This window comes from Lagenorhynchus albirostris, chromosome 6, assembly GCF_949774975.1.
Source record: "Lagenorhynchus albirostris chromosome 6, mLagAlb1.1, whole genome shotgun sequence".
NCBI lineage: Eukaryota > Metazoa > Chordata > Mammalia > Artiodactyla > Delphinidae > Lagenorhynchus > Lagenorhynchus albirostris.
The window spans coordinates 65749320-65869636 of NC_083100.1; the positions used below are offsets into that span (position 1 = coordinate 65749320).

The 120317-nt window shown below is 35.6% G+C and overlaps 1 protein-coding gene across 6 annotated transcripts; it reads left to right on the forward strand.

Annotated features, from left to right (window-relative positions):
- Nucleotides 1-13049: 13049 nt before the first annotated feature.
- On the forward strand, nucleotides 13050-107193 carry LOC132521792 (sodium channel protein type 1 subunit alpha). Of its 6 annotated transcripts, none has more exons than XM_060151461.1 (26): nucleotides 13050-13313; nucleotides 27515-27633; nucleotides 29743-29832; nucleotides 31351-31479; nucleotides 33214-33305; nucleotides 34335-34604; nucleotides 38028-38091; nucleotides 38658-38799; nucleotides 39413-39619; nucleotides 41162-41446; nucleotides 49957-50337; nucleotides 51592-51724; nucleotides 52533-52771; nucleotides 54172-54345; nucleotides 55958-56314; nucleotides 57841-58323; nucleotides 79147-79267; nucleotides 81061-81215; nucleotides 82974-83147; nucleotides 86900-87022; nucleotides 93862-94143; nucleotides 96845-96898; nucleotides 98440-98577; nucleotides 101898-102002; nucleotides 103569-103839; nucleotides 106016-107193. In XM_060151461.1, the coding sequence occupies exons 1-26, from the start codon at nucleotides 13050-13052 to the stop codon at nucleotides 107191-107193; spliced, it is 6030 nt and encodes a 2009-aa protein (XP_060007444.1). The 6 variants fall into 6 exon arrangements, with proteins under 6 accessions (XP_060007444.1, XP_060007445.1, XP_060007447.1 ...); XM_060151462.1 differs by having other exon boundaries at nucleotides 49957-50304; XM_060151464.1 differs by having other exon boundaries at nucleotides 49957-50253.
- Nucleotides 107194-120317: the final 13124 nt, after the last annotated feature.

The window sequence follows — 120317 nt, forward strand, 5'->3', positions numbered from 1 at the left end:
GTGGTTGAGAGTCCGCCTGCCGATGCAGGGGACACGGGTTCGTGCCCCGGTCCGGGAAGATCCCACATGCCGCGGAGCGGCTGGGCCCATGAGCCATGGCCGCTGAGCCTGCACGTCCGGAGCCTGTGCTCCGCAACGGGAGAGGCCACAGCAGGGAGAGGCCACAGCAGTGAGAGGCCCGTGTACCGCAAAAAAAAAAAAAAAAAAAAAGAGAGAACCTGAATTTCACAAGGTTTATAATCTTGGCTATCTGCCATCTGACTTTTTATAACTGGCATCTCTCAGAGGAAGAAAAAAAAAAAAAGCATCCTAATGATACTTATGTTCTTCATGACAGAACTACAGGTAGAGCCTGATAGGCTGAGTCTCAGTCAAAAGTTGTTTAAGAGATACCATGTTTCTTTATTATTTGTTTAATCAATTTAGCAATCTGGTCATTGATTAGCGGCTCTCACAGACAGGTTAGTTAATTTGCTGTGTTAAACAACCCCGAAGTCTCAGTGATTTACAAACTTTTTAGTGGCTGCAGGTTGGCTCTGGTGGTTCTGGGATGTGTCCTCCTATCCCAGGACCCAGGCTGAAGGGGCAGCCCCTGTTTGAGACATGTCAGTCTCAGGGCAGAGGGAAAAGAATAAGAATCTGGGTTGACCACAACATTGCTGTGAAAACTTCTGTTTGATTGAAGGCTATGTTTTTGTCTCACGTTCCTTTGGCCAAAGCAAGTCACATGATCAAATGGACAATGGGGCAAAGAAGTACATTCCAGGAGCCCCACCTACTGGAAGGGCCTGCAGGCAACATGGCAGCTGGTGGAGATGTATAATCCCCTTGCCATAACTGAATACCATCATGGTGCCCAAATCACCCCTTCAAGTTCACAAAATGTGCTACTCTGTGCCATGCTTAGTACAGGAGTTTTTGGTAAGACTAAGAGCCTCCCTGCCAAGGATCTAGCCTCCCAGCTGTCCCCTCTGAGATTGTATCACCTGCCTGGGGCACTGCCATCCCCTTCCCTGTCTAGAGACTCTCACAACTCACCTGTACAACTCTCTCCCCTGTCTCCTCTGCTCTGGAACTGCTAACCTCTTGTCTACAATGCATTTAAGATTTTACCACGAGACTTTAAGATTCTACCAAGAGCATGGACTTTAAGCAGCTCCTATTTACTGCTCTACTAAAGTTCCTGAGGTAATAAAGACCTCACAGTTCAATTTGCTTGAAATGGTAGAGAAAGAAAAATGTATAAACAGAACACACAAACTTATATTTCACTAAACTATGCCATCACATAATGAGTTTTCTAATGGCTAAGGCTCTCAGCCCAAGTCTAGGACACATACATTTCAGCACTTCATACTGTTAAAGTATCTTGTTACTCAGGAATGCACTAAGTGCAAGATATGTCTTATACTAGGTAGTGGTTTCTGAAGTTAGGAAACAAATTAATGGTATAAAGGCATAGTCCAGAAATAGCAATTGCTTATAAGACTAGACCCAATAAATTATTTTGCCAAATAAAATTTTCCACTGGGCAAAGAAAGATAGGATTAAAGACAGGATGGTGTCTATTAGAGCTAAATTTGAGTAGGTGAGTTCTCTGTGGGGCAAGAGTATAAGCCTGTGGGCTACAGGAGTATATGCATGGTCAAGCATATTATGGGAACTGACACGAATGAGTCTATGTATTTTTTATAATTTATCAAATACTGCTTCAAACATATTGCCAAACTGGTATTACATTCAGTTAACTCCAACTGATGTGATATGAGGTCTCGTTTTTTGTATTTCTAAACATTTAATTAAATGTTTAGAATTAAACATTAATTAATTAAACAATGTTTAATTCAATGTTAATTCAAGGCAAAAGATGCCCAATAATTGAACAATTTTATTAATAAAAAGTGATGGTTATATATTTCTTGATTCCAAACATGCCTAGAATGCAATGTTTTATTTTAGTTCAACATACAGCATGTGTTAATTGCACTCTTTGTGTTAACTTTGCATTAGCATCTGAAGTAAATATAGAAATATAGAAAATATTAAACACAACAAGAAATGATGTTGTCAGTTTGAACAAAGTAGTTTATTGATATTGGATCAACAAAGGCACTAGGGAATTTACTGAATTTTGTAGCTTGTAGTTCATTTTATTAGGATGCCCTGAAAAGTACTCTTGAAATAAATGAATGTACATGTAGATGTATGTTAGGTATGTGACCTTGTTTTAAATGTAATCTGCATATAGCATGAAAATTTAGGGGTGCTTAATAAAGTTTTGAAAGAATGTAAATGTTTTAAACACGTAGATGAAATATGTTGTGTAGTTAATCCCAGTTGTAATACTAAAAATGGATCTTATTAAAAACCACATGAAATAAAGACTTTAATTATAAACATACCAAACCCAATTATTTCTAGAAAATAAATTCATAAAACAATATTTCCTAGGCTTGTGAAATTCTATGTAAAAGCAGTTTCTTTCCTGGGTGTTAAGAAATAATGATGTGAGATCACAACCGTAAGAATAACATTTTGCCTAGTTATTTTTATTATTATTGGCAGTAACATTCTCTTGTAAAGTGAGTGGCAGAAACACCACAAAATCAACTGAAACACTTCCTCACGAACTGCCACGTCCAGATGAATTATGTCCCCAGAATAGTAATGGGACGCTGTATGGAGCTGACAGTCATTTTGACAAGCGTCTGTTTGGTTTCTCCTCAGTTCGAGAATCAAACCATTTAAAAGACAGAATTGCAAATATATGAATTTTCTCCACTTCATATTATATAGTATAAGGTGGTCAAGACACATCAACTATGCACGTAATGTTGGATAGTTATGTTATAATTTTGGTTCGAAAACCTTTGATTGGGGCTGATGAATTATACAAAGTGATCTGCTCAGTGGTAAATAGAAATAGGTTTAGCAAAACATAAAAATGTTACAGAAGTAAAATATAAATTGACTGTGGAAAGATAATTCATCAAGTTTCAAACCTGCATAATACAATTTCTAAATTTAAATATTATGATCGCCTTTTTTTGGTGTCCCGCGTTTTTCAGATTTTTAAAGACAGCTTCCATTTCTGCCAAAATACTTCATTTACTAGATTTGTTTTGGGTTTTTCCAAGAAATGTAATTCATTGAATGAATACTAATTTAACATGGCTACTTGTATTATATTTGCATACATTTTACTTAAGTTTAAAATCATGTATATACTTGAAAGTTATCTCATAACTATTAGAAATGGGCAGGCACTGGTTTGGGAATCAGGAAATAAACTTCTGAATCCAGTTCATTAATAACCTTGTGACCTGGACAAATCATATATTTATTTTGATAGTAAGAAGCACGCAAAATCTAAACAAAGAAATGTCAATTTTGCTTTGATGCAGTTTGTTTTCTATTAAATGAGAGGGATGGATTAGATGATTTCTAACTTTTCTTTCAACGTTTGCTATTTCTTGATTTTATGATTTACTTATCTTTGATGGTCTTAAAGTAACTTACTTAGCCTTTCAGAAAAGTTCAGGGGTTGAGGCAAACTAATTCTCCTCTGCCTGAAAACCTGTCCTGTAAACTCGAGGGACCTCTTCCACATCAACATTAAAATATGATTATATGAAGGATTACATATAGTATGTACACTTGTCTGTCAGTAAAAACTTAAAAGCAACAACCTGAGAAAACATCAGGCTGTATGTTTAGTTTACTCATCAATTAGTCAATTGATTTTTTTCCCCTGTAAATCTCTTCCAGGGTCAGATAAGGCATAAAATAAGAGTAATTATTCTAAGAGATCATAATGGCAGCAGTAGAAATTTGGAGGAAAAGGTGAGAAAATTGTCTTACCACGTTGGGGCGAGGGGGCACAGCGAGTGGAGAGGCAAATTATTTTTAGTCTTTAAAAACAACATGGAATTTAAGACCGTTGTTGAACCAAAAAAATTCCATGAGAAGTTACCTCATTTATATATTCCTCACCTAAATCCACAATAGCATCAGAATGAAAAGCTGTGGAAGTTGGGAATCTTTTAAGGGGGACATTAAATAACATCTCTTTTTCTCACCCAGATTCTGAACCAAAGAGAAAAATTAGCAGAGGACTAAGAAAGATAAGTAATAAAGTATCACCTTATAGCTTCATAGAATTTTGTTTGGAGGGCAGAGCTGTGTAGTCACGGACAGAGGTGCTCCCCAAAAGAAGTAGCATAGTAATTAACTTATAAAAGGCCCAATTTCCTCAAGTACAAAGCATTGATAAGGTTGCCTTCATGTTTAAGACTTTTATGTGAAATGCCACACTGAAAATGAAATGCTTGATTTAAGTTATTGTAGGTAATTCTCTTTGGGTAGAAAAATTCAGATGCCCAAAAATGTCTGAACTGTGAGATGTCATGAGTTAAGTTTATTTTAATTGAAGCTCCTCTATCTGTACTATGCAGCTAACCAAAACCATATTGGTCACAAGTCCAAGCTACCTCAGGAAAATATGTTGGCTGTGATAAATGCTTACTCAAGTCCAATATGCAATGCATGTGTTATCCTCTAAGGGGAAGAGAGATATGAAGCACCAAGAAGCAAAACCTCATCCAGTAATAAAACTTATTATAATAATATATGTAATGAATTAGGAAAATCTTAGTATAGAATATTATCATCATTAACTCTCTAATCTTACAAAGGCCTCCAAGAATGTGTAATATTTCACTAAAATGTCATTCTAATGCTTTTGATTTAGCTCCCCCTTTTTATATCAGTTTGGAGTCATCAGGATGTATCATTTCTTTCATTTATATTTGTACATTCTAATAAATTTTCCCCTTATTCTTCTTTCACCCACATTAATTAATATCATTTACGCTATTGCTATTACTTGACTATTTCTTTCCACTCACAAATTCTACTTTGCTTTTTTACAACCTTTTTTGTTTCACAGCCTCTGGCTTGCATTTATTTTCTTTTGGATTTTTCTTATCTTCTTTAGGATTTCTTATCTAATTGGCTTCTACTTTTGTTTTGCTTATCTTCCTAAAGAATTCTTCTTCTTCCATTTTTCTATTGCCTGCTACACTACTTATTCCCAACTTTAAAAAAAATTCTTTCGGATTTGCTATCTGTTATAATACACTTCCTGGTTTTTTTTGTTCCCAGCTGTGTTTACTTAGTTATTTCTCTTTCTTTTTTAGTTCTCTTTTTCATTTTGTCTAAATGCATATTCATATTGAAAATATTTATGTCTCTTCAAAGTCTTTTCTCACCAAGAAAGTTATATTGTTTTGTCTCTTTTAAAAGGAGAAAGGGCTCCTCTGTCAACCCAAAGATGTATTTAAATGCTGGTTCTCATGTAAAGAGAAAGGTGTAAGCTAAAACTACAACCACGGATTTTGTGAGTTCCCACCCCCATATCTCATGAGGTATAATTTCATAAATTAGGGCCATTTGAAGTATTCAGTTATAAATGTTTACACTGAAGAGTGAAGTTCCCTTTCAAGGGTAAATGAAAAACTCATGATTTATTTCTCTATTTTTTAGTAAAGTATGTACAGATTCCAAATATGATTTAGGACTTTTTCTATAATGTTACTGATAAAATATTAATATTTAATTATATTTGGCAGTTTTTAGATATTCCACAAGTAAACTTATGGGATAGATTATAATTTTTAAAATGTCTTTTATTCTTGTAATTAATGTAATATAAAATTTTTTAAGACAATATTTGAATATAAGGTCTACTTAGAGTTGAAGAAACAATTTCATTAACCTCAGCATGATGTCATTATAATATGGGTTAAATTGCTCATATATAAATGTAATTCCAGTGTCTAAACTAATTTGTAATTTTATGTAATGCATTTGAAGTGATCATATTTGTCAGTGTAAAATGCTTTTCTTCTATCTTCCTGGTTGTTTACTTCTCCAGTTAGCACTAACAGCCAGTAATCAGGGAGATATTCCTGGAGGGCTTTTCTCAAATGGACTATTTCTGGAGAAGAGGAAGGCTTTTAGTCACTGTTTTGTTCTGTCCACACACTTCATGGACAATGATCTCTAACGTGGCATTCCCTCTGAAAGGCAGTGGTTGTCCAAAATGGTCATACATATTTAAAACACACCTATAGACAAAACCTAAACATATACACATTAAGGAAAGTGTTAAAGCAGTGAAATGGATGAAACCAAATGTATGGGCAAAGACATACCACATGATGTCAGACAAAGATGTCTTCAGAGGGAAAGAAATTAAAGTGAGATGAGGGCTATTTAAGGTAATAAAGGCTTCAATCCACTGCAAAGATTGGATTATAAGCAATGTCTACACATCAAATAATATAGCATTAAAATTCATAGAACAAAAATTACAGGAACTACAAGCAGAATAGAAACACATTAAAAACAGCCTTTAATTCACCTTTCACAATTCATAATAGATCAACTAGAACAAAAAAATGTGCATATAGAAAGTCTAAATAAGTAAGAATAAAGGTAAACTTAATTGAGATATGTTGAACTCTATAGCTTTAAAACAAAGAATAAGCTTGTTTTCTGTGTTCTTGGTGAAGTCACTTAAAAAATAAACTTTATTACAACAAAAAGGAAATATCATATATTCCAACAGACAGAAATGATACAAGCTACATTATTGGATTATAATGCAATTAAACTAAACACAAATAAACAAATTACTGAAAAAAATCTATCATTTGGAAATTTTAAGCACCTTTATCTGACACAGCTGTCACAGTAAAGAGGAACTTGAAACTGAAGTTCATTTTAAGAATTTTCCGGTTATTTTTGTGTGTTTATTTTTCCATATAAATTTTCAAAGAAATTTGTATAATTCTAAAATTTTCTTGTTATTTTTGTGGGGGTTGCATTTACCTTATTAATTTAGGGAATTTTTGTATCTTTATTATATAGTATTCCTATCCAAGAATAGGATATGCTTTCCTATCCATTTATATTTCTTTCTAGGTTTATTCAAAGCTTTTAAGAAATTCTTACACCATACTTAGGAAATTTTCATCAATTGTATTTTCCTCCTTTTAAATAGACTATTTTTTAGGTCCACAGCAAAACTGAGCAGGAAGTAGAGTTCCTATATATGCCCAGCTCCCACACAAGCACTGTTCACTAGCAACATCCCACACCAGAGTGGTACAATTGTTACAATTGATGAGCCTACATTGACACATCATTATCGCCCAAAGTCTAGTTTACATTAGGCTTCACTCTTGGTGTTGAAAATTCTATGAGTTTGGACAAATGTATAATGACATTTACCTATCATTATAATATCATACAGAACAGTTTCACTACCCTAAAAATCCTCTGTGCTCTACCTATTCAACTTTCCTTTCTCTCTAACCCCTGGCAACCACTGAGATTTTTACTGTCTTCATAGTTTTGCCTTTTCCAAATTGCTATATAGTTGGAATCATACAGTATGTAACCTTTTCAGACTGGCTTCTTCCACTTAGTAATATATGCATTTAAGTTTCTTCCATGTTATTTCATGGCTTGATGCTCATTTCTTTTCAGTGCTAAATGATATTCCATCGTCTAGATGTACCACAGTTTATTTATTCGTTCACCTACTGGTTGTGGACATCTTGGTGTGTCCATATTTTGGCAATTATGAATAGAGCTGCTATAAGCAGCCATGTGTAGGTATTTGTATAGACATAAGATTTCAGTTCATTTGGGTAAACACCAAGGAAGACAACTGCTGGATCATATGTGAAGAGTAAGTTTTGTTTTGTAATAAATTGACAAAATTTCTTCCAAACTGTACAATTTGACATTCCAAATAACAATGACTGAGAGTTCCTGTCGTTCTGCATCCTTGCCAGCATTTTGTGTTGTCAGTGTTCTGGATTTTGGCCATTCTAATAGGTAGGTAGTTGTATCTCATCATTGTTTTAATTTGCACTTCTCTGATGATACATGATATGGAGCATCTTTTCATATGCTTATTTGCCACCTGTATTTCTTCTTTGGTGAGGTGTTGGTTAAGGCCTTTGACCTATTTTTTAATTAAGTTGCTTGTTATTGTTGAGTTTTAAGAGTTCTTTGTATATTGTGGATAACAGTCCTTTATCAGCTTTTGTCTTTTGCAGATATTTTCTCCCAGTCTGTGGCTTGTCTTCTCATTTTCTTGATATTGTCTTTCATAGAGAAGAAGTTTTTAATTCTAATGAAGTACAGCTTATCAATTATTTCTTTCGTAGATCATGCTTTTTGTGTTTATTTAAAAAGTCATTACCTTGCCCAAGATTATCTACTTTTTCTTCTGTGTTATCTTCTAGGCATTGTATAGTTTTGCATTTTACATTTAGGTCTGTGATCCATTTTAGGCTAATTTTTGTGAAAGGTATATGGTCTGTGTCTAGATTCATTTTTTCTTTTTGTATGTGGATGTCCAGTTGTTCCAGCATCATTTGTTGGAAATAATTATCTTTGCTCCATTGTATTGCCTTTGCTCCTTTATCAAAGATCAGTTGACTGTATTCATGTTGGTCTGTTTCTGGGCTTTCTGTTCTGTTCTGTTGATCTATTTGTCTATTCTTTAACCAATACCACACTTTCTTGATTGCTGTATCTTCTTGAAGTCAGATACTGTCAATTATCAACATTTTTGTTCTCCTTCACTATTTTATTGTCTATTTTGGGTCTTTTGCTTCTCCATATAAATTTGTGAAACAGTTTGTCAGTATCCACAAAATAATTTGATTGAGATTTCATTGATCAGTAGATCAATGGACAAATAGAGATCAATTTGGGAAGAATTGACATCTTTATAATATTGAATCTTTCTACTTATGAACAGGAATATCTCCATTTATTTAGTTAGTATTTTGATTTCTTTGACCAGTTTTATAATTTTGCTCATCTAGACCTTGAACGTAATCTGTTAAATTTATACCTAAGTATTTCTTTGAGGGGAGTGCTAATCTGAATGGTTTTGTGTTTTTAATTTCTAATTCCACTTGTTCATTGCTGGTATATAGGAAAGCGATTGACTTTTGTATATTAACCTTCTATCCTGCAACCTTGCTATAATTGCTTATTAATTCTAGGAGTTCTTTTGTTAATTCTTTTGGATTTTTCTATATAGACAATTGTGTGATAATCAAACAAAGACATTTTTATTTCTCTCTTCTCAATCTGTATACCTTTTACTTCCTTTTATTAGCTTATTGCATTAACTAGGACTTCCAGTATGATGTTGAAAAGTGGTGAGAGGGGACATCCTTGCCTTGTTTCTAATCTGAGTGGGAAAGCTTCTAGTTTCTTCCATTGTATTTTTAAACTTGTGTTCTTCCTATAAAGAAAATCTATTGAGTTTTTTATGTTACCTTTGAACTCAGACACCTCAATTCTTTCACCACTTTTAGGAATTTTTCATATGTTTCTATTGAGTTTTCTAGGCATACAATCATATAATATGCAAATAACTGTATTTTACTTCCTTCATCCTTATTAAATAGTATAATTGTTTCTCACATCTAATTGGATTGGTTTGTATAGTGTTGATTTTTTTCTTAACGTTAATGAAAATATATCTAGGGCTTGTAAAGTTTGTTGTTGACTTTGGGGTTTTTATATATATATATATATATATATATATATATATATATATATATAGTGCATTAGTGGAGAAGTTAGCTTATTCAGTAATTAATGTTGGGACAACTAGAAAAAATGGATCTCTACCTCACTCCAGATAGAAAACAAATTCCAAATAGATCAAAGATTTAAATTTATAAAACTTAGCCATAAAAATGACAAAAATTCAAGAAGAAAACATGATATATGATATGTCCTTCCACACTTCCAGAGGGACGTGGATGCTTTCCTGAGCATGACACAAAATCTGGAAACCAAAGAAGAATTAGAGTTTGATCATTACATAACATTAAACATTTTTTAATTAAAATGTTTTTAATCTGTAGCATAAAATACCATAAAGTCAAAATACATACACTGTATGTTTTTTAAAAGCCCCCATATCCCGAAATTAAATGGTTCATGTTGTACTTAAAAGGTGCTATAGATCAAAAAGGAAAAGAAAATGAAAATGAAAACATGGACCGTTATTTAACTAGGCAGTCACAGAAAAGAAAATATAGCTCTTAAACATATGCTCATATAAGTTCATATAAGTTCATCTTTTCTCATTTTAAGACAAATGCAAATTAAAACAATTATATGACCCCATTTTTGCCTCAGTCAGGTTGAACGTATTGAAAGTATGATAACACATTATGTGGTGAGGATGGAGATGAGCAGGCACCGTGTTACATCGTTGTCAGGAGAATCAATTGGTTCAGCCTTCAGAGAGAGTTATTTTGTGATAATATCAAAATTAAAGATTCACTTTTTGCACAAATTCCAACTTTAGAAATTGATACCATAAACATATTCACATATATGTGAAAGTATGTGTTTAAAATATATTAATTGCAGCTTTATTTATAATAACAAAAGACTGAAAACAACCTGAATACCCATAACTAGGTAATTGATTCAATAAATTATAGTATGTACAAAAAATGGAAAACCATGCAGCTGATAAAAAGATTTGAATCTATAAAAACTGATAAGGAATGAACTCTAATATATATTTTAAGTGAAAAATGCAGGGTGCAGAAAAGTTTGTATAGCAAGATATTCTATGTATGTGTTTTTAAACAGAAAATGTGTGAGCATACATACACCCATGTGATTGGCACATACCTATTACATATCTGGAAAAATATATGTAGACAGATAACTGTGGTTACCGCTGGACCAGGAATTGATTGTTGGAGAACAACATGGAAAGGAAAATTTACACTGTTTTTTTTAAATGTTTTGAATTTATATCATTTACACGTTTTTTATCAAAAAACTAATTAGTTAAAAATAAAACCATACATACATTGATGTTATAAAACTTCCCTTAGAAAATGCACCATGCTTGTTATCCCTAAACTTTTACTTCCAAATAAATAAATGCCAGTATTTTTCTGATGCCTTATGGGAGCAGTAAAATTTTAAGGCAAAATATTCTTTTTCCATTGATTTAAATTTACTGATTTAATTTTTCTATTCTTCCAGGCCCTAAGCTGAATTGCAGGTAGATTGTAATAACCTCTGAAAGTTTCGTTAGTTCACTTAATGGATAGAGAGTACAAATTTAGACCTCCATCCCTCCTTGTTTCTGGTCACCCCCCAAAAATATGGTCATAAACCTCACAGCAATGGGAATCTCCTTCAGTGAAATTTGAGATCCCTATAAGACCTCTCAAAAGACAGTTATGGCAGCAGTTTTATTATTGCAGTTCATATACACCAAAGCTGCAATTAACTGTATCATAGCTTGCTGACTTTATTATTATTATTATTATTATTATTGGCTGCTTTGGGTCTTCATTGCTACGCAGCTTTCTCTAGTTGTGGTGAGTGGGGACTACTCTTCATTGCAGTGCATGGGCTTCTCATTGCAGTGGCTTCTCACTGCAGTGGCTTCTCTTGTTGCAGAGCACGGCCTCTAGGCGCACAGGCTCAGTAATTGTGGCATGCAGGCTTAGTTGCTCCACAGCACGTGGGATCTTCCCAGACCTGGCATCGAACCCGTGTCCCCTGCATTGGCAGGCGGGTTCTTAACCACTGTGCCACCAGGGAAGTCCCAGCCTCCTGACTTTAATGAGTTAATGCAGTGTCCAAATAAAACGTGTGGCCAAATGATAGCTTAGGCTCTGAGAAGTTTTGGCTCAGTAATATCTGTGAAATTTGAGCTGATATTAAATATGCCTTAAAACAATACATTTGGGATTTGGCCTCGGGCATCAGATCAAGTCTGACTGCTACACAGAGTCGAGTGTTTTGCCTCAGGTCCTCAGATGTTTCTCACTATAGGACTATAGAATCAGCAAGAATATCATTATTGCTTTAGTGAAGGAAAACACCTCAGTTCCTATTTAATTTACGGAACCGTCTTCTTTCCGATTATTTTATTTTCCTGAAATTAGAGAATCCTGCTATCTCCTGCACATACAGCTATCTTCTCCCACCTGCAGCCCAATCTAGTAATTTCTTCCCAGCCTCACCTTTCTCTCATTCTTAGTCATCTAAGTGGCATCTGTCTAACCTTGGACCATCTCTTTCTGTACGTGTTTAAGTAAGCCAACCCTAGCATGGCTGTTGATGTGACAGGTCACAGTTCCAATTGTCTGTATCTCAGAATAGATGAAGGCTCAATCAGGACAGCAGTGGCTATTTGACTGGTCATTAAGTCTGGCCGCAGCAAACTGTTCTGACCGGCTTGGCCAGGAGCCATTTGTGCAGATTAGAGGGTTGGATTTTATATCCTCTCAGAGACAACTCCCTTCCACTTCAGCCTGTTGATGAGCTAACCATGGTCTCTATGGGGCCACATCCTCATCTTCTGGGTGGCTCACAGAGTGAACAACCCATTTGGGACAGGGTGGTATTTAGCTAATGTACTTTAATTAAGGCTATACTTGAACTACTTTCTTAAGTTATGGCACAGTTCCTGTCTCGGCCAAGCACAAGAATTAATAAACATGGGACATTTAACAAACCCGAGATAGAAAACATGTTTGTTAAGCCAAACTCATAGAGGCAGAAAGTAGAATGGTGTTTGCCAGAAGCTGGGGAAGGGGGAAATGGAGAGTTGCTATTTACTGGGCATAAAGTTTCAGTTATGTAAGATGAATAAATTCTAGAGAGCTGCTGTATGACTTCGTGACTATAGTTGACAATACTGTCTTGCATACTTAAAAATTTGTTAAAAGGGTAATGTTAAAGATCTCAAGTTAAATGTTCTTACTACAGAAAAAGAATTTATATTTAGTAATTCCATTTGGATTTAATTGGAAACGAACATTTCAATCCTCTAGCTCTTATTTCATGACAGGAGTTTGTAGATATTAAGATCTCTTAATCTCCTTAAAATATCTGTATTCTTTTTTTTTTTAAGGACTTTCATATGCAGAGTAAATGGTGATTAAAATGTGCAGGATGACAAAATGGAGCAAACAGTGCTTGTACCACCAGGACCTGACAGCTTCAGCTTCTTCACCAGAGAATCTCTTGCAGCTATTGAAAGACGCATTGCAGAAGAAAAGGCTAAGAATCCCAAACCAGACAAGAAAGATGATGACGAACGTGGCCCAAAGCCAAATAGTGACTTGGAAGCTGGAAAGAACCTTCCTTTTATTTATGGAGACATCCCTCCAGGGATGGTGTCAGAGCCGCTGGAGGACCTGGACCCGTACTATATCAATAAAAAAGTGAGTGTGTTTTATCAGGCATATTTTGCTGCTAATTGCCTTACAGTATACTTTGGACTGTTATAGCACCAACACAAGCTAAGTTAGCACAAAGTCTAAGTATCCTTCTGTTTAGGAAATAAAACACATTTGCACATGTTTTATGCATATACATGACAAATAAATTGATTATATCATAACAGATGGAGCTGTGCCAAATGCACAGTAGATACTTAAAAATAAATGTAAGTTGTAGGCAGCTAATTTAACAAATTAAAAACATCTCCCCAAAGATTGTATTTACTATTTATGGGTTTTCTGTACTTGAAAATCTTGAAATTATCACAAATTATAAAGACCTCAAAAATATTGGTATTCATTTCTCATGGAACAAAATTTGATGCCACAAGGGTTTTCAGTTTCTATATTATATATAAATATTATGTTATATATAATATATCAGTTAACTTCCTGAAGAAACTTTTTTTATTGGGAAAAAACATTCCTATACAAACTATAGTTTAAAAAATTATTTAATCTTTTGGTGGAAATATATTGATATTGGTAAGGATGACCAAAAATATAGTATTCTGAAGAACATATAAATGATATTTGAATATCCATGCTTGAAATGAAAATAGTAAGCACCCAGCCTTTCATTATGACCATGATTTCACCAAACCAAGAAGAAAAGTGTAGAAAAAGGTAAAATCAAAAAAGATTATTGTATTGATTTTAGATTAAATTTATGACTAGTTAATTTGCAATATTTTATTATCCTTTTCACCTAGAATAATATATTTATGAACTCTTGGTGGAAAGGTACAGCACAAATATTGTAATTAAGCAAATGAGATCTTTTAGTTAAACATGGGCCTTAAAAATACCCCCAAAACGTTTAGGGATGCTTTTAGTTGCTGGCACAGTTATCGTGTTAGTTTTTATCAAGTGCATAAGTTTGGAATTTTAGTATTTGGATTCGAGACAGTTTTGTAAATACATTCTCATTGACTGCTACAACTTTCAGAGGTAAAAACCTCATAATGTTCAGATTTTTAAAAAAACTTTTCAGGATATAGCCAGCTTAAGTGTAACACACTTTTCCTTTTTAAAAACTGATTTGACCATTTTACTGTGAAGGAAGAGATTAATAATTTTCCATAGATTCATTATCTTTTATTTAACTTTGCTTTTTAACATTGTATTATTAAATCTTAGTAGGTAAGCCATGATCTGTTTCATAACTTCCATTTAAATTATGAGAAAAATTGAATTTTGTCATTAAATCACTCCTTTGGAAATTAATTTAATATGATATCTGAAAAGCTAAAACCCAAATTAAGCAGACTACGAGGGGTTTATTTGTATAAAAAAAGTAAAAATGTGGATAATCCAACTATTCATACATATTAACTTATTTAAAATTATTCTATTATTGAAATAATGACTCTGATGTGTTCTAGCCAGAAATTCATTAACACTAAAGTATGTTACTTTATTTATAGCCATTGGACATAGCCAATCTATTTAGAGCTGCTATTACAGTGGGTTAGTGGGCTCCATGCTCAGCAGGCATTTTGCTACTCCCAGACATCCAGCTTCCACCTCTCCAGTAGTAACCACCATCTAAAAATTATTAAAGCCACCCAGAGTCTACCACTTCATCAAACAGGGCTGAAATCTAGCATCCCATCTCCTGTGCTGTGTCCTTATCTATAAAACAGTAAATGCATACATTGAGAAAGACCAAACTAATGCGTGTTGACAAGGGCAGCTATTCTTCAAGTAGAAACGAGATCATCCAATTAATCTTTTCCTTTAAATTAAAGAGTTTTTAGACTGATAAAAGTTGTCATCTTGAGGGAATGTCCCCAAACAAAGCCGTCCACAATTGGTTTATAATGAATGAGATATAACAAAGGATATAAAGGCAGATGGAAAGCAAAATGATGCAAACCCATCCAAATAGTTAAAAGAAAGTTCTTAAAACTGAGGGTAAAAGACCAATCCTGAAGGAATGACTATTCAGTCAGATTCTTGCGGTGAAGTAACCCTTATAAACTTTGTTAGGTTCACATTCAAACTTGCCTTTAACATCTTCTGTCCTTATCTTCAAATGTACATTGTGTGAGGAAGGAAAAATATTTCGGTATTTTGGAACAAATCACAGAGTGCAAGTAGCAGAACCTGGTAAGAGAAATATTGTTATTAGGAAGGAGGTTTCCCCAAGGTGAGGCACATCCATTGCTTTCACATTGAGCTGACATCCAGCAAGTCTCCAAATGTAAGTCATTCAACAGAAATACAAGTGAAACTTTTTGCAGTACTGAAATCCTTAAAAACTAACATGGCATGCTTAGGACATGATTGAGCTATGTGTTGGAAATTTCCTTCTTTTGCACTTACATGTTTTATAACTTTCTGTGGTTGTGTGTACACTCTTTCTAGTCTTAAATTTTTGTTCATAATTGGATTATTTCAGTATGGAGGAATAGTCTTAAATTCTGAATTAGCTTCCTCTGATTGAAGCTGGAATCCTTAGAAAAATAATAAGCTTTTAAAAATGATGAATATTTCCTTTTTCTACTTGATGACCAATTTCACTTTAGTGACTTGAGTATCTGAGGATGGCAGGGTGATCTTCTTTAAACAATGCAGTAGACATGCACAGTACTCCCAGCATAGATCAAGGGTCTAATGATGGAAATGTCACTGGGGAAAATGCTTCTTAGGATGAAATTTCCCACCATCACTGATATTGGGGATGTACATTTTATTGCCTGAGTGGATTGTAATATGCAGATATTAATCAGGCTAGTGACTCCCCTAAGTTTAAACTCAAGTACAATACTTAATGTGTCCTTTGTATGTATATCCCAAGTCTCTGGTTTCTTTCTTAAAAATATATAGAATAAACAAAGCAAGCCTATTACAAAAAATGGTGGCAGAATCTATGTTAAGTTTTAGGTTAAAGTACAGTGGTGTGTATATATAAAGAATCTACATGTAAGCAATAGAAAGGACACAAACCCCAGTGAAGCTCTCTGTGATCTTCTACAGTGTCAGTGAGCTTATGAAAATGTCACTGCTGATGGTGTATTTTCAGATGGCATATGCCCACATATTTTTATCTTCTTTGCCCTAGCTTAAAATGTACAAATTATATAATGTTCAAATTTTCTGTTGAAATTGCTAAAATAATTTAATCCATGGTCAGTGATATTGTGGTAGTAACTCGAGAAACAGTAGCAACTGTCTCATGAACACTCACGGTACATGGAAGCACTTCCAGACCCTCAGATGTTTTAAGCCTTCAGAAGTCCAAGGTAAGAACTAAGGAATAAAATAACAGTGCTATCAGAGGAGAATCACAGAATTTTCCATACCATGTTAGCTCTGGTCCCGTGGTCTTCAGAACATGATTCCAGGTTGGGTTCCTTTTGTTTGTTTATTTACTTTAGCATTGTGACAAGGCACATTTTAGCTTGTGAACACACCTTTATTTCCTCATGGGATTTTTTTTTTTTTCACAGTTTCGTTTCATAGCTTCGGCTGATTTTGCACCATTTGGCTATACATTCAAATTCTTCACCCACTCTTTATTACAGAAAACTTCTTCCTTCTCATGTTCTCTTAAAATTACAGATGACTCATTAGTACCATGGAAGAAAATATCCTTTTGACAGTGTGACAGGGTACTGGAAATAGAATGAGGTATGTTAGATCTGTAGTGAAAATGCATGTTTGTTAATTCTGGAATGTAGAAATGTATCCATTTAAAAATGTGCTCTTTCCTTGATTGTCTCTTCGATGTTTAAAGACAATTTATTCTCCCTTTTTATCAGCTCTTCTAAAGAGATGCATGCTACCTCTTTACTGGGGCTGCACGAAGAATCATACAGGAACTTGTGGTTTTAAATTCATGCCTGGTTTGTCATTCCACAGGAGTTTTTAATTGTTACATGGGGTAGGGAGAGTTGTTTGTTTTGTTTTTCATTGGGATTAGGGAGTTTTTCTTGAAAAAGGAGTTTAGGGCTTCCCTGGTGGTGCAGTGGTTGAGAGTCTGCCTGCCAATGCAGGGGACACGGGTTCGTGTCCTGGTCTGGGAGGATCCCACATGCCGTGGAGCGGCTGGGCCTGTGAACCATGGCCGCTGAGCCTGCGCGTCCGGAGCCTGTGCTCCGCAACGGGAGAGGACACAACAGTGAGAGGCCCGTGTACCGCAAAAAAAAAAAAAAAAAAAAAAAGGAGTTTAAAAGAAAATCAGAAAAGTAGATGGTAAAAGCTCAGGATTCCATGAATTGTCATATTTATGATTTTTCTTTGTATATCATTAGCTCTTCTAGAATTACCAGTCACCCAGGCTCTCCCTTACTTGCAAGGCACTACAGTTCACTTCCAAATCTTTCTCTTACCCATTCATTATTTCTTCCTTAAGTCCCTTTCTTCTTTGTCACCTCCCTGTCTCTGCCTCAGAAACAATCCCAAAATGATGAGGATGGTAGTAAAATAATGATTGCATTTATGAAGTACCTGTCATATTAATAAGTTTCCCTTCAAGTGAAAGTGACCGAAAACCAACAGAAAGTAGCTTTTGAAAACAAACTAAGCAACAAACAAATAAATGTATGTGTGGGGTAAATCTCGTCTTAATATCAAAGGATCCAGTACCTAAAACAACATCATCAGGACACAGTCCTTTTCCATTTTTGGTTCTACTTTCACCTATGCTGGCTGCATTCACAGGCTGGCTCTTCCCACAAGATGATAGAAATAGCCACCAGTAGCATGAAACTAACATCCTACAGCCTAGTAACCCCAAGAAAAAGAGCTCTCTTTTTCTTCAAAATTTCTTGCACAAGTCCTGAAATTCAGTCTAATTAGGTCACATGGCCTCTTCTGAACCAATCACTGTAACCAAGGGTTTGTGATGCTTTCATTGGCCAGATCAGCATCACATGTTGACCAGTGTTGCCAAGGGGTGGGTCAGCTCCATCCAAGCCACATAGCCAGACAATGAGGCAGAGGTTTTCTCTAAAAGGAAGAGATGGAAACTTTGAAGAAGGTCAGCTAGGCAAGCAGAAACAGTAGCTCTGCCGTATGCACTGTGCATTAGGAAATTTACAGTTCTTATTTAACCGACATGTCCTTCCAAGATAATTCTTCTCTTTGTTTTAAAATGATGAAAGAAGATGTGGTACATATATACAATGGAATATTACTCAGCCATAAAAAGAAACGAAATTGGGTCATTTGTAGAGATGTAGATGCATCTAGAGACTGTCATACAGAGTGCAATAAGTCAGAAAGAGAAAAACAAATATTATATATTAACGCATATATGTGGAACCTAGAAAAATGGTACAGATGAACTGGTTTGCAGGGCAGAAATTGAGACACAGATATAGAGAACAAACGTATGGACACCAAGGGGGGAAAGCCGCAGTGGGGTGGGGATGGTGGTGTGATAAATTGGGCTATTGGGATTGACATGTATACACCGATGTGTATAAAATTGATGACTAAAAAAATAAAATAAAATAAAATAATGAAACTGAGATAAAGTTAATTTTCCTAAGATCATAAAGCTACTAAGTAACAGAGACTAGATTTAAAACCAGATCCGTCAGCTTCCATGGCTCATCACCACGCTACTCTGGGTTTGCAGTTGTCACACTAATGATACCAGTGGAGAAGAGAAGTCAGTGATAGACTCTAAATAAGCCTGTCACTGCTTTTCCTGCCCCTCCACTCATGCCACTTTGCCATCTGTACTCCTCATCTCTTAGGCTGGCAGTATTTCCCAAACCTGACTTGTTGCTTTACTACTTCTGCTCAATCAGGGGCATCCCCTGCCTTTATAAAAACTAAAATCTTTGAGACTCAGGGGGTCTGGATCAGCTTCTAAAATAATTAGAGAAGTACATTGCCCACCAGATTCTAATAGGGTGATAAGCACCTTTTTTTCAAAGAGGACAGATTCAGGAAACTTAAATTGTATGCCTCTGTAAAGAAATGGCATTTATATTGGGATCTCAAGGGTAGAAAGAAGAAGGGAGAGAAACCTTCCAGGGAAAGGGAATAGCCCATTAGAAGACATGTAATATAGCAGGACTGTAGTAAGTAAAAGGCGAGTAAGATGTGATTGGGGAGGTGGGCCTGGGGCTAGATCAAGGCTCCTTTTAGGACATCTTAAGGAGTTCGAAGTCTAAGGACAAAATGAATTCTCTGAAAACTTTGGGTAGAGAAGTCACAATGTCCATTTCACTTTTTTTTTTTAATTTATTTATTTATTTTTGGCTGTGTTGGGTCTTCGTTGCTGCGCCTGCGCTTTCTCTAGTTGCAGCGAGCGGGGGCTACTCTTCATTGAGGTGCATGGACTTCTCATTGCAGTGGCTTCTCTTGTTGCGGAGCACGGGCTCTAGGTGCACGGGCTTCAGTAGTTGTGGCACGTGGGCTCAGTAGTTGTGGCACACGGGCTCAGTATTTGTGGCACGCGGGCTCAGTAGTTGTGGCACACGGGCTCAGTATTTGTGGCACGCGGGCTCAGTAGTTGTGGCACACGGGCTTAGTTGCTCCGCAGCCTGTGGGATCTTCCCGAGCCAGGGCTCAAAGCCGTGTCCCCTGTGTTGGCAGGCAGATTCTTAACCACTGCACCACCAGGCAAGTCCCCACTTCACATTTTTTTTTAATGGATGATTATTTATTTATTTTTGCGGTACGGGGGCCTCTCACTGTTGTGGCCTCTCCCGTTGCGGAGCACAGGCTCTGGATACGCAGGCTCAGCGGCCATGGCTCACGGGCCCAGCCGCCCCGCGGCATGTGGGATCTTCCCGGACCGGGGCACGAACCCGTGTCCCCTGCATCGGCAGGCGGACTCTCAACCACTGTGCCACCAGGGAAGCCCCCCACTTCACATTTTTAAAGATCAAATTGGGAGTCTTTATGGAGGCTTGGTCTAGATTTTTGACAATGAAGACAATAATGGATGGGATCGGAATCTATTTTGGAGGTGTAATGCTTATCAGATGGGAACAAATGGATGGCATTGTTTTCTGAATATGAAATTTGGGAGGAAGGAAACCGAATGGCAAAGTTCCAATGTGAGAATTGGCGTTGCTTTCAAGTACACAAGTGTTTGTATGGGTATATATTTGAGAACCAGAGAGACACACATTTTTAATCCTTTAATCCTTAAGTGTATATGGCACTTTGAATTCATTAAGGGGATTCTCATGTTTTATTTCATTTTGTTTCATTTCAGCCTTTAAACAACCCTGAGGTTAGTGTTGTTATAATCTTCATTCAGATGTAGAAATTGACATGGAAGAGTTTGCCCAAAGTTCTCACACAGAAAAGTCTGCAATAAAACTGGGCCAATTAGTCCTTTTCTGTCAATGAAAAATTTGCTGAGCATATAATAGTGTACCACACCCATGCTATGGGCTGAAGATAACAGGGATGAGAAATCTTTGATCCCCAGATTTTATCATTTCACCCTCTGGCTATAATTTTTTCTCTCTGTCTGAGATAGAGGCAGAGCATCTGTAACCCTGGCTGATAGGAGCCCAGCTGGGGAACTCTCCAGCACTGGCCCCACTGCATCTGTTCTACCCAGCTAAAGCCTAGGGACCAGCAATTTTACAGACTCTCTTCTGGGTACAACTTTTTCTCTTTTGCATGAACTTAAAGCAAAGATAAAAAAACTCTAAGGCCTTGAGCCCCCAGACACATTTTTGTTTGCCTCATGCAATACTGTTTACAATTTTGAATTAGTGTCTGAGATTTATAAATCAGAAGATTGCACACACACATGTAAAATCGTGCATATTTAGGATTTCTCATACTATATCAGATCTAGCATCACTGATTTGCATGCCCCAAATTGGCAGGTCTTTCACACTGCCTAGCCTCTGTGGGACATTTTGGTTTGTGGTCCCTGGCTACAAGACCCCTGTGCAATTAGATGAGGGATGGATATTAACGCTTGGTGGGCCACAGGAGGCACAAGTCCACAAGTTGTTCTTTAGGCTTATTATCCCGCATCTAAGGGGTAAGACAGAATGAGATTGGGAGAGAAAACATTTTTTAAAATATTGCACACTAACTTCAGAGTCATGTAGAGAACCTGTGAGAAAGCTTTCCATCTCCCAGTGAGCCAGAAAAGGAGGAAAATCTTGGCCTGAATCCACAGGTTATTAAAAAAAAGATAGGCAAGGAAGTAGGTGAGACCATTTAGAGAGCTCACAGGAAAAAAAAAAAAAAAGAATTAGATGCCTTGGAATTGGCCCAGAACAAGAGATGTCCCCAGAGATGTGTACTAATCGGAATCTCTTGTCTATGCAGTTCTTTACACCCAAAGCTCTGCAGCATCCCTCCTCCTGCCATGTGGTCTCATTCTGCCTTTTCCCGATGGAACCTCTTCTCGAGCCAGCAGCTTAGAGCTAGAAAAAGTTGACCCCACTTCTGGCAGAAGATAGAGCCAGGGAATTTCCCTAGTTTGAATGCCAAGGCAACATCAAGGGGAGAGAGGTATACCTTGCAACCCAGCTTAGAAGTCTGTTACCATTTTCAGAGTCACACTTGCTTATACACAGGGATAAAGTTTCACATTGTCATTATACAGAATTCTATTTAATTAGGAATTACATAGGTTTTTGAATCTATGTGTAAAAAAAATATATATATATATATATATGTATCTCCTTTCTTTGGGAAAATATGTTCGAAGTTCCAAACAATTGACCTCCAAACACATTTTTGGATCACAGTGTAAGTACAAGTTGAAAATTGCCTCTTTAAATTTTGAGGCTAAGGCATAAGTGGAATCAACCAATAGTATATTCTGCATTTTTCTATTGTTCATGATCATTGCTCACCTTCCTCTGTTATTTCTTGCTTTTGCCAGTACATTTAGAGCAGTGAAATTGCAGTAAATTTGGAGTCAATGCTGTGATTTGGCAATTTTTCAATAATGTTTAGATAAACACAAAGCTGAGCATTAGGTTTAAACTATTTAAGGAACAAGACCCCGAGAGTGAAAGAAAAGTTAAGATAATGGACATATTTTTAAAAGGGAACTGGAAAACTATGGCTTGTTAAATTCAGTGTCCATCCTGAGTAAAAAAAAAATAAGCAAACACATTCTAAAAACCCAGAGACAAAAAAAGACTACTAAATAGTAATGGGTACAGATTCATAAATAGCAATCCTACCGAACTATTATAACCTAAGTGTTTCCTTATTGACTATGCAGTTAGATAAAGGGGAAGCATTTTACTCCAGGTACACAACATGAGAACTGTTAATAAAAACAGATTCACAGCTCTCCTATTGCAGACTCACCTGAGTTATTTATTAAAAGTACAGAATACAAGGCATCAGAATCTGACCTACTGAATTGGAATCACAACACCTCTGTGAACTTAGTGTACTTATTCCCATTTTTCAAAAGAGGCAAATAAGTCACAGAAAAGTTAGTAACTTGTCCAGGATCTCAGAGCTGGAAGGCAGCACAGCCAGATTTTGAGCGAGGCATCCAACTCCAGAGTCTGCACTCAATAAATACGTAAGTTAAAACAAATCCTACTTATGTTTTTCTAATTTGCTTTCCAGACTATTAAGCTTTGATTATCAGGGGTGTTTACCTGTTTGGGTTTTCGTTGTTGTTGTTTCCTTTAAAGCTAGAATTGACTTTTACCTGGCAAGGTTTGCTGAAGAGAGTATGAACTGGCAGTACAATGAATGGTTTACACCTAGGTCTGCGCTGCCCAATTCAGTGGACATTAGTCATGTATGGCTATTGTATTTGAAATGTACTTGAAATGTGGTGAGTTCAGTCTCTGAAGACGTACAGTTGGTATGACAAGAGGATGTAAACTATCTCAATAATTTTTAATACTGACTTCATCCCCAAATGATAATTTATTGGATATATTGGGTTAAAGAAAACATTATTCAAATTAATTTCATCTGCTTCTTTTTCTTTTTCTAAACATGGCTACTAGAATATTTAAAATCACATATGTGGCTTAGATTTGTAGTTCATGTAATATTTCTATTGGGCAGCTCCAGTCTAAGTAAACCTTCACTTACCCTTCTAGATTTTCTTCCGTTAGTATAGATAGTTGAACATTTACTAGTTTTCAGGCTTCTTGGGGTCATAACTTACTATTTACCCCAAACTACTTGGGGGTCTTTGTTTTCCCTATAAACTTTAGCACAGAGCTTTGCAAATATTGTCCTAAACAATTAACACAAATCTTCTTCATTGAAGTCAATTGAATTAACGATTGAGCTGAGAATTAGATCCAGGCTGCTTTCCAGGTGTCTACCACGCTCATACATATTAACAGCTTATCATATAGGGACTTTATAAATGCTACTTGAGTTTGGTAGCTATACATGAAGAGATAAGTGACAAGCCTGATCAATATCTAGTATGTGAAGAGAGTTACATTCCTACAAATGTGTCTTTAAAAGTGATATTTTTATATATAGAATCTCATCTCTAATTCAGTCAAAATGCTGTTTTGAAATTGGTTCTGAGGCACAGTGTTATTCTCAGGTTAAAATGATTTCATGAGTTTCCTACAGCCTTGGGCTGTAAAAAAAATAAAAAGCCTGTTTCAAGCTGGATACTACTATACCAGCCGTTTCTCCTCCACCATCAATATTGAAGTTTTTCTTTTCTACTGAAGTGACGTAATGCAATAAAAATTGTCCTGAGTAGTTATGTTAATGAAATTTGTGTTAAACTAATTAGATTTAAAGGATGCTAAAATACTTTCCTCTAATAAGCCATTCAGTACATTCTTTGAAAAAGTCAACACTGAACTTGTACACTTAGAATGGACAAGATGGTAAATTTTATTTTATGTGTATTCTACCACAATAAAAAAAAAATGGGGTGGGGGTAATAGTAACATCTTGGCTAGTCTTTTAATTCTTTCCTTTTTGATCCCTTTCTTATCTGTGAAATGAGGAAGGCAAATATCTGTATGTTTGAAAATTCTAGAGTTACTTGACCACTTGTAAGTAAACAGTGTTCCCTTCTGACTCTCTTCTCCCTTCAATACTATCGATGCCATTATTTGGGGAAACATGTATTTGAGAGTCTTTAGGGGCAAGTATCCTTTCATTAATCCTCAACACTTAGAAACTAAATGTTTGGCTTCTTCTCTGTGCAAGTAAATATAAGGAGGATGGATACAGGTAGATGAGGAAATAGATAGAAGATCAGTTACAAATAGCAAATTTGAAGTTCTAAATGGAACTTATTGACATAAAAATGGTAACAGAGTCAAGATTCTAATATTGGACTGCTCTGTAATTCAACTGTTTAAAATGAATCCATAAACACTTTAAAGCAACATTTGTGTAGTTTTTATGTAAATATATGTTTCAACCTGGGAACAGCAAAGTCCTCACAGAAGAAACCCTCTGAAATATTCCCTTAGTGCCGGTGTTATCATCAGCTTCCCAGGAGCTCTATCAAGGATGTCTTATCTATCTATACGGCTTGTGAAAAATTAAAGGAGAACAAATATTGCTGTACAGGAAAATCTCATTAATTCCATTATACATTCTAATTGTAAGCACTTACACACTGTACACACACTTCTTATAAATATGAAGTTAAAATACATTCTTTGAATTTTTTAAATAAATAAAGAGAATATACCCTAAAAGCAGTAAAAGTTTCCATCTAAGGCTTGAACAATTGGGAATTTTGTCCTTTTGCCTTTCACTTTTGTGTCAAAATATGAATTCCTCTATGTAAAAGGACTTTTAGATTGAGAATTATTTATCAGCATCAGGGTGCCGTGGCTTTCGTTAGCTTTACCCTGCTGAGATCTGACCCTTTGCCCTGCCTTTTTGGGTTCCTCTTGGTTCAGCTTCTGAGTCTTGCTTCTTTTTCTTCTTGGTCCTTAGGGCAGAATTTCTTTCTCTCTCCAACCCTTTCTTTTGGCCTCTGAAGCTTTGCCTTTGGTTTCATCACCCTCTTCCTCCATCTCTTCTACTTCTTCTTTTGTTAGGTCTGCTCATGGTTTGGGCTGGAGGGTGGCCACAGAGCCGAAGACACAGGTCATCTCTTCTGCACGTGGTCTCCTCTCCTCAGGATGAGCTGGATTATCATTCTTCTCCACTGAGCGACAATCAGTACCATCTTCATCCCCCTCTTCCTCCAGCCCATGATTTAGGTCCCGTAGGGACTGTAACTTCTTTTCCAAAATTAGGCTTGTAATATTATTTGAAATGAGGGAATTCTTATTTTAAAAAGATATATTCTACATTATGTTTTTACTGGGTCTCCCACTCCCAGATCACAATATTTCCATCAGGTTTTACTCAGCATAATTTTGGGGAAAGGAAGCATAGGCAGTTGGTTTACAAGGTGGACCATATTCGGTCCTGATTTAGCTCACTCAGAGCCTTTCTGTGTCCTTGCATGTGTGTACTCCCTAGGGCAAAGGCATTTGCATTGCAGAAGTCTGTGCATGTTTTATGATGATCTCACAATGCCATTTAGGGACAGCGGCACTGAATGAATCAGAGAAAAAGAGCACTAAGTAGACACGGGTGATTGCTCCTCCAATAAGCACAGGTGAAACTCTCCCCTCCTATAAATGGACGTTGTGACACAGTTTTCTTTGTACTCTGGACCCACAGTCCATCAAAGATGAAAGTGGAAATATGGAGTCAAAGTTAGATGTAGAGCAATGCATCTCAAACTCTCTGTTGTGAAGGTGTGGTTGCTATTCTATAAAATACAATAAAATTAATTTCCAGAAAGTTGAAATGAAAAACAGACCTGCAAAATACACCCTGTCTTTTTATTATTACATTCAACAGATGTAAAATTAGTCTGTCAAATTGTCTTACAAGTTTCTAAATACTTACTCTCAAATCTTGTCACAGATCAGGAACAACTTGGAGACCAGCACTGGTTGGGGGACCATTTTCACAGCCCTGATTTAGGGCACTCTGACATATACCAGCGAGGAAGTGCTATTTTCAAACAGCAACTCAGTAAATGTTTTGGAGTAATTACTCTATTTCACTTTAGAAAACCCTGAAGGTAGAGGAGAAAAGAAATGAGAAATCTATAAATGACCTGCAGACTAAATGTAGAGAATAAACCCTTGTCAAAGATTTTTAGTAGAAAGTAAACATAAGGTTAATGCTTGCTATGTCATAATGTGATCTACACAGATATGTGTCCTCAGTAAGAAAAACAGTATTTTTGGAGAATGGGGTTTAAATTTAAAAGATTTGGAGTTCCCTTCTCAAGATATGTTCTTCATAGAGAAATGGGTTCCACTCCCCACAATCTGAATGTACACAAAGGTCTTAGGAAACACTGAGTCAGAATCCTTGATACACGATTGTATGTTGCTGCTTTGTTTTTTGTTGTTTGTTTGTTTGTTTTTGTCCACACACTGCTAATTGTGCTCAGATATGTCTAATTTTTAGAATGCCAGTTCCATGCACATCCATGGATCCTAGATTCTGCAGGGGCTTTGAGCTTTTCCTCTAAGAAAGCACTACATGAAATAGGCAGCCAGCTGGGACTAGAATTCAGTGTGTCAGCTAACTCAGAAATCCCAATACACAGTTTAGCACTCCTGGTCAACAGATACTCTCCAGGGAGCTTGGCCTCCAGAACTCAATTATTGGATTACATCCATTTAACCCAAGACTGGGTTTGATGGTGGCTGTTTTTATTTCCTATTATAAATAGAGTGATAATGTTTATTTTATAAGCAGAAATGGTAAAAGAATATTTATTTCAAAAATATTATTTGTCTTACTGAATGATTTTGCATTCCAGAGCATTAATTTTCAAGATATTTGAAATGGAAAAGCTGAAATCGCTGTAAAAGGAATGTAGTGTCCTAAGATCTGTAGAATGAAATGATACGTGCACCCATTTGAGACTTTTTCCTTTAACTCAGATATTTAAAATATTAAGAAAATAAATAAATTATCTTGGCTAACTGTCTTATATACGATAAAATTGCAGGTAAGTATCAAGTCAAAGGTGAGTTGTACCATTGGATGTTGTCTCTAGTTAAGAAGAGATCCAGTAACAGTTTGTCTTCATGGTGCACGTCGGAAGTTGCAACATTGGAATAATTCATTTTGACAAATGATAGAAGGTGGGTAATAGAGTTTAAATGGTTTATACTTTTATACTTCTATGTGTTCCTATCTTACAGACTTTTATAGTATTGAATAAAGGGAAGGCCATCTTCCGGTTCAGTGCCACTTCTGCCCTGTACATTTTAACTCCCTTCAATCCTCTTAGGAAAATAGCTATTAAGATTTTGGTACATTCATATCCTTTTCATGTGATCAATATTAGCTATTAGTACATAATCTATAAATGCTTTGTAGCTAAATATAAAATTAACTTGGGAAATGTCCATATTCTGTGGTTTTATCACCCTCATTTTGTATTTTCTTTGGTCATATAAGCCTTATTCTTAAAATTTATTACATAGATGTCACTGAAACTTACATAATCTTTAATATTATATATGTACTATATATATATCTTTCAAATATATATTATACATCAAAGTCTTTAACATTATATATATCTTTCTAAAAACATATGTATCAAGTCCTACAAATCTAGTGTAAAATAGCCATATTTATTTTTAAGATATGGTACAAAGTTTCTGATTTTCTAGAATTTGTAGTGAATAATGATATAATAGCAAAAAATTTCCATCCAGAGCCAATATAGAGCTATCTATAATACAAAGCATTTTAGTGTGCCTTAGAATTAACCTTTAAGCATATTTTCCATGGGAGAAGATCAGGGGGCTTTGGCCAATATTTAGCTAGTTTTTGAACTTTCCTAATGAAATCTGTGAGGAAGTACTGGAATATTGGCTTAATTTCAAATTTAAGTCATTGAATTATGACTCTGCTGTGCAAAACTGATTGCTTAGTAAAGGCTTTGGAAGTTAATGGAAGACGCTAAGATTGTATTTCCAAGTGGCCTTTAGGGATTTGGCTTTGAGATTCTCATTGGTGTTAAAAAAGGATTCTGCAACTAAATTCATCTGTTCATATTCATTGGCAAAAACCTTCACTTCTAATTATGTCTCATTTGATAGCTTTGGCAATAATAAATATAGAAATACCATTATAATTATCATAAACTTACACTACCTGATTTTTTGAAAAAAGACTTTAAAACCTAAAAATCCGTTCTATTTCTAAACTGATAGCAAGAGATTTCTTATGGTATAAATACGATATTATTAAAAATCAAAGATTTGAAACACAAAATTTATATGTTCGGGGTTTTTACATTTATGGAGGTTTCATCATCCTAGTTTGTGTTCCTAGTGCCATCATGTGGTCATTTGATGAAAACTTTCTTTTTCACACACGGAAAATTTTTGCTTTGGCAGTAAACTGTAGTGGAAAGAATATTGGATGTGAAAGTAATAAACCTGTGTTTTAGTCTGTGGCCAAGTTATCTAATTTCTTTAGATCTTACGCATTATTTCTCTGATTTCTAAAATATAGGGATTAAACAGTTGTTTTTTAAGGTCCCTTTCAACTCCATAATTCTGTTATGTCATAGTTAGTCATTGGTTTTAGCTAACACTTAGATCATGTCTACTAATATACAGACCTGTTCCAAGTACTTCACATATATTAACCCATTTAATCTGTACCTCAAACTATGAGTTCCATACCTGATTAGCTCCACTACATAAAATTCAGTAGAGATACAAGAAGCTTCCATGGCACAGAGAGGCTGAGTGACTTGCCCAAGTCACTTTTATGTTGCTAAGATCACCTTTATGTTGAATTTTAATTACATTCACATCATGTTAAGTCATGGCCTTGAAGAATATTCGCTTTCAATCTTATCCAGTGCTGCTACACGTTTACAAACTCAGCTGAAATAGAGCAACCCGACCCTTAACACCATGCTGTACTTTAACTACATAAATTTTAATGTATTCAACTATATTGTATCACATGTATTTAAGAAGTTACAATTCTGCAAGGATGTGCCTTCCTCAACAATTTACTATTTTAATCAACTAAATTAGTTCAAGTCAGTGCTCTCTGCTCAAAAGCTGTACCACTCCAAAGTGCCCACAGGTTTCCCCCTAAAGTCTTCTGGGAGGTAAATAGATTGATTTAATAATAGCAGCAAAAGCCGCACTTTATACTTTTATAAAGCTTTCTCATACATTATCTCACTTAATCTATACAATTACTCTGTGAGGGTGATATTATTATCCAAATTTTATGGATGATAAAAATGAAATTTAAAGAGATTAGATGACTTGCCCATAGGGTATTTGTCCCTGAGTCCTGGCCAAACTGCAGGTTGAGCTTTTCAATGTTAGTTTTATGTAATATGATACATGGATTTGGGTTTTCTTTTGTGTGTTCCTTAACAATGACCTACATTATTCAGCATGCTAATTATGTGCACTATTTTGACGAACTGTGTGTTTATGACAATGAGTAACCCTCCCGACTGGACAAAGAATGTAGAGTAAGTTCAACTTACGTTTTAAGCGACCTACATGAGTATGTATATGTGTGTGTGTATAGATAAATAGACATACAGACATATATATCTATATCTATATATATATGTATTTAGTATTTAATCTCTCTCCTTCACGTGTACTTGGTGGTTACCAGAAGCCCATCATTCTTGGACACTCGCCACTTTTCCTGTAGGATCTACAGTGACCAAAGCAAATGTTATGAATGTACTCACAGAAAGGAACCAATATGGTAGACCTTGGTTCCAGTTCATTTCCAGATGAATTCAGTGAGTCTTACACTTGCCCTAAAAGGATAATATTGAGCCTCACAAAGTTTTCACTTCCATCAGACACATCCACTCCATGCCAGGCCTATATCAGTTTCAAACGTGGTCACCAAAAAATTTGCTGGAAAAAAAAGCCCACAAAATTTGGGATTTTCAAACTTGAAAATTTTATTGAGGGCTAAGCTAACCGAAGTGAAAGTTAGGGTAGGATTTTCAGAAACCAGATGCATTACTAACTGTATTGATGGGCTCTGTTCTGGGATACTTTTGAGGACAGAGAGGCCAGATGTGTGATAAGTGCTGCTGAGTCTGCTTGCGTGGCCGACGTGGTAGCCAGTATTGCTCTGTGCCTGCTGACCCTTAAAACAGCCACCACGGGGGTGTTTCCAAGGGCTTTTTCCCTTCCTGGAAACTTCCAGGTTGGACCCAATCAAAAAAGGGATAAAATTCTGAAGAAAATAAAAAATTTATAAACAAAGGATTTCTAAAGTATTAAAGCTACCATGTGAGGCCCACAGGTCTCAAGTTGCCCTAGTTGCCATGATTTCATTCTCCAACTTCTGAGTCGAAGATTAAAACTTTGGAAACATCTAAGTTTCTACTCGGAAATATCTAAATTTCTGCTCATTTAAACTGAGTAGAAGATTTAAATTTTGGAAACATCTAAGTTTCCAGTCTAAGACTCAGTATTTTATTCTAAACTAAATTTTCACCTCTTATGACCTTAATTAAACTTACCCACTTTTGATGTTAACAAAATTCTTTTTTCCAAATAAGTTAACCTAGCTTATCTTAAAGAAGGAGAAAAACTTGAAACTAATTTGTCGATGTTCCCTCATTCATAAAACCTGGCTGAAATTGAGTTTTTTTGCTTTCTAAAGGAAAATCATTTTATGCTTCTGCAATATTGTTGATCAGCTACTCCATCATGTGAATGTACTGGGTAATTCTCAGAGGCTCTCTTCATGTATGTCAATACTAAGACATTTCAGATACACTTTATACAGTGTGTGGTTCTCACCCTACTCTTAGGACAATTTAAAGCCAACTCTTCATGTGTTAGGGAGTTGAATTTAAATTTACGGCTATGTTTTATTTCCCTGAAAATAATATTAACTTGCTTAGATTTGTTTTATAATATTCATCTGTTCCCCTAATAGAGTGACAATTAATTGAAATTGCTGTGAAAGATAATGATTAGTTTATCCATTCTTTTTGGATACTTGTCTCCAGGTACACTTTCACAGGAATATATACTTTTGAATCACTTATAAAAATTATTGCAAGGGGCTTCTGTTTAGAAGATTTTACCTTCCTTCGGGACCCATGGAACTGGCTCGACTTCACTGTCATTACATTTGCGTAAGTGCCTTTCTTGGAAGCTTCAAAAGAGACTATATTTTGGCTTCTATAAGTGCTCATGCTTTTAAAGAATAAGCTTGCTTTAACTGTAGAATATTTCAGTGTGATTTATATATTTAAGCTCTGGATTTTAATTTAGTGCAACAGAGGTCAAAGTGGCATTACGCTTTGGCATAAAGGCTTTGCAGTAATTGAAATTACAATTTTCACATGTAACAAACATCTGTCAGCAAATTTCATACATGCTGCTTTTTCAACAGGTGCACACACACACACACACACACACACACACACACACACACCCTAATATGAAAGCATAAATGTATTCATAATACATCTGTGAAAATGGCTTTTTAAAATTGCAGCAAAAACAGTTCTGCTGACCCTACAGATTTCAGTTGACCTTACCCACATCACACACTCTCCCCAGCTTCTTTGGTAGAATAATAGAAAATAAACATCAAAACATTCTGACAAATCAAACTAATAGAAAAAATAAGGTAGTTAGTATATTATGTATTTAACACATAAATTGTTATTTCATCAGTCAATTGATAATTAAGACATATAAACAAAACACGCTCTCTCTGCCTCTTCCTATATCTTACCTGATCCCTTTCCTTTCTTCCTCTCTTCTTTCCCGTTATAATTTTCTTCATCTTTTTCTTTATATTAACCTTCTTATCCTTATTTCCCATCCAGATACACTCAGTATTGTGCACAATTTCTGCAGTCCTGCTTATTTTTTTTCTTTGTCTAGTAATATACTTCCCCAAGGAAGAAGACACTCAGAAAAGCAACAGAAAGCTACTCAGCAGTAGGTAAAATTAGAGTGTGGAGGAAGGTGGACCAATACAGTTCACTCTCATCCTTCAGGAGCTGACATTCTTGGCCTCTTCCAGGTGTAAGGAGGTGGATGGATGGGCAGAGGAGAAATGGTGCTGATATTCTCAGGGCTACGGATGCTGCCTATCTCATCTTAATTCCATATCTAGTCAGGATGGTTCTTCACCATTTCCTCTGGCCACAGCTCAGAAGAAGGCATATTGGGGCTACTGTTTCTTGAGAATAAAATAGCAGTAATGGCAGGAGTAACCATTGGGCCCCCATAAAATATTGTTCTTAATTTGCCTAGCTTTCACTTAAGAGTTATACTAGGAAATCCTGATCACATACAGATAGGCAATAAGTCAACCTGTCTAAATTTCTCTTGGATGATTTCATGATTTTCATGTATTTTTTTAAACTAATTCCATGAAAATATAGCCAAGAATTATTTTCTTTTTACTTAATTCTCCTAAATTATACATGATATCGACTGTATTGCTTTTTGAAATGGCAACAGGATTGTGTACGTTATGAAGTTTACATCTAGCTAACAGCCTTAAATTAACTGAGTAAAGAAAACCGTAGTGATAGACCCAAATTTCTAAATTGTTACTTACAATATTATCATTCAAAATCACCAAGAAGGTCTTTATAAAATACCCAAGCAAATAATATAAATCCTGCTTAAATCTTGAATAACTCTGATTTAATTCTACAGGTATGTAACAGAATTTGTAAGCCTAGGCAATTTTTCAGCTCTTTGGACTTTCAGAGTCTTGAGAGCTTTGAAAACTATTTCTGTAATTCCAGGTAAGAAGTGATCAGTGTAAAGCATAAGGATCCTTGCACCTACAGCTCTTTCTTTGTATTCTGTTATTGTGTTTGTGTGTGAACTCCCTATTACAGATATGTGACAGAGTTTGTGGACCTGGGCAATGTCTCCGCATTGAGAACATTCAGAGTTCTCCGAGCACTGAAAACAATTTCAGTCATTCCAGGTGAGGGTTAAACACTGAGGCTCACCCGTCATGTTTTTTTTAGCAGCCATCTCTTTTCTTGACATTCAGCATTACAGAAAATCAGGGGTCATAATCATTAAAATCATCAAAATTATAAGAATTGGGTGTTACTCAGAAAATGACTTATTATTTGAACATAAAATTTTATGTTTTCACATTTTTCATCAGCCTTGGAGCTTAACAATTTCTTGCATGAGACACTGTAATATACAGTCTATGTGATTTGCACTTAGAGATGTCCTGGGTTTTTTTCTCCACATCAGTCATAACAAGGATTTGTTCCATATCAAATGTACCAATCTGTAATTTCTTGTTCATTTTAGGCATTGATGACAATGTATATACAATGTAAATCTTAATATTGCTTAAAAAGAGAAGGGAATAAGATAGTAAAGAGTAGCATGGGTCTGCATGGAGGATTATTATTATTATTATCATTTTTGTTTTGGCCATGCCATGCAGCTTGCGGGATCTTAGTTCTCCAACCAAGGATTGAACTCGGGCCACAGCAGTGAAAGCGCCAAGTCCTAACCACTGGACAGCCAGGGAACTCCCCAAGGAGTTATTATCCTAAAGTGCAATTATACTCCAAACCACTTCCAGTTTTATAGCAAAACCTTTCCTACTTATGAATAGGAATTTTAAAATATTTTTCTTCACGTAATTTGTTATAGAACTGGCCCCAATGAAAGAAAGTATGGGGCAAGTTTCATCAGCAAAACGGAGAAATACAAGACCTTAATATAGGCTTTGTGAAGACTATGAACTTCCAGCTATTTTCTCCCAACCTAATAGGATATGGATCTTCATTTCATGGTTTAGATTTTTTTACATTTCCAGAGTTTATTTCCATAAGCACTTCAGCCTTCCATGAAGTGTTGCTCTCCCACTAGCACTGCAATCATTTTCACACTTATTCATGGAGTATATGTTTTCAAGAAAATTGTGTGAAGCTTTTGGTATTTCAGACATTCTAAGTCTTCATAGTAATAACCTTCTTTCTTTCAGGCCTGAAGACCATCGTAGGGGCCCTGATCCAGTCTGTGAAGAAGCTCTCAGATGTCATGATCCTGACTGTGTTCTGTCTGAGCGTGTTTGCACTGATTGGGCTGCAGCTCTTTATGGGCAACCTGCGGAATAAATGTGTACAATGGCCTCCCACCAATGCTTCCCTGGAGGAACATAGGGTAGAGAAGAATATAACTGTGAATTACAATGGCACACTTGTAAACGAAACTCTCGTTGAGTTTGACTGGAAATCATATGTTCAAGATTCAAGTAAGAATTACTGTTATGTAGGTTTATTTTTTCATTGTTGATCGTCTTTCCATCTAGGCATGGAAAATTTTTTAAATGATTGCATAACAGGTTGTGATCTCTTAATCACCTTCTAATGGTTTGCACATACATTTAATTATTTTATTGATAACTATAATAACTATTTTATTGATAACCCTATGGGAGGCTGAAAAATTCAGCTTGAAAGAAATTTTCTTAGGATATTGGGTTGCTGTACATTCTTCTCATCACAGTGTACAATGCTGTATATTGTCTCATTTGAGACAATCAAATGACATAAAGTATTTGAAAACCCTTTGTAAACTCCAAAGTATTATGTAAATGTAACCCATTAAACACTAATTGCAGAATGTGTTTTATGTACCAGAAAGTGCACAGGATGCTGGGAGAATAATGGTGATGGCACATGATTCCAGGGTGCTTATAGTTTACCAGGTTATTTTTATTGTTGTGTTATGGAAAGCAAGTGAGACCTAAAGGTTAACATTATTCTTACACTTGTAGAATAAGAATTAAAAGTAGTATTACATCAAAGAGAAGGAAATGAGAGTCAACGTTTAAGAGAGAGAAATTAAAAATGTCATAAAACTGTAAAGTTATGAGAATCAGTTTATCTTTATTTCAAGAGTTTAGACAAAATAGTCAAACGTTTAAATAGTCTACTCTAAAAGGATGAAAAAATAACTGGCCTGATATCCTCTTTTTAAAGTGACAAAATTAACAATCTTTTTCTATCATATAATTTTAGTATCTGCCAGTAGCAATATTTCAAAAGCAGAAAGAACCTGACTCATGAAAGGGAATGTCCTTTTAAAGGAAAATATGAAATATATAAGACTTAGACTCTAGATGTGCTTAAATATAACTGTATCTATTATTTTAAGGTGATGATTAATTCTTAGGAAAAAAATCAAAGAAGAAAGAAAGTCTTAGTGACTGGTTATGTGGAAGAAGTAGGATTAGTCATAAAGTTTACTTACTGGTGGCTTGATAATTCTTAAAGTAATGATAGCATAATAAAAAAAACTGATCAGTGTCTTTTTATAGTTATAGATCTGGAAAATACCTTGGTTGATACAGATGTACACTTCCATGATGTTAGTGACATGCCAACAAATAATTTGCAAATAATTGTAAATCGCTGGATTAAGAAAAATGCCTTAAGAAAAATACATGTCAGAGGAATACATGAAATGTCCCTTTTTTACTTCACATGATCCTTATAAGCCCACTGCTGTCACCAACTCCCTGAAATCTGTTTTTTTTTGATGTTGTTGTTTTAATCTAAGATCAAGGAACTGATTATGAGGATGTCACTTAGGATTTATTCACTCTAGGGAAAATTTATTGGACTCCATTTTTGTTACATTCAAAATAAAAGAAGTCAAGAATATCTGAGGCTATTTTCAGCCCTAAAAATCTGTTTCTTGTCATTTTCTCTAATAATATTCCATTTGTTGAACAAAGATTATTTTAAACCAAATGCAAATATAAATAAAATGGTTTATTTTTGAAAGTAATAGAAAATTAAATTTATTAAAATTAAAGATAAACATGACTAAAAGTTATATTTTCTTCAAATTAAACTTCTAGATCAGTGAGTTTAATGGATAAAACTTCACTTATAAATATCTGGTATCAAAACTTTGTCCAAGGCTCCCCTGGTGGTGCAGTGGTTAAGAATCCGCCTGCCAATGCAGGGGACACGGGTTCAAGCCCTGGTCCGGGAAGATCCCACATGCCACAGAGCAACTAAGCCCATGTGCCACAACTACTGAGCCTGCGCTCTTCAGCCACAAATACTGAAGCCCACACACCTAGAGCCCGTGTTCTGCAACAAGAGAACCCACTGCAATGAGAAGCCTGTGCACCTCAACAAAGTGTAGCCCCCACTAGCCGCAACTAGAGAAAGCCTGTGCGCAGCAACCAAGACCCAACACAGCCAAAATTAAATAAACTAAAAAAAAATTTATCCAGAAACTGTCATATTCCTTTCACATTGTTTAATTTCATTTAAAAGTTAAGAAATTGTATCTTAATTTCTTATGTTCAGAGAAGTAAAGACATTGAAAATTAAAATAGTTCCATTATATATTTTTGTATCTCTTACAGAACTATACGTAGAGTAAATTTCTCAGAAAATTTAGCATCTAGAAAATATTTTTCCTACAAAATCCAAAATTGTCCTTTTTACAAAATGACTCTTTAATTCCATGTGTTTCTCTTTTTGTCACCCCTTCACTTATTAATTCAATAAACTTTATTGAAAGGCTACTAGGTCCCAAACACTAGTAATATGGAAATAATTAATGATTAGACTTTTTTTTCAAGAAGGAACAGTATTTGTAAGCAAATAATCACAATATAAGACAGTGAATGTATAATAATGGCTATACATGTTACTGGTAGCACAGTGAGAGGATTTCTTAATTTTGCCAGTCTTTAAGTGGGAAGAAAGTAGAAGCTATCAAGGAATAATTCACAGAGGAAGTGACACTTCAACAGGACGTTGAAGAATCTAACGAATTTGCCAGAGACAGAAAACTTTGAGATAATGAAATAGTCACCTATAATAATTATTTTAGCTTTAGTACAATATTTTAAATTATTTTTTATTTCACTTGTTTTAGCAGTTGACATGATTTATGCATCTTTTACTAAGCTGCCTATGATATATTCTATAAGTTGGTAGAATGTAAATTATAATTAATTATTAGTCATTTGTAAAGTGTTAAAAAATACAGAAGACAGTTCAGAAAAGTTAAAATCCCTTTATTTTGAAATATGTAGCTGTTTTGAGAACGCAAAGAAATCCCTGTCATTCTTATCTACTTTTACAGAATGAAGTTTTTTTTTGTTTTTTTTGTGTGTGTGGTACGCGGGCCTCTCACTGTTGTGGCCTCTCCCGTTGCGGAGCACAGGCTCCGGACGCGCAGGCTCAGCGGCCATGGCTCACGGGCCTAGCCCCTCCGCGGCATGTGGGATCTTCCCGGACTGGGGAACGAACTTGTGTCCCCTGCATCGGCAGGCGGACTCTCAACCACTGCGCCACCAGGGAAGCCCCCAGAATGAAGTTTTTATTTTTCATGAGGAGGGTAAAAAAACACTGATACCTTTTAAAATACTATGTTAGTACCTGTGATTATCACTAATTTTACATTCATAAAGAAAAAATGCTTTGTACTATTAACTAAGTATCCAATCTCCTTAATATAATATCTAATATTTAGAGGGAATAACACTTGTGCCTTTGAATAAATTATATAATGTATTTAAAACTATAATATATTTAAAATTATAATAATGTACTTAAAATTATGAACTTTAAAAGAGCGGCCTGATCTTATTCTCATTTTGCAATGTCATGCAAATATTCATCATGTGACTTTTTTTCCTAAACAGGATATCATTATTTTCTGGAGGGTTTTTCAGATGCACTACTGTGTGGAAATAGCTCAGATGCTGGGTAAGACAATCATTTGTGTGTGTGTGTGTGTGTGTGTGTGTGTGTGTGTGTGTGTGTGTGTGTGTATATATTTTCTCTTTTTTTATACAAACTGACAGATAACAGCCAAGTAACTTTATTCATACTAATTTGCTATAATTAAGCTTATTTATAAGGTGAGGGATTATTTAAATATTAGACAAGCTTTCATGTTTCATAAAACAAGAAGTTATACTTTAGCTCTAATGCTGTTTCCCTTAGATGAGTATATGTGAGCTATGAGACAACTCTGGATTATCCATGGTAGGAAAATGAACTAGACATATGTTAACACACTAATTACCAACAGAAAATAGTTTTGTAAAATATAACTAGAAATGCTATGCAATATTTTAATGATGACATCAAGTGGATAGTAAAATTATGTTAAGTCAAAAGTTGGGAAATGTATTAATTGCTTATTTATCATACTTTTATCCCTTGAAATAGCAAATCTTCCTGGCTAGACAATATCATAAGTATAGCAGGCTACCAGAATAAAAAGACAGCAGAATTTCTTATAATACTTTCTTTTGCCACGTTTACAGCCAATGTCCAGAAGGATACATGTGTGTGAAAGCTGGTAGAAATCCCAATTATGGCTACACAAGCTTCGATACCTTCAGTTGGGCTTTTTTGTCCCTGTTTCGACTGATGACTCAGGACTTCTGGGAAAATCTTTACCAACTGGTGAGAACCTGAAGAGACACATATTGTGTTTAATTGGAAGTATATAAGAAAACCAGCTTAGTTATGAAATCCAAATCAATTACCCTATTGATTATAACACATATTAAGCATAGCAATGCCAGGAGCAGCAATTCTCTCTCATTTCCCCTTGGCTCAAAACCTATTTCCCACCCTTCCCAGACACAGATCCTCCTAAACAGAAGGCATATATTCCCCTCAACTCTGTTTACCCGCTCAAGTATCATCCTTCAGGTGGCAGGTGATGAAAATGAATAAGCAGATGTAGAAGGATAACTTTGGTCTCTTCCTTAACTTTATTCAAAGCCTCAGCTCTTTGATGGAGATCTCCATGGTACTTTATTTGACTCTGCTTTATTCCTGATAAATCCAAGAATTCCCTCCTACACATCAGAATGTTGAATGCATGAGTTAGGGGAGAAGGAAGAGGATGATGTTAAAGAAACAGACAGTCAACGAGGTAGGAGGGGCTGTGAACGTCGTCATTATTATTTATATCAGAGTCCTATAAGACACACAGTAAGTTGGAGACAGGTAAAGCCACCCGTTAGTGAAATAATATTGAAAAAAATAATTCTGGTGTTCTTATTTTCAGACATTACGTGCTGCTGGAAAAACATACATGATATTTTTTGTGCTGGTCATTTTCTTGGGCTCATTCTATCTAATAAATTTGATCCTGGCTGTGGTAGCCATGGCCTATGAGGAACAGAATCAGGCCACCTTAGAAGAGGCAGAACAGAAAGAGGCTGAATTTCAACAGATGCTTGAACAGCTTAAAAAGCAACAGGAAGCAGCTCAGGTAAATTCACCAAATCAACTCAGGTAAATTCACCAAATCAAATATGTCCTGTCTCATGGTACAAACCTTCTTTATTGTTTTGGTTGTTACAAAAATACTGGAGAGAAAGTGAGAGACAGATAATTGTTTGTACTTAAGAGAAGCTGGTAGTATAGGGGATTAGTAAGGATTTCTACATTGTTTTCATCATCTATAAGTCATTTAGTTTAATTATTCTAAGATGTTTATGATATGGACCACAATAGAACTCTCTCATGCTATTTTAATCATCATAAAATTTTTAGAATACAAGGGAAAATGTGATTTTGGGGTCTTCTCAGGTGAGAAACTTACTGAATGAGTATACTGGCATTAGAAGAAAATCCTAAGAAATCATCTTTTCTTAGAAAAAAGTTTATTGGTTATTATATAAAAAGATGTTCATGTGGTTCTTAGAAGATTGTCTATTACTTTCTTTAACCAAAACTATGTTGTCTTTTAATGTGGTTGCTTAATTGCCTTTCTTACATAAATAAGAAAGTGATTGACTATTATAATGTTCTCTGATACAGCAGTATCCAATAAGCATATGAAAGTCACCAATTTTTATGGAGATCGGGGAACCTAAGAATTACTTGTTCTTATAGTGAGGTGTCAGTACTCACAGTACAATAAAATGCCCTTCTTATCCCTTCCATCTTTCCTTACTCTTTCCGTTCAGCATCGAAACTCACTGTCTTTACTAAAGAAGAAAGTTGTTTGGGGAGTATTAATTTATTTGCAAGAGTCCTTGTATTGAGAGTACTCTTGGAACAATGATAATAATCAAAAAGTGCCAACCTAGGGCTAGTACAAGTTGTGATCAAAAAGCATTGTTTTCATTCCATGACCATGTGGCCAGCAAGAACCAGTGCCGAATTAAAGAAGTTGGGGATGGTCTTTGGAGAACTGAACATCTTGTCTTGCTTAGCCGAAACTTCTGACCCTCCCTTCTCCAGTCTTCTGAATAGAGTATTGTGGAGGGGTAAGGAAGGGATTTTATCACCTTCCGTAAATTTTATTGATAATATTGTGAGAGTATTGGACAACCCTGTTTCAATAACTGGAAAGAGGATCTCAGCTCTTTATCTCATTCCTCCTATCTTTGGATTAGACCCCAAGTTACTGATCAGCTTTTCTTCCATGCTCCAGTTTTTTTTCAGTGGAAAAAAAAAAAAAAAAAAGACAGTGCTAATTAGATACCAATTTTTAGAGTAAATCAAATCCCAAAAGTAATATGAATTTATGTTCTTGTTATTGTCTGATTGATCCTTTTGAATATGCAGTCTGTAAAACATCATACAAATGTAATCAATGTTAGCACAAAGAAAACCAAATTAACTCTAAAAGCCTTTATTAGATGGAAAGAAAAAATTTTTCTTTTATACTTGCAGAGTTTCTTCGATGTAAGATTAGCTGGAGTCAGCTAAATTATTTTTAAAATGCTTTGCAAATACTTTAGCTATTTTTTTAAAGGTAAAGTCTTCTCTAGTTCCATGCTAAGACCATTTCTCCTCAATGTAGCAGGCAGCGGCTGTAACTGCCTCAGTGCATTCCAGAGAACCTAGTGCAGCAGGCGGGCTCTCAGACAGCTCATCTGAAGCCTCCAAGTTGAGTTCCAAGAGTGCAAAGGAAAGAAGAAATCGGAGAAAGAAAAGAAAACAGAAAGAGCAGTCTGGTGGAGAAGAGAAAGATGACGATGAATTCCATAAATCTGAATCTGAAGACAGCATCAGGAGGAAAGGGTTTCGCTTCTCCATAGAAGGGAATCGGTTGACATATGAAAAGAGGTACTCCTCCCCACACCAGGTATGGCACTGCTGAGTTAAATGATGCATGGATGGAAATTAGAATACTGAAGAGAGGGGTAGGAATTAAATACAACTTATGATTTTTTTTAAATCTTTATTGGAGTATAATTGCTTTACAATGGTGTGTTATATTCTGCTTTATAACAAAGTGAATCAGTTATATATATACATATGTTCCCATATCTCTTCCCTCTTGCGTCTCCCTCCCTCCCGCCCTCCCTATCCCACCCCTCTAGGTGGTCACAAAGCACGGAGCTGATCTCCCTGTGCTATGCGGCTGCTTCCCACTAGCTATCTACCTTACGTTTGGTACTGTATATATGTCCATGCCTCTCTCTCGCTTTGCCACAGCTTACTCTACCCCCTCCCCATATCCTTAAGTCCATTCTCTAGTAGGTCTGTGTCTTTATTCCTGTCTTACCCCTAGGTTCTTCATGACATTTTTTTTTCTTAAATTCCATATATATGTGTTAGCATACGGTATTTGTCTCTCTCTTTCTGACTTGCTTCACTCTGTATGACAGACTCTAGGTCTATCCACCTCATTACAAATAGCTCAATTTCGTTTCTTTTTATGGCTGAGTAATAGTCCATTGTATATATGTGCCACATCTTCTTTATTCATTCATCCAATGATGGACACTTAGGTTGATTCCATCTCCATGCTATTGTAAATAGAGCTGCAATGAACATTTTGGTACATGACTCTTTTTGAATTATGGTTTTCTCAGAATATATGCCCAGTAGTGGGATTGCTGGGTCGTATGGTAGTTCTATTTTTAGTTATTTAAGGACCCTCCATACTGTTCTCCATAGTGGCTGTATCAATTTACATTCCTACCAACAGTGCAGGAGTGTTCCCTTTTCTCCATACCCTCTCCAGAATTTATTGTTTGTAGATTTTTTGATCATGGCCATTCTGACTGGTGTGAGATGATATCTCATGGTAGTTTTGATTTGCATTTCTCTAATGATTAGTGATGTTGAGCATTCTTTCATGTATTTATTGGCAATCTGTATATCTTCTTTGGAGAAATGTCTATTTAGGTCTTCTGCCCATTTTTGGATTGGGTTGTTTGTTTTTTTGTTATTGAGCTGCATGAGCTGCTTATAAATTTTGGAGATGAATCCTTTGTCAGTTGCTTCATTTGCAAATATTTTCTCCCATTCTGAGGGTTGTCTTTTGGTCTTGTTTATGGTTTCTTTTGCTGTGCAAAAGCTTTGAAGTTTCATTAGGTCCCATTTGTTTCTTTTTGTTTTTATTTCCATTTCTCTAGGAGGTGGGTCAAAAAGGATCTTGCTGTGATTTATGTCATAGAGTGTTCTGCCTCTGTGTTCCTCTAAGAGTTTGACAGTTAGGTCTTTAATCCATTAGGTCTTTAATCCATTAGGTTAGTTAGGTTAGTTAGGTCTTTAATCCATTAGGTCTTTAATCCATTTTGAGCTTATTTTTGTGTATGGTGTTAGGGGGTGATCTAATCTCATACTTTTACATGTACCTGTCCAATTTTCCCAGCACCACTTATTGAAGAGGCTGTCCTTTCTCCACTGTACATTCCTGCCTCCTTTATCAAAGATAAGGTGACCATATGTGCGTGGGTTTATCTCTGGGCTTTCTATCCTGTTCCATTGATCTATCTTTCTGTTTTTGTGCCAGTACCATACTGTCTTGATTACTTTAGCTTTGTAGTATAGTATGAAGTCAGGCAGCCTGATCCTTCCAGTTCCGTTTTTCTTTCTCAAGATTGCTTTGGCTATTCGGGGTCTTTTGTGTTTCCATACAAATTGTGAAATTTTTGGTTCTAGTTCTGTGAAAAACGCCAGTGGTAGTTTGATAGGGATTGAATTGAATCTGTAGATTGCTTTAGGTAGTAGAGTCATTTTCACAGTGTTGATTCTTCCAGTCCAAGAACATGGTGTATCTCTCCATCTGTTTGTATCATCTTTAATTTCTTTCATCAGTGTCTTATAATTTTCTGCATACAGGTCTTTTGTCTCCTTAGGTAGGTTTATTCCTAGATATTTTATTCTTTTTGTTGCAATGGTAAATGGGAGTGTTATCTTGATTTCACTTTCAGATTTTTCATCATTGGTGTATAGGAATGCCAGAGATTTCTGGGCATTAATTTTGTATCCTGCTACTTTACCAAATTCATTGATTAGCTCTAGTAGTTTTCTGGTAGCATGTTTAGGATTCTCTATGTATAGTATCATGTCATCTGCAAACAGTGACAGCTTTACTTCTTCTTTTCCAATTTGGATTCCTTTTATTTCCTTTTCTTCTCTGATTGCTGTGGCTAAAACTTCCCAAACTATGTTGAATAAGAGTGGTGAGAGTGGGCAACCTTGTCTTGTTCCTGATCTTAGTGGAAATGCTTTCAGTTTTTCACCATTGAGGATGATGTTGGCTGTGGGTTTGTCATATATGGCCTTTATTATATTGAGGAAAGTTCCCTCTATGCCTACTTTCTGCAGGGTTTTTATCATAAATGGGTGTTGAATTTTGTCAAAAGCTTTCTCTGCATCTGTTGAGATGATCATATGGTTTTTCTCCTTCAGTTTGTTAATATGGTTTATCACATTGTTTGATTTGCGTATATTGAAGAATCCTTGCATTCCTGGAATAAACCCCACTTGATCATGGTGTATGATCTTTATAATGTGCTGTTGGATTCTGTTTGCTAGTATTTTGTTGAGGATTTTTGCATCTGTGTTCATCAGTGATACTGGCCTGTAGTTTTCTTTCTTTGTGACATCCTTGTCTGGTTTTGGTATCAAGGTGAAGGTGGCCTCGTAGAATGAGTTTGGGAGTGTTCCTCCCTCTGCTATTTTGGAAGTGTTTGAGAAGGATAGGTGTTAGCTCTTCTCTAAATGTTTGATAGAATTTGCCTGTGAAGCCATCTGGTCCTGGGCTTTTGTTTGTTGGAAGATTTTTAATCACAGTTTCAATTTCAGTGCTTGTGATTGGTCTGTTCATATTTTCTGTTTCTTCCTGATTCAGTCTTGGCAGTTTGTGCATTTCTAAGAATTTGTCCATTTCTTCCAGGTTGTCCATTTTATTGGCATAGAGTTGCTTGTAGTAATCTCTCATGATCCTTTGTATGTCTGCAGTGTCAGTTGTTACTTCTCCTTTTTCATTTCTAATTCTATTGATTTGAGTCTTCTCCCTTTTTTCCTTGATGAGTCTGGCTAATGGTTTATCAATTTTGTTTATCTTCTCAAAGAACCAGCTTTTAGTTTTATTGATCTTTGCTATCGTTTCCTTCATTTCTTTTCCATTTATTTCTGATCTGATTTTTATGATTTCTTTCCTTCTGCTAATTTTGGGGGTTTTTTGTTCTTCTTTCTCTAATTGCTTTAGTTGCAAGGTTAGGTTGTTTATTCGAGATGTTTCCTGTTTCTTAAGGTAGGATTGTATTGCTATAGACTTCCCTCTTAGAACTGCTTTTGCTGCATCCCATAGATTTTGGGTCGTCGTGTCTCCATTGTCATTTGTTTCTAGGTATTTTTTAATTTCCTCTTTGATTTCTTCACTGATCACTTCATTATTAAGTAATGTATTATTTAGCCTCCATGTGTTTGTATTTTTTACAGATCTTTTCTGTACTTGATATCTAGTCTCAAAGCGTTGTGGTCAGAAAAGATAGTTGAAACAATTTCAATTTTCTTAAATTTACCAAGGCTTGACTTGTGACCCAAGATATGATCTGTCCTGGAGAATGTTCCATAAGCACTAGAGAAAAATGTGTATTCTGTTGTTTTTGGATGGAATGTCCTATAAATATCAATTAAGTCCATCTTGTTTAATGTATCATTTAAAGCTTGTGTTTCCTTATTTATTTTCATTTTGGTTGATCTGTCCATTGGTGAAAGTGGGGTGTTAAAGTCCCCTACTATGAATGTGTTACTGTAGATTTCCCCTATTATGGCTGTTAGTATTTGCCTTATGTATTGAGGTGCTCCTATGTTGGGTGCATAAATATTTACGATTGTTATATCTTCTTGGATCGCTCCCTTGATCATTATGTAGTGTCCGTCTTTGTCTCTTCTAATAGTCTTTATTTTAAAGTCTATTTTGTCTGATATGAGAATTGCTACTCCAGCTTTCTTTTGGTTTCCATTTGCATGAAATATCTTTTTCCATCCCCTTACTTTCAGTCTGTATGTGTCTCTAGGTCTGAAGTGGGTCTCTTGTAGACAGCAAATATATGGGTCTTGTTTTTGTATCCATTCAGCCAATCTGTGTCTCTTGGTGGGAGCATTTAGTCCATTTACATTTAAGGTAATTATTGATATGTATGTCCCTATTCCCATTTTCTTAATTGTTTTGGGTTCATTATTGTAGGTCTTTTCCTTCTCTTGTGTTTCTTGCCTAGAGAAGTTCCTTTAGAAGTTGTTGTAAAGCTGGTTTAGTGGTGCTGAACTCTCTCAGCTTTTGCTTGTCTGTAAAGGTTTTAATTTCTCCATCAAATCTGAATGAGATCCTTGCTGGGTAGAGTAATCTTGGTTGCAGGTTTTTCTCCTTCATCACTTTAAATATGTCCTGCCAGTCCCTCTTGGCTTGCAGAGTTTCTGCTGAAAGATCAGCTGTTAACCTTATGGGGATTCCCTTGTGTGTTATTTGTTGTTTTTCCCTTGCTGCTTTTAATATGTTTTCTTTGTATTTAGTTTTTGACACTTTGATTAATATGTGTCTTGGCATATTTCTCCTTGGATTTATCCTGTATGGGACTCTCTGTGCTTCCTGGACTTGATTAACTATTTCCTTTCCCATATTAGGGAAGTTTTCAAATATAATCTCTTCAAATATTTTCTCAGTCCCTTTCTTTTTCTCTTCGTCTTCTGGAACCCCTATAATTCGAATGTTGGTGCGTTTAACGTTGTCCCAGAGGTCTCTGAGACTGTCCTCAATTCTTTTCATTCTTTTTTCTTTATTCTGCTCTGCAGTAGTTATTTCCACTATTTTATCTTCCAGGTCACTTATCCATTCTTCTGCCTCAGTTATTCTGCTATTGATCCCATCTAGAGTACTTTTAATTTCATTTATTGTGTTGTTCATCATTGTTTGTTTCATCTTTAGTTCTTCTAGGTCCTTGTTAAATGTTTCTTGCATTTTGTCCATTCTATTTCCAAGATTTTGAATCATGTTTACTATCATTATTCTGAATTCTTTTTCAGGTAGACTGCCTATTTCCTCTTCATTTGTTAGGTCTGGTGGGTTTTTATCTTGCTCCTTCATCTGCTGTGTGTTTTTCTGTCTTCTCATTTTGCTTATCTTACTGTCTTAGGGGTCTCCTTTTTGCAGGCTGCAGGTTCGTAGTTCCTGTTGTTTTTGGTGTCTGTCCCCAGTGGCTAAGGTTGGTTCAGTGGGTTGTGTAGGCTTCCTGGTGGAGGGGAGTAGTGCCTCTGTTCTGGTGGATGAGGCTGGATCTTGTCTTTCTGATGGGCAGGTCCATGTCTGGTGGTGCGTTTTGGGGTGTCTGTGGCCTTATTATGATTTTAGGCAGCCTCTCTGCTAATGGGTGGGGTTGTGTTCCTGCTAGTTGTTTGGCATAGGATGTTTGGCTAGTTGTTTGGCATAGGATGTCCAGCACTGTAGGTTGCTGGTCGTTGAGTGAAGCTGGGTGCTGGTGGTGAGATGGAAATCTCTGGGAGATTTTCACCATTTGATATTATGTGGAGCTGGGAGGTCTCTTGTGGACCAGTGTCCTGAAGTTGGCTCTCCCACCTCAGAGGCACAGCACTGACTCCTGGCTGAAGCACCAAGAGCCTTTCATCCACACGGCTAAGAATAAAAGGGAGAAAAAGTAGAAAGAAAGGATTAGTAGAAGTAGAAAGAAAGAAAGAAAGAAAGAAAGAAAGAAAGAAAGAAAGAAAGAAAGAAAGAAAGAAAGAAAGAAAGAAAGAAAAGAAAAAGAAAGAAAGGAGGGAGGGAGGGAGGGAGGCAGGGAGGGAGTACGGAAGGAGGGAAGGAAGGAAAGAAAGAAAGAAAGAAAGAAAGAAGATAAAGTAAAATAAAATAAAGTAAGATAAAATATAATAAAGTTATTAAAATAAAAAAATAATTATTAAAAAAAGAAAAAAATTAAAAACGAAAAATAAAAGGAAGGATAGAGCCCTAGGACAAATGGTGGAAGCAAAGCTATTCAGACAAAATCTCACACAGAAGCATACACATACACACTCACAAAAAGAGGAAAAGGGGAAACAATCATAAATCTTGCTCTCAAAGTCCACCTCCTCAATTTGGGATGATTCGTTGTCTATTCATGTATTCCACAGATGCAGGGTACATCAAGTTGATTGTGGAGCTTTAATCCGCTGCTTCTGAGTCTGCTGGGAGAGATTTCCCTTTCTCTTCTTTGTTCTCACAGCTCCCAGGGGCTCAGTTTTGGATTTGGCCCCGCCTCTGCGTGTAGGTCGCCGGAGGGCGTCTGTTCTTCACTCAGACAGGACGGGGTTAAAGCTGCCGCTGATTCAGGGGCTCTGGCTCACTCAGGCCGGGGGAAGGGAGGGGCACGGAGTGCGGCGCGAGCCTGCGGCAGCAGAGGCCAGCATGACATTGCGCCGCTGTGATGTTGCACCAGCCTGCGGCGCGCTGTGCGTTCTCCCCGGGAAGTTGTCCCTGGATCCCAGGACCCTGGCAGTGGCAGGCTGCACAGGCTCTCGGGAGGGGAGGTGTGAATAGTGACCTGTGCTCGCACACAGGCTTCTGGGTGGCAGCAGCAGCAGCCTTAGCGTCTCATGCCCGTCTTTGGGGTCCGCGCTTTTAGCCGCGGCTCGCGCCCGTCTCTGGAGCTCCTTTAAGCAGCGCTCTTAATCCCCTCTCCTCGAGCACCAGGAAACAAAGAGGGAAGAAAAAGTCTCTTGCCTCTTCGGCAGGTCCAGACTTTTCCCCGGACTGCCTCCCGGCTAGCCGTGGTGCACTAACCCCCTGCAGGCTGTGTTCACGCAGCCAAACCCAGCCCTCTTCCGGCGCTCCGACCGAAGCCCGAGCCTCAGCTCCCAGCCCCGCCTGCCCCGGCGGGTGAGCAGACAAGCCTCTTGGGCTGGTGAGTGCCGGTTGGCCCTGATCCTCTGTGCGAGAATCTCCCCGCTTTGCCCTCCGCAACCCTGTTGCTGTACTCTCCTCCGCGGCTCTGAAGCTTCCCCCCTCCGCCACCCGCAGTCTCCGCCCACGAAGGGGCTTCTAGTGTGTGGAAACCTTTCCTCCTTCACAGCTCCCCCCCACTGGTGCAGGTCCCGTCCCTATCCTTTTGTCTCTGTTTATTCTTTTTTCTTTTGCCCTACCCAGGTACGTGGGGGTTTCTTGCCTTTTGGGAGGTCTGAGGCCTTCTGCCAGCGTTCAGTAGGTGTTCTGTAGGAGTTGTTCCACGTGTAGATGTATTTCTGGTGTATCTGTGGGGAGGAAGGTGATCTCCACGTCTTACTCTTCCGCCATCTTCCCTGAAGCCCAGCCAAAGCAATCTATGTATTATTCTTTTCTGATAATTCTTTCAGTGTATCCCTTCTGGCTTTGTGCAAAGCGATTCTTTGTTTTGTACCTCGCCGCTCCTGAGCTCTACAGATCCCGCTCCTTCCACACAGTTCGCCAATTCTGCGGGCCTTACTCAACTTATGAATTTTTATCAACTGAATTGACTGCTGTGTTTATTATATTTAAACCTATCCTTTCTGTACATAGTTATGAGAAAATTTTAGTTTGCACAGGTAAATCTACAGTGGGGTGTAGTTGAGATAACACTGCATTGAAAGTCAGGGGACCCAGATTCTCACCTGAACCTGTCTGCTGGTACTTGTTGTAACTACTGACATTTCATCTTTCTGGTCTGCAGCCTTTTTAATGAGAAAAAAAATTGTAGATAACTGATCAGTAATCTACAACTCTTTGGTTATTTTATATTGTTTTTTCATCCCTGACTACTTTATAAACTATCATGCATGCTTCTGAAAACATTAGTCATGGTATACTTTATCAAAAAGCACATCACTCTGAATTTCAGAAGTCTTCAAGTTCCAACAACACTGTGCCTTTTAGGTAAACAAGAACAATAATTAATTTAAAGTGATTTTAGAAAGATGGACTAAAACAATTTGTGAAAAGTGTTAGAATTTCTTGAAGGGAAAGAGCAACGGAAACAAATGTGCCCCTGTTAAGGTCATGCTACTGATATTTATTGAGTGTTTACCATGTCCATAGTAAGGTACTAAAGATGCTTGCTTTTGAATATGAAATATGGTGGTTCAGGGTTTTGTTTTTCAATATCTTTAAGTTGCGATCTATCTCCCCAGTCATTAATGTCAAGGGCTAGACATCGTCTCTTAGAAAAGTAATTTCATTTAATCCGAATGCACATAAAACGAGAATGTTAATCAAAAAAGAATGAGTCACATTCTGTTTTGAATGCTGAAGTCCCCTTCAACTTAATCTTGCAAAATAAAAGCACATTCCAAATGGCCATATTAATATTATTTTATTATTATTTGTTTTTGGTTTCAAACTTTTAGTCTTTGTTGAGCATCCGTGGCTCCTTATTTTCTCCAAGGCGAAATAGCAGAACAAGCCTTTTCAGCTTCAGAGGGCGAGCAAAGGATGTGGGATCAGAGAATGACTTTGCTGATGATGAACACAGCACCTTCGAGGATAATGAAAGCCGCAGAGACTCCTTATTTGTGCCCCAACGACATGGAGAGCGACGCAACAGTAACCTGAGTCAGACCAGTAGGTCGTCCCGGATGCTGGCTGTGTTTCCAGCTAATGGGAAGATGCACAGCACTGTGGATTGCAATGGTGTGGTTTCCTTGGTTGGTGGACCTTCAGTTCCTACATCGCCTGTTGGACAGCTTCTACCAGAGGTGATAATAGATAAGCCAGCTACTGATGACAATGTAAGGAAGTTTTAAATAGTTCAGGCATGGCTGGCTCATTATTGCTGCACCAGCCAGTGTTTCTACAGAATGGAACCCCTTGAGAATGATACCTGGTTGGTCAAGCTGTGAATGCACCTGCATCTTTTAATATCTTTAAGAGAGTATCCAACTAAAACTTAAGGCTTCAGCACCTTCTTGCATAACACCTGAATGCATTTACTTATTAAATGTGCTAAGGATTAATTAAACACAGTAGTAAATGACTGCTTCCAGTTGGAGGATTTGCTATATACCCATGCTGAACTTAGACAGCAGGACATCCTCTAAAGCTCTGGTGTAAGAGTAAATGAATGATTCTTATGTTTAACTGTAAAGGGTGTATAATAAATCTTTCCAACGGATTCTTCAATATAGCTCTGCTTTAATTTAGAAGATTTTCAAGAACACTGTGCCTGAATAGATAGCTTCAATATTATCTTAAAATTTCTAGTACTCATATTTGTCTTACTAAAAAGAAAATGCTGATATAGGTCTTCTCAAAACTAATCTGAATGAAGAGACACAAATAAAAATATTAATACAGGAAGATAAAGAATTGTCTGTGTACAAAGGTATGTTATGTGTTTGTGAATGTGTACCCAGATGAGGAATTTCTAAACATATGCTGCCTCTTATTAGACTTGGAAATATATCAGCATGGTGAGGCATGACCAAGTCAGAATTAGATGACTTATTGCTTTGGTACCCTGGATGAAACTGTTGTCCATGCAGCATGTGTTGTTATTTTTTTAACATACAGTTTGTGTTGTCAGTGATCATCTATGTCTTGTGTCCAGAAAATGAGATGGCAGCTACGAGTGTTGTAATTATTTGTACTTCTTTAAAAATAAAGGGCTATCTTCTCAACATAAAATGCCTTGATCATTTAGATGTCGTTTCAAATCACTACCTTTTACTATTAGTTCAGAAATAAGGAAATTGTTAAATATGTCTCTCAAATTTATCAATCATATCCAAATTACATTATGTCTCATAAAATTATGAAATCAGAGGGTAAAAAAAAACAACCCTCAGTTTTTGCTGTATGAGTAAATGGTTAACAGTTTGGACATTCCAGGCTAATGATACAATAAGTCAGCAATGTCTGCCATCACCAATTAACTATGAACGTGCATGTCGCATGTGTTTCATGAATTTCACAGCGTCACATTGGTTGTTCACTTATCATATTGCTCAAGTTAATCATTTAATACATTAGCATTTTCTTTACAGGGAACAACCACTGAAACTGACATGAGAAAGAGAAGGTCAAGTTCTTTTCATGTTTCCATGGACTTTCTAGAAGATCCTTCTCAAAGGCAAAGAGCAATGAGCATAGCCAGCATTTTAACAAATACAGTAGAAGGTTTGTAACAAATTCCATTTCCATTTCAGTTGTTTTCACTGAGCTTATATTGTCTCATTCGAAACGAATGTCTCTGTGAGTTGGAAGCAGTGTATTCTAAAGAGAACATAACAGGTCTTATTTAAGAGTTACTTGTTATACTTACTCCTGTATTCTAGAAGCTTTAAAAAAAGTTACTTAAATTCCGTGATATTGAAACTAAAGAATGTATCCTGTGTGTGGCAACTCCTTGAAAATGCAGAATAAAGCATTTCTGTTAGGGGTTTCTAACACCATTAGTCATGGTGTTCCTCTCTTCTGTTCCACTTAGCGTAGGACTTCCTAAATACTCTCAAGATTGGAGGGGAGGAGTGGGTCATTCTCACAAAATAAAAACAAATTAAAAAGATGATTCTTGGCTCTACCCTATCTCTCTGTCCTATGTCTTATAGCCTGAGGATGACACCATAGCCAGACATTAACATAGGATTACACACAGTCTACACTACTCCAACCCATATTCCTATTGAGACTTCATTTAAAAGACCATTCACTTAACTTAAGGCAAAGTATGGAACCACAGGATCAATGCATAAGAGAAGAAAACCATTCTTTGCTACCTCTGTTCTGTGTTTATGTGTGAAGAAATATTTTGGGCCGTCTAAAGATTAAATTGTATAGTTTTTTTTAAATCAAGTATAAAAGAGGTTGACTGTTGCAAATGGAAATGTGTTAGTTACTAAAAAGAAGTCTAGTCGATTTGAAAGGAATATATGTGTATAAAAATATCTTTTGGTGGTTGTTTTTATTTTTTTTTTTTTAAATCTAGAACTTGAAGAATCCAGGCAGAAATGCCCACCCTGTTGGTATAAATTTTCCAACATGTTCTTAATCTGGGACTGCTCGCCACATTGGTTAAAAGTGAAACATATTGTCAACCTGGTTGTGATGGACCCATTTGTTGACCTGGCCATCACCATCTGTATTGTCTTAAATACTCTGTTCATGGCCATGGAACACTATCCCATGACGGACCATTTCAATAATGTGCTTACAGTAGGAAACTTGGTAAGCATATTGGAAGGTAAATGTGTTCAGTCTTCAAACTTTCTGTTTGAGAAACTCTTTACATTTAATAACTTACAGCAGTCTTTCCACCACCCTTTCTACCTCCTGGCTCCCAAAAGATGGGAATTATATCTAGCTGGATATATCCTACTTTTGCCAAAAATAACAGCCCTTAAGATCAAAGCAGAAACTGAGAAAGAGAGCAATAGGCACAGGCCTACAGTACTACTTGAAAAGTCAATATTGTTATTTATAACTATTTAAAGCTACAGAAGCAGTCCATAGTTTAAGGACACACTTTTTGAAATGATGTTATCACAGTTTCCCTACCTGTAGAAGGCTAAAATAAAATTACAGATCTTTTTATCTTGCTTAGTCATCATCATTATAAGCAATAGTTTAACAACTCAAAAATGTCTCCAGCTTTTCCACTTCCAGGATCTAGGTAGACCATGTATTGTTTAATCCATCTATTTTAGATCAAATCCATAAAATATTGAAAACATCCAGTATATTTTGTGTATTATATGATTAACAGTGCCACTTTTGGTGAAGGTTGCCACTAAATTCTTTCTCTTCTGTGCTTAAAAACCATAAATTATTAAAGTGTTTGTTGACTCAACATAGGAATATTAGCTTTTATTTGCTGAAAGAATGGTCTCTAAAATAATGTATGCATTTTCCATAATATTTGTTTTAGGGTTTAAGGTTTTTGATGGTGGAAAGCAAAACATGTAAAGCATCCTGAATTATAGTATTTCTATTTTTAAAGCTTTAGTATTTATATAAGTTTAACCAAAAAGTTTGTTCGGATTTTTCTGTAAGATGTTACATAAGAGGATTGGTCAGCCCAATACTATGGAAGTAAATTAATTTTTTTCATGTGCATAACAAATACCAATAATAGTAATGCACATATTATAATATAGTTACATATGTATAATGACAACTATCTGATTAGAGGGAAATGTGAATAAGCTTATAGATACATAAAACTGTTTATGGGAAAATCTTGTCAGTAGCTGTGCTGTATGAAGTCTGAAGGAAAATTCAGTTTGATGTGATGGAAAGAACACTGGTTAAAAATAGATTTGCTCTCAATCCTAGTTTTGCCGTTTTCTAGTTGATATTCGGCAAATCGTTGCACCCATCTGAAGACCTGTTTCCTCATCTGTAAAGTCATGGTTATAATTCCTGCATTATGTGTTTAATAGCGTTTCTGTTGAGGATAAAATGAAATAACTTATATGAGAGCTTTTCATCAACTATAAATTACTATGCAAATGTAAGCTAGTAATATAATCATGACTAGTATAAACATTTTGTTCTAAGAGCAAATATTATGTCATTCTACTTTATCATTATCTGATGGAATTAGAGTAACTTTGTTTTGATCTTAGGTGTTCACTGGGATCTTTACAGCAGAAATGTTTCTGAAAATTATTGCCATGGATCCTTACTATTATTTCCAAGAAGGCTGGAATATCTTTGATGGTTTTATTGTAACGCTTAGCCTGGTAGAACTTGGCCTGGCCAACGTGGAAGGATTATCAGTTCTCCGTTCATTCCGATTGGTAAAACAAAACAAAACAAAACAGCACAAAGACAAAAACCTTTCCAACAAGCATCATGGGTTTTACATCATAGGTTTTACCACACACCATTAACATTTTAAGTTTTTGTGTGACATTTGCATTGTCAAAAACAGTCCCTAAATGGAAAAAAAAATTGTTCCCACTTATTTAGAAAAAACTTTATTGCAAAAATCCTAGTCACATAAAGTTTCATATATTGCTCAGTTACCATTCTGACTAATTATTGTTTCTAGATATGACTATAGTTAATATTTCTGGATCTAAGAAAATATTTTAATGAAAATGTATCACATTTTAATAGGGCTTTGAAAATATAAACACCCTTATATAGTGGTGGATGACAATCAGATATAAGATGTGCATGTAGAAACTCTTCCTAATTCTACCTCTGGAAATTATGCTCCTTCCCAAAATCAGACAAGAGAAATCTGTAGGATTACTTGCTATGTCCACTGATTCACATATATGTCCTTGCAAATCAGGGAAAGAATTATAAAGTCATGGGAAGTATTCCAGGTTTTTAAATGCAGGTACATCTAGCTATGTCAGTGCTCCAAAGGAGCAATATGAATAATAAACACTTTTCTCTACTTATAGCAGGGCTCAATGTGATGGTACTTTGCATGCTATTGACAAATGAGTATCTTTGAGCAGAGATCATTGAGATCACATGTTAATATTAGTGTCAGGCCTGGTATGCCTTACAACCACTTTCACAAAACAAATTAAGGACAGTTGGTCCCCAAGTAATCATTAAAAATTCACTCTCAGGGAAATTGATCTCAAGGTTAAAATATGGAAGAATCAGATTCTTCCTAGGGGGAGTCCAAAAATTAGCCATGCACCTGAAAGTCATCAAGGGCAGGGCAGATGTAAGAGAGTCTTTTTGTTTTGGTTTTTTTGTTTGTTTTGTTTTGTTTTTAGATAAGAAGCTCCCAATGGGAAGACCTTTACTTCTTATTTGGTAAAGTGCAACATTTGCTCACAGCTCTCTGTCCTTGATAGATTAGGAAATGTGTCTTGGAGTAAAGACAAGCACTGACACAAAGACATCCAGACAGCCTGCTCTCCATGCCTTTTGCTTAGGAGAGTGGTGCTATGACAGTGCAGTGGCACCAGGTCATTTCTAATTGGTTAAGGTCCAGAGGTGGATGGATTTAAAAGTTTGGAAAGCAAAGTGCAAGAATGCAAGGTGGCTCTTGCATATTTCCCCAGTGAAGATTGGTAGATTGTAAGTTCTTCAGTCAGTAGTGGGTAGATTGTAAGTTCTGCAATCAGTAGTGGTCCAGGATATCCACTAGCTTTTTTTTTTTTAATGTCTTTTGTTATAGATGTATCTTTCTTATTGAGGTATAATTGATATAACATTATATTAGTTTCAGGTATACAACATATGATCCAATATTTGTATATATTGCAAAATGATCACTACAGTAAGTCCAGTTAACATCCATCACCATGCTTAGTTGTAACATCTGCATAGCAGATGTTGTAAGAAATTCAATTTTAATCACTTCTTAGTAAAGCTCAATATATGTAATGCTTTTAAAGATTGATCATAATAATATACATTATTTTTTTAATTTTCCAGCTCCGAGTTTTCAAGTTGGCAAAATCTTGGCCAACATTAAATATGCTAATAAAGATCATCGGCAATTCAGTGGGGGCTCTGGGAAATCTCACCTTGGTGTTGGCCATCATCGTCTTCATTTTTGCCGTGGTCGGCATGCAGCTCTTTGGTAAGAGCTACAAAGATTGTGTCTGCAAGATCTCTAGTGACTGTCAACTCCCGCGCTGGCACATGCATGACTTCTTCCACTCCTTCCTGATTGTGTTCCGAGTGCTGTGTGGAGAGTGGATAGAGACCATGTGGGACTGCATGGAGGTCGCCGGTCAAGCCATGTGCCTTACTGTCTTCATGATGGTCATGGTCATTGGAAACCTGGTGGTATGTACCCATTTAAGAAATGTGTTTCAGAAATACATTAAGAGCATAATGAAATGATGACCATTTTGTCCAAAACAAAGACTATGATTAGTAATTTTAATATCAAAGTATCAAAGTCTATTACCTTTGATACACTTACAGTCTCACTTTGACAACATAACCATATAGCAGTGACCATACAATATTTATACTCAACTCCATTTTGTCAATCATTTCATGTGAATTCCAATAGAGTATCATATTGAAGACAGGTCTAGCAGGAAATGTTGGGAACATTTCATAAATTCAGATCCAAGGAAGGGAGAAGTCTGAAGAATAAACTTAGAGAAAGCCCAGTCTTACTTGACAGTATAGTACTAAAAAGTGGTGCCTTTAAATGTTCCTAGTTATTTCCCCTTTTCCTTGCCCCTTCATGGTAGTTAGCATTCAGTCACTCTATGTCATATGGCAGATGCGTGAACCAACCTGGATTAACCAATCCTTTAGTGGCTCTATTAACCAAACAAAGGTTGGCTAATGATGCCTGAGATTACCCAAATGGAGTAACTGATCAATCTTCTCTCTTAAGTTTGGAACATTACTGTTATAGTACAGAAATATATAATATACTCCAAAGGATATGTACATTAATATTACAGTCTCATGGAAATATTAGCGACTGATTATGAACAGTTGCCTAATTAGTGAACAGTGGAGTATGAGAAATGCAGTAGATCAAGAAAACATGTGTTGATGCCTATGTTAAGCTCATAATTCTCGTTCTGGGTCATAATGGTTATTTTTCAATTAATATCCAATTTAATATCTCTCTTCAAAAAAAAGAAACTAAAATTCATTTAAAGGCATAATTTTAAACACTAATGAATTTTAAGTTTAGAACTCTTATATAGAACATGTATAAATCTTGTTTCTTATATTTGTACAATTTTAAATTTAGTAAAACCATAGGTCAGCTCATTCAGCATCTTCATTTTATAAGTAGGGGAACTTGAGACCAACAGAAATCATGTCTTTGCCCATGGATGAACAGTGAAGTAGCTATTGAACCAGACCACAAATTCAGATCACCCAATTTCTTTTTTTTTTTTAATTAATTAATTTATTTATTTTGGCTGCATTGGGTCTTCATTTCTGTGTGCGGGCTTTCTATAGTTGCAGCTAGCAGGGGCTACTCTTTGTTGCAGTGTGTGAGCTTCTCCTTGCAGTGGCTTCTCTTGCTGCGGAGCATGGGCTCTAGGCACACGGGCTTCAGTAGTTGTGGCGCACGGGCTTAGTTGCTCCACGGCATGTGGGATCTTCCCGGACCAGGGATCGAACCCATGTCCCCTGCATTGGCAGGCGGATTCTTAACCACTGTGCCACCAGGGAAGTCCCTAGATCACCCAACTTCTGATCACTGTGCTGTGGTGTTTCTTGTCTAGTTGTTAGAACTTATAGTTTCCTCCACACTTCGAGAAATAAGTGATCTCAATCTGCTCTTCTTCACATTGGGGTGAGATTATAATGATGTTTGTATTATTTTTAAGGTCCTGAACCTCTTTTTGGCCTTGCTCCTGAGCTCATTTAGTGCAGACAACCTTGCAGCCACTGATGATGATAATGAAATGAACAATCTCCAAATTGCTGTGGATAGGATGCACAAGGGAATAGCTTATGTGAAGAGAAAAATATATGAATTTATTCAACAGTCCTTCATTAGAAAACAAAAGATTTTAGATGAAATTAAACCACTTGATGATCTAAACAACAAGAAAGACAGTTGTATGTCCAATCATACAATGGAAATTGGGAAAGATCTTGACTATCTGAAAGATGTAAATGGAACCACAAGTGGAATAGGAACTGGCAGCAGTGTTGAAAAATACATTATCGATGAAAGTGATTACATGTCGTTCATACACAATCCCAGTCTTACTGTGACTGTACCGATTGCTGTAGGAGAGTCTGACTTTGAAAATTTAAACACAGAGGACTTTAGTAGTGAATCAGATCTGGAAGAAAGCAAAGAGGTAAGATTTTATAGATGTGGGTGGGTATAAATGTATATGTGTATACTTATATTATATTGCCTGTATTTATGATTATATATTCTCCATGTAGAATATTTTTGCCATCATATAAAATATTTTTTCATTGAAGAACCAAAGATTTAAGCTCAGTGAGGTGATTAATAAATTGAAGAATAATATAATATATGTATAAGTTTTCTCATCCTAAGTAATGGATATTTGTTAGATAATGAATGAATGAATGATCCAAGAAATGAACAAGCATCATCAGATTTTTAATCCTTGTAATAACCTCAAAAGGATGTGTTATTTTTCTAACTTTTCAGATAAGAAAACTAGCTTAGGAAGTTTAAGATCATGTAGCTAATGAGGAAGTATAGCTGAGAATTGAATTCATAATCTTTGTTTATGCATTCTGTATATCTGACACCATACTCATTAGCTCACTTACATGGAAGAGAACTGAGCAACAAGAAATAGTCTATGTCATTCCTCCGATTAAAATTACACTGATCTGCATATTAATCTTCCAGGCTGCCATAACAATGTACCACACACTGGGTGGCTGAAACAATCAAAATGTATTTTCTCACGTTTCTGGAGACTGGAAAGTCCAAGGTCAAGGTGCTAGGAGGGTCAGTGTCTGGGGAGAGCTCTCACCTTTGGGTGTGGATAGCTGCCTTCTGTGTCCTCATTTGGCCGTTCCTCAGTGCATGGGCATATGGATAAATAGCTCTGGTCTCTCTTCTTCTTATAAGAGCACCAGTGCTGCTGGATTAAGATTGCACCCTTATGACCTCACTTAACCTTTATCACTACTTCACAGGACAAATCTCCAAATAGAGTCACATTGGGAGTTAGGGCTTCAAAATATTAATTTTGAGGGAACACAATTCAGTCCATAGTAACTGACTTAGAAATATTAAGCTAAAACTCTAATGGATATAAAAGATAATTCCGAAGAAGTCTAGAACAAACCACCTTCATTTCCCATTTATTGTGTGGAAGTCCCAAAAATGGTAAGGTGCCTTAGGTTACACAGTCCAAATTTTTAAATATTTATTTAAAGACTATTTTTTAGAACAGTTTTACGTTTACATAAAAATTGAAAGGAAGGCAGAAAAATTTCCACATACTCCCTGCCCCCCCCCACATATATAACCTCCCCCATTATCACCATCCCCTACCAGAGTGGTATATTTGTTACAGTTGCGGAATCTACATTGATGTGTCATTATCACCCGAAGTCCATAGTTTACATTTGGGTTCACTCTTGGTATTGTCCATTTTATGAGTTTGGACAAACGTATAAAGACATTTATCCACCCTTATAGTATCACACAGAGCAGTTTCATGGATCTAAAAATACTCTGTGCTATGCCTATTCATCCTTCCCTCTACGCTAACCCCTGGCAGTCACTGATCTGTAACTGTTTTTGCCTTTTCCAGAGTATTATATAGTTGGAGTCATATAATATGTAGCCTTTTCACACTGGCTTCCTTTATTTAGTAGTACACATTTAAGTTTCTTCTGTGTCTTTTTATGGCTTGATAGTTCATTTCTTTCAGTACTAAGTAATATTTTGTAGTCTGGATGTTTAGTTGTCCATTCACCCACTGAAGGACATCTCGGTTGCTTCCAAGTTTTGGCAAATGTGAATAAAGCTGCTATAAACATCCATGTGCAGGTTTCTGTGTGGATATAAGTTTTCAGCTCATTTGGTTAAGTACCAGGGATGGCAATTTCTGGATGGTATGCTAAGTGTTTTGTTTTGTAAGAAATTGCCAAACTGTGTTCCAAAGTGGCTGTATAGTTTTGCACAGCCACTAGCAATGAATGAGAGCTCCTGTTGCCCCACAGCATTTGGTGTTGTCAGTGTTCTGGATTTTGGCCATTCTAATAGATGTGTAGTGGTACCCCATTGTTTTTTAATTTACATTTTATGATGACATATGATGTGGAGCATCTTTTTATATGCTTCTTTGTCATCTGTATGTCTTCTTTGATGAGGTATCTTTTAAGAGCTTTGACCTGTTTTCTGATCAAGTTGTTTGTTTTCTTATTGTTAAGTTTTGAGAATTCTTTGTACATTTTGAATAACAGTCCTTTATCAGCTTTGTTTTTGCAAATATTTTCTCCTAATATGGCTTGTCTTCTTACTCTCTTGACAGTGTCTTTCACAGAGCAGATATTTTTAATTTTAATTAAATCCAGTTTATTAACTCTCTCTGTCATATATTATGCTTTTGGTATCATATCTAAAAAGTCATCACCTTTTCCAAGATCATTATATTTTCTCCTGTTATCTTCTAGGAGATTTATAGCTTTGCATGTTTACATTTAGGTCTGTGATCCATTTTGAGTTAATGTCTGTGAAGGGTATAAGGTCTGTGTCTAGATTCATATTTTGCCTGTAGATGTCCAGTAGTTCCAGTACCATTTGTTGGAAAAGACTATCTTTGCTCCATAATATTGCTTTTGCTCCTTTACCAAAGATCTGTTGACTAGATTCATGTGGGTATATTTCTGGGGTTTCTATTCTATTCTGTTTATCTGTTTGTCTATTCTTTCACCCATACCACACTGTCTTGATTACTATAGCTTTATGTATGTCTTTAAGTCAGGTAGTGGCAATCCTGACTTTTTCCTTTTCCTTTGGTATTGTGTTAGCTATTCTAGGTCTTTTGCCTCTTCATATACGCTTTAGAATCAGTTTGTAGATATTGACAAAATAACTTGTTGGGAGTTTGATTGAGATTGCATTGATCAATAGATCAATATAGATCAAGTTGGGAAAGACTGACATCTTGACAATATTGAGTCTTCCTATTCATGAACATAGAATATCTCCCACTTTATTTAGTTCTTTGTTTCTTTCATTAGAATTTTATAGTTTTCCTCATATAGACCTTATACACATTAGATTTATACCTAAGTATTTTATTTATGCAGTGCTAACATAATGGCATTTTTTAATTTCAAACCCCACTTGTTAAATGTTAGTCCATAGGAAAGTGATGAACTTTTGTGTATTAACTTTGTAATCTGCAACCTTTTTATAATCACTTATTAGTTCCAGGAGGTTTTTGTTTTTGTTTTTTTATGTTTTGTAGATCCTTTGGATTTTCTACGTAAACAATAATGTCATCTGCCAACAAAGACAGTTTTACTTCTTGCTTCCTAATCAGTTACGTTTTGTTTCCTTTTCTTGTCTAATTGCATTAGTTATGACTTCCAGTACAGTGTTGAAAAGGAGTGGTGAGAAGGGATATACTTGTCTTGTTCCTGATCTTAGTAGGAAAGCTTTTAGTTTCTCATAATTAAGTACAATGTTAGCTATAGGTTTTTTGTAGATGGTCTTTATCAAGTTAAGAAAGTTTCTCTCTATTCCTAGTTTACTGAGAGATTTTTATCATGAATGGGTGCTATTTGTTGTCAAATGTGTCCTCTGCATCCACTGATATCATCATGTGATGTTTCTTCTTTAGATTATTGATGTGATGGATTACATTAATTCATATAGTCTAAATATTTTTAAATACTTTAAATACTAAATATTTAAAATATTCAGAGGATCAAATACTATCAACGATATTTTATTAGGGATAAAGTTCTACTAGAATATTACCATGTCCAAGGTAATGCATTTTGACAGTTGATCAAGTAAGATATCATAAGCATGTGAATTATTGCCTATGTTCCTTTAAAGATGTTTCAAGCTTTTATAAGTCTCTGAATAGGCTAAGTCATCCACTACTCTTCAGAATGGAGCTAATATCAGAGCTGGAAGCTGCCGCCTTGACTCCAGCCTGTGGGCTTCCTTAGGTAAATCAGATTTGTGTAATGATAGGGGGAGAGAAAGCATGTAGAGATGTAATTGTGGGTAGATCCTCATTACATTTCACATTTCTATGGAAATGGATTTGGGAGATAAAAATTACAGATCATTTTTGCAAAGCATTGTAAAATTTTTTCAGGATTTTTAATTTGAATATTATTTCAGTTCAAACTTTGTTCATTAAAAACTTGAGTTTTGCTAAAGAATCTGATGGAGGCTGATTTTTTTAGTTGTTACCTTTATATTTAAAAAATTGGTTCTGAAGTTCTGTTAAACTTGGCAGTATTCTTCCTAGTCTGATTTTCTTTGTCTTGAATCTTCATACCTTTATTTAATATTTGATGAAGACTAATAACTACTCCATGCTATCTGTTGCATTAAAACATGTTTTTCTTTTTCTACTGAAGTATAGTTGATGGACAATATTATATGTTACAGGTGTACAATGTAATAGTGATTCACAATTGTTAACGGTTATACTACATTTATAGTTATTATAAAATATTGGCTGTATTTCCTGTGTTGTCCAATATTTCCTTATAGCTTATTTTCTGACTAATAGTTTGTACTTCTTACTCCCTTACCCCTATATTGCCCCTCCCCTCTTCCCTCTCCTCGCTGGTAACCACTAGTTTGTTCTTTATATCTGTGAGTCTGCTTCTTTTTCATTTATTCACTAGTTTTTTTGCATTTTTTAGATACCACATATAAGTGATATAACACAGTATTTGTCTTTCTCTGTCTGACTTATTTCACTTAGCATAATGCCCTCCAAGTCCATCCATGTTGCTGCAAATGGCAAAATTTCATTCTTTTTTATGACTGAGTAGTACTCCATTGTATGTATATGCCACATCTTCTTTATCCATTCATCTGTTGACAGACACTTAGGTTGCTTCCATATCTTGGCAATTGTAGATAATGCTGCTATGAACATTGGGGTGCATGTATCTTTTCAAATTAGTTTTTGTTGTTGTTTTCAGATATATTCCTGGGAATGGAATTGCTGGGTCATATGGTAGTTCTAATGTTAGTTTTTTGAGGAACCTCCATACCTCCATACCACATGGCTGCACCAATTTATATACCCACCAACAGTGTACAAGGGTTCCCTTTTCTCCACATCCTCACCAACATTTGTTATGTGTATTCTTTTTGATGATAGCCATTCTGACAGATGTGAGGTAATATCTCATTGTGGGTTTGATTTGCATTTCGCTGATGATTTAGTGATGTTGATCACCTTTTCGTGTTCCTATTGGCCATGTGCACTTCCTCTTTGGAAAAATGTCTATTCAGCTCTTCTGCCCATTTTTTAATCTGGTTGGTTTTTTGTTTTTGTATTTTTTGATGTTGAGTTACATGACCTGTTAATATATGTTAGATAGTAACCCCTTATTGGTCATATCATTTGCAAATATTTTCTCCCATTCAGTAGGTTGTCTTTTTATTTTGTTGATGGTCTCCTTTGCTGTGCAAAGGCTTTTAAGTTTAATTAGGTCCCATTTTGTTCACTTTTGCTTTTATTTCCTTTGCTTTAGGAGACAGATCCAAAAAAATATTGCTATAATTTATGTCAAAGAGTGTTCTGCCTATGCTTTCCTCTAGGAGTTTTATAGTATCTGGTCTTACATTCAGCTCTTTAATCCATTTTGAGTTTGTTTTTGTATATGGTGTTAGAGAATCTTCTAATTTCATTCTTTACATGTAGCTGTCCAGTTTTCACAGCATCATTTATTGAAGAGACTGTCTTTTCCCCATTGTATGTTCTTGCCTCCTTTGTCATAGATTAATTGGCCATAAGTGTGTGGGTTTATATCTGGGCTCCCTATCCATTGATCTATGTGTCTGTTTTTGTGCCAGTACCATACTTTTTGATTACTGTAGCTTTGTAGTATAATCTGAAGTCAGAGAGCATGATTCCTCCAGCTCCATTTTTCTTTCTCAAGATTGTTTTGTCTATTTGGGATCTTTTGGGTTTCCATACAAATTTTAAAATTATTTGTTCTAGTTCTGTGAAAAATACCATTGGTATTTTGATAGGGATTGCACTGAATCTGTAGGTTGCCTTGTGTAAGATGATCATTTTAATAATATTGATTCTTCCAATCCAAGAACATGGTATATATCTCCATTTGTTTGTGTTATCTTCAATTTCTTCAATTTCTTTTTCCAAGTACAGTTCTTTTGCCTCCTTAGGTAGATTTATTCCTAAGTATTTTATACTTTTTGATGCAATGGTAAATGGGATTGTTTTCTTAATTTCTCTTCCTGATAGTTTGTTGTTAGTGTATAGGAATGCAACATATTTCTGTAATATTAATTTTGTATCCTGAAACTGTACCAAATTCATTGATGAGCTCTAGTAGTTTTCTGGTGGTGTCTTTAGGATTTTCTATGTATTGTATCATATCATCTGCAAACAATGACAGTTTCACTTCTTTCCAATTTGTATTCTTTTTATTTCTTTTTCTTCTTTGATTGCCATGGTTAGGACTTCCAAAACTGTGTTAAATAAAAGTGGCAAGAGTGGACATTGTTGTCTTGTTCCTGATCTTAAATGAAATGCTTTCAGCTTTTCACCATTAAATATGATGTTAGCGGTGGGTTTGTCATATATGGCCTTTATTATGTTGAGATGTGTTAACTCTCTACAAATTGGGTTTATCATAAATAGATGTTGAATTTTATCAAAAGCTTTTTCTGCATCTACTGAGTTGATCATATGGTTTTTACTCTTCAATTTGTTAATGTAGTGTATCACATTGATTGATTTGCAGATATTGAAAAATCCTTGCATCCCTGGGATAAATCCCACTTGATCATGGTGTGTGATCCTTTTAATGTATTGTTAGATTTGGTTTGCTAGTATTTTGTTGAGGATTTTTATATCTATGTTCATCAGTGATATCTTTGTCTGGTTTTGGTAGCAGGGTGATGCTGTCCTCATAGAACGAGTTTGGAAGTGTTCCTTCTTCTGCAATATTTTGGAATAGCTTGAGAAGGATAGATGTAAACTCTCCTCTAAATGTTTGATAGAATTCACCTATGAAGTCATCCGGTCCTGGACTTTTGTTTGTTGCGAGATTTTCATTACTCAAAACTATTTTATTACAAAAACCATCCATAATGAATACTTTTCTGCAAAAATTTGACATAATTTATACTCATACATTTTCATTTGTATTGATCAGGGCTAACAGGAACACTGATTTCTTTATTAAGCAGTGATCATCCACTGAACCACTGGAGAAAGTTCTATTTCTTCATACTCTGTCATTTTATATCTTCAAACACTGCATTAATTGAAAATTTAAATGTTTAGTAGAAACTTTAGAGATAATTTAATGCACTATTTCTCAAATTGTGAGTCATAACCCAGTAAGAGTTGATAAACCAATTTATTGTACCACTAATTTAAAAATTTTTTAATTTAATAAAATAATGATATCAGAGCACATTGCACATTTAGGAAGAACTAGTGAGTGACGCTCTTGTTGCCTGTGCTGAACTATAATGCACTGCTTTTCTAATAGAGTACAACCACTAGGTCCATGGGTGTAGGGCCTGAAGTTCAGGAGTTCTTAAGTGTAAGAAATGCTGTTTCAGCTCTTTAAAGGTAGTGATCATGGAGTCTTCCTAACCTAGGCAGAATGTGTGGCTTCTTTTTTGGTTCCCAGAGATATAAGGCACAAAGTGTGGGTAATAAGCAACTCATGCTCTAGGCTCATGCATCTTACAAAGTTATCATATTATTTTATTATAACCACTGATATGCATGTATGTCTCTCCTTTTATGTTGCAACGTATATATGTGTGCATTCTTGATAAAAAGTAGGCACTCAAATCAAACTTTTCCAGCTCACTTAACTCTTTTTAATAGAAGCAGTTTGAAGGTATTCATCACAGTTACTCTGATGAGAGCATTCTTGAAAATAAAGTTTTATTTCCCATCATCCAGACTCCATTTTTCTCTTGATTCAATCCAATATTGAACTTTGTTGTTTTTATCTTTGTTAAACATTTCACCTTGTTAATTTATATTGGGCTTCAAGGAAAGTAATAATCCCTTATCTTTTTCCCATGAATTGCTGTTGAAATACAGTGTTTCTCATCCAGTTGGTATTTTTATATTAAATACTGAAACTTCTATTCATCCCCATTACATTTCAATTTCTTTCATTCATTTTTGAATTTGGCTTTCTATAAATATTCTTTTATAGATTATTGTCCCAATTTTCTTTTACCATGCACTTTTCTTTACCATGTCTTCCTTTTTGGTTAGAAATAAACCCATACAAAATTGTTTCTCTTCATTGCTCCCCTAGTCTTATATAGTACTCGCTTCATCAAAGCAAGGCACAAATCATAAGATGCTCTGCTTTTAGTGGAATTAAACTGAAGATAGATACCCCAGAAGATGAAGATTCTTTATTCTACATTAGGAATGCAGCCTATAATACGTTAAAGTAGCTTTGCCATTTTGATTTTTCTGTTTTGGCCTTTACTCTTTTGCCTACCTTAATTTATTCAACAGTTACCATGTGCTAAGAAATGTATTAGATAATGAAGGATACAAATGAACCATGATTCTGCTTATATATGTACATATATGCATTTAGAAAGATGACTCTCTTCATAATTATATATGTATACAAATACACATATACATGTATCCACACACATACATACATTTGCATTTTAGAAAGATAACTTTCAACCTTTAAATATGCATTTCCATACTGGAACATACCTTATTGACTAAAAATATTACCTGTCATGACCTCTGTTTGACCTATTCCATTTTAATATATTAATGTTTCCATTCCTGAATTTCAATAATGAGTCTTATCTACAATGGGCATTATTGAAATTATATTAGTGCCTTGGGTTAAAATTACCAGTGCTCATAGTTTATTATCCATTTTTGAAGCATTTGTTTTTAGACATGTGAGGCTATAATTATAAAGTTGTTGGTAATGGAGTATTCTCCGAAGCCAAACACTGGGTTATATAATTCTATTTTAGCCACATACTGTGTGACCTTACTTGACTATCCAATCCTCAATTTCCTCATCTCAAAAATGGGGATAGGGCTTCCCTGGTGGCGCGGTGGTTGAGAGTCCACCTGCCAATGCAGGGGACACGGGTTCGTGCCCCGGTCCGGGAAGATCCCACATGCCGTGGAGCGGCTGGGCCCGTGAGCCATGGCCGCTGAGCCTGCACACCCGGAGCCTGTGCTCCGCAACGGGAGAGGCCACAACAGTGAGAGGCCCGCGTACTGCAAAAAAATAAAAAAAAATAAAAAATAAAATAGTCCCTTTTAAAAAAAAAAATGGGGATAAAATCACCTACTTTTGGGGGAATATTATTAAATGAAATAGTAAATGTAAAGGACTTAGCACAGTGTCTAGCAAATTGTAAGTATTCAATAAATTGTTACTATTATTATTTCTAGTAGCATTCCCAACACTCTGTTCCTGGTAAGTTTTCTCTTAAGAACTACTAGTAATATATTCTACTATTTGTTCTTTTTTGCTGTTTGCCTTCTGCCCTCTGTCATAAACTGTTTTACGTTTATCTGGAGAGAGTGATAAATTTTGTATTTTCTGTCTAATTTTTAAACTGTTTTCATTAAATTCTTGATAATGGTTAACATTTAAAATATTTTAAAAAACTATTTTTCTGAAGGGCATTCCAGTAAGAGGGAATAAATGAACAAAAACCTAGAGCTATGAAGCATAGAGTGTGTTTAGAAATAATTAGCAGTTTGCTGTTGCTGGGACATAAAATCTAGATGAAAGTAGAGGCATAAGCAAGGAGCGGATAGTCTGTTTCCAGGAAACCAAGAATAGACTGATATGAAGAAACACTGTAAAATGGAGGCCGGTACTTGTTTTACTTCCTCCATAAGGTACATACTCATGCATCACTGTCCCCCATTCCAGGACAAACTTGAGAGCTATCTTTTCTATATTTTCCCCCTTTTGGTCCCCCAAAGCAGAAAAGGCATAGCATGGGTCACATTTCCTCACCTTTTTAAGTCCCAATGGACCTCAGCCTTCAAAGAACATTCAGATAATCTAAAGTATTGTTTTTATTTTTTATTTTTTGCGGTACGCGGGCCTCTCACTTGTGGCCTCTCGCGTTGCAGAGCACAGGCTCCAGACGCACAGTCCCCGGACGCGCAGGCTCAGCGGCCATGGCTCACGGGCCCAGCCGCTCCGCGGCATGTGGGTTCTTCCCGGACCGCGGCACGAACCAGTGTCTCCTGCATCGGCAGGCGGACTCTCAACCACTGCGTCACCAGGGAAACCCTAAAGTATTGTTTTTAAAACCTCAGAAAGTTTCTTGACTCATGGAAATAAATAGCTAGAAATATGGGTTTCTACTGAAAAATAATAGTAAAGAATGGAGGCTTGGACAGATTTTGAGGAGTTTTGAAAGCTGGGCAAAATCGCTGAGACTATGCAAAAGACAAATAAAGTCATATCTCCCCAATTAGAAAGTAAGTTGTTTTGGCAATGAATTGTGTTTTATATAATTTTAATCCTCTGAAGCACCTACTGTAATGTTGGGCGCATAATAAGGACTCAATATCTTTTTGCGTTTGGGCTGATTTTTATGAATACTAGACTAAGAGTCTGGTGGTCTTAACTCTATTATGGGCAATCACTAACTCTATATTATCCAGTTTCCTAATTTATAATAGGAATACATCTGTTCTGTGGTGCTTATAGGAATGTTATGAGGATCTAAAAGCTGTTTAGAAGTTAAAAGGACTCAAAAAACATAAGGTAGTGATAGCTACTGATAGCGAAATTACTACTCTAATCTGTTTAAATAAATACTTTTAAAATGAATTATTAAACTTAGGCCTCTTTGGAATAAAAACATCATATTATTAAAGTAGTTAGGAAAAAGTACGCTTGTTTTTGCAATGAGTGAACTCCAGAGTGAGTAAAAATGTCATTCGAGTCTTTGTATACAGTTCATGTTAGTAACAGGTATCATTTGTTGGATGCTCACCATGGACAAAGCACTGTTTATAGGGCTTTACATGTAGTGTTATGTCATTCAGTCTTCACACCATGAGACAGATACTATTATTCCAAACTTACAGATAAGGAAACTGAACTCAAAGAGTTTAAGTAGCTTGCCAAAGTCACACAATAGTAAGGATTGATCCTGACCTAGGCTGTCAGTTACAGTCTATGTTCTGAACCATTACATTAAATTTCCTTAACAATGTCTAAAAAGGTGCTATCTCTGACCTCTATTTGAAATGAATGACACTTTATTGAAGACCTAAGAATAGGTATCCACTGTAGAGTTGGTGTTGACTACCAAGCCCTCATCACTGGGCACAGGTTAATGGTATAGCCAGGAGAATCTCAGTCTCCCTCAGTCCTGGAGGGACCTTTCCCTCCTCTGCTGGCCTGTAATTTACACTGGTCTGCTTCTGACCTGTGGAGTTCTCCTAATTACAGAGCTCTTATTCTTAGAAACTATGGTTACTCGAAGTTGTGCTTTAGGAAGATACCCTTCTGAGTTTAATTCTACCTATAAGAATCTTCCAAATAATTAGGAAGCACTTCTATGGTTACATCATTAGCTTATGAAGCCTTTGAGAACAGGGAAAACACCAACCATGTCTTACTCACCTTAAGTCCACAGCACATAAAAAATGTTTATTAAATGAATGAATAAATGCATAATGAACAGTTAATTCTAGATCCCATTTGTCCTCCCAATGATATTACCTGCGTTAAAATAATATTTACTTACTGCTTTGCTGATATTTTCTTATTTAATACTTTTATCTTTACTGTACATGGTATAGATTGAAGAACACATGATAATTTTCAACCTGTTGTACATTACTGAATATCAGCAAATTAAATTTGTGCTACCACATAAAGGTCTACAGTGAATGCCTGTGTGAACAATAGTCAGTTTTAAAATGTGCATAAGAACAGGAATTAAGCTTATTTCATATCACACAGTATGGCCCACATTCATTACAGTGCCTAGCATATAGTAAGTAAATGTGTGTTAAATAAAGAAATAAGAATAGGAAGTCTTTGATTAATCTTGAATCAAATGGATATATACCAAGACTTTACAAATATCCAAGTTTACGAACATCATGATAACAATTTTCCCTGTAGAAAAATGTCAGACAACGTATCTGGGGATATTAAGAATCTACTGGGAGATAGGCATATATGCCTCCACATTTTTTATCTATACTGTCTCTTTACCTCATGGTCTCTGATACAGCAGGTTTTGCCTCCATCTTGTATTAGTTTCTTCTTCTCTCTAAGCCCTTACCACAAGCTTGTTTAAATGGTCAAGACTCTCTCATTCTAAAATAAAATAAAATCATGTAAATTTTAAAAGTTATTCCTTTGATTTTATCCTTTTCTTAAGTTTCTTTTGTAATTTCTTCCTTGAATTCGTTGCTGATCTTCTTTAAAAGATAACGTGCTCACTGTCTCCCATTTCCACTGCTCAGTCATCTTAAAGCATCATCTCTGGTTTCCACCTTTACTTTTCTCTCTCAGAAATCACCAGTGTTCTCTTAATTGCCAAGTTCAGTGGCCCTATTTTACTTGATGTCTGCATCATTTCCTAATTCTTTAAGAGTCGTCATTCCCTGGCTTACAAAAGTCCAAGCTACTTTCCTCCCAACCATATGATCTCCTTCTCAAATAGCTTACAAGAAGCCTGAAGTCCTTCTCAACTTCTCTAATTGGAAGCCCCTCATCAAATTTACTGCCAAATCCTGTAGATTTTATCTCCTAAATCTGTCTCCAATCTTGACCATCCCCCCACTCCTCATCCTGTTATTCACCAGTATCAATAGAATTACCATCTGAAACACATTTCCATGGTGGGGAGAAGGGCAGTCTTTATCATGAGCAACTTGATTGTCTTGAGAAGATCTATTTCACCAGTCTAATATCTCATGACTTATTTCAGTTCTAATCACATAGTTCCATGAAGTTTATACCTTTTGACTCCATAATTTCTTATTAGAAATTCTCCTCTTATCCCTGTCATTCTCTGCAAAATCTAGCAAAACAAAAAAAGGAACTTTGAGTTGTCTTTCAAGACACTGTCAGTTTATTCACTCAAACATATTGTTGTTTGTTGCTCATGATACCTAGCAATTCTTATTCTGGGCAAGGCTCTGAGACTCCCCTAAGTAGAATTACTACCTGCATAACATGAAATGTCTATATTGCACTCTATTTCTCTGTTGTGTATCTGTCTATCCTACTTACTAATCTTGTGAGCAACTTGAGAACAAGACCTGTGGTCATATACACCTTTGTACTTCTAGTAACTAGCACTGTACCTGGCACAAATGAGGTGCTTGATCAATGTTAATTGGCATCATGTAAGTTAATCTCACTTTTCCTGAATACATTTTTATCAGTTATATTTTTTGAAAGTGTACAGATAGAATAAACTAAGCAAGCCTATTCCTAAGTCAAATTAAGTTAGCAGCTTAATCTTTAATGAAGCTTCTCCTCCCTGGGGAGAGGGCAGGGAGGAAGGAAGGTGGAGGAGAAAAGAAAACAGTCAGAATTTTCGTATCATTGCCTGACAGATGCTCAGGGAACACTTTGTAGAGTCCCATCCGGGTATTGACTGGGGGTGTCCCTTAAGCCCTTGCCTATTTCCTTGTCTTGAGCTATATAGTTCCTCAGGACCATGATCCCTGTGAGATGGCAACTACTCTCCATGAAGAGTACTACCATCTAGCCAACGGATACCCAAACTCCCTCTCCCTTATTACACCTAATTGATCACCAGGTACAACCAGTGCTACCTTGTCTTTGTCTACTCTGCATCCCCACCACCTCCACCCAATGTCAGACCTCCATCATCTCTCAGTTTTACTGCTACAGCCTCCAAAAAGGGCTCCCACATTCATATTCTCCTCACTAGTCCAGTTCCCACATAATGATAAGTGGTCTTTCTAAAAGGTAAATCTGGCCATAGCTCTCTCAGCTTTCTAACCTTTCAGGAGCTTCCCATTGCTCCCAGTCTATACTTCTTAACATGGCCTACAAGTACCTGCAAAAGTGACCATTACTGACCTTTCCAGCCGCATGTAATAGTACTTCCCACCCCTCCCCAGCCAACTACACTGATCTATTGTTTCCTAAAACTCCTCATGCTTTATCAGGTTCTGATCTTCATTCCTGTTCCCTTTATCTGGGATATTCTCTTATCCCATATTTCTTCACCTGACTCACTCCCACCCCAACTCATCCTTCTGGCCCCAAATGTCACTTTTTTCTACCCTGTTCTTCTTAGACTGAGTTAGGTGGTGCTCTCAAAATACCCTGTACTTACCCTATCGTAGTGTGTAGTAATTGTTGCTTGTCTTGTCTTATTTTGAGCCCATTAGGTACTGGGCCTATTATATTCACTATTTTATTTTTTCAGGTCCTAATTTTGATGTTTAGCATATACTAATATTTTTTAGCTGAAAAGATCAAATATCAGCAATTACACATATTACAAACTATAACTGTTACGGAAATTGTTGCCATGTATCCAGTAAGCAAATGACATATTCCACGTGTTATCTTGTTCAATCCTTATGACAACCATGTAAAGTAGGGATCATTCTACAAATTAGAAACTTCAGCTTATGGAGGTCAAGATAACTGCCTAAAGTCCATAAAACCAGTCGTTGTGATTCAAACCCAAGCTTGTCTGACTCAAAAGAGAACTCTTCACCCTTTCACTGTAGTTATCCAGTTCCCCTATCCAGTAGACACTTTAAAAATATTTGTTAAATATGTTATCATTTAACATTAAAAATTAATGTCAAAAGAATATTAGAGATTCTGCACTCATTCAGCAAAATAAATTTAACAATGGAAATTATTTGGTTTACAATTTTGCTTTCTAGCTTGGGAATTATAAATGCAATTTTGCAATTTTTTGCTTCTAATTCATTTGCAATCACAATAATTTTCTCTTGGCCCATTATGTGATGAGAGGTTATAATACCTCCTTTGTTCCTTTATAGCTAATCATCTATATAAAAATTCACTTTTGAAATACTTTAAAGCAGAATTCAGAGTATATCAGAGCTGTATTTCTTCACCTTTACCCCTACCTTAGGCAAGTGTTTGAATGACAGTAGATTTCACAATTAATAAGAAAATTTTATATTAAATGTGAATAATCCACCAAAGATTGTCGTTCCAATGTAAAGCTCGATGAAGAAATCATCTGAGTTGTAGGGATGATATGGGAATTAATGAGTTAATATTTGACTTTTCTAACTGCTCTGTGGAAATGCTAAATCTCAGTACAGAGTCTGTTCCTTTGATATCATATTGTTGCCTTGCTGAGAGTTTTTAATAGAAGTCATTTTAATTTTTAATATGCTTAGTGTACACTAGAAATATTTACTAATGCACAGTGTATACAATGAAATATTAATACTAATATTTTTAAGGTTGTTGGCATCTCAACTGTATGATTTAACATATATATCTTAAATATATATGTTAATATATATATATAAGAGTAAAATTTCCACCTTTAATATAGTATATGCCTAGCTTTTAAAATATGTATTTTTTCAGAAATAAAAAATACATATGTGTATACATATATATATATACACACATATTCTGTATCCTTTTGACCCTTAAATTCCAGATTTTTTTTTTTTTTTTTTTTTTTAGCGGTACACGGGCCTCTCACTACTGTGGCCTCTGCCATTGCGGAGCACAGGCTCCGGATGCGCAGGCTCAGCGGCCATGGCTCACGGGCTTAGCTGCTCCGCGGCATGTGGGATCTTCCCGTACCAGGGCACGAACCCCCGTCCCCTGCATCGGCAGGCGGACTCTCAACCACTGCGCCACCAGGGAAGCCCCAGATTTATTTTTAACATATTTTTATCACATTATAAATTGAACTTCTAGTAAACACTATAAATAAGCTCATTGTAACAAACCAAGTCTAAAATAAAAGCATAAACATCCTACGATCAAGTCAGAGAAAAACAACAAAAAAACCCATTTAATCACTTACTCAAAGAAATATTGTGGAGTGTACTATTTGCTTTGTTTTGCTTCACCCTCAAGGTCAAAATCATTTACTATAGTACAGAACATTTTTAAAAAGCATGAAATGTTGCATAAATCCATTGAGGAGGAAAAATGCTCTTCCCATCAGGGTTGCAGTTATTAAGTGGTTATTGAATGCCCTGATGTACAAGGCAAAGTGGATGCTTCAGATACGCTGTGGTTCCCGCATTCTCTCTGCTCACTTATTGTCAGCCTGCCAAAAATACATGGACAATATAAGTCCTTACAGAAATTGAGCTATTGAGAGTTACATGTGAAAATATACATATTTTTAAATGAACTAGCTCATTTGGAAATTAGTAAATTAAAGGTTGATTAATGGCTTAATAAACATTAAAATGGATATTTAAATAGTCTATTAATCTCAAAGACCATGAGAACCAATTGCTTTTTTATGTGAATGGTGAATTTCAAAATAAAATTAAATTTCAATGTAAGAACAAAAAAAGGAAAAATTAATTGTCCTTACTGGTTTTTACATCAATACAAGTACTTTTTTGAGAATGTTTTAGTTTTGCTGTTATCCAATTTATTTAGTATTTTATCTGAATTCTTATCTCATGTGCTAATATAGAGATGGACTCTTTCCATACATCTAAAAATTCTTCCCTTTTTGAGTAATAGTGTTATTACTCCAACCAAATAAAGAACTCAGAACCGCATCATCTTTGATTTCAACAATGAGAAATATAAGAATACATTGATAAAAGTATATTGGTTGTGAGAGTTTTAATACCATTCTTTTAGTCTGTGATGAATCAAAGAAAAATTAAATAAGGACATTGATAATTTGAATAATATAAATAGCAAAAATGTTATAAATGTATGTTATCTCAAAAATTATATGTACAGAGAATTCTTATTTTCAGTGGCCCATGGTATTGATATATTTATACAAATTTCAAAGTAAGTCTCAATAAATTCAAACAAGCAGACATTGTAGGGCTATTATACCAATAAATTCAAGATAGAAGATATCATATAGGGTTATTAGCTAATCACAATGCAGTTAAATGAGAAATTAATAATAAAATGATAGAAAAAATATAACCACTTGAAAAATTAAAAATGTCCTCCCAAACAGTAAGAACTTCTTCTTCCAAAATCTATGAAATTGGACCAAGCAATCACTGAATGTCTTACTATTAACAAGGATGATCAAGAAAGGATGAAAGAACATGACAAAGAACTTAGTTTGAGAAATTAGAAAAGGAACAACAAAACAAAGGGAACATAATAAAGAGAAATTAATGAATTATCAATGTAGCAGATGATATTAGTATAGCACGTGGTTCTTAGGGAAAAAATATCAATAAAACACACAAGCTTTAGTGTTGTCAGCAGAATCCTAAGATGATGCCAATGACTCAATAAGCTAGAGTTCAGTTTGTTAATTTTTTATGTATTTTAATCTATTTGTTTAATACATTTATTATTTAATTTTACTTATTAATGTTCTTTATTTAGCTCATCAGTCAAAACCCTTGTTGCCTCCCGTGCATTGCCTGGGCAAACTTCAGTTCAGTCACTTCTGTATCTGTTTCATTTTGTGTGTTTTTCTTTTCTTTTTCATACTAATTCTATTTATTTACATTATGTATGGATTTATAGAAAAAACACTAACTTTTTTCTCTGGTTAGCATGATTTATCTAGAGTATATTAACTGGCCTGAGCCTACTTGCCTGTGGTTTGGTCTTTCTAACATTCACTTGTCATTTTATCTGATGTCAGTATGACAAAGGTGGGGCAAGTTTCCCTCGCTAGTGTGAGAATCAGGGTCTATCAAGGGGGTCAGCGAGGATGTGGTTTACCAGGCTTCTTTTGCAAAATGTTGCTTTAGGGAGTTATTTAAACCGGATATGAATACTAACTTTAAAACTCGAACCTGTAATCATGTCCCATTCCTGAAATGTATACAAACTCCTACCAATCCCAAACATTAAACTGCTTCATTTTGAAAATTGATACATACTTAAATTAAAATGTGCCTTTGGGCCTCTTGTTCCAGTCTGGGTTCATTGTTTGCGGTTCTGCATCATCACTTTAGCATGAGCCACACCTGTAATTCATCATCTATGAGTCCAGTTTAGGTTTTTCAAAGAGGACAAAGATTTTAAAGAACCTTATAAGGCAACCTGAATTTAGCATCCTTCCAGAAATTTATATCCCAGATACACCCCCCCCGTTTTTTGGCCACGCCCATGGCATGCGGGATCTTAGCTCCCCAACCAGGGATTGAACCTGTGCCCCCCACTAGACCACCAGGGAAGTCCCAATACCCCTTTTTAAAAATAATTATTCACACCTAATTTTACAGTAAGTTTTTTTTAATGTGTTTGTATATGTATGAGAGATTTGTCTTTATTTAGTTTATGCAATGATTTCAACTTAGTTTTTATGAATACAATAAATAACTTTGTTTTCAAACTCATTTTATCAAATTATGCAAGAGTAAATTCTGTAATTACATTAATTTACAATAGTACAGGTTGATTTGAACACAAACATAACTTATTTTTGATAAGTACACAACTCACCAGGTGGAAGAAGAGATGTACAGGTGTACTAGAGTGTAGCCCACCTCCTGAGAAAATATCAGCACACCACTGGCATCAGTCATTGTGTTCTACAGAGAAAATGCCAAGCATCGTTAGCTTGGTAAGTCAGTTAGTATGGAGGTGGGATAAATAAAAAGAAGTACGCGCCGAAAGAATTGTGCCGATAAAGTGTTGAAGATGAGAGCGTAATTATTCTTCTTCCACAAAAAGCCACTATAAGCAAAAGCCAGAGAACATTAAGAAGTTCACCTTGACTAAAGGACAGCTTCTGTGAAAGATAGATTTGGGAAATTTGGTTAGAAAGCTAAGTTGGAGACAGAAATTTCATTTGGTAGTAATATCTGAAACAGAGGTATCATTCATTCACCAAATATTTATTGGGCATGTAGCATAATTCAGGTTTTGTGTTCCACAAAGGTCTAGAATTAGGTGAGGCGAGAATAAGGATGAACTTATTATTTATAGCTGTCCAAAAAAAAGTGACAGTAGTCAACAGAGAGTTCATAAGAATTTGGAAGATGAAACTGAGAGAAGAGTTATTTCAAAGGTAGAATTAAATGACTTTACTGTCAATATTTGAAATAAATAAGACAAGGAGGTTTGAGTCTAGGTGCTGAAAGAATGATATTGCGAAGAATCGGAATCAGGAACTTGGTTTAAAAAGTAGGTTTAGGATAGAAAAAAAGAAAAAAAAAGACATCTTTAATTAAGAGCATGCTGAATTGAAGTGACACTAGGCACACTTCTACTTTCCTGCCATAGTCCAGGCAGATCATGGAATATAATTACATTGCTTAAGATGTGTTTGGAAATTAATTTGTAAACATCTAGAATATCACTTGTCTATACCTGGGAACTTTCCAGGAGCACATCTTCCAACTGAATACTAATAATGGGCATTTAATCATCTTTTATATCCTTTTAAAATTTCCAAAATGTAGATTGATTCCCAGCTGTATGCATTAAAGGGAAAATATGCTTAGAAGTAGAGTAACTGGTAACATATTACAAAGTTGGGTTATAAGACAAGAATAGATAATTTTAAAGAATATTCTTAAGAATAAAGTTGGATATATTGGCGACAGCTCTCATCTGGAGAAAGTCTGACCCAGTAAGACCTGGAGTAACTATACATAAAAAAAGGTATCAATTTATTTTATCATCATCTAGGCAAGCCACATCAGGGGAGGATATTTAGGGAGGCAATAAGTAGACATAAATTAATTTTATGTTATTTTAGGTTCACATCAGTACTCACAGTTGCTAACTGAAAACTGAAATCTGGGTTATCAATAATATTTAGTAATGGATACAAAGTTTGATAAGGAGCCTGATATCTAGCACTATGTGTGAAGAACTGTGATAAGCAAAAGCTGGATTTGTTCAGAAATTTTAAAGACTTTTCAAGCAGTCTTCTTTTTAAAAAAAAAATTTCTCTGTGAGTTAAAGTAATATTATACCAAAATGTTTTATTATTGCTTGTGCTTAAGTTACTATTATGACATTTGCTTTATAACAAGTATATAATTCGTTTGGCATAATTACTGTAAACAAAGATTAAATAGAACTCATGTCTACACATATCCAAAAGTTAGTTTTTTGCATCTGATGAATTAATTTTCATGAAGACACTGAATATATGTATTATGTAAAATTCCATTATTGGTTTATGTTATAAACAAGGTGCCTTTGTTTTTGTGTTTCACTTCAAGATTGAATGGTAGATTCTCTTCATCTGTTAGACTCATCTTGATAGTTTTTCTATGGATTATTTCCGCTTTTAAATTGATGGAAGAATTATAAGCATGTGAATACACTGTTTCTTTTATTTCAGAAACAGGGTGGTTGCACAGAAGTCAGAGCATGGGCTTTGGGCTCAGCAATAATTCTCTCAAATCTTGGCTTTCTCACTTGTTGGTTATATGACATTAGACAAGTTACTTAATTTTATCATTTGTAAAGTGATAATGATTATCACTAACTTCCCCTCTCCCACCCCTCCCTCTGGGGCTTCTCTAATTCATAGGACAGTGGTTTGCTTAGTACATGTTTTTGATGGCCGTTTGAAACTTCATAACATAGCAGTCTGACTTCATACATTGCAAATTATGGTAAAGGAGTTACCATAGATGATTTCCTTATTTCCCCTTCTTATTCATTCTTTCTTTTTAATCTTAAAATCTCTTCATTTCAAGGAGAATCCAGAATCAGTTCATTGTACTAATCCTTCCTTGCTAGGCTATTTCTTAGGTACCAAAATAAAAGTGATTTACTTTTTATGTCCATCTCATGCTCAGAAACTTAATGAAAGCAGTAGCTCATCCGAAGGCAGCACTGTAGACATTGGAGCACCTGCCGAGGAACAGCCTGTAGTGGAACCTGAGGAAACCCTTGAACCTGAAGCCTGTTTCACTGAAGGTAAAGAACATGATCTTCATGTTAATCTTCCCTTTATAGAGTGCATTTTTTTTTTAGCTGTTGATCACCCAAAATGGACCACTCAGAATAGAACTTTGTAGTCAATCTATTTCAATTACCTCTTATATGCCAACAGATTTAAAATCTCATGTTATGGTTTGGTTATATCTGCCCATTATGTGTAAGGGACCATGAACATGGAGAAAAGATATTTTAATGTAATCAAAACTAATGACTAATTTATAATATTTCAAATAAAATGGTGATTTCGCAATAAGTTGGCATCTTAAACACTAGTCAAAATTCTCATACACAAAAGTTACTTTAGAAGTAATTTTTTAGCTATTAAAGTCAAATGAGTTGCAAATGCTCAGATGTATTTTTTTAACAAAATCATTATTTTCCAATGCTTGCTGGGTGAAACAGGAAATAAGCACTGCCCAATACCTGATCCCTGCACAGTATCTAGTTTAGCCTGGCACAATATGGACAATAAGTCTAAGAGCTTTGTTTTCTCCATGATTAGTATTTCCCATGGTCTGAGTTTCTTGGGAATTTGAGTTTTGAAGGTATGAATATATTTGCATATTCTCTATTTTGTGATTTTTTTCCTCATAGGCCTGATATATATTTTCTCCCTCTTTTCCTGTATAAATTATACACATCACTCAAAGTCCTCAGAACTACCTTCATCCGACCATGGTGGAAAAAACTTCTTATTCCTCTGAACAGCTATAAATAAAGATATTCTTTAATTCACCTGATAACTAATCATGTATTATCTTATGAGGGTTCTTCTCTTTCTCATATGAACTGTTATATATATCTTTACTGGCTTTCTTCCTTCCTTCCCTTCTTTCCCTTCCCCTCCTTTCTCCCTTTTCTTCAAGCATACCTGATTTTTTTTTTTGACTTGAGGCAGGGTTCTTTTGTTTATATCTGTTTTTAAAAACCAGATTGTAGGTTTCCTGGGGGCAAGTCCACGTTCTGTACCTTTTTACATTTTTTCTCTTTTTCTTTTTTTTTAATATCCTCCATGGTGATTACAAAGGTGCTCACAAATTTCTCTTGATTTAATTATTTTTTTAATTTTATTTTTTTATTGGAGTATAGTTGATTTACAATGTTGTGTTAATTTCTGCTGTACAACAAAGTGATTCAGCTTTATATATATACATTCTTTTTTATATTCTTTTCCATTATGGTTCCTGTTGATTTAATTCTTGTTAGAGTGAGTGAAAGCAGTATAGGGAAGGCAACACCAAATCAAAGCAGGACTAGTCAAATCACATTTTAGTGGACTAAATTAATCTTGAAAATTCTATAAGCTCTTCTAGGAGCACCACAAGAGAACCTAAACAGTAATAAACAGCATTGTTGGGTAAGAACTATATTATTACTCTGCATCCTCTTTAAAAGGGACGTTTTCTGCTTATTATTAATTTCACTTTGAAGTCCTTTCCTAGAGTGACTTCAACAAAGTGCAATAGGATGATATAGTGCAAGGCAAAGCTACTTAACATGTACTTGTACTTTACAACGTTCTTTCTTGGACAATAGCAGTTGGGTCAGAAAAAACAGGTATTATCCAGGGAACCGTTTAAAGAGGCTGAATAATTTTCACAACTTCACTCTGCTAATAGATGTGCTCTTACTACTCCAGGCTTAGAGAGTTATCCTAGCAAGATAGAGATGGCAGTAGCAATGAGAAGATGAATCCAGGACACGCCAAAGGGTATCATTGAAGCAGCAGAAGTTATTTACCTACTCCTGTTTGAACATTATACTTGCAGGCTGTGTACAAAGATTCAAATGTTGTCAAATTAGTGTGGAGGAAGGGAGAGGAAAACAATGGTGGAACCTGAGAAGAACGTGTTTCCGAATAGTTGAACATAACTGGTTTGAGACCTTCATTGTTTTCATGATTCTCCTTAGTAGTGGTGCTCTGGTGAGTGAATATTAAGCAAACGTGCTATAATGCCAAGTCTTAGAATCACCTAATACTAATGACTTATTAATCCTTTCAGTAGCATTGTTTTATTATCCAATGCATTATTTTTCCTGAACCCTCATTCTACATCCATTTCTGTGGAATCAGCCATCACCTCTGTTTGATAGCCCCCAAACTGTTATCTCCATTTATGATTTCTTCCTTAAACATATGTGCATCGCTATATCCATCCATACATACACCCATCCACCCATATACCCACCCACCCACCCTTCTACCCATCTCCAGTGCATCTTTAATTACCCCACTTCATTCTTACAGACTATATACAATGTATAACTCTGCAGTTCTGGATTTACTTTTATTATGTATACATATACTTCTAACAAGCTATTTATTAATTTTTGCTTATTATTAAGTAACCCCCCAAATTTGTCCCTCTAGTTTATTCATTATAACCAAAGAACATGAGTATTTAATTACTCATATTTTAACAAGAAAGTAAGCATGGCAACTACGGTAAAGTCCTGTGATTGGGTATATATAACTTCTAAGTTCTGATGAATTTTGTTTATGAATGATATTATTATTATCTCTTTATGGACAGTCAAAAAGTACTTAGGAACCACTTCTCTGTCCGTTTTGAATTGGGTCCACTGTTCTTATGCTACTCAGAGAACAATGGATATTGGTAAAAATAAATATTGGGCAGCGTGCCTAAGGGATTATTTAAGGACTGGTTTCTCTCTATATAAAAGTGTTCATCAGAATCAATTTCTATTTATATGAAAATCATTTACAAAAATATAAAGTATAGCATATAGATAGCATTTTAGGAAAATGCTGACACAAATAGACTACTTAAGCCATAAGATAGATGTAGATAGATAGATAGATAGATAGGTAGATAGATAGATAGATAAAGGATGGAAAGATGATAAAACTTGCCTGATTGAAATGCAATTACTTAGGTTTCTTTAACTTAAAAGTGTATAATTCTAACACAGGCCTATATTTTTCTGCATGTCTCTCTGATGAAATAAATTTTATCTACATGGCACTTTAGACAAGAAATAGTTTTTCACCATTTAAATGAATATATACTTAGATATAAAATATCAAATGAGGTTCATATTAGAAGAAGAATACATATTAGAGTCTAAATGAGAAGTAAATTCATCTTACCATCCTTGTCACACCATATCTTTGCTGAGAAATATAAACTATCAACAAAATGAAGGGGACAAAGGGAACAAATGAACTCAACTGTATAGTAAAATTAGGCAATGTGATGATCAATTACAATTTCTGCTTTATGAAAAATATAAGCCTTCACTTTTTATTTCTTCAACCTCCTTTCTATGGCAAAAAATAAAAATTAAAAAAGCCAACAGGAGGAAGCAAAAGATATGAAACAAAAGGAATAAATAACTTCAAGTTAGGGTAGCAGCATCAAGATGTGACATCAAGAACTATTTCCTGAACAAGTCAAACTAATTCATTAGAGTTACGCTTTTACTTCTTCCTTCCAGTTATATCAATAGAGAGCATAACTTTTCTCCTGATTCATTAAAAGATCTTTGAGATAAAGAAAAGACAGCGATAGCTACTCTTCCTCTACCCTCCTATTCCAATGAAGCGTCATATATATAAAATCAGGAAAAGATATTTATATGTGGTCAGAAAAAATAGCTCATAATAGTTGTAATAGTATAATAGTTTCAGAAAGCTAAAATGCATAACTTTTCTTTATAGGCATTTGAGGATATATATATTGATCAGCGAAAGACGATCAAGACAATGTTGGAGTATGCTGATAAGGTTTTCACTTACATTTTCATTCTGGAAATGCTTCTAAAATGGGTGGCATATGGCTATCAGACATATTTCACCAATGCCTGGTGTTGGCTAGACTTCTTAATTGTTGATGTAAGTATCCTCCTATCTTTATCTTCCATTCAAGGTAATTTGTTTTATCTATAAACTAATTCTAAAATAGTGAATCTTTGATCACTCTGTTATGCTGACAGGATATGCTACTTAGTAGACACTAAACTAATTCACTGAATAATAGTGTAGTTTTTGTAAGAAATAAGCTAATTTAATACTGATTTAGCATGGGGGGGATGGGATTTGTGGTGGTTATCTAGAATTAAAAGCTGGGAAAAAACGTATCAGAACTTTGTAGGGAGAGTGGTGAAATAGGGTATGTTGTTTAAATTACTTACGTTGTGAATCAGATAGAATCGAGCTTGAATCCCAGCCCCACCACTGATTGGTTGTGTGCCACTGAGTAACTTACTTGGCTTTTGACTCTGTAAAATGATGATATTAGTGCATACAGAGTTAAAGACATTCAATAAACAGTGATGATGGTGGAAGCTAATGTCAATTTTTAAAAATTCTTTTTCATCTTCTCAAAGTTTTTAAAGGATATGTTTAAAGAGTAGATTATATAGATTATAACTCCATTATAGGAAATAAGATGTACGGGGTGTAGTGAAAAACTCTACTTCATTCTGTGATGAGGAGTTTCCCCAGTGTAACTGTGGATTTGCAGCAAGCCCATAATGTACCAACAGCCCTTCACAGAGTTTGTAAACCTAATGATTAATATTTCATCTACCCAAAACAAGTGGCTGCCTTTGAGATTTGTTAAAGGTAAACATCATGTTATATGTTTTAAGTTTGGCATAATTTCAGTTTTAGAAAAGTGTGTTCGAAATATTACAAACTTCATAGGCAACAGTTTTATTACCCAAAGATGATAATCCAGCAGAACTATGCAGATTTCTTTTGGAAAGTATTTCTAGAACTAAGGGTCATGCATATACATCATATCTCTTTAATTCTGAAAAAAGGCAAACCCAGGGCTATTTGAAAAGCTTAACAGTGTTACTATGAAATGAGTGAATTGAAAAAAGCCTCAAAAGAGTGATAAGGGGTTCACATCCAACATATACAAACAGCTCATACAACTCAGCATCAAACCAAACAAGCAGCTAAATTTAAAATGGGCAGAACTGAATAGAAATTGTTCCAAGGAGAAAATGCAGATGGCCAATAGGCACATGAAAATATGCTCAACATTGCTAATCATCAGGGAAATGCAAATCAAAACCTCAATGAGGTATCACCTCACACCTTTCAGAATGGCTATCTTCAAAAAGACCACAAATAACAAATATTGGCGAGGATGTAGAGAAAAGGGAACCCTTGTACACTGTTGGTGGGAATATAAATTGGTGCAGCCACTATGAAAAACAGTATGGAGGTTTCTAAAAAAGCTAAAAATAGAATTATCATATGATCCAGAAATTCCACTCCTGGGTATATATCCGGAGAAAGTGAAAACACTAACTTGAAAAGGTACATGCACCCCAATGTTCACAGCAGTATTATTTATAATAATATAAAGATATGGAAGCAACCTAAGTGTCCATCAACAGATGAATAGGGGCTTCCCTGGTGGCGCAGTGGTTGAGAATCTGCCTGCTAATGCAGGGGACACGGGTTCGAGCCCTGGTCTGGGAGGATCCCACATGCCGCAGAGCAACTGGGCCGGTGAGCCACAAATACTGAGCCTGCGCGTCTGGAGGTTGTGCTCCGCAACAAGAGAGGCCGCGATAGTGAGAGGCCTGCGCACCGTGATGAAGAGTGGCCCCCGCTTGCCACAACTAGAGAAAGCCCTCGCACAGAAACGAAGACGCAACACAGCAAAAAAAATTAATTAATTAATTAATAAACTCCTACCCGCAACAGCTTCTGTAAAAAAAAAAAAAAAAAAACAGATGAATGGGTAAAGAAGATATGATAGATATGTGTATATACATATATATATGTATATATATATATACACAATAGAATGCTACTTAGCCATAGAAAAGAAATTTTCCCATATGCAACAACACAGATGGACCTGAAATAAGTCAGACAGGAAAAGACAAATACTGTATGTTATCACTTATACGTGGAATCTAAGAGTAAAGCAAACTAGTCAATATAACAAAACAGAAACAGACTCACAGATATAGAGAACAAACTAGTGGTTATCAGTGGGGAGAGGGAATGGGGGAGGGGCACAATAGGGGTAGGGGATTAAAAGGTACAAGCTACTATGTATGAAATAAATAAGCTACAGGGATGTATTATACAGCACAGGGAATATAGCCAATATTTATAATAACTTTAAATGGAGTATAATCTATAAAAATTTTGAACTACTATGTTGTACAGCTAAAACTAATATAATATTGTAAATCAAATATACCTCAATAAAAAAAAGAAAGAAACCTCAAAAGAATAATTGCTTCAGCATGTCACAAAGAGAAAGTTTCTAATATTTGAGATTTCAAGCATTAGAAGTTATATCATATTTCAACTGCTCATAATTTTTCACACTAGGCTTTAAATCTAAATATAATTTAATCCTTTTGAAAATTCCTGAGCTTTGCTTTTCTCTTTTGTGCTTATTCCATGTCTGAATTTTTTAGTGGAAGAATGATGATTTTATTTATTATTACGAGTTGGTTTTTAATAGCCATTTCCGAAATATTTTAGGAAAATAATTCTGAAGGGAATTTTATAGTTTTGCAATAATAATACTTTTATTTTTCACGGTTCTATTTTAATTACTTCATAAGGATCAGCATAGCACTCTAAAAAAAGACAAAAGGAATTATAGCACATCTCAAGTAAACTAAAAAGCATATTAAACATAAGCCAACTTAATACACTTAAACATAGAAAATTTTGCAAAAATAGTATCCAGTGTATTTGGAACTATCCAATACCAGCTATTCTCAAACCAAAGAAATTCTAACTCTGGATACAGAGTTTTGGTCTTTATTTAGAGAATTACACATCTAAAATTTTTATTTCTTAGTTTTAGTTGCATATTTCATGCAAATGAAGTTAGTTTATTTATTTCTTTATTTGGTAAACATTTATTGACTGGCGATTTGGGGCCAAGTACCATGGCAGAAGCTCTAGATTAGTATAAAAATTTTGAGTAAGTTTCATGATGGAATTACTTTTAAGTTACATTATTTACGTAGGAATAAACTTCAGATAAGTGAAAACACAAAGTATTAGCAAGACAACAAAAATTCATCTTCAAAAAATCAACCTCAAAATTAATATGACAGCGCATTAATTTCTGTGGGTATCAATTATAATTAGTTGAAAATACCAACACAGGATAGATATTTCTTGCTTTTTCTGGTACAATAGCAGTTTTTATATTTTATTACTAACCATTGGCAAAGCCCTAAATTCAGCAGCAACTTAATAAAATAAAGGAAGAATAATCAATGACATTTTCCTATACCTGGACTTCTTCCTTTTTAAAATCAATTTTTACTTAGGTTTTCTAACTAACTGAGTAATTACTAAATCACATGACATTTAATTTTTTTATTCAACTAGTTTTTAATTAACATCATGAAAGCTACTTTCTTTGCATGCAACTAAAAATATTTCCTTAAAATTTTAAAAGGTTTACTGAAAATATGTAGCCACTCATCTTCTGAGGAATTATAAACAAAAATTGTAATTACCACAATGTTGTAAATAACTATACTTCAATAAAATAAATTATTTTTAATTGTAATTATTGTATTACATAGTAACTACAAATTGAATGACAGTGATTCTATTTATTTACTTTTGTGTTTGTGCAGGTTTCATTGGTCAGTTTAACAGCAAATGCCTTGGGTTACTCAGAACTTGGCGCCATCAAATCTCTCAGGACACTAAGAGCTCTGAGACCTCTAAGAGCCTTATCACGTTTTGAAGGGATGAGGGTAAGGAAAATGAAAGAACCTGAAGTATTGTGTAGAGCCAAAATTATTAAAGTAAATTTAAAAAAGGAAAACTCATGCATGCAAAAGGAATGGCAAATCCTTGCAAATTGCTACTTTTTCCTTTTATCTGTTGCATATTTACTTCTAGGTGATATGCAAGAGAACTTAGGCCTCCCTTGAAATGATATAATATCATTTATCTGCCGTGCTCATTAAAATGACTTTATTTCCTAATCCATTTTGGGAGTTTCCTTACAAACCTGTACACAAAAAAACAGATGCACTATTAAAGTACTATGTGTAATGATGATGATAATAATCAACTAAAGTGAATTCTACATCATGTGCTTCTCATTTGTGGTGGTCTAAGCTGTACTTAATGAGTTTTATTGAAAACAATATGAATCATACATGTGCCTAAATGTAAGAGTAAAGGAAAAAAATTTTTAATTGTCAAAATTGTGTCTGTACAATGCCAAAGTTTGCGTTATTTGAATGTATTCAAGGGTAGATATTAAATATTAACTGAATTTTAAAAGTTTTTTGTTATGTTAATATAGCTTCAATTTATAACTACATTAATCTTCTTAATTTATATAAATAGCAGTATCACCTTAAAGATTATATATAAATCTACACAATTTTTCATGAAAATGAATTTAAACTTTTATAACATAATAGAAAATATAATTTTGACTCATTACCATAGATGATTCATAAATTAACCATAACTTAACTATCATTTATATGAGTCACAGAAAATTTTATATTACTCCTTTTAAGGAAATATTACAGCATTCCCTATGATTCATAACAGGTTAAAAAATTTGTCATTATTGACTTGTTATTTTCCATGCCTTTTTAAAAATATGAAGCATTAATCTATAAGATGTATAACATAAAAATTTAGTTTTTGTTTTAATCAAATTTCTTTTACTAAAACAAAGCTGCTGAGCTAAGTGTGATTCCAACAGAAAAATCATTGCTCTTTTGCTGCCTAAGATTTTGTTATGTTTATAGAAACAAAGCTGTATTGCAGACTTGCATTTGCATTTTCTAGTTTGTTGATAGCCTTATGTGTTCTTCTAAAATAAAATTTATTATAAATGTCACCTTTTAAGAACATAAGACTACCTTATGAAATCTTCAATTGAAGACTTCTGCAATTTCCCTAACATATATAAAAAATGTTTCCTCACTAGAAACAATTTAACACAATATAATACGGTCTTATTTTATTTCTCACAGAGATCCTCAAAGCTTACTAAAATGTTATTGGAAATTCTCTTCAGGATATGTGAAAATTAAGTTTATTTTCCAATTAAAATGTCACTTTTGTTTTAGACTGGTAGTTTCAGTTCTGGAGAAAAATATAATTTTTATACATTCTACTTAAACATTTTTTGATTATTTTGAAAACATTTGATTGATTCTGCTGAATCAAAGTAATACGTTCGAAAAGTTTTCGAAATCTGAACAATGCTAAACATTTGGAGCTGTTGTAATTATTTCAAATTTGACCTTTTGGAAGTTTATTAAATCCATGAGTCAAATGGCCAGATATTTTCATATTTAACACGTTATTTCCATAACAGTATTGACCCTGTGGGCCTTTAATTTTTATAGAAATAACCTTATCTATAATTTTGATCAATAATGCTTTTTATATTATAAGGAGAGGCTAATTTTTGAAACTTGGAGCTTTCAAAACAAAATCCTTATAGATGCTGATAGGAGATGAACTAATCGTTTAAATTGTCAGATTTATGAATATGGTCCTTGCCTCTTAATGACAGCATATATACAACCCTAAAATGGCTGATGATTTCAACATGTATTTGGCATTGTAGAGACAAAATAACCTGATTATTGATTCTATTTTTGTTTGTTTCTGGTATTTAGAATTTTTGACTTTGTAAACAATATAATCATGGATGATGGTGAGGATGCAAATAATAATGATGGTTATAATTGGGAAGTTAGCTTTGAATATATTCAGAAACTCTCATTTTATTCTTTTCCCTAGCAGCATAAAATCACAATAGCTATGTGAAAGCGTAAATCAGGCTCATTTTATTTTTGTTTTGTCACTTCTTCAAAGCATGTGCTTTAGTGCAACATTACCAAATAAAGCATGTTGTACAGTGCTTGATAAGAAGTTAGAAAGTAAGAAATAAATTATCATCACTCTGCCCTTTACGTTTTGCATGTTCTATGCACATTTCTGGCTGACAGCTTTGAAACATTTATTGTATTTCAAATTTCCAGTCCAAATTTTCAACTTGTAAAATTGAACTGAGTGAATTGATGTCATGGATAACTTACGTAAAATAAATTTTGTATTTTTAATTTCCTTGTCTAGGAAATCTTAAATACCTTCTTTTTCAAAAGAACTCAAGCCTTGATTGATAGGTAAACAGACAGAGAGCATCATATACAAAAAGTAACACCAAATGTTCTGTCATATCAGATTTCTAACTAATAACAAACTATATATTTCTATTTTATATAGGATAATCTTGCTCCAACTTGGATGGGGTGGAGCGCTGGTTCCGCCCCTCAGCCCTTTATTATGGGTACTGTATTACCCCTTTTGCTTCCTTTCATCCTTTCACTGTGACTTTGTGTTAGTGGGATGAGGGAGGGCTTGGGAAGGGTACTATCACACCACAGTAAGGAAAATACAGTATTTACATTCTAATCCCCTATTTTCAATTGTCTTAAATTTTCTTTTGAGAAAAATACCTTTTGTGAAATTACGCTCTGTGGATTTGAACCTCAACTGCTGATATCTTTATTAAGTTTCACTCAATATGATTTAGATGTGTGTATACTGAGTTAATCCATTTATGGGGAGATTATCTGATTGGTGAGGGTGGGGGACCCTGGTTTAGAATGGTTGTGTGAAGTTTTTAACTTATCAAGATGATGATGCTGTTTGAGGCATTTAAAAGAACACTTGCCATTTTCTACTTTGGTCCGGGGCCTGAAAATTGACATCAAGATACCGGCAGAGGCTTCCTTGCCTGTTGACATGTGTGAGCAGATGCTAGGGTGCAGTATTCCAGGTTTCATAAAACTGGTATTGATTGTGTGATCATTCTCATGCTTTATTAAGTGTAAGTTTATAGGGGTTATTTTTCAAATGTAACAAAGCAAAAATATATTAAGATAGAGTTGAGTAAGCACATGTGATTTGTGTTTTAAATAAAGTAAATATGAAAGGACCCACTTATTTGAATTATACAGACTACAACACCCACCTAGAAATAAAACATCTTATTATGTGTATTAAGATAGAATTTAATGCATAAACTTACTTCGTAGACTACGTCACTCCCAACTAACCTTTTAGTATCTTAGAAAATATCATAGTGAAAACATAAATAAAAATGAATCTACATTTTGTTTATTCTTAAAGTTTGGGAATAATGTGCAAGGAGGACAGTTTTTATTTTTGAGGGAGAGAAAAAGTTGGAATTTTTGTTTGGATAGTTAATGTATCATATCTTTCAAAAATAATTACCGTAATTAAATCCCATAACACAAATGCAGACATTAGATTTAAAAAAGATACTATTACTCTTCTTCATACTTTAAAATGTGTGATTTCTACTTTGCCTACTTTTGATTTTTATTCATATAGTTTTTCAGTATTTTGATTAAAGAAACATTGCAATCCATGAGTAGTATTGATTTGAAGTTCAAAGACAATTCATTCAGACAAGAGGACATTTCTGCATGTATCAAAATTCCCAACATTAATTTGCATATTTAATTGTCAATCCCTCATTTCATGTTGATTTACTTAAGAAGCAGATAATGAACCAGAAACAGAAAGAGTTTCTGTAGGAGTGAGTTGTGTGCTAGAATACAGAAATTCTATTTTGATGATGTTTTGCAAAACATTTGTGAGAAGCAACCTCTAGTATTAATTCATTAAGATAGTTCCTTTCTTAGAACCTCCTTTTATGCAGCCTGAAACTTCAATTTGTTCTTTCCAACTTGTTTAGTCCAGTTCTGTCTAGTGCCTTCACCACGTGGGAACCAATTACTGCAGTTCCCTAGAGCCAGAAAGGAGTTAATACCCCTCCCCCTGTGCTGAACCAAGGAAGAACTTGGGGCTCTTGGGAAAAGACAATCCTTTCTCTCATCCTTCATTGCCTAATTTAATGAGATTTTAAATATGAATGGACCTTTGTATAGTAAATCCTTTTATCTTCATAAAAATAAACGTTTTCTCTGGGCCAAATGTATGCCAACCATTGTAAATGTTCCTTGAAAGGCACTGCTGCTTATATGATGAATTACATAGAGTTAATTTTAGTGCAAATCCAATCCCCAGTTTCAAAAGAAACCCCTCAGACTTATTAGCTAACCCCAAATTATTTTGTGTTCAGCTCTTTATCCTCATCCCATATCCAGAAATAGCATTTAAAAATTATATTTTGATCAATAAATGCTAAGCTAACCTTTACTTCATTCATTCATTCAATCACCATTTTTGTAGTCCTGTATTCAAAGCACCTCCTATATTCCTATATTCAAGGCACTCAAAGCCTTGGAGAATTCACAAATATATTTTTTCATCTTAAATTAAAAAAAAAAAAGGCTACCATCTGTCAAGATTATGGGAATGCCATTCATTAACTCTAACACAGAGCAATCTGGGTACCGGATAAGTACGAGTGACTCTAAGGAAAATTAGTGAGGTCGAGTAGAAGAAGCACTAGATGCCATTTCTAGTCTACATTCTGAACTTAACCTAGCTTAGCTCATTCTTCTCATTTGCCAAATGAGAATGCAGTAGTAAAGTATCTCTATAGTCCTGTCCAGTGCTGGAATTCTGAGTTTTGAATTCAAAAGAGGAAACACTCATCTCTCTTTTGGAGGCTAAACTGAGAGGTGAAGTGAGGCTCCATGACAGAAGTGCTGCTTGAACTACAGCTTGTGAGGAGAGTGTTTCAGAAGGGGAGGTAGTGGACACGGAATTTCAAAGGAAAGGGCATCTCAATTCTCTGGTAATGTTATTAGCACATGGTAATTACATTAGTTGGATTGGCGTGAAGGCTAGGTGGCTAGGGAAGTTAAAACTAGAAATGCAGATTGAGAAGTGATTTGAACATCAAGGTAAGGAAAATGTTTGATAATCAGTGGGAAGCCATTAAATAATTTTAAATGAGAGTTGGAGATTAAGTCATCTTATATGAATTAAAGGAAGGAGGAAATTGGAAGCCTCTGAAAATGGTACAAGTATGTACTAACAGATGTCAGAACTAGGGTGGCGATCATGAAAATGGAGAAGTGATAGAGGTGAGAAAGGTTTGGAAGAAAAAAGTGTGAGACCTACAGATTGATGTTAAAAGAATTCAAGAAATAGGTGTAGGTAGCCAGTGTTCTGCTCATGGGCTAAATTGGGTGTTGTAGGTAAAAACAAACAAACAAAATATGCATTTTAACATGTGCTTTGTGTATACACAGTAGAAAAAGCTTTTTAATCTGGCTGGTAGGCAAAATGTTTGGAAAAGGAGGGAAATAAATAATAACTTGATTTCAGCTTTCATATCTTGAATCCAAAGAAATCTAAGTGTATCCACACAAAGTGAAGTATAAAATAAAGACTTATTCATTCAGTTGTATTAATGCAGACGGCCACATGAGATAAAGGTGAGGTACCATGTGTCAACTTGGTAGGCTGCATAGCTCACATCATCTGGATCTGCCTAGATAATTCAACTGACTTCGCTTTTTCATTCTCATTCCCCTCTTTGTCATTAATGGTTTTATTATTGCCTTTGGCCCACTTTCAGATCGACAAGAATCATAGAGGTACACAGGTAGAATTCAACTTAGCTATGAATGTTCAAGTCTGAGGCATCATCTGCCACTTAGGAGCATTTTAGGGCCTGTGTTTATCTCTCTCTTAGCTACTCATGTGCATCTCCAATGGGAACTGTAGAGAAGGAAGCAAGAACAGTCCTCCCTACAGTGTTGCTAAATATAAAAACTCAGAGTTTTAATTTGTGGTCCAGGAATAAAGATAAGAGGGGCAAAAATGCTTCCATTAAAAAAAAAAAGTAGCTAATTATTTAGCACAGAACTTGATATAATCACATCAGATTTAGGAGCTATCATCCCAAAAATGGCATCCCTCCTTTTCTTATTTTCCTAAGAAACTGATTTCTACTATGTTTCATTTAAAATAAGTTTATCAAATTAAACTCAGTAAATGAAACAACTGATATGACTGGAGCTTGAAATAAACGATGTGATGATCTAATGAAATACATAATGCTAAATTGTCTTGCTTCTTACGCAAAAATTATTATTAGTCATAGCAATGCATGAATAATTAAGGACAAAATTATATTAGGTATTTAATAATTTTTTATATTTATACATCTGAATTTTTAGTTTAGTAAAATATATCAATCAAATCAACTCTTGTCCCAACATTTTAGTTTCATTCTTTAATATGCTGCCTTTTTTAATGAGTTAATTTTCTCTGTTAGGAATTCTTACTTTTTCTAATAAAAACTTTTCTGACTTCATCTGACAGCAAATTCCTCTGATTTTGTTTTCCCTTTAACTTTTCAGTACTTCTCCTCTCTTTTTAAAATCTTTTTTATCTTTGATATATTATCTAAATTCATTTCCCTAAATGTATTGCTTATGAAAGAATGTATTTCATTTTAAGACATTTTTACTTTGCTTTTAAATATCTTAGGATAATCTTGATAGTAAAAAAAAAAAAAGAATGACTAAAGATTACTAGGGGAATGTCTTTTCTTTTAACCAACAAGAATTCTGACTTTTCTTTTTTTCCATTTGTGTATTAGGTGGTTGTGAATGCCCTTTTAGGAGCAATTCCATCCATCATGAATGTGCTTCTGGTTTGTCTTATATTCTGGCTAATTTTCAGCATCATGGGCGTAAATTTGTTTGCTGGCAAATTCTACCACTGTGTTAACACCACAACTGGTGACATGTTTGACATCAGCGAAGTGAATAATCATTCTGATTGCCTAATACTAATAGAAAGAAATGAGACTGCCCGATGGAAAAATGTGAAAGTAAACTTTGATAATGTAGGATTTGGGTATCTCTCTTTGCTTCAAGTTGTAAGTGAACACTCTTTTCTCTGAAATGTGTTTATTGTTTGGAATAGTAACAAAGTAATGATATACAGCTATTATTTAGTTACTAAGAAGAAATTTTATAACATATTTCCTTTTTTCTAATTTTGGTTTATTAGTACAAGTTCATGAGCCCAGATGGGTGGAAATGTCAGTATATTTAAACAGTGCAGACATAGTTGATAGTGGCCAGGTATTTTAGTTGATAGTGGCCAGGTATTTTAGTTCTTTCCAAAGGTCTTTTTTTCTTCTCATATTACTCTCTCTTCCCATGTGAACAAGTTGATTAATAAATCAATAAATTTGCTATTATTTTTCCTATTGCAATTGGAAAGCTTGTTTCACTGATGGATCACCCCCTCCCCGCAAACATACACCCTTAACACACCTGATTGGATTGTAACAAATTGGTGGGAATTAAATTAACTGCTACTGAATTGTATCATTTGGATTGAAGATTGGGGAATGATATTTAGGTTTTAGGTTTAGATCCTCATAGCAAAATGAAATAATACCAAGTAACACTCAGACACAGAAATCAGACACAAGCAGCTGTTGTCTCACCCTAAATGTCCTTCAGTACAATTACTTAAGTCTTTTTTTTTTCTCTAAATATTTCTCTAAATATTACTGGGTCTTTAAGACTGAAACATAGTTCACAATTTATAAAAATGTAAAAGATGGTGGCCTCTTAAACATTTTCATTTGATGCTGCTTCTGACTGCAGCTGCATCACAAGAGAGCAGTGGGTAAAAACAGTCTAGGTCGTTTGAAAAACATTGTAAAAATACTGTTCTATTTTGGCCACTGAAAACTCATCTTAAAAAAAAAAAAAAACTGCGTAAGTTCTTTCCTGTGGTTCTGCAGAGTCTTTAGGGAAGAAATCTATTTTGTTTCACCAGGGTTGTGTTTTCAGTTGTTCAGCCAGGAGATTAAGCAAACAAACCTGGACTGGTCAAAATCCTCGTGCATCTCTTTCAGAGGTGTCAGTACTGTGATTATTTTACAAGTTCTTTCCACCTTCTTGTTAGAAATTCTTATTTCTCTTGTAGATGTTTCTGACTTACTCTGAACGCTTATGCAATTAAAATAGAGATTTTTATAATCTGGCAAATATGATTTCTTTAAATATTAGCGTAGACTCATGATGATATTTCCTTGGGCCCTTATCCTAACGCTTAACTAATAACCACACTTGTAAATATCACTAATTTATATCACTTCCTCCATAAAATTGAGAAAGAAAAATTGAAAATTTCAAGCAGTCCCTTAAAATGCTAAACAAGGGGTAAAGATACTGTATGAAGCCATTAAATAAATTCTGCTACTGAAGTACTGATTTATTCTTGGCTTTATACAGAATCATCTCTCTGTTGATTAGCAATTCATTGAAATGGTTCCTTGAATCACTTTTTTCTGTTCCTGTACCTAGTGTGTGATGAACTTGTTCTATCATTGACCTCAGCCATTGACACATTCAACATTTCCCTCTTTGATAGACAAATAAGTTCTATTTTCTAGCTAAGAAACTTTACTTTCTCTTCACTGCCATCACAACCACCCTTACTTGGCTTTCTTCCCATGACATCTACCACTTCACAAGTGTTAGTGTTATAAAAACAAAGATGTGTTGAGATACAGATGCTGAAAGCTTTTTGCTAGATTTACTCACTAAGGAATAATCCTCTCAGGCCCGTAGGGCTCAAAATTCATGTCCTAGGGCAAGTAACAAATTACTGTAAGCTATTACACTTGGAATACCAAGTGTACTATTTTTCACTTTTCTTACCCAAATTAACTCACTCTCATCAAAAATTACAAAGAGGGACTCCCTGGCGGTCCAGTGGTTAAGACTCCGCGCTTCCAACACAGGTGGCGAGGGTTTAATCCCTGGTTGGGGAGCTAATATCCCACATGCCATGTGGCATGGCCAAAAAAACCCCAAAAAAACAAAACAAAACAAACGAACAGAAAAAAACAGGAGTATTATTTTAAAAAATTACAGAGAAGAAAGTGGAATTTAGGATTATTTCTAGATGTTATGCTTTAAAATTCTTAAAATGCTAGTTGCAACTGACTTTTTGTATACCTGTATGATCCTTAGAGTGTTACAATCAAGAGAAATCATAAACTTTCAGTCGCTTTGTCACCCTGTAGATAGATTTTAGTGGATGATCGTCAGGTCTAAGTTATAGTTGTTTTGCTGCTACAAACATTGCCAAATGTGTTGGCATTTGTAAAGCTTTCTAAAAGTATTCCGCCAAATCTTGATAGCACTTTATATTGCATGACTGGAAGGGAGGGAGATGCAAGAGGGAAGAGATATGGGAACATATGTATATGTATAACTTATTCACTTTGTTATAAAGCAGAAACTAACACACCATTGTAAAGCAATTATACTCCAATAAAGATGTTAAAAAATAATAATAAAAAAGAACTGAGAAGTATTTGTGAGTTGGTTATCAAGCAGGAAGATATATCAAATGACCATTCTGTTTATTATATGGTCTAGAAATGAAGAGACTTACTGAGATATTGTTGGTCCAAAATCCATGTAAAATTTGTTTTGAGATGTCTTTTAAAAATGTTCCTTTTAAAGAAATATATCAGGAAGAATATTTATTAAACATCAGGTCTGAATTATTTTTACTCCAAAGTAAAACATGCATGTCCTTTTTAATAGGCCACATTTAAGGGATGGATGGATATAATGTATGCAGCAGTTGATTCCAGAAATGTAAGTATTCTTTACATCCTAAGTCTTTTCACAATATTGATTAGGCACTAAAATTAACAGAGCATATCAGCTAAATGGAATGATTCTACAATGAATTTTTAAAAAGGGAAAAGTATGACTCAAGTTAATACTCAAGTATTTATCAGAAAGATCTTAGTAAGATATATCAAAATGGAAGTCAAACTAATGTAACACATGAGTATATTTAATAACTAACAAATATCCATCTATTAACTATTTTTCTATTTTGTTTCCTTTTTATCTACCAATTATATAATCAATAATAATATTGGCATGCTGGAGCAAATGTGAAGAAATACATGGTTACCATCAGTAGTTTACCCTCCACATTAGACAAGTTAGGGATGTTGTCTAGGCAGAATTAGATTTCTGTAATAGTCACTTTAAAATCCATTCTTTTATATGATTATAGCATCCATAAATTTACTGGAGCCTTTACAGAGACTGTTATCATTTCTGTGATCAACAGTTTCCTTTAAGTTTCTATCACCTAAGACCTACTTTTTTGATTTATCCTACAATAGTCTTTTTCAGGCTTCAAGACGAGAACTGAAATCCATGCTCATTCCAACTCTGCTCTTCAAAATTTGTAAAATTTAGTATTTTCTCTTTATCTTTCCATTCTGAAGTCCCATCTTCTATAATCATGAAGAATGAACTTTACCCCTGGAATCTTTAAACTGATCTGATAAGCACACTTTTATCTTTCTTGATGTGCATTTCCCATAAGTGGCTTTAGTTTTATGTTGAGTACTTTCTTGATATCCTCCAGAGATGAGTTATTTCACTTTGTTACTTATTGTGTTTGTTTTGTGCGTTTGGTTGGTTTTTAACTCTGTTATCTTTAGGAGGACATGAATCTATTAGGGCACTATCTATAGTGACTCCTTTACCTCTTTACTAAGTGCTAAGTAAAAGCTCAAATGCTTATTTATTATGAGTACAATCTAGAGATTAAATTATCAGTTGAGGATTTAGCAGATAGCATGTCCAATTATGTCTGCTCAATCTGAAAAATTCAATGAATGTTATAATGTTATAGGCAGGATGCCAAACATCGAAATAAGTAACTCAATTCTTATTTGCTAAATAAATTCATGCATCAGGGATGATTATTTCTAAAATAATCATTGAAATAGTCTATGCATATTTACTGATGTAAAATTTTTTTCGCTATTAATTTTTAAATTATTAAAATGCAATACCTTAAAAATTCCCAAATTTAGTACACTACTGTCCAAATGGCAAGATATTAGTTGTATTTATAGTTAGAAAAAAAATACATTTCAAAATCATCATACTGTATTTTTCACATGAGAACACTCTGTTTTTCACATAAAAAAATTATCCTAAAGGCTAATTTCAGAGATTTATTTTTAGAGGTAGCTGATTTAGAGGAAATAAAGAAAAGTACTGCTTAAGTGTTACTAGAAATTTTCTTTTCTATTCTCATGAAAAACACCAGTGACTACCAGCATCAAATGTATTGTAATATCTTACAAAATATTCTCCTTTTGTAGGTGGAACTCCAGCCTAAGTATGAGGAAAGTCTATACATGTATCTTTACTTTGTTATTTTCATCATCTTTGGGTCATTCTTCACCTTGAACCTGTTTATTGGTGTCATCATAGATAATTTCAACCAGCAAAAGAAGAAGATAAGTATTTCTAATATTTTCTCTCCCACTGAGGTAATAAATTATTTGAAGGGTTTTCAACACCAAATGAGTACTTTAACTCAGAAACCAAATGGGATTATATATTAAAATCTATTTTTGCATCCTCCCCCTCTGCCATTCACTGCCCATGTCTTTCATGGTATAAAAAGCCAAGAAGGAGTGTATTCCATTCTCCTGTGCATAGGTTCACAAAATCTCTCTCCTCTTTAAAGAAAAAATACTCAGGTACCACATTTTCTCTGTTGAAAAAGAATAATTAAAAAAAAGAACTAGAAGAGAACCCAGGCATACACCTGTTTCCCAGAGTCAACCTGTTGTTTTATCTTTACAACTTACCTCCTTGAAATATATTTTCCAGCAAAAACGTTTAAAATCTTTGCAGTAAATTAGGCATGAGAGGTAAGCTTCTTCTAGTGTTTCTTTTCACATTTTTTAATTCTTTTTTGGCTCGTTTTATGTATTCCCACTTCATTCTCCCTGATGTTAATTACAAACTATCAGTTCCAGCCTTGAATTGAACAGTTCTTTATTAATTATTATCACTTATGAAGCCCATTTTATCATCCCAGTTATATATGCATATTATCAAAAACACAGAAAGTGAAGAAATATCATTACTCAGGAGTAACCACTATTCACATTTTATGTTTTTCTGTTCAAACTTTTTCTACACATATCCTTGTTATTGAAATTATTTGGTCTATAATTATAAATTTTTTTGAGTTAACCTAAGTATTTTCCCGTTTTGTTAAGTCTTCATATACATATTATCATAATTTTCTTAACCATTTTCCAATAGATTGATGATTTAGGTTGTCTCTAATCTTTAATAATTTAAATAGTGCCTGGTCAAAAGTCTTTGTGCCGAAAAAATTTGAGCCTTTAATGATTTCTTTAAGATAAATTCCAAGAGTAAAGTGTTTTGCTTTTCCCAGGTAACATGCCCACTCATACTCCCAATAAGTGGTGCTGGGAAAACTGGACAGGTACATGTAAAAGTATGAAATTAGAATCCTCCCTAACACCATACACAAAAATAAACTCAAAATGGATTAGAGACCTAAATGTAAGGCCAGACACTATCAAACTCTTAGAGGAAAACATAGGCAGAACACTACGACAGAAATCACAGCAAGATCCTTTTTGACCCACCTCCTAGAGAAATGGAAATAAAAATAAACAAATGAGACCTAATGAAACTTAAAAGCTTTTGCACAGCAAAGGAAACCATAAACAAGACCAGAAGACAACCCTCAGAATGAGAGAAAATATTTGCAAATGTAGCAACTGACAAAGGATTAATCTCCAAAATTTACAAACAGCTCATGCAGCTCAATATCAAAAAAACAAACAACCCAATCCAAAAATGGGCAGAAGACCTAAATAGACATTTCTCCAAAGAAGATATACAGATTGCCAACGAGAACATGAAAGAATGCTCAACATCATTAATCATTAGAGAAATGCAAATCAAAACTACAATGAGATATCATCTCACACTGGTCAGAATGGCCATCATCAAAAAATCTAGAAACAATAAATGCTGGAGAGGGTGTGGAGAAAAGGGAACCCTCTTGCACTGTTGGTGGGAATGTAAATTGATACAGCCACTGTGGAGAACAGTATGGAGGTTCCTTAAAAAACTAAAAATAGAACTACCATACGACCCAGCAATCCCACTACCGGGCATATACCCCGAGAAAACCATAATTCCAGAAGAGTCATGTACCACAATGTTCACTGCAGCATTATTTACAATAGCCAGGACATGGAATCAACCTAAGTGTCCATCATCAGATGAATGGATAAAGAAGATGTGGCACATATATACAATGGAATATTACTCAGCCATAAAAAGAAACGAAATTGAGTTATTTGTAGTGAGGTGGATGGACCTAGAGTCTGTTGTACAGAGTGAAGTAAGTCAGAAAGAGAAAAGCAAATACAGTATGCTAACACATATATATGGAATCTAAGAAAAAAAACAGGGTCATGAAGAACCTAGGGGTAAGACGGGAATAAAGACACACACCTACTAGAGAATGGACTTGAGGATATGGGGAGGGGGAAGGGTAATCTGTGACAAAGTGAGAGAGTGGCATGGACATATGTACACTACCCAACGTAAAATAGATAGCTAGTGGGAAGCAGCCGCATAGCACAGGGAGATCAGCTCGGTGCTTTGTGACCACCTAGAGGGGTGGGATAGGGAGGGTGGGAGGGAGGGAGACGCAAGAGGGAAGAGATATGGGAACATATGTATATGTATAACTGATTCACTTTGTTATAAAGCAGAAATTAACATACCATTGTAAAGCAATTATACTCCAATGTAGATGTTAAAAAAAAAGAAAAAGCGTATAGATGTGCTCAGGTCACTGCTGTTTCACTGGCATCAAACATTCTCTCTGTTTTTTGGTACTTGATATTTGAAAAATGAAAATTGTATTTAATTTTCATGTCTTTTATGACTAGTAGGTTTGAATATGTTTTTGAGGCCTTTATTTTTGCCATTTATTTTTCTTCCTTTTTGTACTGATCCTTCATCTCACTTGCTCAGTCTGTTTTCTTATTATATGAGTGCTTTCATTGGATGAGACTCTTTCACTTATGGATCATTTCTGTCCCTTAGCCCCCTTTATTATTACTGATATTACTCCGTTGTCATTACCAAGCTATTTCGTTTCACTTATTAGCCTGAGGTCTAATCCTCTGTACCTACTGGCCTATCATATCACATACCTGCCATACGTATGACCTCTGACTTTTCCCCTAAGTCATCTACCGACTTGGCCAGTTTCCTTTCCATCCTTTTGCTCCAGTTCTTGGCAGAGTGAAAGTGGCTTTTTGTGAGTAACTCTAAACCATCATGCAATATACCTACTCTAACTCTTTGCTACATATGAATAAGAAAGTCATTGTCTTTACCTTCTGAAAGGCAGTGTGTGTAGTGAAAGGAACCATGTATTTAGTGTCTCAGTGAATCAAATTGTACTACTTCCTGAGTTTACGGTCTTGGGTAAAATACTTAACCTCTCAGATTCTGGGAATTTTTCCTCCATAAAATAATAGTGAAAACAATAAAGTCAATTTTGGATGATTGTGGGCAATAAATAAGATTATAGTATCTAAAAATTAGTTTTAATTTTTCAAATTTAAAATCCCAGGCATAATTATGCTAATTGGTTGAATTTTGCATTTCCTTTTTTAACTGTCCCTTTCCTATTTTAAGTTTAATGTTAAAAAACTATGTACAAAGGGACACAGTTTTAACCAGTTTTGATTTTTCTTTTCTATACTTTGGAGGTCAAGACATCTTTATGACAGAAGAACAGAAGAAATACTATAATGCAATGAAAAAATTAGGATCAAAAAAGCCTCAAAAGCCTATACCTCGACCAGGGGTAAGAAATATCAAATGATATGGGGGAAAAAATATAAAAACAAAACTAGCATGGGTTTTCTCACAGAAGAGATAGCAGCTAACGTTTCGAGCAGCAAAGATTTCTCCCACTTTTAGAGCATATTAATTCATACCTTTTATGGTAATGGTAAAAATTATTTTTTAAAGGGAGAGACCAAAAGGAAAAAGAAGAAACAGAAAATGCACCCTTATCTTCAAGCCATTTAGAATTACACAACTAGAATCCAAACAAAATGGAAAAGGAAAAAAAAAATGGCAAAGGACACATAGGCAGTGTGATATGCACAAGGAATTTGATCATATAACTCAAGAATGTTAGAAGAGTAATCTTGGATGGGGTTAAAAAACATGCAGTTTTCTGATAGATTAACAAGTTGATGAATTGTTGAGTGAAATAACACCTTACTTCCATTTTATTTTTCATTAGAGGTACCAGTTGTTTTGGAGAAGGAAAGACTTCTAGTATCTAACATTCATATATAAGGCTATAAAGTTAGAAATTACTAATGTCTACAGAGGTCAGAGTCAATAAGTACAATTCATGATGATAAATAACCCAATGTCATGTTTCCATGATGAACCAATGAGACAACTGCCATGAAATGGAGGAGCCTTATCCCACATTGTACTGATTTTTATGATGATGACCTGTGAGGTTAAAACAACTCCTGGGGTGCTTTAGGGAATAAAATGCTAGTGAATATTCATATTGTGCTAGCCAACACTTGCCTTCTTGAGAATGATGAAAAACATATACTGTCCTCTGTTAAGCCTTAACACTGGAAGTAAAAATGAGTCAACTATGTGTAGGAAAAATGTAAGATAGACGATGTCCTCAAAGTTCCTCAGTGGCCTAGGGAAATGGGCCAGACAATGGCCTGTAGTGAATGACAGTGGCAGAACCAGGGAGCAGAACCATAGATCAGTGACAAGGGACATGAATTTGTGACATCAAAGCATAAGGAATGTCATTCTGGCCTGATTATCCCTGTGTAGACTCAGCATTCTGTGTGTGACAATGTCAGCAAAGACTGGTTGGTGGAAGAGCATCAGTATTGCCACACATGGACTTTAAATGCATAATGTTATAGGTGTGTCATGAAAATGACAAGTTCCCTCTAACAATTCTTTGAGAATAAGGCAAGTGGAATGTTATTAGATACTATGTTTTGAAACTGCTTCATGGTCCAACTGATCATGGGAAATTCTGGTATAACAAAATTAAGCAGGTTTCTTAACTTCTCATAATTTTAATACATCAATATGCATTTTGTGCCTCTCAGAGAAGCGTATAGTATGCAGTGTTTCTTATCAAAAATCCCCTTTTGACAAGGGATTGTTATTCTGTGGAATACATTTTGGTAAATAGCAATTTAGGTAACTAAATTAAAGAACAATGTGCTATAAACCATCTTTTACAAAATTCAGGGCCAGTGGTTCCTAGGTATAATACTAGACAGTCAGTTAGTGCAGAAAATACTTATGTAGAAGCTAATGTGTACAGGAAAACACCTCTGTTGCTAAAAGCATTTCTGATTCTCTACAGAACAAATTTCAAGGAATGGTCTTTGACTTCGTAACCAGACAAGTTTTTGACATAAGCATCATGATTCTCATCTGTCTCAACATGGTCACAATGATGGTGGAAACTGACGATCAGAGTGAATATGTGACTAGCATTTTGTCACGTATCAACCTGGTGTTCATTGTGCTGTTCACTGGAGAATGTGTGCTGAAGCTCATCTCCCTCCGCCATTATTATTTTACCATAGGCTGGAATATTTTTGATTTTGTGGTTGTCATTCTCTCCATTGTAGGTAAGAATTATTTCAGGTCTCTTAAGTTCAGCTCAATAAGAGTAAAAGTTAGACTAATCAAGTTTAAATTAGAGGTTATCTGATCACTCAGAGAAAACCACTGTGAAAATTTTGATGTATGTCATACTGGTGTGTTTCTCTTTCTTACAAAATGAGGCTCCTGCTATGCATAGAGTATTGTATCCTATTCTGTGCATTTTAGACTAGGTATATTATTTGTCAATATACCAAAGTCTCATTGATTTGAACTAGAAATCTGCTGTTAACTAAGATTGAAATGTTTTTGACTTGTTGAGATTGAATAGTCTATACAATATCTAAATGGCTCTGTTGAAGAGAGGACTAGAAATTTAGTCTGGTACTCAGGAGAGACAGTGCATCAGAGACATAGACACAGAGTCATTAGCATGTATACAGGAGTGGAAGCTGGTGGCAAATAAGGAAGAGCATAGAGTGAAAAGAGAATAAAGCTAAGAACAAAATGTCAGCAATTGCAGATGGTAAGTTCTTTAATGCAGGGTATGGGATATTTTGTAGATTACCTTGAAATTTATAGTAATGATGCACAAAAGAAGTGATGTGGCATGGAACATCATTTCATCAGTCATACACTTCAAAGCCTGGAATGTTAAACAAGTCACGTGACCCATAGCTCATCTCATTCAAGATACAACTCTAGCTCCAGTGAAGTGAAGAAGTCTGCCTGTGGGCCTGAAGTATTCATTCTTTCCTAAACCAGATAATAATATGATTGGGTCAATATTTTACCATCCAATAGGGGGTGCCTCCGTTAGGCAGATTTTTATGCCATTCCTCCCTCTGAAGAAGTTGATTTTCTATCCAACTCATATGTTGTATGTAGCCTTTGATTCCCACAGTAATCTGTGGTATAATTAGTTGTGGATAGGGTACTTAGTTGTATTCACCTCTCTTTCACTCTCTTTCCCTCTCTCTCACTCATACACACACACACACACACACACACACACACACACACACACACACACACACATGCTTACTTACTCTTTACAGAATGAGGTAGTGTAACTCAAAGGTACTTAATTTCTTGAGATCTTTTTCAGCTCAATCACTATTTCATTATTTTAAAGGCAAATGGAGAAAGAAGCTTTAAGGAAGAGAGCTGAGAGACCAGTGTCAGACACAGGAAACCAGAAACAGCATCAGCTTAAACCCTTTTAGAAATGCACCAGACCATATATATACATATATATATATGTATTACATATATATATATATATATATATATGAATATTATAGTAGAAGCTTAGGGAAGCATCAAGTTCATGGACAGATGAAAACAGCATTAAAAACTGCAGATACTTTTAGATGGGGAAGGACTGAATAGAGGGTATATATGATTTGGCATTTTCAGAAAAAAATCATTGAATTCTTATAAACGTGTACGTATACTGTTGGCTACTGCTCTTAAGATGGACTTGAGAATTTTTAATTTGTTTTTTTAGATTCAGTCTTGGTATTTTGTATAAGCTAAAACTAGTCTATAGATATCCCTCAAAGACAAAAGGTACTATAAAATCCTTATTCAATTGAATATTGTCATAGTCACCTTGGACTGCCGTAATAATTACCACAGACTGGGTGGCTTAAACAAGAGAAACTTATTTTCTCAGAGTTCTGGAGGCCACAAGTCCAAGTCAAGGTGCCAACATGATGGGTTTCTGGTGAGAGGTCTCTTCCAGGTTGGTAGATGGCCGTCTTCTCACTGTGTCCTCAGGTGGCAGGGAGAAAGAGAGAGCAAGCTCTCTATTGCCTTTTCTCATAAGGGCACTAATCCTGTCATGAGGGCTCCAACCTCATGGCCTCATCTAAATTTAATTATCTCCCAAAGGCCCTATCTCCAAATACCACCACCTTGGGGGGTTAGGGCTGTAATGTATGAATTTGGTGGTAGGGTGGGTGGGGGGTGGGGGTGGACAGAATTTAGTTCACAGCAAATACTGAGTTGAATTTAATGCTGAATGCCGAAATTAAGGTTTATCTATAATATATGTATGTATTGTCTGTATATAAAATTGAAGATTAAATAACTGAATTTCAGTACTCTGAACTTTACCTGGGAGCCTTAACAGAAATTTAAGTATTATTTTAATGGATAACTTCTTCACTGGTTGATACTCTGATCTTTTATCCATAGGTATGTTTCTGGCTGAGCTGATAGAGAAATATTTTGTGTCCCCTACCCTGTTCCGAGTGATCCGTCTTGCCAGGATTGGCCGAATCCTGCGTCTGATCAAAGGGGCCAAGGGGATCCGCACGCTGCTCTTTGCTTTGATGATGTCCCTTCCTGCGTTGTTTAACATCGGCCTCCTGCTCTTCCTGGTCATGTTCATCTACGCCATCTTTGGGATGTCCAACTTCGCCTATGTTAAGAGGGAGGTTGGAATTGATGACATGTTCAACTTCGAGACCTTTGGCAACAGCATGATCTGCCTGTTCCAGATTACCACCTCTGCTGGCTGGGATGGATTGCTAGCACCTATTCTCAACAGTAAACCACCCGATTGTGACCCTAATAAAGTTAACCCTGGCAGCTCAGTTAAGGGAGATTGTGGGAACCCATCTGTGGGGATCTTCTTTTTTGTCAGTTACATCATCATATCATTTCTGGTCGTGGTGAACATGTACATCGCTGTCATCCTGGAGAACTTCAGTGTTGCTACTGAAGAAAGTGCAGAGCCCCTGAGCGAGGATGACTTTGAGATGTTCTACGAGGTTTGGGAGAAGTTTGATCCCAATGCCACCCAGTTCATGGAATTTGAAAAACTCTCTCAGTTTGCAGCTGCTCTTGAACCTCCGCTCAATTTGCCACAACCAAACAAAGTCCAGCTCATTGCCATGGATCTGCCTATGGTCAGTGGGGACCGGATCCACTGTCTTGACATCTTATTTGCTTTTACGAAGCGGGTTCTGGGGGAGAGTGGAGAGATGGATGCTCTCCGAATACAGATGGAAGAGCGATTCATGGCTTCCAACCCATCAAAGGTTTCCTATCAGCCAATAACTACGACTTTAAGACGAAAACAAGAGGAGGTGTCTGCTGTTATTATTCAGCGTGCATACAGGCGCCACCTTTTAAAGCGAACTGTAAAGCAAGCTTCATTTACATATAACAAAAATAAAATCAAAGGTGGGGCTAATCTTCTTATAAAAGAAGACATGGTAATTGACAGAATAAATGAAAACTCAATTACAGAAAAGACTGATCTGACCATGTCCACAGCAGCTTGTCCACCCTCCTACGATCGGGTAACAAAGCCAATCGTGGAAAAACACGAGCAAGAAGGCAAAGATGAGAAAGCCAAAGGGAAATAAACAAAAATAAATCAAAATCACTGGGTGACAAATTGTTTACAGCCTGTGAAGGTGATGTATTCTGGTCAACAGGACTCCTTTAGGAGGTCAATGCCAAACTGACTGTTTTTACACAAATCTACTTAAGGTCAGTGCCTACAATCAGACAGTGACCCCTTGTCGGAAAACTGTGACTCTGAAAAGGGAAGATGACCTCGACAGGAGGTTACTGTTCTCACTACCAGCTGACACTGCTGAAGACAAGAGACAAAATGGCTACTCAGACTGTAGGGACCAGTTCAAAGGGGTGCAAACCTATAATTCGGGGGTTGTTTAACATGAAACACTTTAGTGTAGTAATTGTATCCACTCTTTGCATTTCGACTGCCACATTTGTCACATTTTTACAAAATCTGTTAGTGGATTCATCTTTTTTTTAGTCCATATGTTGTTTATTATATGTGACTATTTTTGTAAACGGGGTTTCTGTTGGGAAATAGACTAAAGGACCTCTCTAACAGGTATGCCACCAGGGGTTATGGTAATTGCATGGCCTCCCATCTGCACAGAGATGTGGTTTGCATGAGGGCATGCTACACTCAGAGATCATGCATGAAAAAAGTCACGAGGAAAACAATGAGTTCTTAAATTCCATCCATGTTTCTGGGAGGGGTAATTAGGTGAAAATTGGAGGTGCTTTGCTGACCTTGTCAAATCCAGCCCCTAGACCAACTATATCATTTTGGGGGGGATAGCCCATGAAATCTAAGCAGGTGAAAACTTCACTCAAATGTCTGGAGTCATAAGTGTTATGTTTCTGTTTCTTGTATTTAAAAACCTGAATAAGTATTGCTTCCCCCCTAAAGACGGAATTGACAAAAAGAACGCTTTATAAATTTCTGCTTAATCCTGCACTTTGTTTAGCCATCTTCAGCGCAGCAAGGTTGACAATGTATATGTTAATGAAATGCTATTTATTATGTAAATAGTCATTTTACCCGGTGGTGCACGTTTGAGCAAAGAAATAATGACCTAAGCACAGTATTTATTGCATCAAATATGTACCACAAGAAATGTAGAGTGCAAGCTTTACACAGGTAACATAATGTATTCTGTACCATTATAGATAGCTTGGATGCTATGAATGCATGTTTCTAATTACCATGCTGCTGTATCTGGTTTCTCGCACTGCTCAGAATCTCATTTATGAGAAACCATATGTCACTGGTAAAGTCAAAGAAATTGCTCAACAGATCTCATTTCTTTAAGTCATTAAGCAATAGTTTGCAGCACTTTAACAGCTTTTTGGTTATTTTTAAATTTTAAGTGGATCCCATATGTTGTATAGCCTGACTGTACAGACATGTTTTAAAAAAAAGCACCGCTTAACCTGTTAAAATGTGTTTAGAGTTTTATAAGCAAATATAAGTACTGTAAAAAGTCATTTTATTTTATTTTTCAGCATTATGTACATAAATATGAAGAGGAAATTATCTTAAGGTTGATATCACAATCACTTTCTTACTTTCTGTCCACCGTACTTTTTCAGGGAAGAAATTTGCTAAATAAGAAATGAAAACAAGACGGGGTAGTTGTAGATTTCTGCTTTTTTATTACATTTGCTACTTTTAGATTATTTCATAATTTTAAAGGGCAAAAATAGGTTCACAACTCACATCCAAATTATGCTTTGCAATTGGAAAAAGGTATAAATTTTTATTTACATTTTTGGTAGTTCCTACACTAACTGATTGAAGATAGTGCTTATTTTTCATTTTTGTCCTTTTTTTCTAACTTCTGTTTATGTTTTCATTTCTTTGGAGTCATGCCGCTCTAGATTGCTCTAAATATAATGCGGGTTTCACAACTTTTTTTTTTTCCTGGAAGAACAGAGAGTAGTGAACTTACGTAGTCAGTTATATCAGGACATTTTGTGTTTCTTACAGAAGCAAACTATAGGCACTTTTTCTTAAAACTACTTAAACTGTATTCGTGAACTGCATGCTGGAAAATGCTACTATTACCCTAAGTGATGCTAACCAACATTAAAAATGTGCAAAACTAATAAAGATTACATTTTTTATTTCATTGTTTGCCCAGTTACTTTTAGTTAACGGTGTTGTGTAACAAGATGAAGATGTTTTTATTGTACAAATTGGGGGAGAAGGGGAGCTAAACACACACACACACACACACACACACACACACACACACACACACACACACACACACACGTATACCCGGGCTGACAGCAAGAAAACCTGGGGTAGGAATGGGGCTGGGGGAAGTGACGTACCAGGGGCTACAAGCAGTAGGATGTGGTCTCTGTTAGGAGAAAGGACTGAAGCTGGAGCTGAAGCTGGTGACTCCAGAAGGAACAGAAGGATATGGGAACCAGAGCTATGGTGGATGGCCACCTGAGCTACAAAGAGAATCCCTCAGAAGTGTATTAAAATAGTAAAAGTTGCAATGTGCGAGTCGGGTATTTTGTTTGCTCCTCCAGAACCACTTTTCATGCTCCTCCAGGTTGACTTTCTCAGCAAAAGAAGTAAGTACAAATTACAGAATATATAGAGGAACGAAGGAGTAACTCTACAGGCGGATTCAGGGACAATTATAACTGTAAACTCTGATCTGGGTTTGAAGAATGAGAGGGATAGGGCAGTCCAAACAGCAGAAGTATTACAGAAAAGTGGTCAAAAGTATAGATTCTGCAGCCAGATTGCCTGGATTCAAACATCAGCTATACTGCTTACTAGCTGAACAACTTTGAAAGTTTGAAAAGTTTCTTAGCCCCTCTTTGCCTCAATTTTGTCATCTGTAAAATGGTAATAATAATTTGTATGAGGATTAAATGAGTTAATACAAGTAGAGCTTTCAGATCAACAGTTCCAAGCCTATGGTAATTACTATATAAGTATTTGCCCTGATGATGATGAAGACCAAAGACACACATGAAAATCAGAAACAGGATGGCATGTTTAGAGCATTCACAATAGTTCAGTATGGCTACAGTGAACAATGGGTATTGATACTGACGGAGGGGCAAGCAGGGGCCAGATAATAAAGGGCCCTAAGTGCATGTTGGCGCTTTGGCTTTAACATATGACATAACAACATAATGGTGATGAAGAACCATTAAGACATTTGTGAAAGAAGTAAAGGTAGAAGTGAAGATGCTAGAGTAGATTCTGACTTTAAGGAAAAGGAAACAGAAAGCAGGGTCATAATTTGAGAAGTTACTGGAAGAATACAGGCAAGCAATGATGAGACATGAGCCTTGACTACTTCCTCATCTATCTTTCTACCTCTGAAATCAAACCCATCCTTCAGGATTCAGTGACATTTTTCTTATGTCTTATTACTGGAAGAGAATTGTCTCTCCTGTGAACTTCTGTGGGACTTTGATGTATATGTTCACACCCAGACTGTTTTGAGAGTGAAGGAGGAGACTATTAATAATTATAATAAAGCAATAGGCATACATGAGGACTCTCCTAGGCAAAGCAGGACATAGGGTCACCACTGTGTTCCATTTGTGTGGCACTTAGCCATGAAGCAGTGGTTTAAAATACAGTTTTCTTCCTCTCATCACCCTCCTCCTCCAATTTTTGCCACAAGAACACACACACCAGAAAGTGTATGATTGGCAGAAACTGGCCTTAAATACTTCATCCTCTATAGTACTTTGTACAGAGAAGGTGTTTTCTAGGTATTTAGTAAAAGGTCAGATTAGTTAATTTTTAGCATTGCTCTAAATACTTCTATTTTTAAAAGAGTCATTTATCCCTCTAAGATATTTTGCCCTTTGCTTATATACTCTAACAGAGGGCTATCATTATATGTGAGATATATAAAAGAATAAAACATCAGAAAAGTTACAAATGAAAATTGACCTTGGTATATTAAAGTAATATTGGATATATGTAATAAATATTTAAATGGACATATATTACATCCATAAGAGCAAACATACTACCTCTCTGTTACCTATAAAGAGACATAGATGTAAGTGTGGGTATATGTATAATTATGTACATACATAAATATTTCCAAGGTATAAGGTCCATAAATAGATTTTTGACTCTTTAAAACTTAAAGATTATATAATACTCACCTCGTTCTTTGCTGTGATGGAACTACTGAGCTTGCCATTTAAAATTTATTCCTCTAAAAGGAATTAGGGATTCTGGACCTTGTTTTCTCTTCAATATCACTTGGCCTGATTCTCATCTGCATTATTAATGTCCATCGTTCATCAAGGTTGGTAAAGAAACGTTTTGTTCAGCAGTATTTCTTGCAGTCACAGAAAACACACATTTCTAAAGGCAAACAGATTGTGCCTTTGGTCAACCTTAGTCATAAGTGCAGCCATTCTCCCTACCTCAGGAAAAATGTCTATTGAGTTATGCTGACAGATATTGTCAGTAGGTGCAACACTAGAGCAAAATATAGTAACTATAAGATTGTGATCTTATAAATATGCAAGGAGGTGGATAATAGGATTTATGGAGAATGGTTAAAGTATGTAGACATATTTCTTTCAGAGACAAGGATAGGAGGAAGGACTTCATTCAAATGCAGCAGAGGTTTCCAATTTGTAATATGTTATGATTTGCCAAAATAAAACTCATCAGGCAGTTAACTGCATGAAATTTAGTCTGAAACTAGCCAGGTACGTCTTAGAATTTTATGAGAATTTTATGATACCATTCCTCTTTCCCCACCCCAAAATCTTGGCATTTCCATGGGATTCTCTCTGGACTATGCCTTAAATGTCCAACTCAATCCAAGGATAACTTCAATGTGGTGAGCTCCAAGTCTCTGGGCTTATTAGATAATCTCTCTTACCTTCCAATCTTAGAGCATTAAAAACAAAACAACAGCAATCACAAAAACTCATCTAATTCTAAAAGCCTACAAGGGCAATAGTTATAAATACAGTTCCAAGTCTCATCTCAAATTAAATCAGAATCACCATAAAAGGGCCTAAAATGTCTAATGAGTTGTATTGTTAGAATGAGGTAGAAGAAAGCTATAGCAAGCTCCCTAGGAGGGTCTTATAATCAGCAAGTCTGGGAAAGCCTGGCTTGGTGGTTGGTAGCCTGGTAAGGGTCAAGTCCTTCAGGAGCTAATCATTAGTTGATTATAATAATTAATAAAATACTCAAAAGTCAGAATGGGCACATCACCAAGTATCATCCCTGAGTTACAGAGTTTCATTCAGTATGATACTGTTATGTAACCAAAGACTTCCCAGCAATATGGGCTGAATAAAGAGAATAAAACAGCTTATCCTTCAGCCTACATGATTTAGATATACTAAAAGAAAATGAGTTCTAACATCAGGGACTTAATTAGCTCATATAGACCTTTGTAAAAATTAGGGAAAAGTCCCCTTTTCTCCTCTGGGAAAAACAGCTCTGTGCTGGGACAAAGGATACAGTAAATGGATTTCAATTGGCACTTTCGTGCAGAACAACCTGAACAACTGGTTGTCATTATTGATCTAAACTACCAACACCAAGAGAGATCACAGAGGAAAAGATTAACTTCTAGGCCAAAAACCATTCTAATAGTTCAAGGCTGTGGAATGCTTTTATCCACCCCAATGGCATATTATGATTCACATGAGGATTAAGAAGTTATGATAGGGAATGGGACAAGTACCCATAGGTCTTTGCAAACTTCATTGAAGTTTGCTGTTGCTTTTTGGTTAGACTGTAAAAATATTACCTATTATTTAAGGAGAAAAAAATTAACATAGTACAGAAAGGTATAAAATACTATTATCCCACTCTCCTCTCAGAACAATTTCCTGAATAACTGTCCAGGCATTGTTTCTTTTGTTTCTGTTTTTTAAAATTTATTGTTTATTTATTTATTTATGGCTGCGTTGGGTCTTCACTGCTGCGTGAGAGCTTTCTCTAGTTGCGGAGAGCGGGGACTACTCTCCCTTGTGGTGTGCAGGCTTCTCATTGTGGTGGCTTCTCTTGTTGCGGAGTGCAGGCTCTAGGTGTGCGGGCTTCAGTAGTTGTGGCACGCAGGCTCAGCAGTTGTGGCTTGCCGGCTCTAGAGCGCAGGCTCAGTAGTTGCGGCACACGGGCTTAGTTGCTCTGTGTCATGTGGGATCTTTCCAGACCAGGGCTTGAACCCTTGTCCCTTGAATTGGCAGGTGGATTCTTAACTACTGCACCACCAGGGAAGTCCCCAGGCATTGTTTTATACATATGCAAACATATTGTTTGTTATTATAAATAATGAAATGTTTTTACATCATTCTACACTTGACCTTACAATTAATATAGCTTAGATATATTTCCATTTGGCACATATAAATCTACTTCATTCTTTGAAAATAATGTGTAGCATTCCATTCTATAGATTTATTAAACACTTATTGATGGACACTTAGATTTTTCTAGTTTTGCTCTATAGCTAGCAAGGCTATAATGAATATCTTTCTTCCAGTATTTTTGTGAAATCCATGAATATTTCTGTTGGATAAATTCTTGAACCTGGATTTTCTAGGTCTAAAGTATTTACATTTTCCATGTTTATTTTAGACAGCTGGATTAAGTGTAGGTGCTTCTCCTTGCAGCAGGGGCCATCATACGATCCTCTTTAATTTTTCATCTCCCAACATATCTTCTAGGCCAAATAATTCTACAACCATAACAACTGTAAGGGGAGGAACCACGACCATCTTACATGGTATAGAACAGTGCCTGCATTGCACTTTTAAAAAGTTGAATAAATGAATAGAATAACCTACCAACTTGAAGAGAGATTGCAAACTGCACTGAAAACATCCTTCACAATATCTTGAAATTTAGGGCCAACCACATAAAGCCAATAATGCTTTTTTTTTTTTTTTTTTGCAGTGAACACAACACAATCAGCATGTACAGCAATGTCATATTTCAAATGGTGGGCGCTGCATGGCATCATATTAGTATTCAAAAACAATGACTACTTGAGAATGAAAATGAGGAGGTATAGCAAATACTATCAGCACATCTGATGCTGTTCAACTGTTACGTATCCTATGAATGAGAAATGAAGAATGTAATTTAAATTATCTTTGAACAATTATACTTAAAAGAAACTATCTCATTCAGCAATAAAGTTTTTATTTTAAAATACTGAAGGAGACTGGAACATTTATTTCTAAGATAGGAATTATCTACATTTTTTATTACAATAGCAAAACATGGTTATCATAATAAAGTCAAGACTACAAAATTTACACAGTAGAAAATAAGAAGCCCAAAGACAACTGTTGCTAAAACTTGATTTATATTTTTTCATGAGTTATTACTACATGTAACATTAGAGCAAAAACATTTACTTAACCTTTCAAACTTCCTAAGCTGCTGTTTCTTAATTGATCTTCCAGAAGACCAGAAATACTATTGTTATAAAAACTATAATACCTGAAGCTCATCATTTAACTTTCCTGAACACTGGATTCTTATTGACATAATGAAGTGTTTGGAAGACATGAATTTTCAAGGTCCATTCTAGTATCAAAACACTATTTTTCTGAGAATAAAACCAATTTCTGGTGGCATAAAACAATAAACTATCATAATTAACATGGTGAATCTAGTAAACCTCACATTAGTTTTCTAGGCTTTTAAGACAATATACAGAGGATTTCTCATAAGAAGGGATAGCTGCTGTCTACACATTGATTTTGGTATAACAACTGTCTGGGGGGAAGAGATGTCCACATTACAGAAGGTCACCTGGTTCTTAGGAATCTGTGGAAGATGATTTTCTTTCTGCTCTGTGAGGCTGTATTTCATCAGGCAGCCCACGTCCCAGCCTGTAATGCAACTCTAAAATAAAACCTAACTCTGAATTAACCCTGACAAATCTAGTCTCCTTGGTATTACCTGAACTACAATTTGGAAATGAATTGCTGAATTTTAGGTCCTTTTATAGCCAGGTACAGTTTTCGAGAGCATCTCCTAAATCAATAGTTTAGGGATCAAGCTCTGCCTAGACCTAAGCTGTGTCTCAGAAGCCATTTAGTTTTTTGGTCTTAAACTTCATTGCTGATCCCCTTCCGCCATATATATATAGAAGGATGAACGTCAACTAAATAGAAACTATGACTTTCTGAAGTGCTGTTACTATTGACACCTTAAAATCACATATAACCTTTTTCTATGCTAGACTAAGGCCAACTATTAGTACAGCATGCAGATTTTTCTCTGTGTCCATTATAATATCCTAATGATGAAGGAAGTTTGGTCAATAAACAGTTTTAATATCATATTTTAAAATTGTTATTAAAGCAGTGATTTTCAAAGCATGGTCCCCAGACCAACAGCATCAGTATCACTTGGGAATGTGTTGGAAATTCATATTTTTGCCTCCCCGTCCTTATTGAACTCGAACCTCTGCAGGTGGCAGCCTAGGCATCTGTGCTTTAACAAGTCCCCCGGGTGATTCTGACATGTGCTCAAGTTCAAGAACCACTGCTCCAAAGCATTCCTTGTCTTATGCATAGGGCAACAATGTTCCCCAGTGGCCAAAAACATATACACTATTTTTTAAAAATTATATATACATATTGTGTATATATATGTGTATATATATATACTATATGTAATATGTATACTATATTTTTTCACAATTTTCGCTCTTTTTTAAGTGGGCTTGGAACTCAATCCCAAAATTCACATATGCAACAAATTTCTACCTCTTCTTCTTTTAAATCTAATAAAATCCAAAGTTGAGCACTAGTCTCACTGGATTGCCAGGAAATTAAATCTCACTCAGTATTACAACCTTCTCTCCCAGGACTCAACCAGAACCCAAGAGGCTTATGTGGTGTTCAGAAAATAGGAAGTCCATCATAGCCTCTGATGGCATCCTTATTTTCCAAACTACTGTGGATCCCTGAGGCCAGTATTCCAGATTCAGCTCTGCTGGGCACACCATGCAACCATTTTCCTGAAGTTTTGCCTCCTTCTGGGTGCACTGTCACAGATTAGGGGGTGGAGCCCTGGAAATCACAGGACCCTATTGCACTTGGTCCCTGTCCCAGTTTCTGAAAAGGGCTCCTCCCTCTCTTGCCTCAGAGGCACTTCTCTGGCTCCTTCTACCCGCCAAGAAACCAACTCATTTCTTTAGTAAACTTAGTCCTTTACAAAAGACCCCAAAGCTTAAACTGCTTTAAAATAGAATTTCCTGAAATGATGCAAATGTCCTCTATCTGTCCTGTCCAATCCAGGAACCACTAGCCACAGTGGCTCCTGAGCATTTGAAATGTGGCTAGTGCAACTGATGTATCTAATTTTTAATCTTAATTAACCTTAATGTAAACAGCCTCATGTGGCTAGCGCTGCCTTTCTAAAGGCTTTTGCTTCCACCCTGCGGCAAAAATACTAATGGCCTAGCCATCCTCATGAACCTGGCCAATGCAAAATATGGAGAGCAATACGATACAGCATCTCGAGAAAGTTCTCTGGTGGTGAGTAGAGGGGTGTTCGTTGCGTTGTTCAAATTTGCTGCATGTTTGAAAATTCTCAAAATAAAAATTTGTGGAAAAAAATATCCTGCCGTAAAAGCCCATTTGTAAAGCCCAGTTACGAATGGATTATGCGCAGGGATCGTGAGGGATGAGCTCCAGCTGTTTTTAATTCAGCCGATTCAGACAAGTGGTAGGACTGATGAGGAAGGCCCAGTGCCTGAGAAATCAGGAGATGGATGTGAAGACAGAGAAAACCTGGGTACTTTGACGTGAGAACAACAAGAAAGTCTCAGCCGAAGCAGAATCTCCAGGCTCTCCTCCGAATGGGAGGCTTCTCTTCCCAAGGGAGACGGAGGCTGTACCTTCGGGGTGGAGGGGCCGTCAGTGAGTCAGTGTGGGGTGGTGCTCTGGTGAGCTTCTGGCCTAATTTGTTACAGATAACAAGGCTGGGCTTCCCTGGTGGCGCAGTGGTTGAGAGTCCACCTGCCGATACAGGGGACGCGGGTTCGTGCCCCGGTCCGGGAAGATCCCACATGCCGCGGAAAGGCTGGGCCCGTGAGCCATGGCCGCTGAGCCTGCGCGTCCGGAGCCTGTGCTCCGCAACGGAAGAGGCCACAGCAGTGAGAGGCCCGCGTACCGCAAAAAAAAAAAGAAGTCAGGCTGGCGGAGTGGGACGTAATTAGGGCAAGCAAGTCGGAACCAGAAGCTAGGAAGAGGCAACCTGGTGGAGTAGAGGCATCTACACAGCGGCTGTTAACACACAGATGCTGAAACGGATGCAGGGAGGGGAGAGACGAAGGGAAAAAGGAGAGAAAGGAAGATGAGTGAGAAGAATTGCATTTGAGGTACCCAAAGAAGATCCTGCTATAGAGCATAACATCCAGCGGCAACCGAGCCTGCCGGGCAGGCGCGAAGTCGCTGTTGGCTCCTTTCTTTTTACAGACTGAGCACTTGACATTAGCATGTATTGACTCCAAGGAACGTTGTGACTGCTTGGAAGCACTGCCATAAACACAGTTTCCAGAATCAGACACCTAGAAAGCTAAGGCCTGATTCTTCTCCACCTTAAGATAAAAATTAGAACAGAGCTCTGGTTATCTCACATCCAGAAATAACAGTGTCTAGGAAGATGTGCAGTGTGAATTTGATGTCAGGGAAGATTTTTCAGATGTGAGCTTGGACCTAAGTGAGTAAAATCTAAAGCAATGTACTGTCTACCTCAATGTCACACCAGGCAGAGGGGGAGTGATCACTATTTGTTCTTACTTTATCGACCAGAGAAAGATTCTTTAAAGGAGTAGAAGGAAAGACAGATGGCATCTTGACAAGATATTCAGTATATCACAGTTGTAAACATTTAAATAATTCATTGTTTCTATTTCAAAATACCAGACTCTTTTTGAAATCTATTTTTCTGTGTTTTCTGTCTCCTACTTTTGCATAGATGAAATGTCAAGATATAGTCAAGAACATCAAGAAAAAAATAACTCCTGGTAAGTCTCTGTCATGGTGTTTAAGTAGAAACATTTGTTACATCTGCTAGTTCAGGTAAGCAAGAAGCAAATTTCCTGTTATCAGAAGTTCTTAGCCATCAGATACCTGAGCTGCTCAGGTATTTTTAAAGAAAAACAAAGTATCATTCAGTGGTCTAAAAGAAGTTCATTGTAGGAATTGAGTGGAAGGATTCCCTGGACTGCAACAAGTTAATGTGAGTTTCACTTCATTATTGATATATTAATCCTTAAAACTGGGCAAAGGCCACACAGTTTAGTCTGTTTATTGCACTTACTAAAACAGCTATTAAAGCTGTCACTACTTGTCATTTATTCATTTCCTTTTGTGAATATCTCTTCAATGTCTGTCTCCTTTTACTAGACTTTAAATTCTGGGAGGCGAAGACAAGAATTTTATTCTCTGCCATCAGCACTCATTAAACGTTTGGTGAATAAATGAATGATTAAGTAATACATGGTTAGAACTCTGATCACTTCCTCAACTTTCTCCATAGTATCATTTAGCAAAACAAAATGTGAAAGGTAAGTGACTGACCATTATCATCGTCTCCCTAATTTACTTACATGAATAAAATTGGAGAATTTTAAAGGGCTGAGTTATGACAACCATCTTATTTTTTGCATCAGCAGACACCATGCTTCATGCACAATTCAAAAGAATGGTATGTTTGTGCTGTGTTATTTGGAGAAGAAAAGAGCACTAGATAGCATACGGAAGGCTGGATGATAATGTCAGGGAGGTAAGATGTCTTGCCCCATAGTCAGCTCATTTAGGTAAGAAGCTTTCCTATAACTGTGGTATGAACTTTTACGAGGTGGTTTTCAATTTTTGAAATATTTTCACATAGTCTCATTTAGTCTATACACTAACAAAACAAATATTACAATCCTAGTCCCAACTGCCCACTGTAAATGTATAAACTAAAGCAGAGAAAAGTTAACAACTTTGCCCAAAGTTGCAAAGTTATTAAGGGATAGAGCCTTAACTTAGATCCAGCAATTTTGACTTCAGTTAACTTCTAACTCTTCCATGGTATCACCTGTGAGACTAAACTCTGTGCCAATTTATTTGGATTTCATACATATTTACTCTCATTTACTGCTTCAACTTTATAGTAAAATAGCCTTAAGAAGAAAAGACAAACACCTCATCTCTTTATTATTCATAACTGCTTTGAAGGCTAGGTTGGGAGTAGAAAACTGTGAGGCCTTGGGTAGATTATTTCATATCTTTGGGCTTCATTTGTAAAATAAAGAGATTGGACAATTGTTTCTAAAGTTCTTTCCAGCTCCCAAATTTAATGAGGTCATAGATTTATCTCTGTTTTATTTTCTGTGTACTTACTTTTACTTTTGTGTTCACCAGAACCACCTATTTTTCTTAAGGGTTTCCTTTAACTTCTCGAATAAATGATAAAATAATATATATACAAGTGAATCGGTGTAAGAATTGGGGGGAAGAAAGCCAAACAGAGGCACAATTGAAGGGCTTCAATAGTCCTATAAGATTTACTAAATGCTGATGGAATCAATACTGTGCTCTGTGTTCAGAGTAGTTGGGAGTACAAATAATTATAGGTTAAAGTTATTCAATGCCTACCATATATCTAACACTGCTGTGTTCAGTAAATGAACACAGTGACTCATTTAATCTTCTTAACAGCTTTCTGAGGTATTAGTCCCACTTTACAGCTGAAGCACAGAGATGTTAAGTAGTTTTTCTAAGTAAACAACTTGGAAATGGTGGTGTCAGGATTTGACTGCAGATGGCCTAGCTCCAGGGACCAAGCTGTTACCCACCTCACTATATTGGGTGGCTTTAATGTACTCCTCATTTAGTAGAAAAGATTAAACAAACAAAAAATACACCATAGCTATAATGCAAAAAATATAAAGGTGTGTTAAGTCTTACAGAGCACTATGTGTTTCATGGAAATTAATGGTTATGTCTGTTATGTGTTAGGAACTTTTCGTATGTGGTTAGGTGTTTAATTTCTTTAGTAAATGGAAAATTAAGCTCAGGAAATTACTTGCCCGAGTCACAAAGATAATAGCGTGCCAGGAGTTCCATCTCACGTCTGAGAGACCATATTCTTCCTACTGCACCAGGCAATCTCACACATCCAATCGGTTATGGCCATCCC

What these genes read in the sequence shown, in the direction of transcription:
- LOC132521792 (XM_060151461.1), top strand. Translation starts at nt 13,050, where the DNA reads ATGGAGCAAACAGTGCTTGTACCACCAGGACCTGACAGCTTCAGCTTC. An exon ending in TGGTCATTGGAAACCTGGTG is followed by an intron (nt 56,315 to 57,840) that starts GTATGTACCCAT and finishes ATTATTTTTAAG; the next exon opens with GTCCTGAACCTCTTTTTGGC. An exon ending in CAGCAGTTGATTCCAGAAAT is followed by an intron (nt 96,899 to 98,439) that starts GTAAGTATTCTT and finishes CTCCTTTTGTAG; the next exon opens with GTGGAACTCCAGCCTAAGTA.